The sequence below is a fragment of the Grampus griseus genome (genome assembly GCF_964374135.1).
Source record: "Grampus griseus genome assembly, chromosome: 13".
NCBI classification, from domain to species: domain Eukaryota; kingdom Metazoa; phylum Chordata; class Mammalia; order Artiodactyla; family Delphinidae; genus Grampus; species Grampus griseus.
The window spans coordinates 36,321,001-36,465,179 of record NC_139007.1 but is presented as its reverse complement, the minus strand read 5'-3'; the positions used below and the strand labels follow the sequence as shown (position 1 = coordinate 36,465,179).

The window sequence follows — 144,179 nt, the reverse complement described above, 5'->3', positions numbered from 1 at the left end:
TAAAGGCCATATATGACAAACCCACAGCCAACATCGTCCTCAATGGTGAAAAACTGAAAGCATTTCCACTAAGATCAGGAACAAGACAAGGTTGCCCACTCTCACCACTCTTATTCAACATAGTTTTGGAAGTTTTAGCCACAGCAATCAGAGAAGAAAAGGAAATAAAAGGAATCCAAATCGGAAAAGAAGAAGTAAAGCTGTTACTCTTTGCAGATGACATGATACTATACATAGAGAATCCTAAAGATGCTACCAGAAAACTACTAGAGGTAATCAATGAATTTGGTAAAGTAGCAGGATACAAAATTAATGCACAGAAATCTCTGGCATTCCTATACACTAAGGATGAAAAATCTGAAAGTGAAATCAAGAAAACACTCCCATTTACCATTGCAACAAAAAGAATAAAATATCTAGGAATAAACCTACCTAAGGAGACAAAAGACCTGTATGCACAAAATTATAAGACACTGATGAAAGAAATTAAAGATGATACAAATAGATGGAGAGATATACCGTGTTCTTGGATTGGAAGAATCAACATTGTGAAAATGACTCTACTACCCAAAGCAATCTACAGATTCAATGCAATCCCTATCAAACCACCAGTGGCATTTTTCACAGAACTAGAACAAAAAATCTCACAATTTGTATGGAATCACAAAAGACCACGAATAGGCAAAGCAATCTTGAGAACGAAAAACGGAGCTGGAGGAATCAGGCTCCCTGACTTCAGACTATACTACAAAGCTACAGTAATCAAGACAGTATGGTACTGGCACAAAAACAGAAAGATAGATCAATGGAACAGGATAGAAAGCCCAGAGATAAACCCACGCACATATGGTCACCTTATCTTTGACAAAGGAGGCAGGAATGTACAGTGGAGAAAGGACAGCCTATTCAATAAGTGGTGCTGGGAAAACTGGACAGCTACATGTAAAAGTATGAGATTAGATCACTCCCTAATACCATACACAAAAATAAGCTCAAAATGGATTAAAGACCTAAATGTAAGGCCAGAAACTATCAAAGTCTTAGAGGAAAACATAGGCAGGACACTCTATGACATAAATCACAGCAAGGTCCTTTTTGACCCACCTCCTAGAGAAATGGAAATAAAAACAAAAGTAAACAAATGGGACCTAATGAAACTTAAAAGCTTTTGCGCAGCAAAGGAAACCATAAACAAGACCAAAAGACAACCCTCAGAATGGGAGAAAATATTTGCAAATGAAGCAACTGACAAAGGATTAATCTCCAAAATTTATAAGCAGCTCATACAGCTTAATAACAAAAAAACAAACAACCCAATCCAAAAATGGGCAGAAGACCTAAATAGACATTTCTCCAAAGAAGATATACAGACTGCCAACAAACACATGAAAGAATGCTCAACATCACTAATCATTAGAGAAATGCAAATCAAAACTACAATGAGATATCATCTCACACCAGTCAGAATGGCCATCATCAAAAAATCTAGAAACAATAAATGCTGGAGAGGGTGTGGAGAAAAGGGAACACTCTTACACTGTTGGTGGGAATGTAAATTGATACAGCCACTGTGGAGAACAGTATGGAGGTTCCTTAAAAAACTACAAATAGAACTACCATATGACCCAGCAATCCCACTACTGGGCATATACCCTGAGAAAACCATAATTCAAAAAGAGTCATGTACCAAAATGTTCATTGCAGCTCTATTTACAATAGCCCAGAGATGGAAACAACCTAAGTGTCCATCATCGGATGAATGGATAAAGAAGATGTGGCACATATATACAATGGAATATTACTCAGTCATAAAAAGAAACGAAATTGAGCTATTTGTAATGAGGTGGATAGACTCATACAGAGTGAAGTAAGTCAGAAAGAGAAAGACAAATACCGTATGCTAACACATATATGTGGAATTTAAGGAAAAAAAAATGTCATGAAGAACCTAGGGGTAAGACAGGAATAAAGACACAGACCTACTAGAGAATGGACTTGAAGATATGGGGAGGGGGAAGAGTGAGCTGTGACAAAGCGAGAGAGAGGCACGGACATATACACACTACCAAACGTGCAGCCGCATAGCACAGGGAGATCAGCTCGGTGCTTTGTGACCGCCTGGAGGGGTGGGATAGGGAGGGTGGGAGGGAGGGAGATGCAAGACGGAACAGATATGGGAACATATGTATATGTATAACTGATTCACTTTGTTATAAAGCAGAAACTAACACACCATTGTAAAGCAATTATACCCCAATAAAGATGTTAAAAAAAAAATCAGTAATGCACAGGCAAGAAAACTGAAGGTCCCAATAAACTCTTGTAATGACTGGTGGAGAAACTTCAAAAAAAAAAGACAAAGAGAAAATAGACAAACTAAACTTTGTGAAAATTAAAACCTGTGTATCAAAGGACACTATCAACAGAGTGAAAGGTAGCAAATGGAGTGGAAGAAAATATTTGCAAATCATGTATCTTTCAAGAGATTAATATTCAGAATATATATAAAGAACCCCTAAGACTCAACAACAGCAACAAAAAGCCAATCCTGATTCAAATGTGGGCAAAAGATTTGAATAGCCAATTCTCCAAAGAAGATATATAGGGTCCAGTGGGTAAGACTCCGAGCTCCCAATGTAGGAGGCACGGGTTCGATCCCTGGCCAGGGAACTAAATCCCACATGCCGCAACTAAGAATTCACATGCCACAACTAAGAAGTCCACATGCCTCAACTAAGACCCGGTGCAGCCAAAATAAATAAATAAGTAAATAAATAAATAAATAAGATATATGGATAGTCAATAAACACATGCAAAGATGCTCAGCATCACTAAAAATAGGGAAATGCAAATCAAAACCATGATGAGAGAATACGCTACTATCAAAAACCAAGAAAATAACAAGTGTTGGAGCATTTGTGGATAAAATGGAATCTTTGTGCACTGTTGGTTAGATTGTAAAATGTTGCAGTCGCTGTGGACAACAGTACGGTGATTCCTCAAAAAATTAAAAATAAAATTACCATATAGTCCAGAAATTCCATTTCTGGTTATATACCTAAAAGAATTGAAAGTGGAGTATCAAAAAGATATTTGTATACTCATGCTCACATCAGCATTAGTCACAATAGCTAAAACTTGGAAACAACCCAATTGTACATTGACAGATGAATGGATAAGCCAAATGTTGTATATACATAAAATAGAATATTATTTAGCCTTAAAAAGGAAGAAAATTCTGACATATGCTATATCATGGATGAACCTTGAGGACATTATACTAAGAGTTTCAGTTGTGCAAGATGAAAAGCAATCTGGGGATGAATGGTAGTGATGGCTGGACAACAATATGAATGTGCTTAATATCATTTAACTATACTCTAAAATATGGGCAAGATGGTAAATCTTACGTGCATTTTGCCACAATACAAAAATAGTCACAAAGAAAATTTAAACTAAAAAAATTAACCTCTGGGAATTGTTCTAGCCAAGTACTTGGTGAGGCTTGGCTGAGACTTAAATGAGAAAATTTCTAGAAGTTTCTAGTCAAAAATCAAGCCTGGGTACAACACTGGTAGATTCCCAAAGCATGGATGGAAAAAAGGGCAAGGGTTTTATCAGTTGTATGTCTATTCCATAAGTGATATTTGCATTTTCCTTTTTGTAACCTTTAGCTAAACCTTTGGATGATGATAACATATTATTACTGAAACACCAAAAATAAAGGTTGTTCGTTGTTTCCTCTGATTTTTAAGCAGATTGTTTTTATCAATAGAATCTGTCGGCTGGGGAATGTGTTTGAAAGAAAAACAAAAAGGTCTAGGCTGGACTCTTTCTATCTCATTAAGCAGATAGTACACACATCCTAAACCAAGCTTCCTCTGCCTCTATGAGCTGCATGGGTTCCATCTGGTAAATGGGCATTTGAACTATCTTAATTGTTCTATGTTAGCTTTGGTTCACTCTAGTCAATGAGGAAAGCTCCTAATGAAAAATGAAAAGCGATTTCAAAGAAATTTGAGTCAGTAAGATTTCTCCCTGCCATAGGCATACGAACTATACTACCATTGCTTCCTGATTCTGCACTCGCACAGAATCCTCTTAAAGTGGTGTACTTGCCCTGAGAAATAAGAAGATAAATACCTACTAAGAGTCACCTTCCCTTTTCGGAAAATCATTAAGATTTTTAAAAACAAATCTTCTTACTGAATGTTAGATATCACTATCACAAATTAATTCATGTGGACTTAACATTGCCAGTTATGATTAAGTCATTAGTTCTAAACCAATTCTCCAACTAAAGTCAACTAGAACGCTGGACAAAAATATGATACAAATGTTTTCAGATACAGAACTGTGATCTTTGAGAGACGGGAGACTAACAAGATGAGCCCTACCACCCCCCAACTTTCTGCCTGAGCACCTATAAGATACAGCAAATGAAGGGACCCCAAGAAGACTACTGCCATCTCATTAACCTGAGGTGCCAAATATCAAAGAACAAGGCAGCAGAGGTGGTTGGAATTTGTATGGCAAAGAACCAAACAGAGGGAGCTATGCAGAAGAAGGGCTTAAGAAATCGGCAGGTGAGTCTCCTTGAGTCTCTGACTGAATATGCTTACTATGTTAAGGTGAGATTCCATAAGGCCAAGAAAGCTACCAGGGAGCTATAAGTAGAACAATGACCACCACAAGATGAATAGACCATGGTCTACTATTCAACAACTTAAAGGAATGAACTCTTGATACACACAACATGGGTAAATCTCAAAATCATTATGTTGAGTGAAAGAAGCCAAAAAAAATGAGCACATACTGCATGATTCCATTTATATAAAATTCTAGAAAATGCTATCTAATTTATAGTGATAGGAAGCAGATCAGTGTTTGCCTGTGGAGAGGGGTGGGAGGAAGAATGGATTAATACAATTACAAAGGCACAAGGAAACTTTTTGGAGGGGAGCTGATTGAATGTTTATTATGCTGATTGTGGCGATGATTTCACAGGTGTCTGCTGATGTCAAAACTCATCAGATTGTATACTTTGAATATGTATAGTTTGGTTTACTCCAATTATACTTAAATAAAGTAGAAAAAAATCAAACATAGGATCATACATACGTACTACAGTATTTTTTAACTTAATAATATGATGTGAACACATTTCTATACAAATGCCTATGTTTCTATACTGTCTTAATATCCCATTATATGAACATACTGATTTATTTAACCAAACTCTTGTGATTTGATATTCAAGTTGCTTTCAACTGCTCACTATCACGACCCACAGAAAACAGCATTTTCAATGAGGGGCCATGTCTAATTCTCAGTGGCATTACCTCAGTTGGTTAGAGTACTATACTCATGAAGCAAAGGTCCAACATTAAAGTTCTGTTCCAGAGCCATGAACTTGGTCTTAACCTCCGTCTTGAACTGCTGTGCTAAAAATACACACAGTTGGACCAGGAGGCGCTGGACCAGCTCAAGGTGAGGTAAAAAATCAACACAAATCCAGCCTCACCAGAAGAGAAAAAAGCACATGCTGAAAAGGAGCTATCACATTACCTCTGAATGCAAAGAACACGTTTCATCAGCCTTAAAAGAAGGATGAAAGAAAAAAATATTTATTGCAGGTCTTCAGCATATATGCTGGGGTAGAAGAGGAATGCAGAAGAGCCTTCCAAGGAAAATAACACTATCTCAGCTCTGTGGTGCTGACGGCTGGATCCTGCATTGTGGAAAGAGAATCAAGTAAGTAAATTCACATTTGCAAACCCACACAGGGGATCTCGCGTAACAGGCTAACTACCGCTTTTCCAAGTTGCCCGAGACCCAGCACGAAGGGATGGTGAAATGGTCAAAAAAGCAGCCAAAGGACATTTTACATGGGTAAAAAAAATAAGAATATAAACAACAGTTTCCTCTCCCCCGAAATAGGTTTTTTTTTTTCATTTGGAATTTAGCTGTTTTACCATACAATCAAAACCACTGTTTTATGATAAAGGAATAATACATCATTTAATACCTATCTGACACTCTTAAGAGAGAAAACAACCAACCGCTCCACTCTCATTCTCTCTCTTCCCCTCCTTCCTGGTCCCCCGCCACCTATTTTCCGTGCAGCAGCCGGTACTTTACTATTCTTTCTCTCCCTGCCGCGCTGGAGCAGACCTCTCCTTCATGCCAAAACTGCCCTTTGAAGTCTGCCCTCCCATTAGGGCTTTGGTGTAGGTATTCAGACTGATCACACAAGCCCAGCAGAATTCCCCAACCATCCACGTTCTGTCGTATACAGTTGTTTCATGTGGCCTGTGATTTACAGTCTTAATTAATGCTCAAAAGAAGAAGAGCACATCTTCGGTGGAGTTTTTCCCCCCTTCTTTCTACAAAACAGGGCTCTTGGGGTTTCTGTGGACATTGTGCAGGATGGCTTTGCCAAATGGAATGAGGCACACTTAATACTTTTCCTTTATAACCTTTGCCGTAAATCAGCTGGCACTCCGTTTGCACAAGTGCAGCGATTAATGTTCCGCCCCTCCCCCAGCACTTCCCGAATTTTAAACAAAGTAGGAATAAACTGAGGGTGAGCAGAGCCAGCGGGCCCAGTAAATCAGTTTAATGAGATCTGAATAGATCACATAGGACATATTGTGGAAAAATAAGGTGGGTGGTGGGGATGTGAATTTCAGCAGGGTGGGAGGAGCGGGGCTGAGGAGAGAAAAAATGGAAGTTGCGGTAGGTGATGCTCAAACTCTGACACATGTCTTTGGTAAAAACAGCACATCTTACGTTCTCTTTCCCATTTGCTGAAACTTACTGCTGTGACTCGTTTAGATTTAGCACTGTTTCCTGTCTGTGGTTTTGCTGGTCCGTGTTTTCCCACAGATGGGGAGTTTTCTGTTTGCTTCTCATCCAGAACTATTTTGATGAGCATTCATTCTTAATCTACAGACCCCCTTCTACAAATAGACATCTTTCTATGCACAAATACCTCTCCCTCTAAGGAAAAACAAAGACCTGCAGATCTAAGGGCTGAACTTAGTAAGAAGCAAGAAACTAATTATTAGGTGATACCCATCTGTTGTTGGTCAGCCAGGCGCTGCTCGGCACACTTTCCTCTTACTGTCACTAACGAGCAGGAAATTCACAATCCTCCCTCCCCTCCACAGCATCAGAGAAAAACATATTGTTCAGTTTTCTGCTCTTTAAATAAAATACACAAATGGGATTCCCTCTGTATTGAAAACTATGTTAAATGAAACAGAAAACCACCTTCTTTCAAAGAAGTTGTCTGATTTCCTTAATGTAGCTCACAAGGAAAGGTACAACATCCTAGGTGTCTCAGTTAATAGACCTCTCCTGAGTTACAGAATTTTTGAGAAGATTGTTGAGGAAATAAAGGAAAAAGAAATGAGAGAAAATGAAAGAATGCTTTCGTAATGTTTCACTTAACTTTACGAAATGTATAAGGTCTGTTTCAAAACTTCTGAGTCCCCTGTATATAAGATTACGAAGTTTTAGTCATGTTTATTGTTCTTATTACTTACTCTCCATGACTAAACACCAGAAAGACATTACGATGTTATAAGGCCAAATGACTTTGTGAGAAAACTCCACACGCAACTTATTAACTCCCAAAGAGTCCCTATTTGACAGAAAGAAAATGCATCATAATGCCATGCTGTTACACCTTTATACGGGAGGATACGGATCATTCTTTTTAATTTTCTTAGGAGAGAAATGAAAGTTCCTTTTACATACATCTCTCTTCTCAGTTCAGCCTGAACACACTAAGCAGCCTTCATCTCACACTAAAACATTTCTTCTACGAAGCAGATTCACAATTTGAATACTCTAAACCTGCCTTTCAACTGGAAAGCAATTCAAAAAAAAAAGAAGTGCAATCTTCAACTTGCATCACTATGGAGAATAAATACTAATTAAATGTTTTTAAGCCTAAAAGATTGCCAGCATTCTAAACCTGAGGAGTGTCTGTGAGCTGAAAGTTATGGACCGTCTATGGCAAGTTCAGTCCTCTCGTGCTTCTCGATGATTCTGTACTATGGATTATGTCCAGCATAAGGCATGAAAGTTAATGAATTCAACAACACAAAGGAATACAGCTGTGGAAGAGCCTAAATTACACAATAACAATTTTGCATTTTAACATTTAGGCCTCAAGTGCTTTTCGAACTTAACATAAGGTCTCCATTTGCACTGCTCCGCCCCTTCTTTTCTCCTTTTACATGTGAAAGAAGTTGATTGATAACATATTTCAACTTTACCAGATAGCCCAGAGGTGGTTTTCTTGTTTGGAAAAAAAAATCTCAACTACATACAGCATGACATTTAAAAATCATGCCTTTTACATATTCTTTTCTTTCTTGCAGAGGTCAAAAATGCTCTACCTTTGCAGAGATAATAAATAGAACCTGCAGCAGGCAGGAAACTGGGATTCGCCCCCAAGTGCTAGATCCAGTCATCTTCCTATGGGCAGAACCATTTCCATTTCTCCGCCTTTTTTTTTTTTTTTTCTTTTTTGACAAGCAAGGGATTTCACTACCTGCAAATAACCTCATGGAAGGATAAGCTAAACCTAGTGTCTGGTACACTTTGTATAAAAACCAAGGTGAACTCTTGTCCTACCCCATGGAAAAACCAATTGCCTTCATTTGTACTCTACTGGATAGAAAAAGACAGACTCAGATTCGGTGAAATTTTAAAAGCTGCACACCTTCTGATGCGACTTCTTCCACCGGACAGATGATTAAGAATGCAGAAAATAATAGTTTGAATTTACAGCATAATGCCATTTTCAAATGTCACCTGTTTGTCTCATGAGAAAGTCATTTCCTTTCACAGAAGAGCAATCCAAGACAAATTAAAAATTTTAACTGCAATCTGCTACCATAGCATGTAAATGAAACGAGGAGGTGTCTGAGGTATTTTAATCCTCTGAATGGGACACAGTACTAATTAGGAGGGAGGAAATGTCATCTGTAATGTACAAACGATATTGCGTTAGGACATACCATTTTATGTTTTTTTTTTGCGGTACGCGGACCTCTCACTGCTGTGGCCCCTCCTGTTGCGGAGCACAGGCTCCGGACGCGCAGGCTCAGCGGACACGGCTCACGGGCCCAGCCGCTCCGCGGCATGTGGGATCTTCCCGGACCGGGACACGAACCCGTGTCCGCTGCATCAGCAGGCGGACTCTCAATCACTGCACCACCAGGGAAGCCCAACATATCATTTTTTTTAAAGGCCAAATGTCCTTGAAACTTTGAAGAAAGCTATGGTCATAGCCATAGGCTATGCATTTAATTTGGGGGGTTTGTGGAGACAGCCACAAGGCCATGCTCCACAGGGAGAGATGGCCTGATAGGCACAAAAGGAATCAAACAGGCTTCAAGAGCTTAAATGGACATGGAGGCACTTGGCTTGGTTTTTCTGGATCTTTTATCAGAGAAGTAAGGCTTCAGGTCACAGTTGAGATGTGGTAGAAAAACAACTTGGAGTCAGACACCAGCAGATTCCATCAGCACCAGTCCTGGCCCTGCCACAAGCCATGTGGCCTGTGCTACTGAAAACAGCCCCAGTGTTTCCTTGTTTGTAAAAAACGGGGACAGTTATGCAAAGAGTATCCAACTTGTCCTAAACGACAGGCTTTTTCAGGCAATTAGCGTAGCTCCTACCCTAAGGAAAAGCTAAGAACCCAGCTTACTCAACAGAGATGACAAGACAAGGAATTAAGCAAAGTTCCCGTCAAATGAAAAAAAAGTAACGACCTCCCTTGCCTACTTAAGGAAAGCTTCTTAGGGGAGCGGAGGGCTTGATCAGAACTTATGTTAAATCACTAAAATCTAAACCACTGTTACACACTAAAGTAGTCTTAAAAGTGCCAGAGTCATGCAAACGCTATAGAAAATACACCATAGTAGATAGAGGAAAAGGAAGAAAATACGAATAGAGTAACGTCCATGGTCTATAAGAGACCAAATAACTAATAGAAGCAACAAAGTTTGCATCCACAAATCATGGCCATTCCCCCCTGCTGGTCATTTACTTTGGTATCAAAGACACTGCTAATGAATTAATTACCAGATTTCCAAGCACTAAAGCAGAAAATCAGAAAAAGCAATCAGAGAGGATGAAGGAAACTGCATATATTACACAAGAGGGGCAGCCAACAGTCCTTTCAGTGAGAAAGAAATGAAAAAGCAGAACAAACAAGAACTCAAAAAAATCACAGCAACGGGCTTCCCTGGTGGCGCAGTGGTTGAGAGTCCGCCTGCCGATGCAGGGGACGCGGGTTTGTGCCCCGGTCCGGGAAGATCCCACATGCCGCGGAGCGGCTGGGCTCGTGAGCCATGGCCGCTGAGCCTGCGCGTCCGGAGCCTGTGCTCCGCGATGGGAGAGGCCACAACAGTGAGAGGCCCGCGTACAGAAAAAAGAAAAAAAAAAAAAAAATCACAGCAGCTTGAAGCCACCAATTCTCTTTTGAGAGGGAGGTGTGAATATCTGCTTTTATTAAGCTAATATTTATTGTACCTAAATAAACATTCCTGTTTGTTTTCACAAGTAACAAATAGGTAGATAGATATACCTAAGAAAATTCAGGACCTCTTTTTGTTCAGATAATCAATGAGTATGCTACTGAACAACTAGCCCCATTCTAAATTTGACTCCAGGGACTTTGAAAATTCTATAGCCAATATCCATGGTGACGACCTTGAATCTGTAAGAAATAGTAGAGTGATGTTCGAAATTCTATGTATTGCTTAAGGGTACACATTGCCTTACTAGGTAGATTCACATGGGATTTCATATTTCCAATTCTCTTAGAAAAGCTTGCTCGTTCAGTAGAAATACCATCATGCTTCTGTGGCACCTTAAACATCCTATGCTCCTTCTTGTCTTATTTTATCCCTATACCAGTCTTTAGGGTGGGAAGACAGATTCTGTAACTCCCATTTTAGATATGAGGAAACTGAACCATCAGACTTAAAATGACTTTCTCAGAATCATCAATCTCCTTAGTGACAATCTCATGAGTGTTGGCACATGCTTGAAGAAATAAACATTCAGTTTGGAGGAAAATGGGAATGTCTCTTTGGCTTTGTAATTAATGGCATGACCATCATTATCTTTTCCTGTAATAGCGCTCAGGAAAGCTTCCTTTCTCCCCCAAGTAAAGGAGCAAGAGCCTCAGGTTTGTAAACTCGAAGAAAACCAGCCCTGTCTGGCTTTCTCTACTCAGGGATGAAGTCTAAGTTACTGGGCAAATTTCAGTGGCAGGGAGAGTCTGCTGCACTGCCACTCCCCAAACCCCCCCCCCGAACACACACACACACACACACACACACACACACACACACACACACACACACACACACACACACACACACACACACACACACACACACAGAGTCTTCGTTGGCTTTTTCTCCATTCTCTGCATCTTTTGCTGAAATTGGAAGGGGAGTAGGGGAGGAGGTGGAGAAGGGAAACCAGTAGGAAACTGGAAGTACTTAACAAAAGAAAAAGAAAACATAATCAAAGAATTTGATGTCAGCAAGCCTGAAGTCTCTTCAGTTTACACTTGGCCTCAGATTACACACTCTTGCCAACGTGATTTAGTGCACACACTTGTGTTTCCTTTCAATTATCAAAAACCAAACAACACTATCTTTAACAAGTTATTGTTATGAATGGCCTACATTTCTACTCTACTTATTAATGCTATTAGCCTTTTAGAAAAGCCACAGTCCACTCCAACAAAGTCAAAATCCTCAGAGGATGTGAAGCTAGAAAAGAATGGGCAAGGGCTGGCCCCGAAGAGGATGCAGTGTGATTGCTGGGAAGGCGTTCTGAGATGACCTACTCAAAGTTCTCTTTTTACCCATTTGGAAACTGAGATTTAGGGGTAAAGGGATTTACCCAAATAGCAAAAAGCCAACAAGCAATTTATAAGTTATACAAGTCATAGAAAAATGATCTTGTGTGGAATGCCAAGGACATGGTTTTAGAATGTTCTCTCTATCACGGCAAACCCTCCCTTCTCTTCTATCAAATTCATCATGAAAGGGACTTCCCTGGCGGGCCAGTGGTTAGGACTCCACGCTTTCACTGATGAGGGCCCAGGTTCGATCCCTGGTTGGGGAACTAAGATCTCACAAGCCTTGCGGCCATAAAAACAAACACACCAAAAAACCCAAAAAAATTCACCATTGGGGATGGGAGTGCAGAGTAAAGTACAAAGAGTACTTAAGGGTTTTGCAGACCTGGCCTGGATCTGGACTAGTCCGTGTAAACTTTGAGCAAATGGCTTAATCACTCCAAGTATCACTTTCCTCATCTGTGAAACAGGAAAAATAGACTCCTACCAACCCTGACCACCCGATCAGCTCTCTTATATTTCTGTCAGATAATATAAATGTAAACCACCAGGCATACAAGAAGTACTAAGTAAATGCTGGTTCTCTCTTCTCAACATTAAGTAAACTTTCAAAAATTAAGGAGAGAGAGAGAATAAAGAAATTAATCAGTAATAGATACAAGGAATCATTTATTTCTTAGGAGCTGAATAACCAGTATGTGGAATATTCACATCCATTTCTCCAACCATTCCATTCCATTTCTTAGCCAGCTGACTCCTGCCACAGATGGACAAAAATGCAAGTTTATCAAGTTTTCAGTTCTGATTAAAAAAAAAAATTGTAGGGGGAAGAAATAAGCAAAAGTTCTAGACTAACTCAATATTTGTGATTTACCTATGTTTCAGTTATTCATATTATTTTGAGATGCCACCTGGGTAAATTTACATGAGTAAGTAATATATACAAGATTAAGCTTTTCTTAGAATATGAAAACCCTGTACACCAAATAATTTATGTAGATACGCTGCGCTTGAGGAAATGGAACATAACTCCCTACTCCTCAAATGTTGGCTATGCATACGACTTCCTTCCAAAGAGTACAGTATTAGAAGATGGGGGGACAAAGTACTGTGGAGAAACCCGCCAAACACGACCTCGGCTAGGTGGTCAAGGTTAACATCAATGGTGGTAAGTTATGTCGATAATATGTACCCTTGATGTGATATGATGACATGGTACTTTATCTCTGTGGTCTTCTGCCCCAAGGAAGGAAGTCTTATATAGTTATATTAGACTATAACCCCTAGTCTAATCATGAAAAAAAAAATTAGATAAATCCCAGTTGAGGGACGTGCTACAAAATACCTGACCAAGAACTCCTCAAAACTGTCAAGGTCATGAAAAACAAGGAAAGTCTGAGGAACTGTCACAGACCAGAGAAGCCTAAGGAAGACATGACAATAATATGGTATCCTGGATGGTATCCTGGAATAGAAAAAGGACATTGGGTAAAAACTAAGGAAACCTGAAAAAAGTATGGACTTTAGTTAATAGAACGTATCAATCAATACGGTTCATTAATTCTGACAAATGATCCATACTGATGTAGGATGTTAATAACAGAAGAAACTCCCTGTACTATCTTACCAGTTTTTCTGTATGTCTAAGTCATTTCTTTTTTTTTTTTTTTTCTGTACGCGGGCCTCTCACTGTTGTGGCCTCTCCCTTTGTGGAGCACAGGCTCTGGACGCACAGGCTCAGCGGCCATGGCTCACGGGCCCAGCCGCTCCACAGCATGTGGGATCTTCCCGGACCGGGGCACGAACCCGTGTTCCCTGCATTGGCAGGCGGACTCTCAACCACTGCGCCACCAGGGAAGCCCTCTAAGTCATTTCTTAAAAAACCACTTAAATCATTACATTAACACTATTTTATTTATTTATTTTTTCACCATCCGTATAGAATTTATTGTTTTGTTCTTAACAGCTTAAACATCTGTCCAAAGAGCTGAGTTGGCATAATCTACCTATAATCAAACCAGCTTAAGTAAATATGGGAAGCTGAGCTATTAGACAAACTATCAGTAGAGCTTAAAACTTATTTTTGCACCCAAGAGAAAGAATAACTTCTTAGGGGAAAACTACATGAAACTTGACTATATCATAACAAAGGGTAACAAAAAGGACACAAAATAATAAAATAAAATCTGGATAAAATTATAATTTAGAGCTGTGGTTCTCAACCCAGGGTGATTCTCCCCCCACCTCCCCAGGGGACATTTAACAATGTCTGGAGATATTTTGATTGTCACAGTTGGGGTGTGGCAGGGGGAGCATGCGCTACTGGCATCTAGTGAGTAAAGACCAGAGATGCTGCTAAAAATCCTGCAATACACAGAACAGCCTCCCACAACTGGGGCTGTGCCTAAATTAAGGAACCCTGATCTAGAGAATATGGTTTTTTTTTTTAACATCTTTATTGGAGTATAATTGCTTTACAATGGTGTGTTAGTTTCTGCTGTATAACAAAGTGAATCAGCTATACATATACATATATCCCCTTATCTCCTCCCTCTTGCGTCTCCCTCCCACCCTCCCTATCCCACCCCTCTAGGTGGTCACAAAGCACGGAGCTGATCTCCCTGTGCTATGTGGCTGCTTCCCACTAGCTATCAGTTTTACATTGGGTAGTGTATATATGTCCATGCCACTCTCTCACTTTGTCCCAGCTTACCTTTCCCCCTCCCCATGTCCTCAAGTCAGTTCTCTACGTCTGCGTCTTTATTCCTGTCCTGGCCCTAGGTTCTTCAGAACGTTTTTTTTTTTTTTTTTTAGATTCCATATATATGTGTTAGCATATGGTGTTTGTTTTTCTCTTTCTGACTTACTTCACTCCATATGACAGACTCTAGGTCCATCCACCTCACTATAAATAACTCAATTTCGTTTCTTTTTATGGCTGAGTAATATTCCATTGTATATATGTGCCACATCTTCTTTATCCATTCCTCTGTCGATGGGCACTTAGGTTGCTTCCATGTCCTGGCTATTGTAAAGAGTGCTGCAGTGAATATTGTGGTACATGTCTCTTTTTGAATTATGGTTTTCTCAGAGTATATGCCCAGGAGTGGGATTGCTGGGTCATATGGTAGTTCTATTTTTAGTTTTTTAAGGAACCTCATACTCTTCTCCATAGTGGCTGTATCAATTTACATTCCCACCAACAGTGCAAGAGGGTTCTCTTTTCTCCACACCCACTCCAGCATTTATTGTTTGTAGATTTTTTGATAATGGCCATTCTGACTGGTGTGAGGTGACACCTCATTGTGGGTTTGATTTGCATTTCTCTAACAATTAGTGACGTTGAGCATCCTTTCATGAACAGCACTATTTTAATAACTATACAGTCCATTACTAGCAAACTTATTTTCCTAGAATCAAATGTCTATTCATTCCAGCTTTGTGTAAAAAAAAAAAAAATGGTGTTCTGCTGAGGGAATAGCCGTCATTGGAAAATCAAGTTGTGTCATAAAGCCTGAGCAGTTCAGATGAAAATGTCTTGATATTTTCCCAACTTGTCCTCAGAGTAATATAGCCACATGCAAGACCTCTTAAACAACTTCATCTGTTAATTTCCATACCAATAAATCCAACAAGCTGGACTAGATTATGAGTATGGTTCTTTACAGCTCTCCAGTTCCACCATATTCAATATTATTTCTCCAAAAACCAGAGGCACACATTCAAAATAACAGAGAACTCTCCCACCTCTACCCCACCCCCTTTTCTCAGCCCACGACAGGCTTTATTTCTCGTTCCAAAAGTGGGCCTGGCCTTTCATCTGCCCCTGCTCCACACATCATCGCCCTGACTGACAGAGTCAACCATGAGGGGCTGCCACTAAATCAACCTCCCTTCAGCGTCCTTTTGCAAAAAGTTAAAAATGCTGGCAGCTGGCCTTGGAACCAGGGTTGTTCAGTGGTCAAAGCTGGTGTATCATCCATCATTAAGAGATGAGGGGACATCTGCCCAGGGTCAGAATGGCCAAGCAACTGCGTGAACTTACCCCAAGCCCCATTGCTGCTTCCCTTTTGCCTGTTTCTAAACTTAGTCACTTCATTCTTAACATGGTGCCCTCCGGCAGGGGTAGGGTGGCAGTGCACAGGTCAGCCTCTATGGCCAGTTCAGTGAAGTCACATACCCACACTCAGACACACACAGAGCAGGAGTGTTTTCTATTAGCTTGCGTTCATTAATACTGCCGTCTGGCTGCCATGTTGTGTTTGGAAAATGGCTGCATTTCTGCAGCTATTTCCTATCACCTAAGTGTATTTTAACTCAAAACTAATACCAAATAAACAAGATCATTGCTTCAAAACTGACAGAGCTGAACAAACACCTTTGACTTCTCTATTGTCCTTTATGAAGTAAACTCAAAACTCATTTTCAACCTACCACTTAGTCATTTGACAGACAGACAAGTGCCAAGTAAACACCTGCTTATTACTCTACCAGCTCTGGGGATTCAGAGAGATGAATAAGATACATAAGACATGGCCCTCACTCTCAAAGTTCCCAGTCTAGAAGGGGCGAAAGACAAAATGCAAATAATTACATGCCATAAGTATATAAGGTATAAAGAAAGCAGTGTTACTCATAATAGCTAAAAGGTGGAAATAACACACATGCCCATCAGCAGATGAATGGATTAACAAAATGTGGTATATACATGCAGTGGAATATTATTCAGCCATAAAAAGTAATGAAATTCTATACATGCTACAACATGCATGAAACTAAGTGAAATAAGCTAGACACAGATGGACGAATATCATATGATTCCACTTACATGAGGTACCTAGAATAGCCAAACTCACAGAGACAGAAAGTAGAATAGAGGTTACAAGGAGCTGCAATGGGAGACTTATTGTTTAGTGCATACAGAGCTATGGTTTAAGATGATGAAAACGTTCTGAAAATGGGGGTATTGGTGGTGGTTGCCCAACATTGTGAAAGTACTTAACGCCTTTGAATTGCACTGTTTAAAATGGTAAATTTTATGTTGTGTGTATTTGACCACGGTTTTTTGAAAAATTGCACTTCCCTCCAAAAAAAAGAAAAGAAAAGTAAGTAAGAAAGAAAGAAAGAAAGAAAAAAGTTTAGAAGCGGTAAGTGCCAAAGATCAAAATAAGATGGGAGTTGAGAATTTGGAAAATTTTTATTTTTATTTTACATTTTTGGTTAGAGAATATATTACATGACTCAAAGTCAGAATGATATAAAAAGATATACAGGGTGAGTCTCACCCTTGGTCCTGTCTCCAGCCTTGCCCTCCTACTGGCCCTCACAGTCCCAGCTGTCCATCAGAGACCATCGTTACCCTTTCTTCTTTATTCTTCTTTAGCAAACAGAAGCTAACGCAAATAGATATCTCATTTCTCCACTATTTCTTACACAAAAGGTAGCACATTATATTCATTGTTTAGCACTTTGCTTTTCTTTTAAATCTTGAGAAGTTTGAAATGTTTTAATGTACCTTAAAACTGATGATTTTACACATTGGTACGGGAAAAAGACACAGACATAATTTTTTTACCCAAGTAACACTTTTTAACAAGTGCAGCGAAGTTCACTTTCTACTTCATTAACAAAGTTAAAAAAACAAAAAAAGAGAGAAAAGAAATTTTAACTTCAAGAAGCGTTAAGGATGGCTGACCTGCCCTGGGGGAAAACTTTACAAGGTGTAAAGCTCCTCTTTCAAAGCAGCCTTATTTCCATAGGCAGCTAAGAGATTACCACCTTGTAAAAGAAAGGAAGAAATGAAACCACCCCACCTTTGAGTTATCCATCCCAGAAAAGGGAACACTTGGGGTCGGGGGTGGGGTAGCCTCTGGATGATCACTGCTCAGACTGCAAGGGCAAGACTCTGTTCTTTTCAATTTAAGGACGTTCACTGGGCGACCCAGGGGACTGTGCCTTGAACTCTATGAACCTATTCTGTCCCTGGGCCTCCTTCCTTTCCCCTCAACCCCATCTCACAAAAAGACAGACAAAAAAAGCAAAATCCAGACCGTCATTTTCCCAAACTATTTTGATCACAGTAATTTACAACTTTGGCTATTTTTAAAAGACAGAGAAAGGCACCTGTCACCAGAAAACCAACTGCTGCCTTTTAAGTTTCTATTAAAAAACACAAAAAAACCCACTTTCTATCTTTTCAGGATAAATCCAAACTTTAGAAGTGACAATGGTAGTAGCTATTATATACTAAAGGTAGATAACATATATATTAAAAGAATTTGGTTTCAAACTTTTAAAAATTCTTAAGTACTTCAGCATTTGCATTCATTCATCATTCATTTATTTAATATTTTTTTATTCAAGTATTTTTTTGAGCATCTTTTATGTACCAGAAATGGTTCCAGATACAACAGTGAACAAGGCAGGCAAATTCCTTGCATTCATGGTGTTAGCATTCTGGCTGGAGAGGCAGACAGCAAAGAAGTATACAGAATTTGAAAAAGAGTGAAAAAAAAAAAAAGAACGGATACTTGTATGCATATAACTGAATCACTTTGCTGTACCCCTGTGATAAACACATCATTGATAATCAACTATACTCCAGTAAAAATAAGAAAAATTTAAAAAACAAGTAAACAAATAGATACATACATTTAGGCAGTGACAAGAGCTATGAAATAACAAAATGAAGCAAGATAACAGGACGGCAAAGGAGGAAGGAGGAAGTTCTCTTAGACATGACCATCAGGAAAGGCCCCTGTGAGGAGGTGACCAAACCCAATAAAGGCAGAGGGCAAGTCCCTGGGAAATTAGGGACACAGGAAAGAGCCTGGGAAGGAATGGTAGAGAACATGGAGGCTACACTGGGGTGAGGAGAAGGCAGCAGTGAGAGAAGGTCAAAGAAGCAAGAAGTCAGACAAGTATGGCCTCATAGGTCAGCAGTTGGTACACTATGCCCCAGAGACCGAGTCTGGTCTGTTGCTTGTTTTTGTGTGGCCCATGAGCTAACAATGGAAAAAAAATCAAAATAAGTATAATAATTCATGACAGGTTTTCATATGAAAATTCAAAGAATTAAAATTTCAGCATACTTATTTTTTTCTGGTTGCTTTTGTGCTTCAATGGCAGAGTTGAGAAGTTGTGACAGAGACCATGTAGCCCACTGCTATGGACTGAATTTTGTCCCCAACAAATTCGTATGTTGAGGCTGGAACCCCCAATGTAGTGGTATTTGGAAATGGGGTATTTGGGAGATAATTAGGTTTAGATGAGTTCATGAGGGTGGGGCCCTCCTGATGGGATTGGTGCCCCTATAAAAAGAGACGAGAGAGCTTGCTCTTCCTCTCCCAACCCTCACCCCGCTAGCCCCGCCTCTATGTGAGGACACAGGGAGAGGCAGCCAGCTGTAATCCAGAAAGAGGGTCCTCACCAGAACCTGACCATGATGGCACCCTGATCTCAGGCTTCCAGTTTCCAGAACTGTGAGGAAATAAATTTCTGTTGCTTAAGCCACCCAATCTGTGGTAATTTGTTATGGCAGCCTGAGCAGACAAACACACGTACAAAGCCTAAAATATTTACTATTTGGCCCTTCCCAGAAAACATTTGCCAACCCATCACAGACCATGGATTGTATCCTAAATGAGATGGGAAATGAGTGGAGGGTCAGATCATGGTAAATGAGCAGATCTAATATTGCTGTTTGAACCATTCAGAGTGGTTCTGACATTCCTGAGCAACGGGAAGGTCTCTGACAAGTTATTCTTCTGAGGTGGGAATCTGGGTCATTCATTCCAACAGAACTTTATGTAACACCCACTAAGTTCCAAGCTGTGGTCTGTTAGCTTAATGGAGGGTGTGTTTCAAGAACCATGCATTGAGCAAGCCCTGCAGCCGCTTCAGCCTCTGTAGCCCTATTGGACCAACGTGGGGTTTTCTGAAACTCTTGGCAGCACTAACGAAGATGAAGACAGTTGGTTCGCTGTGAAGATGATCCTTGAATGAAAGGTGGAGCTTCAAGGAAAGGTCAGAAGGCAGTTTACATGCATGGTGAAGATAAGCTCAGTTTGGGTGGGCGGCTATAAAATTATTTCTATTTTTGAAGGATTTGGAAGGATGCTGGACATATACTTGCAAATATCGAGAGTAGGACGGAAAGAGAAAAAAAGGACATGGCAGGTCTTATACATCTAACTCCATATTTATTCAGCCATCTAACCAACTAAAAAACAAAAAAAGTAGAAAACAAACTCTAAAACTTAAAATCAGTATTTCCAAACATACAAAGGGGCAAGTAATCTTTTCCTTAGGACATATCACTCAGGTTCAACTTTTCAGAGCTACTGAATTTTCTGAAGTTGCTCTAGAAAACGATTCACCTGGATATATCTGGAGGCATAGGCTGGCAGTGGGGAGCCTTGCAAGCTGCAAAGCAAGCATAACCGTGGGCTCTTTCTTTGGGGGTGGAGGTGGTGGGAGCTTGGCAGCAGGCTGATTGAGAGTTGGGGGCTGTAGCCACCAAGCACACTGTTTTCACTTACGTTGTATGTTGAGGTGAGCGAGGGCCACTTCCAAGTCCCTGTCCCTTTGGAGATGCCACTGTCCATGCACATTAGAAATTTCAAGTAATGAGGACTTCTGACTTTGAGGCTTGTCCTCCTTCTACCACATACTCTGTTTTCCAGGATAGGGTGTAAAGTAAGGGCAGAATGAGGAGGCTCTTGACTCGTGTCCTTGGGCACAGCTGATCAGGGAGAATGGCACTGAGCGCACACTCCTCACACGTTCAAGCCTTCCTCCACTCGCACCCTGTCCTACTTCTATCTCAGGAAGGCAAGACCCAAACAAGCCCTAATGTTCTCCATATGCTAGTCTAGAAACTGGCTGGAGAATTCAGGTCACACACACACACACACACACACACACACACACACACACACACACACAGTGCATTTTTAGGTTTAAGGTTTAGTTCAACATCAGGATATCCCAGTGTCGTGCCAACTTCCCTTTCCACAGGCCAGACCAAAATCGGGCGCTGGAGGTTCTTCATAGAGTCTTACATCTAGGATTTTCTATAACAAAAAGTGACAAATTTCAGCCTTTTGTGTATTGCGTAATATCTGTAACAATGCGATGCAACTCTTTAAAGTAAAAAAGCTAAACAAAACAAACAAACAAAAGAGAACTACTCCAAGACAAAAAGACAAAATGAGAGAGGACAATAACCATGAAAAGTTGTACTGTCGGGCTTCCCTGCTGGCACAGTGGTTGAGAGTCCGCCGGCCGATGCACGGGACACGGGTTCGTGCCCCGGTCTGGGAGGATCCCACATGCCGCGGAGCGGCTGGGCCCGTGAGCCATGGCCGCTGAGCCTGCACGTCCGGAGCCTGTGCTCCACAACGGGTGAGGTCACTGCAGTGAGAGGCCCGTGTACCGCAAAAAAAAAGAAAAAAAAAAAAAGTTGTACTATCTGGATAATAACGGTGCCAGGTGTACCAGAGCAACAGTTTGCAAACTGGGCTCTGCAGGCTGCTCCTGCTGTTGTTCTGTGGCTACAGCTGAAATCCTCAGATGTGCATTATTGATTAGAAGGGCACTTGTCTGGCATGAGTCTTTAAAAAATCTTAGCCCGGGCTTCCCTGGTGGCGCAGTGGTTGAGAGTCCGCCTGCCGATGCAGGGGACGCGGGTTCGTGCCCCGGTCCGGGAGGATCCCTTGTGCCGCGGAGCGGCTGGGCCCGTGGGCCATGGCCGCTGAGCCTGTGCGTCCGGAGCCTGTGCTCCGCAACGGGAGAGGCCGCAGCAGTGAGAGGCCCGCATACCGCAAAAAAAAAAAAAAAAAAAAACTTAGCCCTGAGCAAGTTTGTGCATGTAAAGCTATCTGAATGGACCTCCAGTCCCTACAAGCTGAGCTCAGTGAGATCCCAGAAATGGTTTGAGATCCCAGGCCAATTCTCTGCTAAAAGTGACCTGTGTGAGGGACTTCCCTGGTGGTCCAGTGGGTAAGACTCCACTAGGTCCCACATGCATACCGCAACTAAGAGTTCTCTTGTCGCAACGAACATCCCGAGTACCGCAACTAAGACCTGCCGCAGCCAAAATAAATAAATATATAATAAATAAATTTTTTTTTTTTTAAAAGTGACCCGTGTGATAACAGGGCACGTGGCGTTGAGAGGTCCACAGCTGCATGCTGTACATAGCTCTGGTGTCAGTACTTGTACATTGTGGGTGTTATTTTGATTCTCAAATTAGAGATCAAAGAAAGGAAAATCTAAAAAGAGAACTTGACGACAGATGTAACACGATTAATCAGTCTTAAGATGAATTGAACCGAATTAGGCAATACTGTCACGAAATGGATTGATCTGATAAAGTGAACACAAAACAACATATAGAAATTAATTGGATGCCCAGGCAGATGGAAGGCTGTAACTATACTACATAACCATAGATTTCATATTTGGGATTCAACGAGTGTTGAACTGATTCATCTCATAATAAATGAATGTTTTAAATATATAAATTTATGGTATTATGCATTTTATTCATATTAATAAGCTATCACTTACGTATTTTTTATTTATTGAGATTCTGAGTAAACGTTTCTCTGAAAAAGGGGTCTGTTCCTGAAGGAGAAAAAATAAAGGGTTGGAAACACCTTTAGGAATGTCCCGCCGGAGTCTTGGGTATTCAAGCCGTGAGGCTGGAGCTAAATTAGCTTGCAGAGGGCCTAAACCAACCTCACCACACTCCAGAGCGGGGGCCTGGGCACATGTGGGCACCCCATAGCTTTCTGAGTGGCCTACGGGACTTCGTCTGACTCTGACCTGCCATAGTGGTGACTCAGATAATCAGGGGCGGTAGGATACCACACCCCCTCCCGGCAGAGGCTCAGCAATTTCTCCTGGCCTCTGCCCCCTTCTCTTAGCCCCTTCTTTAATTTCAATGCTTTCTCTCCTACTTGTACCCCTGATTTACTGATTCATTTTTGTTCGCCACCTAGATATAGCTTTTTCTTTCCTCTGTATGTACCTATATGGATATATCTTCTGTACTCTCTCCCTCCCTTTACTGCAGCTCTGAATATGTGTGATTTTTTTTTTTTTTTTTTTGCGGTACGCGGGCCTCTCACTGTTGTGGCCTCTCCCGTTGCGGAGCACAGGCTCCGGACGCGCAGGCTCAGCGGCCATGGCTCACGGGCCCAGCCGGTCCGTGGCATGTGGGATCTTCCCGGACCGGGGCACGAACCCGTGTCCCCTGCATCGGCAGGCGGACTCTCAACCACTGCGCCACCAGGGAAGCCTTGTGTGAATTTTTGAAGTGAGCAGAGTTCGGAGGAAAATTAAAACAAAATATAACCCTGGGGGAATGATTTACCTAAGGAGTGCTAATTACTCATCCGAGTAAATGTGGAGCCTTTCTCAATTTCTTCTTCATCTTAGTGTGATCCAGCTCTCTGGACGAGAAGAAAGAGAAAGTAATCCTTAAAATCCGCGTTAATATTTGCTACAATATAAATTGGAACTGGAATGAATCTACTTTGGAGCACAGGAGTCACAGTTTAAAACCTGATTGTCTACAGCAGACACTAACACAACATTGTAAAGCAACTATAATCCAATAAAAATTAATTTAAAAAAACGACCTGATTGTCACATATATAACTCTAGTAAAGTTCATGCATTCGGAATTTGTTCACTGTCCTTGCTTCAAATATCTTTTGTCAAAGTGAATTTACTTCATGCTGAGAAGCAAAACCAAGGGCATAACAGGCCCCAGTCAAGGGTTCTAGGGGAGACAATAATGACTAAGATAGTGATAAGACAGGAGAAGGTAGCTGACCCAAGGGGAAGATACGAACACTTGGCAGAATCTGATCCCTGCCATGTGGGAATTATGCTCAGTCTCTGGGGTCTTCAGGAGGGAAAGATGGTGTCTGACCATGGATGGGAACTTGGTGAAAGGCAGAGTTGAAAGGGAGGCGATTCCAGGTGGGAGGGGCTGGTGGGAGCAGAAGACAGGGCACGCAAGAGGGGAAAGAGATTGCCAGTAATCACACATCTATTTGGAGCAAAGCATCTGGTAAAGCCCTGGAGAATCAGGGATGAAGACTGGGGCACCACCAAACAACCCCACTCTCCCTCCTACACTCAGATGTTACCTGAGGGGCTGTCCCTTCCTGTCTGGGGAAGGAAGAAAATCCTAGAAAGCAGGTACTTAAAGAAGGGGGTACCCCAGCTCTGCACCAAGACAGGAAGGAAGGTAAACCTGGGAGAGAATTCCCACTAATGTGAGTTACGTGAGAAACGTTGGGACCATTTCCTAAAAGGCTTTGACAAGAATGCGGGATAAAGGTGCATGAAATTTAGCTTGCATATAATGTAAAGCCATTAGGGGCTCTGGAGATAAAAAGAGATTTCATCAAAGTGGTACATTTTTCACTGGACCAACACCCAGTGAGTGAAAGGGATACAGCGGGGGAGAGGACAGGCCTCGTCCCTCCCCTCACAGGGCGTAGTACTGTCAGTGCATTAGGACGCTGGAGGTGACTCCGTTGTGGAGGAAAGTGGGAGAGCCTGGAGCTGGAGAGTCTTTAGTGGTTGAGTTCAGGAAAACATAAAGAAGGCTAACCAGTGTGATAGAAAAGGAATAGGTAGGCATGCCCTGATTTGCTAACCCCCAAGTGAGGAATGACAGTAAGAGAAGGTCTTAAGTGTTAAAGAAGTAGGGAAAAGTCCAGACAATGTGGGAAATGTCTATATTATCTCCTTTGTTTAATAGTCTTAAGAAATTAAGAAGATTAAATGCACCAAGAAAATTAGTTTGGAATATAACTTTTTAATTGTCAATTCCCCCGCATGTTTACTTCCACATAATTTGGAAGATGTAATAGAGCAGATCATTTTGCCACCACTGCGCCACCAGGGAAGCCCGATAGTTGCTTTTGCCTCAAATAATTTTTGATTCACCAACTCCTAAAGAACACGTGAAATGGTAATGCAGCAGACTAAGAAAAAACGAGACAGGAATCACTCAGAAGGAAAACAGGTCAGATCTAACTGTGACTAAGGCCTCATGAAATACACCGGGGAAACTGCAAATAATAATAATTAATTTGAGTGCAGTGTGTTATCATATGTTAACACACCTTCCATATTATATGCAAGTGGCATAAACAATCACTGAACGTGGGAGTTAGGAGAAAACTCAGACATTTTAAACGTACACTCTGGCCCCGGGAACAAGATGATTTTCCTCTGTTGTCCAAGTAGAGAAGCCATGCGGGGGATACCTTTAATATCCAGTTTAATACTGGATATTATTACTGGATATTTAATACTTTAGTATCCAGTTTAATACTCTTTCCCCTACAACACAGTATCTGAGTAGGAAGCAGGACAGGCAGTTTCTGATGGAAAGTGGAGACCAGGACATGGACGTCACCTTGCAGAGCTGGAAGGAAGATAGCATTTCTCCATTATGAGTACCAGCCAAACCCTGAGGATACTTTGGTGATATCTGCTAATGGTCTCATTTTTGTTCTCTTTCTGTTCTTGTCTTGTTTTGTTTTGGTGGGGGAATGGGAGAATAACTAGTGGGAGGGTGGAGGAAAAGGAAAGGTGTCCTCTAAGGACAAATGGTTGCCAAAATGATACCTGAAGTTAAATGACGTTTTAAAAGAATCTCAAGCTTCCGTTTAATCAGAGTTTAGGTTCACCCCAAAAGGCAAATTTATTAACTGCAAGCTCATTCGGCAGGGGTCCTTAGAGGAAGCAAAGCTGCTCCTTTCCCTGACATACTTCCCTCTTCCTACAAAAGTAAAGATCATGCCAGGGGTCAGTAATCAACGACTCAATTGCTATGTAGGAGGTCATCCCTACCCCATCCACAGAGGGGAGGAAAATAAAAAAGGGGGAAAAAAAAAGAAAAAGCCACTGTCAGTCTTGCTTGAGTCTGAACACACCCAGAAGGAGAGGCTTAAGTGTTTACACACAGCATGTTTGCCTCAATCTAAACAAGAATCTGATCTCCCGGGAATCCAGCACTTTCCATGCTTGGGGCTCGAGTCAGACACCTTCATTAGAAGGAACTGGAACCCGTGAGGAAGTAATAAGCAGTTTGGATGAGGACTGTTGTTGTTTGGAACTTAAGAGGCTATAGAAGTCGCACATCTGGGGTCACAAAACCAACCTCTGATTTCCTTCAGTCTTCAGAAGTCTTCAGAAGCCAGAGAAACAACCTTTCTGGAATCTACAGAATTATAAACCCCAAGGGAATCTCAACCCAGAAGGATATCTAAATCCAAAGTTTTCTGGCTTGTTAATGCTAAAATTTACTGAAGATTGATCATAAAAGAACATGTAGCATAAGCATGAAGATTTAAATCCATGACCAGCATATATTTTAGTGGGGAGAATACTAAGAATTTTCCTATAGTGCAATTTTTCTCCTCTCTCCTTCAACTCCCCTTCAAAAAAAGAAGCCAGGACATCCTTAAATTTTATACTTATACTTCCGGCCAAGCTTGGACTAAACGTTTTAATCAAAATTCTAGTGCAGCGTGTGAAAAATTGAATCTAACGGTCAAGCTTTAAAACCCCAAATCTGGAATTGAAAGTTGCTTTTTCCCATTTAAAATGTTTTCCATATTGATTTTACTCAAAACCTGATACCCAAGGAGTGCCTGTGAACAAATACAAAACCACCTCATTGACTTTGCAAGTTACTGGAAGACTTGTACAAAATAAGTTTTCTTGAAATTAAACACCTGGTTTGACAGCTTCACTAATTACAGTCCGCTCTGCAGAGGAAGGCCAAGGCCTGTGGCCAAGCACACAGATTAGCCACAGTTACTCAATAAAACAACTATTTAGTAGAGACAAACCCTGGGAGAGAAACCTAAGAAGTCATGTGCATATCCAAACAGGCTGCCCCGGTGTAAAGGAATCCCCTTAAGTCACTTTAGGCTTCATTAGCACATGAAAATGGGGTAATTGAACATTCTTCAGCCTTCCATCAAGTGCCAAAATCAATCATTCATGGAAATTAAGTTTTGATAAGAGGTGTTTAAACACTGTCAAAGGCTGCTTGAATGTGTCATTCTTTCAGCCTTGAGAAGATTTCAGCCAGCACTTAACTGTGCAAAGGGACGGGAGAATTAAAGGTGTCAGTCCTAGGGGAAACCTATGACATTATTAGAACCACAAAACCAGAAGAGGAAATCTAGCGAAGAGTTCGTTGTTTCCATAAAATCATCTATTTGGGGACGGTTGTTCTCCTTTTCACAAATATATCATTCCTAATAGTTGTTTTGAGAAGCTCATAAAAATACATTTTTTAACCCAACATCTATTCTGAGAAAAGGTAGCTGTATGCCGACCATATATATTTTTAGTCACCATGCCAAAACGTAGAAAAGATTTTAAAGTGCTTTAATATATTCATAACAGCATAATATGTCATGCTATTACCACTATCTCCAGCCTCCCTCAATAAAAAAAAATTCATCCAGATTCTGTTTCCAAAAAACTTAAAAACAACAAAGCAGTTTAGAATACTCTATTACACTACCACCAAAAAAAAAAAAAATCTTTCCTTTTTTTCCAGATAAGCTATCTACTGAACTGTAGGAAAACCAGAAAGTAAACCACTACAAAATCACTTGGCTCTTTTGTCAAACTATATTCTTTCAACCTGTAAATATTTGCAAAGGGTCAAGAAGTTACTCAGGTTACGCTTACCTCTGGTGCCACAAGTATCAGTCTTTTAAATAGTATTAGTCAATAGTTACGTTCATTATTGCTGAACAAAAGGATTCTAAACCAAGGGGCTCTGATGAAAGATGAGCAATCTGTTTCAATATTTATGTTAGCATGTATGTTACTGTCTACCTCCAATGGCTCAAATTTACCATATCCATACACAGGGCCATACTTTCCATCTCAGAAGCACCTGGGAAGGTCATACCCAGTGGTTTTCTATCTAGTTGCCTATCACAAGCCTGGTTACAATGAGAGCAGGTAGAGGTCAGGTTGCAGAGAGCTACTCTCCTCCTTTCCCTTTTCAAGTAGTTCAGCCCCCTGGGAACCTTTGATCTGACTATCAGCAAACACACTCTCCCATATTTTGTACTTTCAAGTGTAGATTTCAGAAAAGGGAGGGGTATAACCCACAAAACCAGAATGACTCTTTCCCAAACAGTCCATACATTCTCCCCATCCTGTCTGCCACACAAGGCAAGGCAACCCCTTCCTGCTTCTTTCTCCCCTCCACTCAACACGCCCTCTCCCTTTGGAGGGAGAGGCAAACTGCAAAGCCACAGTGCTGGAACACAGGCACACAAAGCTGTTCTGCTTCGAGAATCATCTGCACTCAGGTCCAAAAATTAGCAAGGCCCAGACCGGAGGTGAACGTTTGTGCTCCTTTCAGATTCTTTATAATCCAAAACAAGAACCTACAGATCCTGTGACTTGAATGACTGAAGAGCAATGAAAATCACCTGTCCTTCCAGGAGGCGTCTCAAGCAGTCAAAAGAAATAGCCAATTGATTTTGCCTAGAGAATGGCCTGGAAGTCTAATTAATCTAACTATAAAATAAGAAGACTAGTAACAAAGGCTAGGGCCAGAAGTATGTTACCAGTCCAAAATAAAAGAAATGCAGATGCTAAAGACATTTACATTTTTTAAATGTCGAAGGTACACCTAAAGCTAATACAATGTTGTATGTTAATTATATAGTTTTCCAAAATGTCTAAGGATAATAAAAAAGCAAGGTAGAGACAGACACGATTTCTAGAAAAGCAGGACCAAGGATGTGTGAATTCAATGAAACTAGCAGATTACAGGCAGGGCACACTTAGCACCCAATAAACCTGCAGTCTCTGGGTGTTCGTTTTATATTAATAGGGGCAGTGCCTATACAGAAGCCTCCCCCTTCCTTCTAATCAATTCTTTCCCTTCCTTTCCCATTCTGAGAGAGTTAACTAGGTTTTCAAAAAACTTCCTGATTGTAAGAAGCATGATACACAATGCTCAGAGCCTGATGGCTTGCCGGGGAAGACCCTGGTTTGTGTTTATTGTTCCTAATGCCCCCTTTCACTCTCAAAAGTGTCCTGCTTTGGACAGCACATTATATGGTCACTCTATTCATAATATGTCCGTGTATGTATGATGAGTGAATGAATAAATAAGCAACTATCTTCAATTCCAACTATATGTTCCTATGTGTATCTGTAAAGGAATTCTCTGACTAGGCTTCTCTTAGTCTTTATTAAGTTGGAATAAACCAATGAAAGAACAAAAAATAACCACAAACTAAAATCATTGCATTATAATAAAGTAAAAATTTCCAAACACCACAATCCTGCTGAAGGCTCCAAAGGAGAATGGCTAACTCCGTGGGGTTTTTTGGTTTTTGTTTTTTTCTCTTGGCCACACACACACAGCTGAGGAACGTGGCCAAAAAGTTCAGAGCAGAAAGTGGATGAGAAATGGAGAAAAATCAACACTGTGAACCAGAAACTGCACTCTCTACAGGTATACACAGCAACACCTAGGGCCAATCCATGGTAAATTATAGAATGGAATGAATTGAATGTCTTAGCATCATTTCTTCTTCCAGTGGATAAAGGCAATGAGGTAAGTAAGGAAAAAACCCCAAATATTTATAAAACAATTATGATATAGATTCATAGTCAATGAGGATAATTCAAAGTATTTTCTAAGTTTGTATAAAGCAGAATACATTAAAAACAAATCACAGCCCTAGAAGTCTTCCTACTTTTGAATACTATTCATTTCCAATATTAGATGTTTTAAGGATGAAAGAATTCAAAGTAAATTTTCAGTTAGATATAACTTTGACAATCTTATTTTTAATCAGGCCCCCAAATAAACATGTTATGAAATCCCTTATCATCACCAATAGATAGAATTATCTAACCATTTTCCTGCAGCTCAACAAGGTTGAGTGTTTCTAAGCAATTCTTTCTGAAGTTAAACATTAAATTAAAAAAAATTAAAACACCACTAAGAAACCTGTGATGACCTGAAGGCATTTTAAAAGCAGCAAAGGTTAGAAGGGCAGCTTTCAAATAACACCCATTGTTCTATCTCTACTTAATGACAAAAGGAGAAAAGAAGGCGATTACCTGGCCTTACCTCTACATCTCAATTCAAATGCTACTTAAGAAAACAAAAACCCTCAGTTTTTGCAACAGAACACTTTTCAGCTTAGTCAACCTCTGATTTTTTTTTCTTAAACTAAATTAACTTTTCCAACTCTATCCATGCACCAAAATTCAGGACGGCCAAATTCAGCCGCAGATTTGAAGGTAGTTTAGTATCAACTACATAACACAGTTCAATGAATATCCAAAATTTAAAGGCAGAAAATATTAAATGAATATTTCCAACTTGAAATTCCACAGAAAGTTATTTACAGATACTAGCATCTCCCCCAAAATATTATAATCTGTTTTTCCACTTTGAAAAAGTATATATATATTAACCCTAAAATCTAATGGAAGAGAAAAAGGCCAAGAACAAACCAAGACTATTTTGAAGAACACAGTTGGGGAACTTACCAGATGTCAAGACATAAAGCAGTTGACTCCACTGTTGTGGTACAAGGAGAGACAACTAGACCGATAAAAAGAAAAGAGACACACAGATGTATGTATGAATCTGATATAGGATGGAGGTGATATTTTCAAAGTATAAGAAAAGGATGGGCTATTTAATAAATGGTGCTTGGACAATTAGATATCTATTTGGGAGGAAAAGTAGATTTTTACCTCATACCAAACACAAAAATACATTTTAGGTAGATTTAAAAACAAAGCAAAACTTTATGAAACTTACAAGAAAATATAGGTAAATAAACCTATGACTTCAGGCTAAGGAAGATTTCCTTAAACAAGAGACAAAAGGACAAACTCTAGAGGAAATATATTTCATGACATTAAAAATAAAATGTAAGCTTTTTTTTTTGCGGTACGCGGGCCTCTCACTGTTGTGGCCTCTCCCGCTGCGGAGCACAGGCTCCGGACGCGCAGGCTCAGCGACCATGGCTCACAGGCGCAGCCGCTCCGCAGCATGTGGGATCTTCCCAGACCGGGGCACGAACCAGTGTCCCCTGCATTGGCAGGGGGACTCTCAACCACTGAGCCACCAGGGAAGCCCAACCTTACGCATTTTTAAAGACACCATAAACAACGCCTGGCTAAGCCACAGAACAGGGAAATATTTTTACAGCAAACATAACCAATAAGGAATTAGAATGCAGAATGGAAAAAGAATGATAAATCAGTAAGAAAAATAAGTCACCCCAAATATGAAAAGGATAGGCAAAGTATAAGAGCAAACAATTCAGAGCAGAGGAAAGCCACGCGTCTAACGTACAGTCTCATTAGCAGTTAGGAAAATATAATCTAAAACAATAATGAGTTGCCATTTTATACCCATCTGAAGTGGGAAAATATTTGAGAGTCTAATCTTAGCAGGTGTTGGTGACAATATAAATGCAGCAGAAACTCTCCCATACTGCTAGGAGCAGTGTAAATTGGTGCAAACATTTGGGAAAACAATTTAGTGACAGTTATCAAAGCTGAAAATATGCATAAGCCTATGACCGACAATTCCATTTCTGTGTAAAATTCTAGAGAGACAACCTGTGCACAAGGAGATGTGTAGGAGAATTTCATAGCAGCATTATTTGAAATAGTGAACATTACAAAATAGATAAACCAATGATAGTATGTTCCTACTGTATACCACAGGGAATTGTATTCAATATCCTGTAATAAACCATAATGGAAAAGAATATGAAAAAGAATATATATGTATAATTGAATCACTTCGCTGTACAGCAGAAATTAACACAACATTGTAAATGAACTATAATAAAATTTAAAAAAAATAATAATTACCCAAAAAAAGTGATGGTATGTTCATCGATGGAATACTACAGCATTGATAATGGAATGGACCAAAGCAGCATATATCAGTGTGGGTAAATCTCAAAAAAAAAATGTTTAGTTAAAAAGAACATACGTATACAGTATGGTGCTATTTATGTCACTTTTAAATTTTGTTATTTTATTTAAAAAATATTTTATTTATTTGTTTATTTATGTATTTCTTTATTTGGCTGTACCGGGTCTTAGTTGCAGCAAGCGGGATTTTCATTGCTGCATGCAGGACCTTTGTTGTGACATGCGGGATCTCCAGTTTCATCATGCGGGATCTAGTTCCCTGACCAGGGATGGAACCCGGGCCCCTGTGTTGGCAGCTCGGAGTCTTAGCCACTGGACCACCAGGGAAATCCCTATGTTGCTTTTTAAAATAAGCAAAACAATGCTATGAATAGAGACAAATATAATAAGTCTAAAACCTATGTGTGGGAATAACCTTCCTTAGGGAGAGAGGAAAAAGAGATGAAAAGAGTAAATTTAGGAGGCTTTAACATAAAAATGCCTCCTAAAACAATATAACATAAAAATGTGTATATTTTTAAAAGTTGAAGCAAAGATGGCTTTGATGTGCCTTGGAGATAGGTACATAGAGATAAGCACACTGAAGATGGTGGTGGTTATATTATTCTTTTGGATATAGTTGAAATATATAAAACAAAGTATTCTGAAAATACTCTGAAGCTCTTGGATTCGGCTGCATATTTTTTCAAATACCATTTCATCTCAACTTCCCATATTGAACAGATAGGGAAACTGAAGCACTGCGGGTAACTCCAAAGGTTACATCAGCTTGCGGGTAAACACTGGGTGCAGATCTCTTCTGCTGCACCCAAGGCCCCGAGCCAGTGCCACATTACTTGAGGGCAGAGGACTGATATACTTAAGCCCAGCACACAATGGCTCTAATGTTCAAGAGGACTGAATACAAGGCAAGTAACACAAAAGTGGCAACAAATGCAACAGAAGTCTACAGGATTGCCACCGGCTGAACAAAGGATGCCCTTGGAATCAAGTGTACTTGGACCACCAGGAACTGACAGTATTTCGATGAGCAAAAATGAAGAGAGAAACCAGCAGGAGAAAGGTTCCAAATGGGGAACTATTTGGAAGGGCATTAGGTCTACTGTGTACTTGGCACACCAATTCTCTCTGGTTCCAAGGCACAGTCCTCCACCTAATTACTAGCCACAAACTTTCTGGTAGCTGGTGTCTTGCTCTAGATTAATACAAACAAAAGCATTATGTGTCACTTTTGTATACAAATTTTTTTTTATTCTAATGGATCACAATGTGTTTTCTAAATGTGGATGAAAAAATACATGAGTATTATCTTTTTAAAAATCCTGATGCAAAACCACAGCCAGGTTGATCTGTAATAACCCCGTGAGGGAAGATGAATGTGACTAGCCCAGTAGAGACAGAACCATAAATGATAAAATGCTTCCTTCTGATGTGGGTTGGCTAATGGTCCTTGGGCTGACAAAGGAAAAATGCGAGAAGAAGGAATGATGTACTGAGAAAAACTGGGAAGTAATGTCATTTTATTTTAAACTAGGTGAACTGGCTTCCCTGTGTCTGACTCATGAATAGATTGAGAATGGCAATTCTGGGAGTGGTAAAAATCTAAATAAAGTAAAATTAACTGTCAAAGGTACAGAAGGAAACTACTCAGTGTAGCCATTTGACTCATGGGTTTATTTACAGTTTAAACTTCTCTTAAACTAAAATGTTGCACTTTTTAGATTAATTTATGTCGGGGACAGAAAATATTTATTATTCAATATAAATATTTTAGGAAGCTTTTTTCAAGTATGTCTCTTCTCTTATATTTAAATTACCCCTTTAAGTTAAAAAAAGGGTGAATATTTAGCCGCAAACTAAATAATGCAATTCACAGATATTTCATGTGTGAAATATTGTGAGAGGCAGCAATGTTAAGCTGTAATAGCAAACTAGTTAGAAAACCACAACCAGATGCAAATTAATTTTGTAACAAAAATACTCAAAATTCAAAATATTCAAACTCCTTGCACTTTATAATTACATGTATTAATGTAAAATAGAAATCGACCAAAGCATGCAGTTTTCTAATAGAATATTTCTAAAATCTAACAATCAGTTGACTTTTTAATTCTGCCTGAGCATACACCACCCTTTTACTAAGTGAATTAGTTACAAAACATTGACTCTCGATTGTCAGACGTGAATAAATATTACATGCGGTGATGTTTTCTTTAAAGCAATGATCCTCACCATTACTAAAGTTTAAAACGTTCCAGCCAAACGAAACACAGTATTTTTCTTCTGCAATGGTAATGTTTAACACACACGCTTTTTTTCATATGTTACCCACAGGTTGTATTAGCATTCAGAGCTATATTTGAAATCTCATCAGGAAAAACCTCACACGTATTTTACTCAGGCAACTGTTGAAAGACATCCCGTTTGGTGTACAAAGCCTTCCACTGCTTACACAAGCAACTTTGTTTACAGAACCATTGAAAACTTATGAGCAAATGTGGCTAAAACGTTGAAAGAAAAATCTTTGACTTAAGGTACATTTTTGAAGGGCAAGAAACCAACATATTTAACTACTGAACAGTAAACTACTACTGAAATAGATGGTATGGTTCCTTTTTTCAAAATACATTCTCTGGAAGCTCTCCCCCAAATGTCTATTATAAAGCCCAGAGATCTCTCCTTTTCACTAGTTTCTAGTCATTTCCAGTAGTTTGTAATACCTCCAAATATTTTTAAAATTTCCACTAGGTAAAGAAATACTTCAAAATTCCTCTTACAAGTATAGAGAAGACAAGCTTTCTAAGGACAACCTCTCCAACCTACTTCTAATAAAAAAAAAAAATTGTAGGTGGATTGATAGCAGTACTTAGGGAAACTTGAGTCCTAAATGCAGCACGATCACCACTAACCAGTTCAGGAGACACGACCGGACAGTTTCCTAAATACAGTGAGTCTCTTAATCAAGTGCAACTGAGAAATGTCATTAACTTTAAAGAACAAATAAGTCATTTTGTTTAGAAAGGACTAAACTTGTACCATCAATTAAGCAATTATCCTAGTATTAAAAAAAGAGATAAATAAACTGAGAGAAATGATTAAAAAAAATTATATTCCTGGCCCACACTTTCAGGTTCTCCATAAGACATAACAAAGCTCACCAACAATTTAGACAGCAAGAAGTTACTTAGAGCAAAACTTAACATACTGCTATTAAAAGAATTTGCCGGGAAAGTAACATGATCCATCCCAGTACCTTATGTTTATTGGTGAAGCATTTTTATTTGTAAACTCTGGGTTTCATGTCTTCTACTTTTTACATTTCCCCCCTTATATCATGTGTCCAATACACAGCTGTCATTTAAATTAGATTGCCCATCAAGAAGATTTTTACTGCTCAGTACTCCTCAGCAGCCTATAAGTATGTAGTGTAAGTGTACAGTACGGGGCAGGTAAGTGAAGGGATCACAGTCATAAAAGAAGCAGCGTTTGCAAGGCCAACATTTTTTTTTTCTAATTTACTTAAATATAGCAAACCAAAATCTTGGTGATGTGACTTGAACCCAGGAGAAAGTCTGTTTAGCAGAAACATTTTATTTGTGTCAGAACAATCTCCCCCTCTGTCAAAGGGAGATGATAATACAGGTCTATGTTCCCTTAAAAGACTTTATCCCTGTAAAATGAAATGTACTTATGAATCCAAAGACTCAAATGGATATGAACTTCTAAGAAGATACAGACTTTACTTTGTAATATTCTCTCTTGGTATTTACTTTTTAAAAACTTTTATTTAAAGTAGCCATAAAGATCTACTGAAGGATAATAAGTTGTTCTTGCACAGAGGCTGAAGTTTGTTAAAAACTGATTTCTGGGCTTCCCTGGTGGTGCAGTGGTTAAGAATCCGCCTGCCAGTGCAGGGGATGCGGGTTTGAGCCCTGGTCTGGGAAGGTCCCACGTGTCACGGAGAAACTGGGCCCTTGTGCCACAGCTACTGAGCCTGCGCTCAACAGCCCTCAAGCCACAACCACTGAGCATGCGTGCCACAACTACTGAAGCCCGCACACCACAACTACTGAAGCCCGCACACCACAACTACTGAAGCCCGCACACCTATAGCCCATGCTCCACAACAAAAGAAGCCACTGAAATGAGAAGCCCATTCACCACAACAAAGAGTAGCCCCCGCTCACCGCAACTAGAGAAAGCCCGCACGCAGCAACGAAGACCCAACGCAGCCAAAAATAAATAAATTTATAAAACAAAAACAAAAACTGATTTCAAAATATGGCATACATTAAAATACAGTCTAAACCATAGGGTTTTTGCCAGGGGAGGGTTGAATGTTATAGAAAACATATTCACTTTCTGCTTCTTTCCAATGCCAAGGAAACAATTTACAATGCCACATCTTTAACATACTACATAGAGAGTTTAAAAGGCAGGATACCAGAAGAATTAAGAACTGGATATGTTTGGAAATCTCACTTAATAATGTCTTGACGTTATATATTCAATTTAGAAATGATCAATCAATTAACTTTCACTTCACCAAGAAGAACCAGTGGTTATCACATTTATGTGACAATTATTATAAAGAATTTGACCTTTGTGCTTATATTTTGGTGTACTAGGAGTTTGGCAACATTCATTCAGATTAAATTATACATATTTAAAAACTATATTTAGATGAATTGCTGTTCAAGCATATTCTTTATAACACTGAGGTTATAAGAAAAAATATTTGTGTGATCTGTTCAGGACCATGTGGTATGTAAAGGATTTCATCTGGTCTTGCTGACTTTTTATAATCAGGAAATATTTTTAGAGTAGTATTTCCTAAGATTTTTTTAATCAGAAAGAAATCAAGTTGGAATAAAGAGGTACTGGAATGAGAGAGGAGAGTAGCCATATCCTACTGAAGCCTTTTTCACTGAACACAGAGCAAGGAAATGGTGTCACTACAAGGCTCTGGAACAAATATGTTTCCCTGTGTTTTTGTACCACAATGTTTAAAACACATCATATTTTAATTTCAGGCCTTATAAACTAAAGATGTCCTCTAAAATTAATTATACTGATTCTTTTGGATCAGAGTTTGTGGCTGACTACATCTGTAAGAAACTTCATTGTGCCTTCTAATTAAGGAACCAAGTCTAGTTGGCTGATGGAAAAAAAAGAAGTTTGATTCAAAAAAAGATGTAATACTGTGAAAGCAACCAAATAATTTGTGTCCAACAAGGCTTTCAGTGGGGGCAGAGCTTCTCAAATCATCTGTATCGTGTATCTACTGTGCATTTTATTATTTTCCCCACTTGTGTCTTTCCTGTTACGTTACTGCTAAAGGTTCTACTTAACCAGTTCTCTTCGGAAACGCTCTTCCTCTGTCCTGCACAGGGGTACCGTCGACAATGACCGCTGAGCAGAAACACCTCCGAATCAGATTTTTCCTTTGGTTCCCCGCCTCCCGTTTGGAAATTTTATTTTTCGTTTCTATATACATCAAAATATTTAAAACTTAAAAAAATTTTTTTTCCCTAGAAGTCTCCGCTGAAAAAAGGAAAAAAGAAAAACCCTAAGGGTCCACCCCCCAGAGTGCCGAGACGGCTGAGTTCACGTGCCCAGCCTGGTTATCAAAGGGAGACGCAGTCAGTGGCTCCTTAACCCCCAAGGAGAATGTGACAAAACAGGGTAGGCGCCCCCAGATGGCACCTGCCCAGAGCCTCTTCCGCCCAAGCCTAACCTATAGACTTGCCTCGAACCTAGGACCTAAAGGAAGGTGGGGCGGGGGTGGGGCAAGTTGGTAGAGACTGGGCGAGCAGCTCAGATTGTCATTCCTCTGCGTCTGAGTTTGACTCATCTCTCTGGCTTTCAAAACCGGGAAGAGGGAAGTGCGCGGCTGCTCAGGAGTTAGGCGGTGCGCCAGGCGGGAGAAGAATGCGCACTCTAATCCTCTCGACAAGGGGCCCTCTTCTCTTCCAGCCAAAAATAAATAAATAAATAAAATAATAATCATCAAGCCTTCGGGATGCTCCGAGGTCTGCGGAGGCTCCTGAGACCTGCCCACGGTCACCCGACTGGGGCGAACGGCGCGACCAGAGGCCGGATCGCGGGAGCGCCTTCCCCACTCAGCCTCTCGGACGCGCGCGCAGAAACTGACCTTACAGTTTCTACACCCAGTCATCCGAGCCGCGAAATCTGCTACAAGAAAGTTACTCTTAGGAAGTGATGAGGCTTGTGCCTGCAGGGGCATCCGGGAAAGGATTTCTCTGGAAGCTTGTCCTGCAAGCTTGTCCTGGAGCCCCGCGAACCTCGAGACAAAATGACGAATTCAACCTATGTCGAGAGTCCTCTGGACCTGATGTCAGGACACTTAATGCTTTCCTACTCATCGCGTCCAAAGGAACACAACGTTTTGGTAATTCTCATGCCCCCACCTCCTTTTTTGAGGGGTGAGCGACTTTAAAGAAAGGAGTTCGAGCACGGAGTAGAGGTGCGTAATTGAGAAGCTATCTCCGCTCGGTCACAGGTCCTCGCTTGTCTTCGAGCTGAAGCTTTGCTGCCGGATTTTTTTTTTAATTACTTAATTTAGGCTAATATAGTCCAATCGAGAGCCGCTAGTTGCACACACGCTGAGCTCCGTAGAATTCACCGTGTAAAGTGTTTGTTCAGCAATGACCCTGGGGGGAAAGCCTGTCTCCAGCGGGGTCCCCCTTTAGCTGTGTCTTACCTCGACCCCCCGGCCTCCCACGGCGTCTCCGGTGAACGGTCAGCTCCCAACTGCGTCCACCGCAGGCCGGCTGAGAGCCCCGTCCCCAGAGCCGCTACCGCTCCTCGCCCCCCTCGCCACAGTCCCAAAGCTCTGCAAAACTTTGGGCGCAGCTTTTCCGTGACTGGAGAGTAATAAACGCTCCTGCCCTGGTTCAACCAGCGCAGACATCCTTGCTCCCCTTCACATTTCATAAATTCGGAAAGCAAAGTTCAACACTCCCAAAATAAGGTGTACCCGGTTCTGCATTTCATTTACCCTTACAAGTTGGTGACACGGAATTCTATCCTTCAAAGAAACCGTAATAATCAATCCTAACGGCCCTCTTTCTACACCGTTTTAAAATACCAAATAATAAATGCCGGAGAGATACCTATCAGCATCGCCAGGGTTTCAGATTAAGCAAGAGCAAAGCCCCGAATCACCGTTCTTCTTACTAACCCTGGGCGTGATTCTCTTCACTAAAATCTTAGCCCAAATATTTTTAGTCACCGTAGTCTTGGAAAATATATTTCCTAAAATCTCAAACGTAACGTTTTAAAGACCTTTTAACGCCACCCTCTTCAACGCAGTCACAACCCGCACACCTGCGCAGCTCAGCCCGCTCCTGAAGATGCCGAGCAGGAAACCCAGCTGTTTTCCGAGTGGCATCTTCTCTGCTCGCCTAGATTAACCTAGAAAACAAGCAACTTCAAGGAATTCAAACTAAGCTTTCCCGGGGAGAAACGGCGAGGCAGCTACAATCAGTCTCTGATTACACAAACATACCTCAGGGCAGGTTGGAGTGTGAAGGAGGGCTTGGGGGCTGGGGGTTGCCTACCCAGAGGTGGATTAAACCAGTTTTCCTATTGTCATTGACTTCGGGAAAGCTAGCTTTTGTTTCGTGGTGGATATTAGGGGTAAAAACCGTGAAGCTACAGTTAAGCCTCCCAGAAGTCTTGGAAAGGGCAAAACTTTATCTATTAGGACTCCAGCTCTTTTAAATTGTTTAAGATACTGAATTAAGCATGAAGACTCCAGTGGAGAATAAGATTCAGAGTTATTTGAAATATTGTAAAAGAAGGGCTGACGTCTGCATCTATCTGCCGTTTTTTCCAGGGGCTCGCAGGTCCCCTCTCTGAAATTAGGAAAGGTGGCGACAGGGAGACTCTCCGGGTCGTATGTTGGGGCCCAAAGGCTTCGGACTCCTAACCATCTCTTTGCTCTTCTGCTTTGGAGGAAGGAGGCGTACAGTCCTAGCTCCCTTACCAGCAAATAAAGCAGAGAGAACTGAGGCCACAGTCCTTCCTGGGCCCACCTGAAGACACACCTAAAAGGAACTGCTCTTTCCCACACGAAGCAGGTAGCGGTTGATGAAAGTGATTGTGCACAGTGTCCAGGAGCCCCGAGTTAGGGACGTCTGACTCTCCACGTCTACAGGTAGTGGCGGGGGGGGGGTGGTCTGAAGCGGAAGGAGGTATAAAGCCCTCTTTACACTGTGTTTAGGAGGTAACAGCCCAAATGACAACTTTCATTGACAGAGATGAGCTTCCCAGGCCCAGTCGGCGCACGCGGCGCGGCGGGTATGGGATTGGGGCGCCGCGCGTCACGTGACGGGAGGACGTCCTCGCGCCCCGCCCCCACCCTCGGCGCGCGCGCTCCGAGGCAGCGGCAGGGCCCTGCGCCCACTTTCACTTTCTGCACTGGGGTTCACAGCCGTGCGATGGAGCGAAGGGGGCGGTTAAAGAGGATTTTTAGGTCACCGTTACAAAAAGGAGGCATTCTAGAGAAATAAGGGATACATGTGCTTGTGGTGGGGGGCTGACCCCGGGTCCACGCTCCGGGAAGGAGAGGGGCTGGGAAGCCGGTGTTTCCCGCCTTCCAAGGGTCTACGAAACGTTCTGCGAATTACAGGGGCGGCGGGGATCGCAGTCAAAAGTAGAAAGCAGTCGGAGCTTCACCTTTTGAGCGCTGATTTGGTAATTTGGCTTTGAAGAGGGAGTTCCTTCACGCAGTTTATTTGGTTTAAGTAAAGGTCCACAGATGCTAGCCTGTTATGCAGCCTAGGAAACAGCGCTGGTTTAAAAAACTGACGATGGGGCTTCCCTGGTGGCGCAGTGGTTGAGAGTCCGCCTGCCGATGCAGGGGACACGGGTTCGTGCCCCGGTCTGGGAAGATCCCACATGTCGCGGAGCGGCTGCCCCGTGAGCCATGGCCATTGAGCCTGCGCGTCCGGAGCCTGCGCTCCGCAACGGGAGAGGCCACAACAGTGAGAGGCCCGCATACCGCAAAAAAAAAAAAAAAAAAAAAAAAAAAAAAAAAAAAAAAAAAAAAAAAAAAAAAAAAAAAAAAACTGACGATGGCTTCCATGTCACTTGTAATCCATGGGTGACCTGGCTGGAATCAGTTCAGCAAAAGTGTAGGGCGAGGGCTCTGCGCTGGCTCCCGGATGAGCTTGTGAGTCTGTATAACCCAGGGCCCAGCTCGCAATCCAGTGTGTGTGCTTGGGCACTTACTTGCTATTATCACTTGTTTTCTATGATCGCGGCTAGTTACTGTCTACTGAGTTTAAAACATTCTCTCCAGAGTCCTAAATAATAAGTTCACCTTTAGAAAGAAAATATTTCACAATATTGAAAACAGTTATATTATTATGAACACTGTGGAGAGAGTTCTCAGATCAACTAACATGGGCTTATCTGGTCATTTGTTTATATAACAAAGTTATTACACATAGTACATATCTTTAAGTGCCTGACCTGCTAGGTTCTGGGTATAGCAGCAACTGTGAACCAGTCAGACTGCCTCACGTTGCAGTGCTTTCACAGCGCCCATCCGTAACAGGTCAAGGCAAGTTGCAACTAATAATTGGATCTTGGAAAGAAAAAAATTTTGTTTCCCCTCTCCTAAAAGATGACTTCACTACTTGATAGCAAAGTGACCTTTAGCAAGTTGCTCAGCTAAGTCCTGTTTTGTTGTTTTATCATCTGTTCCCTTCAAAGGGCAAGAAGAAATCAGGGAAAGCTTGGACAATTGCCTAGCACAGTGCACTGGCACAAAGTAAATACTCAATAAATTATTATTATTATCGTTAGTGAAGTAAAACAATTTAAACTTCCTCCTAATTGTAATTTTAAGGGACAGTATAGTGTTGTCCCTTCTTCCATGCTTTATATTTATATAGAGGTTTGATGGAAAAGAGAAAGCTCATAAGGCAATTTGTTTCAATCATATGTTGTGATAGTAACTTCCACTAATTACATGTCATTTTGAAAGTATTTCCTCAAATTTGTTTTGAATATATAATATCGCCTTTGAATTTCTTTAACTTCCCCCTAACACTTTTACAAAATGAAAGGGTATGTTCTCTGTATTATACCACTAGTTATTTCACAACCAAACATGGTAACTTTTGGAGGGGAAGAGATTATTATTTTCTCTGGGCAGTTAGCTGAAAATCTAACAATAGTGAAGTCTGGAGCAAGAGTCAATTAAATAACAACAAATCTCATTTTCTTTGCTATCGGGGGGAAAAAATCATAGATATTTACGTAGACATATAAGATCTTAAGAAACATAGCTGCGTTTTAATTCCTGTTTCTGTGATTTTGGATGTTTGAAATGAAAGTTGTTCTCCTTTTAAAATTAGTGTAATTTTCACTAGGTAGAAAGAATATCTCTGATCTAAACCTCTCTCCTGAGCTCAAATTTCCTCTTCCACAAGTGACACTGGGACCACTATGGATATACATGGAATGAACTCATCACCCACCCCCTCCCTCTCCATATTCTAGACCTCACTGAATTCAACCTCCCAGTCACCTATACTACACACCAAAGAGTCATTTTTGAGTCTCCTTTCTCTCCCTCTGCTTTAAGTCAGTTATCAAGTCCTGATTTAACCTCCTAATTATGTCTCAGATATGTCCCCTCCCTTCTTTTCTTATTTCTACCGCTCTTATGTAGGGCTTTCCTATCTTACTCTCTAGCTCACTTGCTGCTGCAGCCTCTTAACTCTAAGGCTCTGCCATTATCATTCCCTTCAAATCCTTTCCCTGAGTGACTTATCTAAAAAGCAGATCTGAACATGCCACTCACCTTTAATGGCTTCCCCTTACTTACCAGATAAAAATCTCAGCTCTTAGCCACAGCATTCAAAGCCTCTGTACATCTCTCCAGCTTCACCTCTCTCTCTTTCCTGCCCTGACTTCACATTCCAGCCACACTTGATTCATTCATTTGACACTACTGTGTGCCAGCCACTGTCCTAGGCACTTGGCATACCTTGGGGAAAATAACTAAGATCTTTGCCTTCATGGTGTTTTTATGGAAGGGGGTGGGTGGTAACAGTAAAAAATAGACTTAATAAGCAAGCACATTTTATAGGGTCTGGGGGGAGTGTGATTTTAGATAGGCTGATCAAGTTTGGCTTTATTGAAAAGATGACATTAGAGCAAAGATGCGAAAGGAGGTGAGGCATGGATAAACAGAGGAAGAACATCTAGGCAGAAGGAACAGCCAGCGCAGAGCCCTGAGGTGGAGTGTGCTTAGCACATCCAGGATAGGAGAGAGCAGAGGGAGTAGTATGAGATGAGGTCAGAGAGATGACAGCATGTGTGAGTGTGATTTTTGGATGGGTTTTCATCAGCCATTGTAATAAGTCGGGGGTTGCTTTGCATTAAATGGGAAGCCAGCCTCATGTGGTCACCTACACAAGCCATAGTGTTTAGACCTTGTGTCTCTAATCATATGCTCCCTTCTGTTTGGATTGTACCCCTCTCTCCAGCTGAGTTGCTCCCATAATTCCTTTTGATTGTCTCTGGTACCGCATTTGCCATATTACTTACGAGATTGATGTCTTGAGGAAGGGTTTTGGTTTATTCATCTTTGTATCCCCGGCGCTCATAGCAGACATACATTCAATGAATGAATGATGATTTTTTAAAAAAATTAAACCTTTTTTATTGAAGTATAGTTAATTTACAGTATTGTGTTAGTTTCAAGTGTAAAGTGATTCAGTTATACATATATATATTCTTTTTCAGATTCTTTCCCATTATAGGTTATTACAAGATATTGAATACAGTTCCCTGTTCTATACAGTAGGTTCTTATTGTTTCTATTATTATAGAAACAATAAGGACCTACTGTATAGAACAGGGAACTGTTTGGTTATAGATTGCCTACATATGTCAGGTGTTTTCTATGTTTATAAGTTCTTGAAACAACCCTACAAGGTGGGCTTTATTATACCTCTTCTACAGAAGAGGAGATAAGATTCAGAGAGGCTAGGTAACTTCTCCAAAGTCACACAGCTGGTATGTATCTGAGGTGGGTTTTAAACTCAGCTGCTGGTCAGTTGCTGCGCAGCCCTTGTTTTACTCATGAGGCTTCCTCACTAGATTGAATGAAGGAGATGGAGAGACTTTGGTTTTGTTTCTTGCACTTGACTTCCCTAGGCTTAAAAAAAGACATCAATTCAACTCTATTAATTCATTAAATACTTAATAAGTATTGGAACGCAATACTGAACAAAATAGATGTAATCCCTTCCCTGGTACAGTTTACACTATAGCAGGGAAGACTCCCAATTGTCTGAGCAAGGGCAGTAATGTTCAGCCAGTGCTCTGCTGGAAGGAGAAAATGCCGCTGAGGGAACTGTAGCAGCAGCTCCCGACCCAGCCACCCAACCTGGTGAAAGCTGTATGATGAGAACATATTTCCTGGAGGAAGATAATTCCAGTGGAATGTACCCTTGACCTTAGGGACACTGAAACTCAGGAACTGGAGGTATATGTCTAACTGTGAATGTAAGAATGCCCTAGAGACTTGTCTAAGGTATTATACAAGTCTAGGCATTATATAAAAATCTAAAGAACCTTGCTTTATTCATGTTTTTCAACTTTGGCTAATGTTAATGCCCCTTCCCCAAATTTGATTACAATCTTTATGTATCAAATCTAAAGCATAAGCTTTTTAACCTTTGTTTTACATTTTCTTATTTGCTAAATTAGTTATTTACCCCGTTCATTAGTCAAGAGGACACGTGCGTTTTAGTAGTTACTACATTCCAAGCCTGTGAAATCTGAAGTCTTTCTCAGATCATTTTGTTCCACTGGAATTTGGTGGCGTATTGCGTCATCGGCTGGAGTTTGGTAACTTGTTACAGAATGCAGATTTTAAAATGGGGATGTTGGTGGGTATGAAATGGAATATTCACTCCCTTTTAATTACTGTTCAGTGGAAGAAATAATCCAGGAAACCATGAAAGGTGGTGTGACTGAGACAGGAAGAAGCCAGGCTGGAAAACCAGAGACCCCTATTCAGAAAGTAGCATTTTAGTGCTTTCTAACTGGTGGAAAATTAATAGGTTGTGCTCTGCAGATTTCCCGTGTTTCAAGTAGGGATACTGTATTTGCCGTAATAACTCTAATATGTGACTTGGTTTTCAAAATTAAAAATTTAAGGATGAAAATAGTTGCTCAGACAACCTGAAACTGGTGGTGGTGGCAACAGGGCAGTTGTTTTTAATAAGAAAATGATGGGGAAGATCAAAGAAGCGCAGGGTTCAGGATGTGGGAGTGAGTTCTCTTTATTGTAAACTGCTTTGGAGGGAGGTGAGAGATGGAGATTAGAGATGATGAAGACCTTTCCTTTTGGCTTCTCTGATCTAGCCATGGGTGATGAGAGTCTCTCTGGATGAGCGTCAAAGAAAAGACATGGTTAAATGAGTAATAAAAGAAAAAGCAATGGCCCATAAATACTAAGTGTTTTAAGTTTAAAATTTTCCCTCAAAAAAAAAAAAAAAAAAAAAAGCTTAGCTATTGCAGTTATTGTCTACAGCTTGTAAAACACAAGTTTCCCTAATGGAGCAGGTCCAGCAAGTCTTGGTTATAGAAAAAGTTAGGAATATTGTGAAAATCCAAAGAGTCCTGGCAAATATATGCTTTGAGGCTTTAAAAAGCACCCCAGAGGAGGAGAAAATATGCTGATAAAAATAGCCATAAAGTACTTTTTATGTTAAGAACAAAAAGACAGGAAATGTAGGGTTTTTTTTTTTTTCAAATATTGTTCCATTTTCTCCATCTGGTGAAATAAAATAAGACAGATATGTTATCCTCCACGGTTACACAAAAACAGCACCAGCAGGCCGGTTAGATGGTGGAGAGCTGCTATCCTTGGAGCAGTATGTAAGGCATTCCTGACCACCTCATCCCCCCCAAAAAACAGCACATGTACTGCTTCTCTGAGGCCATCAAACGTTCTTGACTTACAACATAGAAATTTCTTGGTTAACAGGACAACAAAATTACAGAACTGTCATCATTACGTTTAACCTTCCCTGTTTGCTAACTTCCTTCCAAAACATTTTTGTCCTAATTACATTTTTGCTGGTGGTTTGGAGAGGGCAGGACAACCCAAGGGAATGATTCTATTTTAATTGCATCTTTCCTTTCCCAGGAGGTCTGTGTCCTTTCATATCCACCAAACTCACTTGATCGCTTGATTAGCTGTTGTCCACTTGTTACTGAGAAAAAAACCAACCACCCAAACAAGCCCTGTGGATGCTTTGTTTTTGTTGTTTTTCCTCTACAGAGATCACAAAGCCTGTGCATACTCTTTCTGTCAGGCACCGGGTTTTTTCTAAGGCTCCAGGTGTGATAGAGGAGAGGGGTGTGTGCCTGTGTGTGTGTCTGTGTGTGTGTTCCTGAAACGTCAAACATGCATCCCAAACTGGTGTGTGTTTTTGAGCTAAGGTCCATAGCTTGCGTCCGATTTTGAAGAGATCGGTGACACCCGCCCCTCCCTCCCAAAGTTGAAGTAGCACTGCGTGTAACATCCAGATTAATTCCTCCACTGTTGCCAGACTGGGATCTTGGCCCGGTTTGCTGGAAGGTAAATTCGGTTTAATGAATTTCTACTCTAACGCGTGAGATCCTCAACACCAGCCTGAGGGTTTCACCCGCGGCCATGGGAAACTGTCCGAAGGCTTGGATTCTTCTCCGCGCGTTCTCGTCCCGGGCAGACCCCTCGCCTCCGCGTCGCGGGCGCCAGGGCTGCTTCTGCCAGAACAACCGTCTGGTCTGCAGATCGGAGAGGATCCTAACACGATGTTCCTCGGATGACCTGTCTACAGGAAACTTGTGTTCCCCTTTCCTTCAGAAATCAGAGGGACGGCAGTCAGTGGGGAGAGAGGAGTCCCTGTTTTTAAAAAATATAACCGCAGCCAGGGCGCCTTTCCCGGTGCATCCAGGCGGGCGGGGTGGGCGCAGCCCGCAAGCTCCCAGCGCGCAGGCCGCCCAGTCCTCGCCCCGGCCCTCCGCGTCCAGGCGGCGGCACAGCCACAGCGCGACGGCTGCCAGCCTCTCGGAGCTGGTCCGGGAGAACCGCAGCCGGCTCTGCTCTGCTCGCCTCTGGGCGGAAGCGCCGGGGCCCCTCCCGCCGCGTCTGCGGGGAGAAGAAGGCGCTCGCGTACGGCTGTGGGTTCGGGGGAGGGGGCGTCGGGGACCGCGCCCCCTTTCCAGGCTCTAGGCAGAGGCACGCCATCGCGGCTCCGCACCAGGTCTGATGCTCGGGATCCCTACCCTTTAAGGCGGGATGAGCTGCGGGCTCGCTCCGGTACCGGGCGTCCGCTCCGGAGTCCACTGTCCATCCCAGGCTTCGTTCATGCTTTCCCAGAACACCCGTTTTGTACCAGCACTGGGGGAGAGTGTACGAAGATAGGACAATGCGTGGAGGGGACAGGACGTGAAATGCTGGGGAGAGCCCTGAGTAACAGGAAGGAGCACAAGGGCTGGTTTGCTGGGCTCCATTCACTGAATCCAGATTACTACTAAGTAAACGGGTGTTAGTATCCCCATTTTACAGAGGGGAATACTGACACCAGAGAGATTTAGCGGCTTGCCTGGGATCATGACAGCGGAGCTTCGGGCTGTTTAATGCCCAGCGGAGCACGCCAAACTCTTGCTTCCTTCCAGCTGCCTCGCTGAGAGGGATTAACTCTGCCCAGGACAGTGGGCAGAGCTTCAGCGTGGAAGCACCTAGTAAGCCGAGTGCTCGTCTCCCTCTCTCTTTGGTCGTAATGAAGTAGAGAAAGTAGGGGCACACCTGGGCCGGCTTCCCGCCCTCTTCTCCCCAACTGCCTTCACCCGTTAAGTGATCTCTTGCAGTTACCAGCACCTAGAGCCTGACAACCCCCCATTAAAAATATACATATTTCCAGCCTGAACTTCTTCCCTAAGGTCCAGCCTCCAGTTTTGTTTATTCAACTGCCTGCCGGATATGTATCTCCACCCAGACGTCTACAAGATGCTCAAATGTAACTTGTTTGAAGTTTTGCCCCCAAACCTGCTCCGTCCTTAAGAGCAGGTCATTTTTTTTTCTTTTTTTCCCACGAGGTGCTCAGGCCAAAACTTTGGCATCATCTTTAACTCCTGTTCCCTTCACACTCAGGATGGAGCCTGCTGGAAAACACTGAGCTTCTATCTACTGTGGATCCTCAGAATCTAACCAATGCGACTGCTACTTGGGCCCACACCCTCATCCTCTCGCACCTACGTTGTTATGACAGCCTCTCAACTGCTCTTCATGTTTCTACCTTGTCCCCCCTTGCAGTCAGAGTGATCCAGTTCTTTGAGGGAGTTCAGAAGCCCCCAGTGACTCCTCACCTCACTCAGGGTCACAGCCTATGTCCTTCAGTCTACACCCCTGAGTGACCACCCCTCCTTGACCACTTCTACCTCTCTTTCCTGGCCCAAGCTCACTCTCCGCAACCACCCTGCCCTTCCTGTTAGTCATGCCTCAGGGTCTTTGCACTTGCTGTGCCCTCTGCGGGGGGGGGGGGGGGAGTGCTTTTCCTCACAAAGGCATAGTTTGCTTCTGCTCTGTGCTCAAATGTCACCTTCTGGGTGAAGTGCTCCCTGACCACCTGTTTAACATTGCGACTTCATCCCTTCCTTTTCCTCTTTCCCTGCTTTATTTTTCTGCTCAGTATTTAACTTCTCATATACTGTATTTTCTTCCCCCCCTTCTTTTATCTTTATTCTATTTTTTAAAAAATTTATTTATGTATTTATTGGGTTGGGCCGGGTCTTAGTTGCAGCAGGCAGGCTCCTTTAGTTGCAGCTTGTGGGCGCCTTTGTTGCGGCATGCTAACTCTTAGTTGCGGCATGCATGGGGGATCTAGTTCCCTGGCCAGGGATAGAACCTGGGCCCCCTGCATTGGGAACACGGACTCTTAACCACTGTGCCACAAGGGAAGTCCCTTTCCCCCCTCTTATTGCTTCTGTCCCTCCATAAGAATGTCAGTCATATACATGGGGGCAGGGATTTTTTTTTAAAAAATTGCTGTATCTCCAGTGCCTAGAACAGTGTCTGTCACGTGGAAGGCACTCAATAAATATTTATTTTATTATGAATAAACCCACAATAAAATGGGAGAAAGGGAGTACTCCACAAAATCCTAGCTCTGTGACCTTGGGCAAGTTATTTAACTGCTCGAAAACTGTTTTCTCACCTGTAAAATGATGGTAGATACTACCTCATAGGGTTATCAGTGATATTAAATAAGTAAATCCACAGAAAACACTAAGCACATGAGAAGAGCACAGTAAGTGGTAGTGATTTTTACTGATATATAAGATTGATAGTGTGTATTCAGGCCAGACTGGTAAGTGTGCACATATGCCTTGTACCTTACGTAGCTTTTAGAAGCCATTTCTCTGTTTGTAGTGGTGCAGAAAGAAGAATGTAGTAGCATCAGCTGAAATTGTTCCTCTGTTGATGTTTCTGTGTACAGTGTCTTGGAGGTGTGCGCTTACTATTCCTGCTGAGAGCTCTGGGGGTGGGACGGGGCGAAGCCATTTTTGCTGGCCATCACCCGCCAGCCTCATCATCTTCCACGGAAAGGGGGAAGGGGAAGTTGGATTCCTTTCGAGAATGTGAGTTTACCCCCTTTATGATTCTAGCAGGGAAATTCTTTTGAAGATGTACCGGGATGGGCTGCAGAGTGTGGGGTGGGATGGAGGGAGGAGAACTTCATTTAAACGTGAGGGCTGGGACTGGGACTACCTTTGGGCTTCCCTTCAGCTACCCAGCCTGTTTCCTTAGGCAGAGCTCCCTAGGGCGGGCTCTCCCGGTGATGTGCTCGCCTGAGGTGGGAGGGGTCCAGGGAGTGACAGGATTTAGAAGCAGATTGGACAGCAGATCCTTAGTGACCTTCCCTCTAGCTGGACCAGCTTCTCCCATGGCTCCCCCTCCTACCCTCACTTTACTCGACTTTCCACCCTGTTTAGAGTTGCGTCTGTGCCCCGGTGCCTGCTCTCACTATGGGCTACACTATACGTTTGCTGGGTAACCGCTCCCCGGCCCCCTCCGCGTCAGCCATGCAAGCTCCAAGGGGACAGCAATTTTTGTCTGCTACCTTCGCTGCTTTCTTTTTAGCTCCCAGGGCACGGCCTGGCACGCAGGGTCAAGAAATACCTGTTGTCGGATGAGTCCTTATACCGAGCTTGTTGAATTCTGCCAAGCAGCCCCTGACACGAACTGAACAATCTTTGTGCCCCAACTGTTTAAATGCCTTTTCTCGACAGCCCTCTGAAGTTGGTGTTCTTACACTTCCCAACTCGCAGAGAAGCTGAGGACCAGTGAGGGTCAGTAACTTGGTCAGCGGCAGTAAGCAGTTGATAAACGGTGAAGCCAAGGCCAGAATCCTCGCAATCTGGGTCTAGGCTCGGAGGCCCAACCTTCTCGTGGGAAGATGGCAAAGAGGGCCGATCGCGAGCCGCAGGCACAACAGGCCTGGACTCTGAAAGGTCAGAAGGTTGAGAGGAAGCCAGAGGTTCCGGCCATCCAAACATCCCCTCAGCGCTTCCGCGGCCGCCGGGTGTGTCCCGGGGCCTGGCCGAGCTGCCCCGAAGCCAGCGCGGGCCTGGCATGCGCCCATCAAACTGCCTAGGAGATTAAAAAGTGAAGCCTCTTCTCAAACTCCCTCCCTCCCAAGTCCCTGCCGGGGCCCACACAGCTCGAAGTTTCCGGGTAGGAATAAGCCAGCCACACGAGGCTGGATAGACCGAGCCCGGCGCAGGCGCGGGTTTCCCCACCCGCGGCCGCGGCCACCGTCTGATCCCCGCGGAAGACCCAAGAGAGAAATCGTGTCGATAAGGAAACTAGAAACTGGGAACTACTGCTATGGGAACCGAGAGCCCGCCTGCTACGGGCAGCTGGCGTGCGGGGCGAGCTCGGGCGCGGGTTTCCGCTGGGCGGGCTGTGCGCCGAGCCCCGGCGGGGACGCGCGGACACGGGCGCGGCGTGGGCGTGGGCGCGCGCGGCGGGAGCGGGCGCGCGGCCGGGCAAGCCGCTGCCAGCGAGTTCCTCGTTCACATCGTCTTTATGCTTAAAAAATAAAAATCAGAAAAACCGCTTGGGAGTGGAGTGGTTTACTCTGTGAGTCCGTTTTTCTCCATTACTGCAGCGATGGAGTGAACGTAAACTCCACCCTCCCGGCCCTGCGCCCCCGAATCCGGGGTCCTTGCCTGGGCGCTCCTCGCGGGCGTCCGGGAACCCGTCTACCCAGCACGCTTTCGCAGCGCGATGGTGGTTTTTTGGTACGGAGATATGGGGAGTAGTAAACACAAGTTCACTGAGAATGTCACCGAATTCATAGGAGCTTTTGGTCATTTTGTCTTTATTTATTTTATCTTAAGTCAAGGGATACTAAAACCATAACTACTCATCCTGCGGGCTTCTGGGAGAAGGTGGAGATTAAAATACCAGAAAATTCTGGTAATCCCTGTTCTAATGAGTCAATTAAAAAGAGTTTCTTTACCCACCACCCCCAGGTAGAATCATAGGGAAATCAATGAAGGAATCTGCTCAACCTCTATAGTTCTGTTTGGAAACTCGAAACCAGATCCTCGTTGTTTTCAGTTGCAAATTAGCGTTCGCATTAATTGCCCTAAAAGGCAGCGATCTGCCTTATGCAGAATTTTGTTTTTGAACCAATGTTTGTTTCCATTTTCTTCCCTAGACGCTGCTAACTGATGTGGAACCATTAAAACAAAACAAACAAAAAACCCAGCTGATTTATGTTTTTTCTATTTTAGTTATTGAATCTTGTACTCTTGGCTAATTTCTTTTTTTTTAAGGGGAGGGTTTATTTCAAAATGGATTTTATAGTTAAAAAGTAACTGAGATGTTAGGCAACTTTGTGGTAAAACCTAAAGTGCACCAGGGATGAAGACTAGAATTTAGTTCCGTTTCTTGCTCCATTACTCACTTGATGTGGCCTCTGACAAGTCCCTTCACTGTCCTGGGCCTCAGGCTCTCTCTCCATCAGTAACAAGGGGATCATCTCCAACATCTACCTGTGGGTGTTACAAGGGTTAGTGAAATATGTGGTGAGTGCTTTGATTCTAGGGTGAATGACCTGTACACATAAAATATGATTATATCTCAGATTCATCTTTGATTCATCTGAATAAATGGGCCTTCCCTTTATTAACTCTCCCTGTTAAAATTTCAATATTGAGTTATTTGATTTTAAAGCTCTGTGTTGGGGCATTCTGTAGCTTAAAACACTCTTTGTAAAAAGCCTTGAGAAGTTATTTGACCCTGTTAAAGGAGAACCTCTATTTGTTCATGGATATCGAACCACTTATCTTTCCAATTACGTCATTCAATGTATTAATTCAACAAATGTTTATTGAAAATGTCCTCTTTCTAGGGACTGCAAGGGAGTGCTTACAAAGGACTATCTTGTTTGACTACTGCTCCCAGACACTGTGTTAAACACTTTTTTTTTTTTTAGCATACAGATTCTTTTTTATTTCATACACGTGTGCACGTGTGTGTGTGTGTGTTTTGGACATGAAGGAGGAGGTTATCATAATGATAACAGCAATTGCCGTTTATTGTCCACTTTATGTCAGGTACAGTCCTTGTTCATTTTAAAGATATTATCTCAATTACTTCTAGAAGAAAGTGTAGTGTCTCTTGATGTGAAGCCAGTTCAGACCTGAGTTTGAATCCCACTTCCGCTGCTTATCAGGTATTAGGCCTTGGTCATGTAACTTAACGTCCATGAGCCTTTTTTCTCAATGGAATAATAATTTCTACTTTGTGGAATTTCTGTAAGATTAATGCAATTATATATATATATATATATATATATATATATATATAAATTGATTAGCTTATAGTAAATCCCCTAATAAATGGTAAACGTTACTATTCATCTTCAGAATCACCCTATATGACGGGCATTTTTTTTTAACAACTTTATTGGGGTATAATTGCTCCACAACGGTGTGCCAGTTTCTGCTTTATAACAAAGTGAATCAGTTATACATACACATATGTTCCCACATCTCTTCCCTCTTGCGTCTCCCTCCCTCCCACCCTCCCTATCCCACCTCTCCAGGCGGTCACAAAGCACCAAGCCGATATCCCTGCGCCATGTGGCTGCCTCCCACAAGCTATCTACCTTACGTTTGTTAGTGTATATATGTCCATGCCTCTCTCTCGCCCTGTCACAGCTCACGCTTCCCCCTCCCCATATCCTCAAGTCCATTCTCCAGTAGGTCTGTGTCTTCACTCCTGTCTTATCCCTAGGTTCTTCATGACATTTTTTTTTCTTAAATTCCATACATATGTGTTAGCATACGGTATTTGTCTTTCTCTTTCTGACTTACTTCACTCTGTATGACAGACTCTAGGTCTATCCACCTCACTACAAATAGCTCAATTTCGTTTCTTTTTATGGCTGAGTAATATTCCATTGCATATATGTGCCACATCTTCTTTATCCATTCACCTGATGATGGACACTTAGGTTGTTTCCATCTCCGGGCTATTGTAAATAGAGCTGCAATGAACATTGTGGTGTTAAACACTTTATGTGTATTGTTTCACTGGATCCTCGTAATAGATCCTTGAAACGTAGGAACTATCGTTACCCTGTGTATAGAATGCAAGCTGAGGAGTTTGTTTGTAATTCAGTAGGCAAGGTACTACCCCACCAGCATAGTCTTGTGAGGTCACTTGCAACAGTAAAGGGCTACCCTTTTGCAACCTCTGATGGAAATTTATGGTCGCATTTTTTTATGAAGAAAAGGTTTTGAAACACTGCTTCAGCAGGTATGAAATTCATCTAGGTATAGTGTTTAACAACCTTAAACCAGGTCATCCTACAGTTGAGAGGATGGATTAGAGAAAATTTACCTAAAGCAATTTTACCTATAGGCAAAATATGATGACCCAGTTGGAATTGGCTAAACATTCAAAAGCACAGCCGTCTGTTTCATCCCTTTCCTCAACACCGCCTCCCCGCCAACAAAAAAAAGAAAGAGAAAAGAAAAGACATCTTCTTAAGTTCTCATGTGGTCACTACCTGGTTTTGAGAAGTTATCTAAAAGATAAAATTGGAGGAGTTTGCATTCCTCACACAGGAAAGGGGTCATACACCCTGATTTAGTGAGGGAAAAGAGAAATATTGTGGATTAAGCCAATGTTGCATGGCCTATTTTCCCTGCTCCTTATTCACATTTCTCATCCCTGGAAATATGATCCACCAAATGACATCTCACAATGTGGGACAGGAGGAAAAGAAGCAAATTAAGACAGAATGTACAGGTTTTTGTCTTCTCTCTGTGGCCAGTTGGGCCAGCTGCAACAGATTGCTTAGAAAGTTCACTATTTACACCGTAGTATTATAATCCTACACATTGGCTGCGTGCTGACAATGTGCTAAGTCATCAGCGTGATTAAAGCAAACACCATATGCTGGGTTGACAGTGTCCTAGTTTACAGTCTCCGACTTACAACACTGACACATATACACATATAACAGAAGCAGATGTGTATATGGACTGCAGCAAGTGCTGAATGACTGAGATAAAGAGGAATTAGTTGTGGTGCTTTCTCTGAATGAGAGAAAAGAAAGTGAGATAGGCAAGTCATATATTCAGAGAGTAGTCTTGGGAGAATTAGAGGAAACTCCTATCTTGCTTACAGTTACTTAGTTGGGAAAGGATTCTTGAGAAGGAACCAGAGATGGGGATTTCAGAGTAACAGAGTCATAATATGTTAGAATTGAAAGAGACTTTAGAAGTCCAAATCCAACTCTTTACTTTATGAACAAAAAAGCTGAGGCCCAGAGCCCTAGAGTGGCTAGTTAGTAGCAGATCTGGACTCTGACACAGATGCCCACCCTCTGATCCTCCAATGTTCTTCCACATCAAAGGGTTTTTCTTGCTACTGTTTATTTTATTAAGATTTGTTTTACTTTTTATTTTGGAAAATTTCAAATATGTATGAAAAAAGAGCAAATAGTATAATGAACCTCTCTCTACCTCTCTCTCTCTCTCTCTCTCTCTATATATATATATATAGCCTACGTTTATACCATTCTTATTTCATCTATTCCCTTGTTTTTATGTATTTATTTATTTTTGAAGTATTTTAAAGCAAATCCCAGGTTCCATATTGTTTCACCAGTCAGTACTTTGGTATGCAACTCTAAGTGATAAAGACTTTTAAAACACATAACCATGCTATTAGCATACCAAACAAAATGAACAATAAACCTTAATATCATCTAATACCTACTCCTTATTCACATTGCTCTAACAGTATCAACGGTATCTTTTTTACAGTTGGTTTGTTTGAATTGGCCTCTAAATAAGGTCCACACATTGTAAATTGTTGTTATGGTTCATAAGCTTCTTTTACTCTATAACTGTTCCTCCTCCTTTTCGTTTAATGGCTTTTTAGTGAAACCAACACATTTATCCTCTAGAATGTGGCACCGTCTGTGGATCTGGCAGATTGCTTCCTTTGTGGTGGTGTTTATCTTGTTCCTCCACCTGTATTTCCTGTGGATTGGTGATTAGACCTAGAAGCTTGATTAGATATAGGTTCGGTGTATTTCAGCAGGTTCAGTGTACTTCAGCAGGAATACTTTATAGTACACTTGCTCTGGCATCATTTCTTGAAGCAGATAATGTCTGGTTATCCTGATTTCAGTGATCAGTGGGTTCAGGGGGTGCCAGCTTAATCTCCCCAACAGCCTTTCACCTAATTGTTTTGGGATCCACTGATGACTGTTGCCTAGAAGATCCAGCATTTCACTGGAGGTTTATAAATGGTGATTTTCTCTGTCATTCCTCTGCATTTATTAACTGGAATATTTCTTTAAAAACGTTCTCCCATCGCTCTTTTGCTCTCTTGAAGCACTATGGTATAGGAAAAGGCAGGATAAATGCTTCATGCTTTCTCTTTACTTTTTAATTTTCAGAGTAGTGAGTGGGGTATAATAGAGATTACAGAGGTGGAGTAATTAATTCTGGACAAGGTGATCAGAGAGTATTTCTCAGAAGTAGAATTTGAGCTAGGACTGGAAAAATATCTATGATTTTGACAGGCAAAGAAGGGAGGAGAGTCAGAGCTCCATGGTCTCAGGGAACTCTGTGATCAAACGGGGGATGTGGTTGATACACTGTTGTGATTAGAGCATAGAGATCATGGACTGATTGGGGAAGGGCCTGTCTCCCTCAGTAGATTGTGACACTCTTGAAGGAAAGGATCTAGGCCTTCATCTTTGAACTCTAGTGATAAGAAAGTTGCTTGCCACAAACTGAACATTTTCTCAATAAATATTTGACTAAATGAATGAATTAACTTGAACTTTCTTTGAGGGTCGGTTATATTTTTTGCTGTTATAGTAGCTTGTTTTACCTTAATCAAAGAGCAAGAGAACAGACTACTTATCATTTAATTTTAACAAAATGAAGAAAGAAAAGCATATGATCATCTCAATTGATGCAGAAAAAGCATTTGACAAAATCCAACACCTTTCATGATAAAATACTCAATAAACTAGTAATAGAAGGAAACTACCTCAGCTTACTAAATGTCATATATGAAAAGCCCACAGCTAACATACTCAATGGAGAAAGACTGAAAACTTTTCCTCTAAAATCTGGAACAAGACAAGGCTGCCCACTCTTGCCACTTTTATTCAAAACAGTACTGGAAGTCCCAGTCAGAGCAATTAGAAAATAAAAAGAAATAAAAAAGCATTCAGATTGGAAAGGAAAATTGAAATTATCTCTGTTTGCAGACTACATAATCTTAAATGTAGAAAACTCTAGAGATTCCACAAAAAAGCATTAGAACTAATAAACAAATTCAGCAAAGTTGTAGGATACAAAATCACCAGACAAAATCAGTTGCAGGGACTTCCCTGGTGGTGCAGTGGTTAAGAATCCACCTGCGAATGCAGGGGACACGGATTCAAGCCCTGGTCTGGGAAGATCCTACATGCCGTGGAGCAACTAAGCCCGTGTGCCACAACTACTGAAGCCCACATGCCTAGAGCCCATGTTCCGCAACAAGAGAAGCCACTGCAATGAGAAGCCCGTGCACCACCATGAGGAGTAGCCCCCGCTCGCCACAACTAGAGAAAGCCCACGTGCAACGACAAAGACCCAACGCAGCCAAAAGAAAAAAAAAAGTCAGTTGCATTTCTCTACACTAACAATGAACAATCTGAAAAGGAAATTAAGAAAATAACCCCATTTACAATAGCATAAAAAAGAATAAAATACCTAGGAATAAACATAAGCAAGAGGGTGAAAGATTTGTATACTGAAAAGTACATGACGTGGCTGGAAGAAATTAAAGAAGACACAAATAAGTGAAAAGACATGCTGTATTTATGGATTGGAAGGCTTACTATTGTAAAGGTGTCAACACTACCTAAAGCAATCTATAGATCAATGCACTCTGTCAAAATCGCAATGGTGTTTTTTTGCATACCTAAAATAAGTATGGATTTTTGAGGGGCCCTGAATATGAAAAAGAAGAATAAAGGTGAATGTCTCAAAACTTCCTGATTTCAAAACTTATAAAGCTACAGTAATCAAAACACTGTGGTACTGGCATAAAGAGACATATTGACCAGCGGAATACAATAGAGAACCCAGTAATAAAACCTCACATATATGGTCAGATGATTTTTGGCAAGGGTGCCAAGGCCATTCAATGGGGAAAGGACAGGCTTTGCAACAAATGATGCTGGGGAGACTGGATATCCACATGCAAAAGAATGAAGTTGGGCCTTGACACCAAAACCGTACACAAAATTTAACTCAAAATAGATCAAAGACCTAAATGTAAGAGCTAAAACCATAAAACTCTTAGAAGAAAACATGAGGGAAAAGCTTCATGACATTGGATTTAGCAATGATTTCTTGGATGTGACACTAAAATCCCAGGCAACAATAGAAAAAAATAGATAAATTTGACTACATCAAAATTTAAAACTTCTGTGCATAAAATGATAACAATCAACAGAGTGAAAAGGCAAACCACGGAATGCGAGAAAATATTTGTAAATTATATATCTGATAACAAGCTGATATCCAGAATATATAAAGAACTCCTACAACTTAACAACAACAAAAGAAATGAACCAATTCAAAAACGGGGCAGAAGACTTGAACAAACATTTCTCCAGAGAAGATATACAAATGGCTCACGAACACGTGAAAAGATGCTCGACATCACTAATCATTAGAGAAATGCAAATCAAAACCACAGTGAGATACCATTTCACATCTATTTGAATGACTACTACTAGGGGGGAAAAAAGGAAAAGGAAGAGAAAAGAAAAGAACAAGTATTGGTGAGGATATACAGAAATTGGAATCCTTGTGCACTGTTGATGGGAATGTAAAATGGTGCAGCCTCTATGGAAAACAGTATGGCATTTCCTCAGAAAACTAAAAATAGAATTACTACATGATCCAGCAATTCTGCTGGTGGGTATGTACCCCCAACATTGAAAACCGGGTACATCCAGTTTCATTAACAGGATTAATCACAATAGCCAAAAGGTGAAAGCAACACAAGTGTCCATGGAAAGCTGAATGAATAAACAAAAGGTAGTATATACATACAATGGAATATTGTTCAGCCTTGAAAAGCAAGGAGATTCTGACACAAGCTACAGCATGGTTAAACCTTGAAGACAATATGTTAAGTGAAATAAGCCAGTCGAAACCCCCCCTCCCCTCAAAATACCCGGAATGAGTCCATTTGATTCTACTTATATGAGGTACCTAGAAGAGTCAAATTCATAAAGATGGAGATAGAACGGTTGTTGCCAGGGGCTGGAGAGAGGGAGGAATGGGGAGTTGTTGTTTAACAGGTGTAGAGCTTCAGTTTTTTTTTTTTTTTTTTGCGGTACGCGGGCCTCTCACTGTTGTGGCCTTTCCCGTTGCGGAGCATAGGCTCCGGACGCGCAGGCTCAGCGGCCATGGCTCACGGGCCTAGCCGTTCCGCGACATGTGGGATCTTCCCAGACCGGGGCACGAACCCGTGTCCCCTGCATCGGCAAGCGGACTCTCAACCACTGCGCCACCAGGGAAGCCCTGAGCTTCAGTTTTTAAGATGAGAAGAGTCCTGGAGATGCATGGTGATGATGGTTTTACAACAGTGTGAATATATTTAACGCTGCTGACTATGTACTTTAAAATGGTTAAGATGATAAATTTTGCATGTATTTTACTACAATTTAAAAAATTAGGATAAATAAAATTCCTTGCTACTATATACTAAATAATAGGAGAGAGATTAAGAGAACTTAAATATACAATTCAGTGCAATGCTCAACAAAGAATCAATCCTATTAAATACATTTACTTTCAATTACAAATTTTTTAAAATGTTAAACTCATGAAAACAATGAAGGTCTGAGGAAATGTTCCCAATTAGAGGAGACTAAAAATGCATGACAATTAATTGGAGTTGTGTGATCCTGGATTGGATCTCAGAACAGGAAAAAAGCAAAGCTATAAATGACATAATTGGAACCATTGGAAACAACATGAGTGGTGGGTTGGATATCAGTATTAAATGTTACATTTGTTGATTTTGGTAAATGTGCTGTGGTTATGTTATGTTAGAGAAAGCCCTTATTCCTGGGAAATATACACTGAGGTATTTATAAATCAAGGGGAATTATGTCTGCAATTACTCTGAAATGATTCAGGGGAAAAATAGAGTGAGCAGATGATAAAGCAAATGGAGCAAAATGCTAACAATGGATGAATCTGGATAAAAGACCTACAGCACTTCTTTGTACCATTCGTGAAACTTTTCTGTGTGAAATAAAAAATAAGAAACAAAAATCAAATGGTGGTCTCTGGTCTCAATAATCAGCAGAGGTGTAGGTAAGAAAGGAATAGCATTGCTATACAGTGCCGTAGTGTGGCCTTGGCTGGGTGAGTTTAGGGCTTTATAACTTGCATTTTCTCTATCAAGAAATAATTGAGGATTGACTTAAGTACTAAATCTGTACTTTTGTGCCATCCCTTGATACATGAATGATTTACTGATCCAGAAAATCCTCCGATATGGGAGAAAACCACTAGACTAAATTCTATTGATGTGACTTTTGTGACGTAAACATATGCTATAAAATCAAAGGAAAAAAATCCATCTGGGGACTTCCCTGGTGGCGCAGTGGTTAAGAATCTGCCTGCCAATGCAGGGGACACAGGTTCGATCCCTAGTCTGGGGAGATATGCCGCGGAGCAGCTAAACCCGTGTGCCACAATTAAGCCTGAAATCTAGAGCCTGCGAGCCACAACTACTGAAGCCTGCACACCTAGAGCCGGTGCTCCACAACAAGAGAAGCCACCGCAATGAGAAGCCCACGCACCTCAACGAAGAGTAGACCCCCGCTCGCCGCAACTAGAGAAAGCCTGCGTGCAGCAACGAAAAAAAAAATCCCCCAAACAAAAAAACCCCATCAGCTCTGTGGCTTGTATTAGTCAGAGCTTGGGTTTGAAGTGACAGCAATGCAGCTCAAACTTGCTTTATTCATCAGAAATTTATTGAGTGCCCACAATGTCCCAGTCTTTTTTTTTATTGGTATTAGAGATGTAACAGAAAACAGGCTAAAAGCCCTGCCTTTTGAATCCTCCATTTTGGTGATCGAAAACAAACTAACAGACATTAGGTGAAGAAAAGCAGGGAGTGATCTCTGGGCTCATACAGCCATTTCTGTGTAATAAGCCACCGCACAGATCTCAGTGACATGTGAAGGCAGGCACTGATTTAGTTCACACTCTGGGTGGCTGGACCAGCTCTGCTGATCTCAACTGAGCGTGCTCAGGCATCAGCAGACTGGCCGAGGGAGGCTGCAGTGCAGAGCCGGATCCACGCCTGCTTCTCTGACAGGTGAGCTGAGGCAGGTTCTCCTGGTGATGGCAAGGGCAATGAGAGCCCTTGTGGGTCATGTGTACTCCAGTGCCGTTGGCCAAAGTCAGTCCCCTGACCAAGATCAAAGTCAGGAGTGGGAAAATACGCTCTCCCCATGGAAGTGAGGGAAACTGCAGAGTCTCAGAGCCAAAGTGGTGGATACAGGGAGGGGTGAAAATTGGGGCCAATTATGCAATCTGTCACGCTGGGAAGTTCACAGGGTCAGGCCAGCTGGAGTCACCTCTTTATTTCCTTTTCTTTCTCTGTCTCTCCCTCTCACGGCCACTAGTCTCTGCTGCTTTTTGTGTGTTCTTGGCCACATTTTCCCCTGTGGTCCCCAGGATCCAAACATGGCAGTATCCAATAAAAGAAAGGTGACACTTGTTCTTTCGTTTTTTTCATCTCAGAAATCTCAAAGAAGGACTTATTTTTTTGGGTCCTTGCCTGGGTTAGGGTTAAATGTCTGGTTGATAGTCTAATATTGTAGTCAAGGGACAGGAGTGCCCTGATTGCCAAGGCCTGGGCCTCGTGTCACCTCTGCAGTGGGCGCTGTAGTTGGCAGGTGTACCCAAACCACATAGGAATACTGGGTGGCAGGGGATTATGTTTTTCAACAGAAAGAAGACTACTGGGTAGACAAATAAAGGTGGCTGTCTGATAAACACCCAGGATTTTGGAACTTGTTCATGTAACATCGAGTGTTTTTCTCAACAAGGAAGTTAGGTGGTCTTTGGCTATTTTGTTGATGTTTGGGGGGAATGTTACCTGTCAAATCGCTCATTTAGAATAAGCTCTGACTACTGGCATAAAGATGTTTCAGATGGGCTTAGTTCCTACTAACATTTTATTCATTAGACTTCTCAATAGGCAAAATATTAAGCTAGAAAAAATTATGGAAACTGCCCATTTTGAACCTGATAGCAAATATTTCCTTCCTAAGTAGAAGTCGACCAGACATCGGCTTTCAGCACGAACACGTGCTCTCAGTGGCTCACCCAGAGCCTTGCCTTGGCTCCTGTGTCCACCCGTAAGAGCTGGCTCAACCCCAACTGGCCTTAGCGGATCATGGAGGTTTCATTTTTCTTACTTGTGAATGGCTTCGGGATGGGCCCATGAGCGAGTTCTCCACAAGGAGATGGGAAGGAGTTTCTGAAAGAGGTATCTTAGCTCTTAAAAAGAGACACACACCTCTGGACATTGGTGTCTGAGGATGTGATGCTGTAACTGTCTTGTGATTATGAGAAGACGTAGCTGGCACCCTGAAGGTGAGGTGGGAGGATGGAAAGACCCTGGGTGCAGGACCTTGCTGCTAAACCACTGAATTAATAAGCTCTGGAACTGGTCTCCCTCTGGACTTTGGTTATGTAAGAAAATAAGTGCCCTGAGAGTTTAGGGCATCTCTGTTTGGGTGTTTGGTGACTCACGGATAAAGGCATCCAATGGAAGCAAAGAGTTACTTATTTTATCTGGAGGCTCTTTCTCACTTGGATTTGAATATTTAACAGGAGATGAACTCAGATACTACCAAACTTGCACTCACCCTTCACTCTAAAGTAGACGCATATAAAGCTACGTTCCTTTTACCACGACAGGTGTAGAGCTATGTTAAGAATGCGTGTAACATAGGAGTCTTAGGTACAATAATAATTCTGACTACTTATTTGTTCTACTACTTATTTTGCCAAAACTATCTTGTCCTACCTTTTGCTCTCTTTTTTTTTTTTTTATGATTTCACATGTCTGTTTCATAACCCTAATTTGAGCACAGTTACATGAGGGGAAAATATTTAACTTATTCAGAGACTCTCTCTCTTTTTTTCTCTCTCTCTCCTAAGAGAAAAAGCACTGAAGGAGGAATTGTTCCCCCCTTCCTCCCCCATCCCTCATCAATCTAAAGTTGAGGGAGGAAAGGGTTAGTGCTGGTAGGATGAAGTAATCTAACTCAAAAAAGTGAGAGAGTCAGTGGATTTCAGTCTTTTTTACTGCGGTGCTTTAGTTCTCTTCGAGGACCCAGCTTTCAGCTCCTTGGCCTCTTGACGAGGCAGGAAATTCTTTCAGGAGACTGAGCTTCCAGAATCACATTCTCCCTTCCCTGCTGTCTGCGCTGCTGTTAATGGGCCCTGGCTGCTGGCATCCTCTCAAGAGGGACGTTCAGCTTAGCCCTGCCCTACGACCCCTCTTAGAATGTCACAGGGTTGGCTCTGTCGCATTTCGCCCTGGGATAAGCAAAGCTGTTGGATTTTTAGTCTTGCCTTATTACTTGTCTCAGCTACACCTTTTGGCTTTAAAAACGAATTAAAAAAGTTTTTCTCCTTCTCCTCATCTGTTTCAATATTGATGAAAACCCAATAAAGAGGGAGCCCTGGTGAAGTGCTGTGTTGACTTACTCGTTGTTTTCAAAGGACACATGGTTTGTATTTAAAATCAAGAAAGTGAATTTCCTTTAACTCAAAAATAAGGCAGTTACCTTCTTTGTATGCCTGTGGCAATAAAGAATTTTAAAAAAATTTTTTTATTAAGACAATTTTTAGAGCAGTTTTAGGTACACGGCAAAATTGAGGGGAAGATACAGAGATTTCCCATATACTCCCCCCCAAATATGCATAGCCCCTCCCGTTATCAAAATCGCCCACCAGAGTGGTGCATTTGTTGCAATTGATGAAGCTGCATACACACATCATTATTATCCCAAATCCATAGTGTACATTAGGGTTCATTCTTGGTGTTGTACATTCTGTGGGTTTGAACAAATGTATGATATGTGTTCATAATGATAATATCATACAGAGTAGTTTCACTGCCCTAAAAATCCTCTTGACTTTCATCCCTCCCCCACCCCAACCCCTGGCAACCACTGGTCTTTTTACTGTCTCCATAGTTTTGCTTTTTTCAGAATGTCACATAGATGGAATCATATAGTAGGTAGCCTTTTCAGATTGGTTTCTTTCACTTAGTGATATGAATGTAAGGTTCCTCCATGTCTTTTCCAGGTTTGATAGCTGATCTCTCTCTTTTTTTTTAAATTGAAGTATAGTTGATTTACCATGTTGTGTTAGTTTCAGGTGTACAGCAAAGTGATTCATACACACACACACACACACACATATATATATATACACATTTTCAGATTGTTTTCCATTTTAGGTTATTTTTTATTCTATTTTTGTTTGTATTTTTTTTTATATTTTATTCTATTTTATTACAAAAAATATTTTTGACTGCGCTGCGTGGCATGTAGGGTCTTCGCTCCCCGACCAGGGATCGAGCCTGTGCCCCCTGCAGTGGAAGCATGCAGCCTTAACCACTGGGCTGCCAGGGAAGTTCCTCCATTATAGTTTATTATAAGATATTGAACATAGCTCCCTGTGCTGTAGAGTAGGTCCTCGTTGTTTATTTTATATATATAGTAGTTTGTATCTGTTTATCCCGAACTCCTAATTTATCCCTTTCTCCCTTCCCCTTTGGTAATCACAGGTTTGTTTTCTATGTCTGAATAGCTCATTTCTTTTTAGTGGTTAATGATATTCCATTGTCTGGATGCACCACAGTTTATCCATTCACCTATTGAAGGATATCTTGGCTCCTTCCAAATTTTGGCAATTATGAATCAATAAATTAATAAAGCTGCTATAAACATCTATGTGTAGGTTTTCATGGACAGAAGTAAATACCAAGGAGCATGAGTGCTAGGTTGTATGGTAAGAGTATGTTTAGTTTTTGTAAGAAAGCAAGAAGGAATTTTATGTTCCACTGATCAGTTAATTTCTAAGCAAGGAGTAGGCATTGCCCTCAAAAGGATGAAAAGAAGGTTAACAAAGGAGGTGGGAGGGAATCTTCTTCTGATATGAACAACTTTTCTTCCCTAGGCATAAGGCAGCTACTGTCCATCCACACCTCCAAGGGAAGCAGGAGGGAGTGAGGTGTTTGGAGGAGATGGCGGCTTTGGGTTTCTCTGACTCTGAAGTCATCCCCTCAGCGTACCAGGCAGGGTTGGATCCAGAGAAGCTGATGCACTAGGTCTGATGCAGAATAATGGCTTTATTATAGGGAATTGACTTTGTCTACGTGAGGTTGTTGCCTCTGTGTCTGGTACTGGAGCCTGAAGTCAGCAGCCCGGGCAGTTGAAAAGGAATGATGGATCTGGAGCAAGGACAAGTTGGAACCAACAAAGATGGCCTGGAGACTGTAGGTTTCTCACCACCTCCAACCTTTCAGCTTTGACGATGGGGGAAACCCACAGGAGAAGCTGCTGCCCTTTGTCTCAGAGCTCAACATGCACCTGGCCTGGGAGGAAAGGGGCTGAAGGAGGAGACCTGCTGGAGGAGCTGCAGGACTGGCTGCTGTTCACATCTGCATCCCAAACCTTGGGCAAAATAACTCTCATGGCTCCAGCTACCCGGGAAATATACAGGGAGGGAATTCTGGGAAATGTACTTCCATCGTAGCTAAGTTTAAAATGGTGCAAATGCCCCACACTATTGCACAGCTGCACAGACAGACACAGGAGGAAAACCTTTGCAGCATCGTAATAGTGAACAATAGGGAACATCCTCACTGCCCATCAGTGGGAAATGGGCCCATGAAGCAGACCATAATTATAATTATCTTTGCATATGAGATCTGGTAATGAACCAGATCTCATATGCAAAACAAACATGGACAGATCTTAGAAACACAACATTAAGAAGAAAAATAGCAAGTTGCAGAATGACGTGGATAATGTGATACCATTTGTATAAATTCAAAAAGCAGAGAAAACACCATATATTGTTTATTGAAAAAAAATAGAAGAAAGGCTGCATACATCCCAAACTCAAAGGAACATCTGTGTCTGGGGAAGTGAGTGGGTTTAGAAATAGTGCGAGATTTAGAAATATTTTTAACATTCTCTTTTTTCCTTCTTTCCAAAAGGAAGACCATATAGATACATTATTTTTTCAATGTACTGAAATATAGATTTTCAAAATTTAGTCACATTATGTTTATAATTGAAAAGCGCTCTAGATGATTCCTATGTGTCTAACACTCATTATGAGAACACAGTTATATCCTCCTCTTTGCTGACAGGTGAAGAAAGGTGACGAATACAAGGGGACAGAGGCAGGCTCACATCTGGAGGTGGGGGCAGGGATGGAATATGTCCCTTCCCTCCATCTCCCCTTGCCAGGAGGGCTTCTAGCGAACACAGGGGAGCCAGGGGTTAAAGCCAAATATTGCATCGTCCTCACTAATATTCAAGGATTAAATCATTATAGCCAATAGTCTTGGGTTGTTTGTTTGCATGTTAGGTCATTTGTTTGTTTCAGGTGTGTTGCTGAAAACACTTCCCTTGTATGAATGAGTGAAAAGCACAGAGAAGGAAAAGGTAAATCGTCTCACAACATGCCACTGAATTTACCACCCACTTTGCTAAAACTATTGTCACTAATTTGAAGACACGTCTAGGAATTCTATTGGTGGTTATTTTTTGTGTGTTGTTGTATTTATTCAAGAAGCACCTGGATCCTGAAGGAGACAGGTCAGGATTTCTTCTCTCAGTCAACCAGCGAGCACACGGAGGGGAAAGCAAAGCATTTGGCATTAGGTGACATCTCTTTCTGAAAGCCAAAGGAGGGGGCGTTTTTAGGTTAGGAACCTACTCATTTCCTCCTGTATGGAGCTTCCCCGGATCACCTCGGCCAGAAGTGTTTTCTCCGTTTTTTGAACTCCTAGGGGCATGTTAATATCTCTCCTGTGGCACTGACTACTTGAATTGTAGTTCTTTGTGGAGCTGTCAGCTCTGCTACAGGATTAGAACTCCCTACCTCTGGAATTTGCCATTTATCATCACATCCCCCAGGGCGCAGGAGTATCGAGTGCTTCTGTTTAATAAACGGTTAGGAAAAATACTTGTACAAAGAATGAAAGAATCAAGACATTGATTTTTGGTTCTTTAAAAAGAATGTTTTCAGAGGCTTTGCTGGCTACTTAGCAAATGAAGAAAACAACTAAAAGGCAACAGGTTTGGAATGATGAACACTTGGTGCGAGTGTGTCCTAGCGGCACGGATTCATTAAGATGTTATTTCATGTCACCAGTAAGTTCATTAATACGGAAACTAAGTAAATTCATACATTTTTAGAGGTGAAGTTATTTTCCAATTATCTTCTTTACAATATTAATACTGCTCTGTAAAACTGCATCATGATCTCCTTATATCAGTGTTTCTTCTAATTCAATCCTTATTTCCTCACTCTCTAGACTGTTATAATCTAGTAGCCGTTTAAAAAAAAAAATCACCTGGGGGTTTGTTTTCTTTCAAAAAGGATGTAGGCATCCCTTGTCTGTTCTGCACGTCACTGATGCACGCTTTCGTTCCAGGCAATAAGGATCTTCGCTTTTCCCCCCCCCATGCTTACTTTGTGGGTTTTTTTTTTTGACAAAGGCAGTAAATGTTAACTTGTGATCAGTTATGATTTCTCCTCCTGATAGCAACAGGCATTAAGAGGCTGCTTCTGGGAAAATATCACTGTATCCTGCAGAGGGAAGTCTGTGGTCTCTTTCTTTCTTTCTCTCTTCTACTCCTCCCCACCCCCGAGACAACACTTAGGATTCTGAGCCTCTCACTCAATGTCCGTCACCTTTCCGCCAAGCCTTCTATCATTCCCAAACTGATTAGGTTCCAGTTGGTTTAAGATATATTATAGGGCTTCAACTATGTGTGAAGGGTTGTGTTAGGTCAAGTACAAAAATGAATAAGAGCAAATTCATGTCTACAAGGAGAAAATAGTTATCCCTGTAAATATTCCTTGCATGGAATTTTTTTTTTTTTTTGGCGGTAAGCGGGCCTCTCACTGCTGTGGCCTCTCCCGTTGCGGAGCACAGGCTCCGGACGCGCAGGCTCAGCGTCCATGGCTCACTGGCCCAGCCGCTCCGCGGCATGTGGGATCTTCCTGGACCGAGGCACGAACCCGTGTCCCCTGCATCGGCAGGCGGACTCTCAACCACTGTGCCAGCAGGGAAGCCCTGCATGGAAAATTTTATGGAGAAATCTATTCCGGGGCAAGGGTCTTCAAATATCTCTGCTCTTGTACCATCTGAAAAGAATAAAACAAAATAAAAAACGATGCAACTCTGCACATTTTAAAGTCGGTGTTAAAACTTTTCATCATGAGGTTAAATCATTGCAAAGATGGAGTTTTATGTTTGTGTCCATGGCTGCGGGCTTCAGTTTTCCTTGAGGGGACTGACTGCCCCAGTCCTGTTGGAAGACTGTGCTGCTTCTTGATCAGTGCTGGAATTTTTATTTTTTCCCCTCTGGGTTCCTCATACTTGCTTGCTCAAAATACTGCTTTGTTCTCAGAGTCAGATGTGGCTGAGAAGAGTGAAGACTGGACTGGGATTCGTTATCTCCAGATTGGGGATAATATCAATAGCACCTGCTTGAGCACCGCGAAGATTTAGTGAAAAGGCAGACTTTGACAGAGTGCTTAGCACAATGACTGGCACCTGGTAAGTACTGACTCTAAATTGCTTCCAAGTCCTCTGTCCCTCACGCTGTCTCTCATATTCCCAATCTTCAAGGCCTCTGTTCATCATAATAGGTTCTTATCTGGTCGTCCACCACCAGTGCCTCAGGGTGAAAACAGTCCACGTGCTCTATAAAGTCTAAAGTCTTTAATAATGGGGTTTTAGTTTTTCGTGGTCTGGCTCCAGCTCCATTTCTTATTTCATCTCCCATCTCATCTCCCCAACCCCGCCCTGGTTCCAGCTGCCTGGAACTGCCTTCACTGAAGCATACAGGCAGTCATGTTCCTTCAACAAGCTGGTGCTGAATACCAATGATGCACAGGTGTGGCAGCACGTGCGGGGAATGCAAAGGTGAAAAAGCACGTCCCAGGCTCTAGTAGTTAGCATTCTCGCTGGGGAGAGACAGCAGTAAGGAGGTAGCTCTGAGCCGTAGGAGACGCTATGGCGGCACCGGAGTGGCGTCTGAGGCCCGAGGGGAGTCACCGAAGAGCAGACGTGTGAGTTATGCCCTGCGTTCACCGCGTTCTTTCTGGCCTTCATTTCTTTGCTCACGCTGTTCCTTTAACTTCGAATAGTCTTTCCTCTTCCTGCGCCTTAAAGAAAGCTCACTCAGTTTTAAGAGCTAGCTCAGCTCCTCATGCTGCTGTGAATCAAGCCCCGCGGCTCAAGGCGCTGCTGTGGTTCCCTCTTTTCACCACCGGTACAGGACTAATACGGTTGTAAACGCCTTGAAGGCAGGAGCTACGTCTTTGTAGGCACTTTACTCACAACAGTTCCTCCACGAATTTTTTTTCCTGAATGAGTAGTAGGCATTCCTTACTGCCTACCTCCTCCATATCTAATACCATTTTTCTGAGGTAGGCAGTGAGGGAAAAGTCAACCTCAGTTATTTGTTAGATACCAGATATGCTGGAGAGAGAGATTGGTGTAGCCTTTGCTGACTCAGCCAGGGCGAAGGGGGTCGTGAGGAAACAGGACTCTGCTCTCCCAGGTACCTGCCTCAGGCCAAAAAGAGCTGCCTCTGGGGGTTCCAGTTGTCCTTCCATTTGTTGAAGGCCATTTCCCTTTCATATAGAATGTCATTGAAGGCTGCAAGTAAATTTATTCATAGGCAACATCTGTGTCTTTTATTTTTTATTTTTTTTTGCGGTACGCGGGCCTCTCACTGCTGTGGCCTCTCTCGTTGCGCAGCACAGGCTCCGGACGCGCAGGCTCAGCGGCCATGGCTCACGGGCCCAGCCGCTCCGCGGCATGTGGGATCTTCCTGGACCGGGGCACGAACCCGTGTCCCCTGCATCGGCAGGCGGACTCTCAACCACTGCCACCAGGGAAGCCCAACATCTGTGTCTTTAAGGATACCATCAGAAGGTAACTTAAAAATATCTATGTATTTATATATCTCCTATTTCCTATACAACATACATGAATAAGCAAATGTAAATATTAATAGAAGTTAACTGTTGCATTTACACAGTGTGATACAGACCAACTAGCCAAAGTAAAACGGGAAAATCACTTTCAATGATTTCTCTTTAATTTTGAGCTTATTTATGCTCCTAGGTAAACAAAGATATTCAACTTACTCTTCCATTTCCCTTGTATTACATTGTGTTTTATCCACCTGTCCTAAAATAAATCCCTGTATTTATATCTACATCTGAAGTTTTCTGTTACTTGAGGATTGAAAGGGGTTAGGAAGAGGGGATGATCGTTTATTCACAGTTGATGAGTGACATATTTTCCGAGATGAACTCAGTTCAGGTGGGTTCAGTTGCAGAGGTGACACTGGGACGGACCATTTGCCATCAGGACACATGGCACTCTCCTCACGGCTCCTGGCCAGGGCAGTGTCTCTTGCTTATGCTGTGCTATACTTCTCCTCTCCGTGGATGTCCTGTCTCTGTTCTTGGCTGGGTCATCTCCCCCTGGAGTCAGCTTAGGTTACCTTTCCTGTCCCTCCATTTACTTTGCCAGCAATCAGGTTTTTTAAAAATTATTATTTTTTAAGTACAATTGATTTACAATGTTGTGTTAATTTCTGCTGTACAGTAAAGTGATTCAGTTTTACATATATATATACATTCTTTTTCATATTCTTTTCCATTATGGTTTATGGATATTGAATATGGTTCCCTGTGCTAGACGGTAGGGCCTTGTTGTTTATCCATTCTATATATAATAGCTTGCATCTGCTAATCCCAAACTCCCAATCCATCCTTCCCTCACCAACAACACCTCCCCCCTACCCCCCGACCCCGGCCCCCTTGTCAACCACAAGTCTGTTCCCCATGTCTGTGAGTCTGTTTCTGTTTCGGATCAATTTCTTTTAATCATCGTTGTCTTCCCTCTTTTTCTTTCTGTGCCTGTTGCCACAGCCTTTGTTTGGGTCCTAACCATTTTTGGGTGGACTTCTGCAATAGCTTCAGAGTGTCGTCCCTCTCTCTCTTCAATTTTCCCTTTCTGCATTTATCATCCTTTTCTAATGCTGGAGTGGTTTGCTTAAAAAATATATATATATAGTAATGTCTCTCTGTCACTTGCAGTCCTCTGATAGCTCTTGATTCTCACCAGGATAAAGACCTGTATCGTCTGGTTCACGTCCGTTTCTCCAGGGCCAGCCGTACTAGGTGACTTTTAGTTCCCAGCTGTGTTCTCTCGTACCTCTGTGCCCTTGTGCACATTTGTGGTTCCCTTCTTGGACGGTCCCTTCTCTTATTGCCTGTGTCTGGCTAAGACTGATTCTTTAAGAGTAACTCTAAGGGTCACTTAGATTTGCTCTGAAATGAATGACTTCATGAATGAAATGTTTGGATAAATTAAAGGAAAATATCTTAGAACTTGGGGAAGAAAATCCTTCTGGAGCCCTCCCTGAATAGTCTGTTTCCTTTAACACAGACAAATGAGACGGCTGGCCCCTCACTCCCAGGTTAAATTAGGTGCCCCTCAAGTTTCACATCTGTCTCGTTCATCGGCCTATGAGAGTGAGGTTTGTAGTATCTTAATATTTGTATCCTAGTACCCAGCAAAATGCTAGGGAATTTAATGTTCTACAAAAGAAGATGGAATGAGTGAGTGAGCACTGAGGTTAAAGAGACAGTTAATACATGACTGGAGTACTCATGCTCAGGTCCTGTGTTCACTTTTCTCCCTTTCTCCTACGTATATAGTGAAATATCAAGCGAGTCTCTCTTCATGTTGCATTTCCCCTTCCTCCATCTCAGCATGAGATAAAAGGGGGTGTATTAGTTTTCAGGTGCAAATAACTAAAACTCCTAATTCAAATTTAGTAATTTAAAAGATTAGTAATTTACTATTAGGTGACAGAAAAACTTCAGAAGTAGCGCAGTTTCAGAGTTGGTTAATCCGGTGGCACGACAGGGGCACCAGAGATCCAGGTGCCATGTTTCTGTTCCGCCATTTTCATCAAGGTGGCACAGCTTCTCTTGCAGTAGCAAGACGGCCACTGTAGTTTCACAGTCCCTTTTATTTTTTAACAACTTTATTGGGGTACAATTGCTTTACAATGGTGTGTTAGTTTCTGCTTTATAACGAAGTGGATCAGTTGTACATACACATATGTTCCCATACCTCTTCCCTCTTGCGTCTCCCTCCCTCCCACCCACAGTCCCTTTGAGGGACAAGAAGTAGAGGCAGAAATGGGATCTTATTGAGCAGACCTAGGTCACATGCCCCTTCCTAATCTCATCATTCATTACTATGAAGGCCATAGACTAACCACAGCTCACCCCATGGACCTGGACCACTCTTTCTCATGTCCTTAGGAGTGTGGACAGCTGAGCAAAATCACCGTCTCATCAGCAAGGAGGAAAGGGAGGTCTTTCCAATATTGTTTTATTGTTTCCCATACATAACAAAAAAAATTCTCTGTGCATTGAGAGACTGGGTAAAAAGTTGCCTTCATTACATATATGTCATTTTCAGTTTATACCTCTTAGCAGTGAAAAAATACCAAGAGGAAACTGAAGCCAATGGTGAATGTCCAGGAACAAAGAACAAATGCTTCTCCGTGGAAGGAACGTTTTTGATCTTACAAACTGAGTTGCTTGTCTTCTTTAGCTTCCAAAGTCCATAAAAATGCTTCTAAGCAAAATTAACTTCTAAGTCCATAAAAATGGGATTTATTGTTTACAACATGACATTTATAGTATCCTTTTTTGGTTCTGGCAAGGGGAAATTGAGAGAAAGGTGTGAAGACCTCCTAGTCTTTGAAGATGACTAATGATGTAGTATATTGTTACTTATAGTCCTGAAATCAGAGTATGCAGTCATGTTCACTCAAGTCTAACCAGCAAAAGAGCTTAATACAATTTAACTTATAACTTAAACATTTATATATGCTGTCTTCTGTAATTAAATGACACATTATCACATAGGAACTAAAGCTTGAACTTTGCTGTAAAATTGATTCTCAATAGTGCCTAGGCTGTCTCATAGTACGTGTCAGTGTATATGTGTGTGTAAGTGCTTATAAGTATGTGGATGTGAGTTTTGCATTTCTGTATACCATCTTAAATACTTTTTTGGAATGAGGTGATTATAATAAATATAAATATAAATATATATAGACACTACACTATTTCCAAATCCATTTGCATACACGTCCAAATACTGTGAAAAAATTTTTGTAAAATCTCATGCAGTTACAGAATCTATGTACACAGTGGAGAGAATTAATTTAAAACAAAGCTAATGTTTCTAATGTTTATTAGAAAGCCTGTTGCTTTGTCTCCAATATATACAGATTAAGATGCCTCTTCTTCACTTTGTATCCTGCAAAAAAGGAAGAGGTCAGATTTTAAAAGCAAATGAATAAATAACCTGCAGCATGATTTATTATGTTTTGGGATGATATAATACATACAATAAGTTGAAACCCTGTGCTGATATGGAGAAATTGGTTATCCTGGCTGTATTTTTTTTTTCTTTTAAACATCTTTGTTGGAGTATAATTGCTTTACAATGATGTGTTAGTTTCTGCTGTATAACAAAGTGAATCAGCTATACATATACATATATCCCCATGTCTCTTCCCTCTTGCGTCTCCCTCCCTCCCACCCTCCCTATCCCACCCCTCTAGGTGGTCACAAAGCACCGAGCTGATCTCCCTGTGCTCTGCGGCTGCTTCCCACTAGCTATCGGTTTTACCTTTGGTAGTGTATATATGTCCATCCTGGCTTTATGTTTTACAAAGCTCTGTGCTATCTTGGCTACTATTTTTTTTTTTAAGATTCAATTTTTAAATTTATTTTTGGCTGCGTTGGGTCTTCGTTGCTGGGCACAGGCTTTCTCTAGTTGTGAAGAGCGGGGGCTACTCTTCATTGCCTGTGCAGTCTTCTCCTTGCGGTGGCTTCTCTTGTTGTGGAACACAGGCTCTAGGCACGCAGGCTTCAGTAGTTGTGGCACGTGGGCTCTAGTTGTGGCTTACAGGCTCTAGAGCACAGGCTCAGTAGTTGTGACACACGAGCTTAGTTGCTCCATGGCATGTGAGATCCCGGACAGGGGCTCTAACCCGTGTCCCCTGCATTGACAGGGGGATTCTTATCCACTGTGCCACCAGGGAAGTCCCTATCTTGGCTGCTTTTAAACAAAATACTTTGGTGGAGGGCTGAGTAACTCTAGTGACTATGTGTGGATTCGTGTTAGAAGCATGCAGTCTGCTGAGTTTGCAAGCTTTATTGTGGGAGGAAAACGGAGGCTGGAGAGAATGATTGGCTTTTGCTTTAATTAGCTAGGTGATTGCCTGAACTCTCAATTTTACATTACCTGTATGGATACAGACTTATCTACTGTGAAAGAGTAAAAGCCAATCAGTGGATCAATCAGTGAAGAAGTGTTTAAGATGCTGTATGAGGCGCACAGAGTTGTGTAAGGGGAGAAAGTGCGATAGTTGAGCAGATTATCAACAAATACAAATAAGCTTTGAAGGCTTGTAGGAGTGTTCAGAAAAGCACCTTGAAAAAGCCATTTTGTACTCAGCCTTTCGCAGGGAACACTCTGGAACATAGGGTTTCAGGCAGAAGGAAGACTTTAAAAAAATCCCTCTATTGTACCCACAATACAGAGCAACAGAGGGAAAGTAAAAGAAAATGTTGATGCCCTTTTTTAAGATGGAAAGTTGCTAAGATATGACTCGAAAAAGGCAATATCATAGCATGTGGATACATTCCTTAGGAAAAGTGATCTCTTTTACTCTGAAAAGGCAATTCAGTAGGAAGAGAAACTAAAATGAAGACGGGAACTTATGAAAAATTAAACAAATCGACCTTGATTATTCATATTTTAGGGCTGTAGAAAGAGTAACATTTCGTAGCGCACTGATTAAGATTGCAGGGCGGCTGATTATCTACAGGAAATTGTGGATGATAGAAAATATATCTAAAATTTAGAAAAAGTATGACCCTTAAAAGTGTGCTATTAGGGAAAAGAGTAATCATGAATTTAATCTGCTGGCAATTTGAAGAAGCCCTAGGTAGTGACAGCCTGGTGTTAAATGTGATCAGACTATCTTATCTCTTACTGTGGCAGGATAATGGGATTGGTAGGGCAAAAGGAAATGGCAGATTTTTATCTATATTGATTTAACAAGAATTTTGGTTTTGTTTTTTCACAATGAAATTGACAAGTGCAATTGACTCTCCAACTTTTTGCATATCCATGGGCTAATTGTTTAGGACAAAAGATGCAAGGAAATGCCTTCTTTTTATAGTCATCAACAACTGCTTACAAAAATCTGAATATATGCCCACTTTCAAGCTGCAAAGAGGGATAAAACCCAGTCCCTGCCCTTCAGGGGGTTTATAATCTAGGGGGTGAGGGATCAACCTTAGCAAGTCACAGTGCAAGGTAGCGTATATTGAACGTCATTTGTATGATAAATAGTAGATGGCATCTTGAAGAAATAACTTTTCTTCAAAGATTACAATAAAGACCATCATCTCTGGATGGCTCTAAAATGATGTTGTAGTTTTACTGATTTTGTACAGATAAATTACTAATTTATGCTAGAAGCAGTTATGAGAAAAAATCAGTAGCAGAAGAGATCAAAACACCAGGCCCTTTGAGGGTACTGGGGATGATGGTGTTACTCTCATTTTCTACTTCTCTAGAACAATGCTTCTCAGACTTTAAGTGCAATGAATTACCTGGGATCTTGTTAAAAGGCAAATTCTGATCGAGTGGTTGAGGTGGGGTCAAAGAATCTGCATTTCTAACAAGCTTCCAAGGGGCTAGACCATACTGAATTTGGAAACACCAAACAAATCATCAATCCTGTTATAGAAGCCCATGCTGGGTTAGCCTGTTGAATCCTCAGGTCAAAGGAAGTAGGAAACTGAGCCAGAGACACAGTGAGAAGAAACTAAACTTGCAAGAAAGTATGAAAGAAATTATCCTCAGTATTACAAAGATGGAAGCTGCAGGGCAATGTAAAAATGCATACCAGATATATAGACTGTTAGAGAGTTTGATAGCTTTATTAAGTCTGCACATAATGGACATACATTTTGGCAGGATTGAGTTAGATACAGAATAGAATCATTGCTCAAAAAGGAGACAGGCGGGCTTCCCTGGTGGCGCAGTGGTTGAGAATCTGCCTGGCAATGCAGGGGACACGGGTTCGAGCCCTGCTCTGGGAAGACCCCACATGCCGCGGGGCAGCTAAGCCCATGGGCCACAACTACTGAGCCTGTGCTCTAGAGCCCGTGCTCCGCAACAAGAGAGGCCGCGACAGTGAGAGGCCCGCGCACCGCAACTAGAGAAAGCCCTCGCACAGAAACTAAGACCCAACACAGCCAAAAATAAATAAATAAAAATTAAAAAAAAAAAAAAAAGGAGACAGGCTTCTAAATGGGGCATTTGAATGTCCCTTTCTTCTCCAGAAGACTTTAAAATAAGGTGGTCACCCACTGGGTTTGTCTTAAATAAGACCTTCCCTAAATGTTGAGAGATATTCTCAGCATTCCTTCTAAGGCTCTAAAAGTGGCATTGAACCTGGTTCCCACTCATGGTTTCTGAGGAGCAACTGTTCACAGCGGAAGCACAGTATGCGTAACTACACAGATTGTGTTCACCATGAATCAATACACTAAATAATCATGATGTTTCTCTTACTCCGGAATCCATCATATCCTACCTGTCTGCAGACCATTAATTCTACAGATGCTTTTTTTTTTTGAAGAGAAACGATTTTCATGTCTCTTTAATACAATGTTCCAGTGGTTTCAGATAGGCAGATCTGTAACTACACAGGACCTAGGTGGTTCAGGGAAAGAGATTTTTTCCCCCCTTTTCTCCTATTTGTCCTAGTGATAAAATCCTTCACTCAGGGGCTTCCCTGGTGGTGCAGTGGTTGAGAGTCTGCCTGCCGATGCAGGGGACACGGGTTCGTGCCCCGGTCCGGGAAGATCCCACATGCCGCGGAGCGGCTGGGCCCGTGAGCCATGGCCGCTGAGCCTGCGCGTCTGGAGCCTGTGCTCCACAACGGGAGAGGCCACAACAGTAGAGGCCCGCGTACTGCAAAAAAAAAAAAAAAAAAAAAATCCTTCACTCAGATTAGGAAATCATGTATAACGAAAGCTTCATTTTCTTGCTGTTTGATTAGTATTCCATATTTACAGAGTTATAGCTGATATTAAATAGGATTCAGCAAAGTATCATCAGCCAACCATATGCCCATTTATTTATTTATTTTACGGTACGTGGGCCTCTCACTGTTGTGGCCTCTCCCGTTGCGGAGCACAGGCTCTGGATGCGCAGGCTCAGCAGCCATGGCTCACGGGCCCAGCTGCTCCGTGGCACGAACCCGTGTCCCCTGCATCGGCAGGCGGACTCTCAACCACTGCGCCACCAGGGAAGCCCTGATCATTTATTTTTTTTTAAATAAATTTATTTATTTATTTTTGGCTGCGTTGGGTCTTCGTTGCTGCACGCGGGCTTTCTCTAGTTGCGGCGAGCGGGAGCTACTCTTTGTTGCGGTGCGTGGGCTTCTCATTGCGGTGGCTTCTCTTGTCACGGCTCTTGTCATGGAGCACGGGCTCTAGGCGCGTGAGTTTTAGTAGTTGTAGTGCGCGGGCTCAGTAGTTGTGACTTGCAGGCTCTAGAGCACAGGTTCAGTAGTTGTGGAGCACAGACTTAGTTGCTCCGGGGCATGTGGGATCTTCCCGGAAGGGCTTGAACCCGTGTCCCCTGCATTGGCAGGCGGATTCTTAACCACTGTGCCACAATGGAAGCCCCTGCCCATTTTTGTTTTAAGTAAACTTCAGAATGGTTCACAATCTTCTAGGCTCTATGTAGCAATGTTTTTGTCCATTTCCCTCTAATTAGAATATCAGTTAAATCATATAGGAGTCATAATTTTAAGTATGGAGGATCTGCATGTGTGTGCAGTGGTTACGATCTTAAATTGGATGCTTGGGGAAGACCTCTCTAAGAAGATGACATTTGAGCCACGAGAGAGAGTGCCATGTAGACATCTATGGAAGCGTTCTAGGCAGAGGAAGGAGCAAGTTTGCTTTGGACACCTGTGTGCCACTACATATCCTGTCTTCCTGCCACTTTCTCCAGCCATTTCTGCAACATCCAGTCCCCCAGTGTTCAGCCAGCTGCATGGAGGTGTGCTCTGATGGCTCCTCCATTGGGACCTGCACCACATGTATTCACACACTTTTGACTTCTGGCTTGGGACCTCTCTGATGCTGCGGCATGGGGTTCTGACTAATAGGAAGTTCTAATAGGTAAGTTCTAATCTCTTCTGTTTCTGTGGCAGACAGTGGAGATGAATTTCCTGAGAATGGTGCCATGGGATTGAGTACCTGTCTCCTACAGAGGTGATCAAATGAATCATGCATCTGTATATCTGCCTGCCTTCCTTCTCTGTGACACTCCTGTTCATCTTGTTTTCTGTCCCTTTGTTTTTTCCCATATAAACTACTCCAGGCTAGCCTCGTCTCAGACTCTGCTTTCAGAGAAAGAAAGCTAAGGGAAGTTGCAAAGGTTCTGAGGAGGATGCACACTGGGCTCTTTCAGGAACAGCAAGGAAGCTTTTTTTTTTTTTTTTTTGCGGTACGCGGGCCTCTCACCGTTGTGGCCTCTCCCATTGCGGAGCACAGGCTCCGGATGCGCAGGCTCAGCGGCCATGGCTCACGGGCCCAGCCGCTCCGCGGCATGTGGGATCTTCCCGGACCGGGGCACGAACCCGCATCCCCTGCATCGGCAGGCGGACTCTCAACCACTGCGCCACCAGGGAAGCCCTCTTTCCTTTTTTTTTACTAACCACTTTTTATTGAAATATAGCTAATTTACAATGTTGTGTTACTTTACAATGTTGTGTATAGCAAAGTGATTCAGTTATACATATATATATGTATGTATGTATGTATGTATGTATGTATGTATGTATATATTCTTCTTCAGAGTCTTTTCCATCACAGGTTACTACAAGACATTGAATATGGTGCCCTGTGCTATACAGCAGGTCCTTGTTCTTTTTTTTTTTTTTTTTTTCAGTATGTGGGCCTCTCACTGTTGTGGCCTCTCCCGTTGCGGAGCACAGGTTCCGGACGCGCAGGCTCAGCGGCCATGGCTCACGGGCCTAGCCGCTCTGCGGCATGTGTGATCTTCCCAGACCGGGACACGAACCCGTGTCCCCTGCATTGGCAGGCGGACTCTCAACCACTGCGCCACCAGGGAAGCCCAGGTCCTTGTTCTTTATCTGGCTTGTCTTTTAGAATGATGACTCTGGGTAGTTACCTTTCTACCAGGGAGGTACCAAAACTTTTCTGTCCAAAGAACAAGCCTCCCTAGCTCCCAGCCCTGTTGGTCCGAATCCTCATCTGCTACCCGGGCATACTTTACTCTCTCTAATTCCTCAAACACGATCCAGCCCCCACCGTCATTCTTGCTGCAAAACCCACTCCATGTGTGCAGTCTCATCTGAAAGTTTCCACCCTTCCCCCGTAGTCTCACCTGGACGCTTTCTTTCTCTCACATGCCTAGACCTCCAAGTCTGGAGGTAGGGTCGGGGATTGTCCTTGTTTTCCATTGCTGCTTCCAGGTCACCCTGTGCCACCATCACCTAGAGGTCTTTGCTCCACCGAGGTTCCTGGTGTTCAGCCGCACGCGTCACTGCTCCTCCACTGTCGTCTGTCTCCTCCCAGGTGTGCCTTCTTCATCAAAGATGTAGCTTAGCAGGCTCCTGGTCTTTCCTAGCACCCACCTTCTGCTGGCAGGCTCTGGAGTGCTTGTGGATGGTGCATTCCGTACTCTGGTTTGGACTGTGTCCTCCTCAACCTCCAATGGTCCTTTTCTTCTCCCATGTCAATGACCCTTTGCCACACACCCTGGATCCTGTCTTCACCAAATACTGCCCTTGCTCCAAAGTTACTAATTCAGAGTTCTCTCCGATCACAGCTCCTATCTTTCCAGCTTGCTTACGAAACTACTTCCACTGCCATAAAACTCAAGGCATGAAGGAACAGAGAATGTGTGCTTCCTATAGGCTGGCTTATCTCCTTCCCTCAATCTCTCCAATCCCGAGGACAAAACCCAGGTGTGTCACTCTCTAGAGAGTCTATGAAAATATTGGCACACTTACCCCTCTGCCCAATATCCTGGTTTAAGCATTTGGGCTTTACCATGAAGGCTTTGATCATTCAGGGGCTGGCCCCCAGGAAGAGGGCATTGACAGTCCCCCAAGGCATTCCTTCTCCCACCTCCACAAAGCGGCTCCCCAAACCTACTGGGGACTGCTGATAAATAGTGTAAATTTCCCCCCAGAAATCGCTTAAATGGGTTACAATGGACAATTATTATTATTATTATTTTTTTTTAATTTTACATTATATATTGAAGGTAGTTATCATTTTTTTTTAACATCTTTATTGGGGTATAATTGCTTTACAATGGTGTGTTAGTTTCTGCTTTATAGCAAAGTGAATCAGTTATACATATACATATGTTCCCATATCTCTTCCCTCTTGCGTCTCCCTCCCTCCCACCCTCCCTATCCCACCCCTCCAGGCGGTCACAGAGCACCGAGCCGATATCCCTGTGCCATGCGGCTGCTTCCCACTAGCTATCTATTTTACGTTTGTTAGTGTATATATGTCCATGCCTCTCTCTCGCCCTGTCACAGCTCACCCTTCCCACTCCCCATATCCTCAAGTCCGTTCTCCAGTAGGTCTGTGTCTTCATTCCTGTCTTATCCCTAGGTTCTTCATGACATTTTTTTTTCTTAAATTCCATATATATGTGTTAGCATACGGTATTTGTCTTTCTCTTTCTGACTTACTTCACTCTGTATGACAGACTCTAGGTCTATCCACCTCATTACAAATAGCTCAATTTCATTTCTTTTTATGACTGAGTAATATTCCATTGCATATATGTGCCACATCTTCTTTATCCATTCATCTGATGATGGACACTTAGGTTGTTTCCATCTCTGGGCTATTGTAAATAGAGCTGCAATGAACATTTTGGTACATGACTCTTTTTGAATTTTGGTTTTCTCAGGGTATATGCCCAGTAGTGGGATTGCTGGGTCATATGGTAGTTCTATTTGTAGGATTTAAGGAACCTCCGTACTGTTCTCCATAGTGGCTGAACCAATTCACATTCCTACCAGCAGTGCAAGAGGGTTCCCTTTTCTCCACACCCTCTCCAGCATTTATTGTTTCTAGATTTTTTGATGATGGCCATTCTGACTGGTGTGAGATGATATCTCATTGTAGTTTTCATTTGCATTTCTCTAATGATTAATGATGTTGAGCATTCTTTCATGTGTTTGTTGGCAGTCTGTATATCTTCTTTGGAGAAATGTCTATTTAGGTCTTCTGCCCATTTTTGGATTGGGTTGTTTGTTTTTTTGTTATTGAGCTGCATGAGCTGCTTGTAAATTTTGGAAATTAATCCTTTGTGAGTTGCTTCATTTGCAAATATTTTCTCCCATTCTGAGGGTTGTCTTTTGGTCTTGTTTATGGTTTTCTTTGCTGTGCAAAAGGTTTTAAGTTTCATTAGGTCCCATTTGTTTATTTTTGTTTTTATTTCCATTTCTCTAGGAGGTGGGTCAAAAAGGATCTTGCTGTGATGTATGTCATAGAGTGTTTTGCCTATGTTTTCCTCTAAGAGTTTGATAGTTTCTGGTCTTACATTTAGGTCTTTAATCCATTTTGAGCTTATTTTTGTGTATGGTGTTAGGGAGTGCTCTAATTTCATACTTTTACATGTACCTGTAATGGACAATTATTAAAGTAACCTAAGGTAGAAATCTTACTCCTTATTCTATTTCACATCTATCCAATAGAGATGTTCTACAATAAGATTAAACACCCACAGAAGGATGCTCCAATAATAAAGTGCCCCCAACATAGAGGTGCCTCAAATGTGAATAAAAATTCCCTCCATTATCAGTCTTTTTAGGAAGAAATTCAAGTCCCAAGATGAAATTCCCCAAAAAGTTAAGTTCAAAGGGGTTAAAGTATAAAGAAATTGAATCCCAAATCCATCCTCTCCAATTTCTTATTCTGCTTAGTTTTTGTTTTTTTTAATAAATTTATTTATATTTATTTATTTAATTTTGGCTGTGTTGGGTCTTCGTTTCTGTGCGTGGGCTTTCTCTAGTTGCAGCAAGCAGGGGCCACTCTTCATCGCGGTGTGTGGGCCTCTCACTCTTGCAGCCTCTCTTGTTGTGGAGCACAGGCTCCAGACGCGCAGGCTCAGTAGTTGTGGCTCGTGCATGTGGGATCTTCCCAGACCAGGTCTCGAACCCGTGTCCCCTTCATTGGCAGGCAGATTCTCAACCACTGTACCACCAGGGAAGCCCTCTGCTTAGTTTTAGCTCAAGGGTCTTTCTTTTTCAGGAGCCAAAGTCTTCACAGCCTCAGAGGTTATGTTAATTCACCACAAAGGCTCTCATGTGCCTGCGCTTTTTTAAGAGTCTAAAGAATTAAATAGGATATACAAGATTGTCACAGCAATAGCCAACACCCATGAAATTTAGAAAATAAGCAAATCTTCAGCCCTAGGGCAATTATTTCAAACAAAATGATGTTACCAGAACCCAGGACTCAGGTTTGCCAAAGGCCATGGCAGATACTCAGTGGAAAAAATTCTAGTTTTCATTCTTGCCATGATCCTTGTCCTTTGATGCCAGCCGTTATTTCATGACCCATAAAATAAACTTGATTGAGGGAGATCTTCTGTTAAGAGGTATACTGATTGATTTTCATATGTTCACCAAACTAGCTTCACATTCCTTGGATAAATCCCATTTGCTCATGGTGCATAATCATTTTTATATGTTGCTGGACTCAGTTGCTAGTATTTTGTTGAGTTTTTTTGCATCTATATTCATAAGGAGTTTAGTCTGTAGTTTTTTTGATTATCTTTGCTAGTTTTGATATCAGGTAATAGTAGCCTTATGGAATGATTTGTGAAGTGTTCCTTTTCTGTTTTTGGGAAGAATTTGTGACAAAATGATGATAATTCTTTTTTAAACATTGAGGAGAATTCACTATTGAAGCCATCTGGTGCTGGGCTTTTATTTGTGGAAAGTTTTTTGATTACCAGTTCAAGCAATGTAATACACCATATTAACAGAGAAAAAGACAAAAACCACATGATCATCTCAACAGATACAGAAAAAGTGTTTGACAACACGCAACACCCTTTCATAATAAAAATACTCAACAAATTAGGAATAGAAGGGGACTTCCTCGACCTTCAAAAACCCACAGCCAACATCATGCATAATGATGAAAGACTGAAAGCTTTCCTCCTGAGATCAGAAACAAGAAAAAGAAATCTGCTTTGCCGGTGCTATTCCACATTGTACTGGAGGTTTTAGCCAGGGCCATTTGGCAAGAAAAGAAACAAAAGGAATCCAGATTTGAAAGGAAGGAGTAAATCTACCTCTATATGCAGATGATATTATCCTAAGTACCCAAAGAAGTCTACATAAAACCTATTACATATTGGAACTAATAAGTTAGTTCAGTAAGGTTTCAGGATACAAGCTCAACATACAAAAATCAATTGTATTTCCATACCCTAGCAACGAACAATCGGAAAACGAAATTAAAAAACTAATTCCATTTACAGTAACATCAAGAAGAATAAAATTCACAGGAATAAATTAACCAAGTGATGTATAACTTCGTAATAAATTAACGAACTGATTCAGACAATTCTCATGGCTTTTGTGGAGCACAGAAATTCTGGAAGTCCTTAGTCCATCATTTTCACTACCATCTCTCCAATCTGCTTTTAAATTTGGTCCCTCTCCTTATCGAACACAAGTGGGGCTAGCTCTGTATGCTGTCATACTTTTTCAGTACTTTATGGATCAGATCATTGTTTTTCTTACACATTCCTTTACCATCTAGATTATGTCTTGTGGTATCATAACAAGAGATACAAAATCAGTGAATTTGGGGTTTGTCAAAAGCATTCTTGTTCAAACACATTTTGTCTACCTGGATTAGCTGATCCCACCCACCAGACCAATATCTTACCCAGGTCTGGACGCAATATGTTCTTCTTGGGTTCCATTAATATATTTTGTCCGTGCTATGGCTGCCCTTACGGTCCTAATTCCACAATTTTCTTCAGCACCTTTTCCTAGGGTGCAGACAAGACCTATGTACTCATGTATAATAGTTGTATTACCCTGAAAGTTAGCTCAATAATTTTTTTGAGTATTCTGATATTTCTGAACTTTTCCTCTCAGGTATGCCCAGTCTGTACCCAATCACTTGGAACAGATGTCATAATATTTAAAAGGTCATCATTCATGTGTTCTTATAATGGACTCTGTATCTGAGGTTTTATGAGAATATTTCCCAGTAGTTTCCTGTGAAGGCAGTTTTCTAGTCTGTCCTCCAAAATCATACCTTCCTTCCCCTGTTAGATTATTGGGCCCTGGTAGTCTTTCAGATCTCATCTTGTTTTGAATTTCCTTTCAAAGAACCATTAGAACCGAGTGCATCTTCTTTTTTCTTTTCTATATGTCCATTCTACGCAGCTGGCCTTCTAAGACTTCAGTCTTTTCCTGAAATAATTTTTCTCTTCTTCCAGGTATTTTAGCCAGTCCTCCTTTAATCCTTTTCATTCATCCACTGTTTCCATTCTGAATAAAACTGAAGCATAGTTTTGTTTTTCAGATTATCAAGGTTCATTTTATTAACTCACACCTGATCTGAACTAACATGAGGGTATGTACAGTCTTTGCTATTTTTATTTACCCACTTATTGTGAAATATTTATGGGAAGTGCTACCTCAGTGAAGAGGAAAAATTCTAAATTCCAAAACAATCTGGCTTCAAGGGTTCTGGAAGAGGGATGGGTACGTGTCTCTTTGTTTTGTAATATTGGAAATGCTGATCCTGTTTCTCCATTGTGTGCAGATTTTAGAAATTAGATTTAACATTAGTGTCTTCAACAGAAATTTCCATAAGTGATCAGATTAGCCATTTTCTCACCTCCCTCATTACCAGGTATTATTTATTATTGCCGGGCACTGGGGTAACGAAGAGGGAAAGGTATGATCCCTGATGCTCACAAACTAGTTGAGGCGTCATGGGACATGAATTTTTAAAAAATCCATCAAACCTATAAATTCTTCAGAATTTCCAAGGAAGGAATGTCATTCAAGCCTTTAATCTCCTGGGAGTGAAGCATAGTTTTGAATCACACCAGTTCTTTCTTAATTTCCTGGGCAAACCTCATTACCAGCACCTCATACACTCATAGGTCACCAGTGCCTTTGTAGTATTGGATCCCTACCTACAGCCTCAGCTGAGACTGCTTGCTAAGGGAACCTGGCCTTGTCAAGCTGTGTTTCTATGGGCTGGGTAGCACCCAAGGAGAGAACAGTCTGCTCACTGCAGGCTCAGCAACTTCTCTCAAACTCACTGATCAAGTAAGGCACTTCTCCTCCTTGGAAAGGAGTTAGTTGAGGGGATGGAAAGAAGCCAGGAGTGTTAGCTCCTTCATATGGAAACATCTATCAAGGGAAAATCAGGTTTCCCACCACCAACAGAAGCTACAAAGAATTCATGGTCACTATCCTCACCTAGACCTTCAAAACTACCTACCCTGTTTCTATCGTCAGCTTGTTGTCCAATTTTTGCAGTTATAATAGCGTTATATTGTCTTGATATCTGATAGAGTAAGTTCTCCCACTTTATTCTTCTTCAAGACTGTCTTGGCTATTCCTGATCCTTTACATTTCTATATAAGGAAATGTGTAGAAATAATTTCCATTGGGAGAAAAACAAACAAAAAACCCCTGCTGGAGTTTGATTAGAACTGCGACTCTTCAGATCTATTTAGGTGGAATTAACATCTTTACAATACTGTCTTCCAACATATTAACGTCGTATGTCGCTTTATTCACTTAGACCTTTTAGAACTCCTCTCAGTAATTTGTGGTCTTTGACCTAGAGGTCTTACATATATTTTGATAGATATATTTCTAGTACTTTATTTCTTGGGTTGCTATTACAATTGCTTACTGCTTATTTAGAAATATAGTTAGGGCTTCCCTGGTGGCGCAGTGGTTGAGAGTCCGCCTACCGATGCAGGGGACACGGGTTCGTGCCCTGGCCCTGGAGGATCCCACGTGCCACGGAGCGGCTGGGCCTGTGAGCCATGGCTGCTGGGCCTGCGCGTCTGGAGCCTGTGCTCCGCAACGGGAGAGGCCACAACAGTGAGAGGCTCACGTACCGCAAAAAAAAAAAAAAAAAAAAGAAATATAGTTAATTTTGTTCATATTTTATCCAATGACTTTGCAAAATTAATTTCCTAATTCTAATAGTTTATCTGTTGATTCTTTTGGGCTTTTCTACATGAGTACATCAATCCTTATGTCTTTTATTTCATTTTGTTTTCCTTCCTTACTGAGCCATTCAGGACCGCAAATACAAATGTTAAATAAAAGTGGTGATAGTTGGCGTCCTTTTTTCATTACTTTGTTTTATTATAGTCTCAGGGGAAAGCTTTCAACAAATTTCATAATTAAGTATTATGTTTGCTATAAATTTTTTGTAGATAACTTTTTTCAGATAAAGGACATTCTCCTTTATTCCTAATGTGCTTCGTTTATATTTATCTTAAAATATTGAGTAGGTGTTTAATTTTTTGAAATGCCTCTTCTCCATCTGTTTACATTCCATTTCACTGTTGCTTTTTACATTGCTGGATTCAATTTGGTAATATTTTGTTTAAGATGTCTTGCTTTTATGTTTATGAGAGATTTTACTGTGATTTTCTTTTCTTGAAATGTTATCGTCCCTATTTTTTTTTTTTTTTTTTTTTGGCCACACTGCACAGCTTGCGGGATCTTAGTTCCCCAACCAGGGATTGAACCCGGGCCACGGCAGTGAAAGCACTGAGTCCTAACCACTGGACGACCAGGGAATTCCCTCATCCCATTTTTATATTAAGATTATGCTAGCGTTATACAACTGGTAAGGAAGTGTTCCCTCCCTTTCTATTCTCTGGAAGATCTTATGAAAAAGTGGTTATTTCCTCCTTAGATGCTTGGAAGAATATATGAGAGCACAAGCTTTTAAATTACAGTTTCAATTTGTTTAATGCAGAAGTACTATTTGGTTTTCTCTTTCTTCTTTATTTACTTTAATAAATCCATTCTTTCTGAAAAATTATTTCCTTAAAAATTTCACATGAATTGACATATAAGTCTTTGTAGTATCCTCTCTCTATGTTTTTTTTTTTGTTTTTTTTTTTTTTGGTGTTACTCGGGCCTCTCACTGTTGTGGCCTCTCCCGTTGCGGAGCACAGGCTCCGTACGTGCAGGCTCAGCGGCCATGGCTCACAGGCCCAGCTGCTTCACGGCATGTGGGATCCTCCCGGACCGGGGCACGAACCCGTGTCCCCTGCATCGGCAGGCGGACTCTCAACCACTGCGCCACCAGGGAAGCCCTCTATGTTTGTTTTTTGACTGTACCAATGCATCATTGTCTTTGGAGTTTCATCATTTCTGTTGAGAAGTCAGTCATCAGCCTCATGACTGTTCCTTTGAAGATATTGTGTCTTATTGGCTGCCTGCTTTCATTTGTCTTTATGTTTACAAATATTTATTTATTTGGCTGTGCCAGGTCTTAGTTGCGGCACTAGGGATCTTCATTGCCACGTGCAGGATTTTCAGTTGTGGCATGCAAACTCTTAGTTGTGACATGTGGGTTTTATTCCCTGACCAGGGATTGAACCCACGTCCCATGCTTTGGGAGCGTGGAGTCTTAGCCACTGGACCACCAGGGAAGTCCCAGCTGCCTGCTTTTATGGTTTTCAGGTATTTTACTATGATGTACCTAGGTGTGGTTTTCTTTATATTTGTTCTGCTTAGGGCTCCTTGAAACTATAGGTTAATATGTTTTTATCAGTTGGATCATTCTTGGCTATTCTATTTTTGAATTTTACTTCTCCCCCACTCTCTCTCTCTTTACCTTCTGGGAATCCATTTACATACATGTTAGATCTTTTATCCATGTCTCATATAACTTTCACACTCCTTCCTGTATTTTCCATCCTTTTTTTCTCTCTTAAACCTATCTATTGACTTCCCATTTTGAGTTATTTTATTATTTTAGTTCAAGAATTTCAGTTTAATATTTTCTTACGGATTTTGTTTTCTGGAAGTATCCATTTTGCCATTTATTTCCTTGAATACTACATTTGTGTTAAAGTACATGGATCTCCTGTGGCTCTGATTCTATTGTGTGTTTTCTTCCTTTTGATTTGGGCTCATTTAAATTTTATCTCCTGGATGTTCTGATAATCTTTCTTGAATGCTGTTCAGAGTGTGTGAAAAACTGGTGCTAATTTAAGGCTCTGGATAATGTTATCGTCTTCCAGAGAGGATATATTTTTACCTCTGGCAGGTAGTTAAGCTAGTTAGCTTAATCTAATCAGGGATTCAAGGCTGGGTTTCAATATTTATGAGAGCTGGCCTATTTCTGGTTAGCCCTTATTTCACAGTGAAATCCTTCAGGAATTTTAACTGAAAGCATGGGATATTTATGAGGACTCTTCTTTGGAGCACCCTAATTTCCAATTCTTTTGTCCCTATGTCCATGAGGCTGACGTATGCTCTGCTAAGCTTTTCTACTTCACAGCTGCTGCTTATAACTTGGCAAATGGCTTGAGGAGAAAAGCTGCTCTTAATGTCAGACCCACTTCTTTATACATCTCTTCTCTCCAGTATCCTGCCTTCTCAAGTTCTGGTTGTCTTAGATGCTTTCTGTTTACTTCAAACATATTTTAAAAATATTATATCCATGATCGATCATTGAGAACATCAGGATGGATGGTCTGATACAACCTAATTCAACATATTTAGTAGCAGAAGTTCTTTCTACCACTTTTGAAGATGATGTTTCCACAAGTGCAACATGAGGTGATCTAATGGTTCTTACAACTCACAGAAGATAGAAGTATGTGAATTTTTCCATTATATCTCATTCTGAATGAAACAAAATACACTACCAAGATGAAGAAAACTCTAGGGTCTCATTTATGTGTTATACAGAACTGTATCTAAGGCATAAGATTGCTGTATACTTTTTTTTTTAAGTAAGCTTTTAAGTTTAGAATAGTTTTAGATTTCTAGACAAGTTACAAAGATAGTACAGAGTTCCCATATACCCTAAACACAGTTTTTCCATGTTGTTATATTCCATATTAGTGTGGTACGTTTGTCACAATTAAGAAATAAACATTGGTAGATTACTAACTAAATTACACACGAAATTATTCAGATTTTACTTGTTTTCTCCTAATGTCTTTTTTTTTTTCTGTCCCAGGATCTCATCTATGATACCACATTACATTTAATTGTCATGTCTCCTTAGCCTCCTCTGGTCTGTGACCGTTTCTCAAATATTTCTTGTTTTTTGACAGTTTTGAAGAGTATTGTTTTAGTATTTTGTAGAATATCCCTCAGTTTGGGTTTATCTTGTGTTTTTCTCATGGTTAGACAGGGGTTATGGGTTTTGGGAGGAAGACCACAGAGATGAAGGGCCATTCTCATTACATCATATCAAGAGTACATGCTATCAGATCCCTATCAAACTACTACTGGCATTTTTCACAGAACTAGAACAAAAAATTTCACAATTTGTATGGAAACACAAAAGACCCCGAATAGCCAAAGCAATCTTGAGAAAGACAAACAGAACTGGAGGAATCAGGCTCTCTGAGTTCAGACTCTACTACAAAGCTACAGTAATCAAGACAGTATGGTACTGGCACAAAAACAGAAATATAGATCAATGGAACAGGATAGAAAGCCCAGAGATAAACCCATGCACATATGGTCACCTTATCTTTGATAAAGGAGGCAAGAATATACAGTGGAGAAAAGACAGCCTCTCCAATAAGTGGTGCTGGGAAAACTGGACAGGTACATGTAAAAGTATGAAATTAGAACACTCCCTAACACCATACACAAAGATAAACTCAAAATGGATTAAAGACCTAAATGTAAGGCCAGACACCATCAAACTCTTAGAGGAAAACATAGGCAGAACACTCTATGACATACATCACAGCAAGATCCTTTTTGACCCACCTCCTAGAGAAATGGAAATAAAAACAAAAATAAACAAATGGGACCTAATGAAACTTAAAAGCTATTGCACAGCAAAGGAAACCATAAACAAGACAAAGACAACCCTCAGAATGGGAGAAAATATTTGCAAATGAAACAAGTGACAAAGGATTAATCTCCAAAATTTACAAGCAGCTCATGCAGCTCAATAACATAAAAACCAACAACCCAATCCATAACTGGGCAGAAGACCTAAATAGACATTTCTCCAAAGAAGATATACAGATTGCCAACAGACACATGAAAGAATGCTCAACATCATTAATCATTAGAGAAATGCAAATGAAAACTACAATGATATATCATCTCACACCAGTCAGAATGGCCATCATCAAAAAATCTAGAAACAATAAATGCTGGAGAGGGTGTGGAGCAAAGGGAGCCCTCTTGCACTGTTGGTGGGAATGTAAATTGATACAGCCACTACGGAGAACAGAATGGAGGTTCCTTAAAAAACTACAAATAGGGGGCTTCCCTGGTGGCACAGTGCTTGAGAGTCCGCCTGCTGATGCAGGGGATGTGGGTTCGTGCCCCAGTTCAGGAGGATCCCACATGCCGCAGAGCGACTGGGTCCATGAGCCATGGCCGCTGAGCCTGCGCGCCCGGAGCCTGTGCTCCGCAACGGGAGAGGCCACAACAGTGAGAGGCCTGCGTACTGCAAAAAAAAAAAAAACTACAAATAGAACTACCATACGACCCAGCAATCCCACTACTGGGCATATACCCTGAGAAAACCATAATTCAAAAAGAGTCATGTACCACAACGTTCATTGCAGCTCTATTTACAATAGCCAGGACATGGAAGCAACCTAAGTGTCCATCAACAGATGAATGGATAAACAAGATGTGGCACATATATACAATGGAATATTACTCAGCCATAAAAAGAAATGAAATTGAGTTATTTGTAGTGAGGTGGATGGACCTAGAGTCTGTCATACGGAGTGAAGTAAGTCAGAAAGAGAAAGAGAAATACCATATGCTAACACATATATATGGAATCTAAGAAAAAAAATGGTCATGAAGAACCTAGGGGCAAGACAGGAATAAAGACACAGACCTACTAGAGCATGGACTTGAGGATATGGGGAGGGGGAAGGGTAAGCTGTGACAAAGCGAGAGAGTGGCATGGACATATATAGACTACCAAATGTAAAATAGATAGCTAGTGGGAAGCAGCCACATAGCACAGGGAGATCAGCTCAGTGCTTTGTGACTACCTAGAGGGGGCAGAGGGAGGGTGGGAGGGCGACGCAAGAGGGAGGAGATATGGGGATATATGTATATGTATAACTGGTTCACTTTGTTATAAAGCAGAAACTAACACACCATTGTAAGGCAATTATCCTCCAATAAAGATGTTAAAAAAGAAAAAAGGTACATGCTATCACCATGATGTTAACCTTGATAACAGGGCTGAGGTGGTGTTTTCCAGTTTTCACCACTATAAAATTGCTTCCCCCCTCTACTCTTTGGAAGCAAGTCTGTAGGCCCAACCCACACTCAAATGGTGGAGCGTTAAGCTCCATGCCCTCAGGGGCTCTGTAATTTTTAATGTTTTACTGCCTGCCTGGTTAATCCAGTGTTCAGTAACCCTTCCTTTCAGATTCTTCCTTGAGTCTAAAGCCACTTCAGCATACTGCAGCTAAATTTATTTCTCCATATTTATTTGCTCTGTGACAAAGCTGAAGACGGATCTGGATAGCTGTGCAGAAGTGATAGTGTTGAAGACATAGTAAGATTTAAAAATGTAGAAAATAGTGTTGAGCATTTCTTTCAATAGAAAAATCTAGCTTAAATTCCACTTTATAAATATAATATTTCTTGACCACCCTTATAATCATACAATAAAGACAGATGTGGAAGATCTAAGTTCTAGTTTCAATTTGCCTCTAATTAGGTGTGCAATATTGAGAAAAATCTCCTCCATTGTTTGGTCCTCGTAGAGAGAGGACAGTCTAGCTGGACTATAATGTCTCTAAGTTTGAAAAAGGCTCATCTGATAAAAAAAATATTCAAAGGACCTATAAAGCAGGCCTTTTACCACACGATTGATACAATTTTCAGTGATATCTCTGTGTACCTAAACCCTGTTACAAAAACAGTTGAAGAGGTGGAAACTTTATTCTCATTAGGCACATTGCTCTTGTTTGGTACCAATCTGGATAACTAGCCAGCAGCTCCCAGCTGAGGGGAAATGATATAAAGGAATAAGCCCCAAATATTCCGTTAACACTTTTCGGAAGTAACTAAAGGGAGGGAGAAATATAAGAATACAGTCAGTGCTTGGTATCTGCGGGTTCCACATCCGCGGATGCAGCCAGCCATGGATGGAATCCTGTGTTGATTTCGGCAGATGTGGGACCTTCAGTATTGAGGGCCCACTGTACTGTACACCACTTTATACAAGGGGCTTGGGCATCCGCGGATTTTGGTATCTGTGGTTGTCCTGGAACCAAGCCCCGGCAGATCCCGCGAGAGGGTTGTGCATAATCAGTGATTATAATGTGGCTTTCATCCTTGCTCTCTTGTTCCTCACTAAGACTGCGCGTAATTTGATCATTTGTGTTGGAAATGAGAACATACCTCTCTCAGTCGAGCTTATAGCACAAGTTCCTGTGGTATAAAGATGACATCAGCCATTTTTGTGGTTTGGTGAAAAACAAATGAAATTTCTCACCTGAAATTTCAGAAAGCAAAAGGAATTATTCCCGAGAAGACCAATTGGTTCAGCTTTTGAATGTGATTCAAATTTTGTACGTATGCCTGAGTGGGGAGGCAGGGAGAAGAAAAAACAAACTGAGAACAGCACTTGGAATAAAAGATGGACTGGGTCCATACACTACACATGGCTATTGCTGGGGTGGGAGGTGGAGAAGGGATTTAAACACCCTATTGATTTGAGGCCATATATGTCAGCACTATTCAGGTGCGAAGAAATTGAGTGCTTTATTTTAGTGATTAGAGTAGTTTGGGATGAAAACGTGAAGAAAATCTGCTAGGAAGAAGCCTACTTGGAGTGCCTAGGAAGGGTGGTGACGTTCTCTTGCCCATCCCTGCAGTTAAGCAGCCTCACATTCAAGCTCTAGGACAGCTCAGGGCGCAGGGCAGCAAGCGAAGGCGCCTTTAGTGTGAATGATGGCTTCCTTTTACGCACCAGTTTTCAGGCAAGGTCTTTCTTGCTGTCGGGAGATTCATAAAAAAGATCTTTCTGAAAATGTCCCAGAAGTGACTTCATGGAAGCAGTAGATCCCAGATTAGTCAAAGCAGCTGTTTGTTTATATTGTTCAGGTATTTTGAAAACTGTTACCTTATTTCCTAGATGACAAATAAGTGGATCCTAAGGTCGCTTAGAATTAAGCGTTTGTCTTCCTACTGGCAACACGAGGGCCATTTGGGAGAGAAAAAGAATTCCTCCCTTCCTGATGCCCAACCCCTGATTTTGTTACTCTACAAATCGTACTTGAAAAAGAAGCCTGTCACTTTTCAGCCAGTGGTTTCCTTCTTAACGCCTGGTTCAGATGGGCCAGGAGAAATCCTTCATGCTCCCTCTTTCTGACCAGGATTGTTCCTTCTTTTGGAGAGAAATGTAATACTTTTATCACCAGCACATAAGCAAATCGAGCTTAATCTGGTTTAAACTGGTTTAAATCTTTCGAACTCTATTTTTTCACTTAAGTTAAAATGCTTAATTTTTTTTAATCTCATTTATTTATTTTGTCATCCTTTAACTTCAACAGTTTCCTAGGCATAGTGGAGGGTAGTGCTGGAAAGACCTAAAAAAATTTTTTTAACAGTTAATACTTAGTTATTTGGTGTCTAGACTGTTTATTGAATCAGGGCCTTGGAAATTGAGATTCTGAACAAGGGTGGCTCAGGACGGGCTTCCACGAGCAGTGCTAGAACCACCCTCTCCTCCGACACCCATAGACCTAGTAGTGAGCCTGAGGCCCTGGTCTAGACACGCGCTCTCAGGGTGAGTTCCCCTATGGCATCCAGTTGAGACTCTGACAGCTCATTCAAGAAGTACTAATAACTTTGAATCTTGAAAGAGAAAAGACTGGGGTCTGGATCCCCACCACTGCCCCCAACCCGCCAAGAGATTCCTTGCTTTTTATGAATGTGTAGGTTCCCATCATCATCAAGTTACAACAAGATTACACATGGTGGGCTGAAGACGCCCTGCCTGGCTCTGCTTCTTCCCCCTTTTATCTTGCAGAGGTGTTACCCTCAAATAAACCACTTGCTCTCCTAACTGTCTCAGCATCTGCTTAAGGGAGACCTGCTTGCCACATGGACCGGTTAACTTACTAGTTCATTTTAACCTCCTGGTAACGTTGAGATGCTTATCGAGTAGGTCTCAGGAAGCCGAAGTACAAAGGAGGGGTCATTTGGATTCCCAGCCTAATGACTCCAGTCCACATCTCTCCCACCACGTTAGTCAGGGGGCTTCCCAGGAATGACTCTGACTTCCTTACACAGAAAAGTATTTAATAGGCAGTTCACAAAATCAAGGAATATTGGCGAACAGGGCTTGGTAAAGAAGGACACTAGGATATTCCTGGGGTTCTTGGAAGTAGGAATTAACCCATGGGTTTTTGAAGGTGTCACTACTGGAATAAATGAACGCTTCAATTCCCTGCCACTGCCCCCCCGCCGCCCCCCAACTCTTTGAGTCACTTTGGTAAGATTCAAGCCTCTGGAGAAAGTCTGATTGGCTCTGTTTGGGTCACATGACCATTCCTTAGCGAAGAGGACAGAAGGGGACTTTGAATGAGATTGCCACCAAATTTACATATAATGGGGGAGAGAGAATCCCCTCAAAAATAATAGATGTACTATTACAAAAAGAAGCAGCTGGCCAACGAACAAAAGATCCCATGTCCCTAAAACCACTCTTCTCTGAGTCCTTAACAATGTCCAGGGTCCTGCCTGAAGGGAAGGAGTGGAATCCGTGTATATGTCCTTTCAAGGTGCTTTCTGGTCTTCAGCGTTCTGTTTGGTTGCCTTTTTATTACATCCTTTAAGGGTAGAAACAAATCCAGTTCTTCCTTGATGGTGGCTGACCCATTGCAGGCATTCAACAGATATTTGTTGAACGGATTTTCTTAAAGGAACCTGAGAATGCAGCTGTGGGGATGTCCTGCGCTCTCCTGTGAGTCTTGTCCTGTGGTAAGTGAAGGAGTGCGTGCCTCCTGCCTCCTCTCCCTGCAGTGCTGGACACTAACTCCTCAAAGTGCCTGTCCTAGTCTGCTGGAGGCTTCTTATTTATAAAGACAAAAGAACAAAGGGGCAGACACACTCTGTTTTTTTTTTTTTTTCACACTCTGTTTTGTTCCCACTTTTGCTGAGTGAGCTGAGAAATCTCTGCAGCCTCTCCACTCACTCACTTATTCCTTAAATGTTTACTGAGGGCTCACCGTAGACCAGGCACTGGGGGGATATGAGGATGAATAAGGCAGTTCAAGTCCCTGCCCTCATATAACTCATATCCTTTATATCTTGCTGGCACGAGAGGCCAACAATTGATAAAGAAATGAGACTTTTCAGACTGTTGTAAGCACCAAAAAGAAACTACAACAGGGTAATGGGATGGGGAGCGGCTGGGTGATCAGGAAAGGCCTCTCTGAGGTGGATACATTTGTGCTGAGGCCTGAGTGACATGTGAAGATCTGGGGTAGGGGATTCCAGGCCAAGGGACCCCTGAGGGCTCAGGCACTGGGATGGGAATATGCTGAGAGTGTTGGAGGACTAGAAGGAGAGCCAGGTGGGCTGGAATAGAGTGAATGAGTGAATGAGAGCAGAGCAGGATAGGGGTGTGTGTGTGCAGAGATCACTGGAGAGGTGACCGGGGCCCAACGGTGGACACCTGCATCAGTGAGCAGGACCAACTTGTCCATTCGACACAGCAGGCCGGTGTCTAGAGCCCACAATACTTTTAGGATTTTAATTTCTTTTGAAAGAAACAAATGCTATAATAATGATGAATATATAATAATACTGCCCAGATTATATGTCTTTCTACCAATGTAGTCATAAAACGTGATTTTATTTATTTATTTTGGCCGTGCCACACGGCTTGTGGGATCTTAGTTTCCTGACCAGGGATTGAACCCAGGCCCATGGCAGTGAAAATACCAAGTCCTAACCACTGGAGCACCAGGGAATTCCCAAAATGTGATTTTAATGTTGGCTTTTTTTGTTTGTTTTATGGAGGAAGGGGCCCACAAAGTCACAGTGTGGCTCTAGTGGTGAGGAAGTGCTTCCTAACACAACCAAGTCCAGTCTGAACCACGAGCGTTTTCATCCAAGTGGAGAGTGCTCTAAGATTTTCAGGTGCTGATTCTTCGTAAGTTTCCTCAGCAGTTGGCTATCTTGAAGGACATTTTCTGATAATACAACCCCAGTAGCCGTAACAGCATCTATGCTTCTAACAAAGACTTTTCAAGGACCAAGACAGTGCAAAGAAGTGGGGCAGCAGGAAGCCAAAAAGTTCTATAAGCTTCTGCTCCTGATAAGCCAGAGAACACTGTTTACTTGCTTCTGCAAGAAAAGGAAAGTGGAACGCTGCCTGGGATTTCACCTGCCTTTTTAAAAAAAAAAAATGTTGTTAGTATTGTTATCTTCAAATACAAGTAGTTTAGTCTATATAGAAAACAATTCTTAGGGTACTCTTGTGAGGGTAGTCAGTGTTGGTATTATTATGATCATATGCATTTTACAAATGAGGAAATTGAAGTGAGAAATTCACAGAACTATTCGTTGGTTGGACTGGGACTCCTGTTGAGACCTCCTGACTCCAAAATACATTCCCTTAACATTATAGGAATTGCTACTATTATCATTTTTAATTTTTTAATTGAAGTATAGTTGATTTACAATATTGTGTTAGTTTCAGGTGTACAGCAAAGTGGTTTAGTTCTATATATATGTATATGTACATATACATATATACATATACATATGTATATATACATATACATATATATATATATTTTTAAATTTTATTTATTTTTTTTTGCGGTACGCGGGCCTCTCACTGTTGTGGCCTCTCCCATTGAGGAGCACAGGCTCCGGACGCGCAGGCTCAGCAGCCATGGCTCACGGGCCCAGCCGCTCCGCGGCATGTGGGATCCTCCCAGACCGGGGCACAACCCCGTGTCCCCTGCATCAGCAGGCAGACTCTCAACCACTGCGCCACCCGGGAAGCCCACATATATAGTTTTAAACATTATTTTCCATTATAGGTTATTATAAGATAGCGAATATAGTTCCGTGTGCTACACAGTAAATCCTTGTTGTTTTTCTGTTTTATATATAGTAGTGTGTATATTTTGATCCCATACTCCTAATGTATTCCTCTCCCACTCCCTTCCCCTTTGGTAACCATAAGTTTATTTTCTATATCCGTGAGTCTGTTTCTGTCTTGTAGATAAATTCACTTGTATTATTTTTTAGATTCTACATATACGTGATATCATATAATATTTATCTTTCTCTGTTTGACTTAGTTCACTTAGTGTGATATTCTCTAGGTCCATCCATGCTGCTGCAAATGGCAATATTTCATTCTTTTTTATGGCTGAGTAATACTCCATTGTATATATGTACAGCATCTTCTTTATCCATTCATCTGTTGATGGACATTTGGGTGGCTTCCATGTCTTGGCTATTGTAAATATTGCTGCTATGAACATTGTGGTGCCTGTATCATTTTGAATTAGGGTTTTCACCTTTTCCAGATATATACCCAGGAGTGGGATTGCTGGGTCATTTGGTAACTCTATTTGTAGTATTTTAAGAAACCTTCATACTATTTTCCATAGTGGCTTCACCAATTTCATTCCCACCAACAGTGTAGGGGGGTTAGGAATTATTATTATTAATGGATCTAAAGGTAGTACCTTTAGTAGTAGTGAGAGGAAAAGTATTCACTAAAACACTTACCCGACCTGCCTTAGACTTTCTGTATTGGGCAGCTGCATCTGTCTAGTTTTCATATGTAAAAGACTAGGTCAGGGGAAATTTATGTGGAAGACAGGTCTCTGGGATATTTGTAAATCCTTAAGATTAAACTCAATTTTTTTCCCTTCCTGGACCTTTATTCCCTTACTAAACCTTTTTCTATTAGAACTTGGTGGAAACAGGCATAGAAATAGTGCGTTAGAGAATCAGGTGGTTGAGTACATCTGCAAACTCTTTGGTTATCTCACTGACCTGAAATTACCAAAATTTAAGTCAATTCAGGAAGAATTTATGTATCGTATACTATTATCTCCTGGTCTTGAGAGGAGAAAGAAACAGAAGCAAATGTAGAATGTGAACTTCTTGAGGTCTGGGGAAAGTGAGATTTTTAAGGTCTAGTTTGCCTATATGTCCACAGGTCCCAGCATGTGGCTTGGGACGTGGAGGTATGCTCTATGCATATTTGTTGAATCTATCTTCAGTTAAAATAAGCTCTTGAAACCTGGTGATGAATCTAAGTTCTAGGCAAAAATTTGTAGGATACTCTTCTCCATTTATTACTCCTTAAATTACCATCATCTCCCTTCTATGTGCTTGTTCATCTAAGTCTTGAACCCAGCCGTTTGTGATTTTTCTCTTATCCTGGAGCCAGGGGTTTCTTTCATCATTGATAGTGAATAGGCAGGCATCTGTGAAGGAACAGACTTGTTACTATAGATACTAGAGAAAGGGCAGGTTTAGGGTGGACCACAACTGTGTGCAAAGAAAGAATAGAGCTGAACCAATACTAAATTTGGCAAATTAATCTTAATTTTCACTATTTTAGATGGACCAGAAATAATGACATCCTAGACAAGGCCTTCTGAGATGAGGCCATCTTGGCCCAGTTTCTCAGCTTGGAAGTTGAGAAATCGTTTAGTTTCTGGAGGTTTTCTGGGGCCAACTTAGGTTAATGAAACGTGCAAGAGACTGATGTATAAGCTTGAATGTTAACTTATTAATTCCTGTTGGTGGATATTCCTTTCTGGTGCCAAGGGTACTCTGCTCACTAATCAGGGTCCCAGGGAGGCAGAATTTCCATTCAGATAATTTCCAGGAAAGAATGGCATCAAAGCAAAGGAAGGTGGATGGCCTCCTGGACATGTCATGTTGGCTGTGACGAATCCCATGGACTATTCCTAGCCAACAGCAGATTGTACCTCTTGAATGAGCAGAAAATATGTGTTCAATCATCCAGTGTTTTTGTCCCCTGTACAGTGCTGGAATATAAGAAGATCTCCTCACTTCTCCTGATGTATGCCTCGTCTTCCTCATCTGTAACTGGGAAGAATACTCAGAGTCCTGACCTCTTAGGGTACTGTAAGGATTAGTGAGTTAACATATGCTGAACACTTAGAATGATGCCTGAGTACAACCCTCAGGAAATGGTTACCTCTTGTTCTTCTTATTGTCATTACTTTTGCAGACTCTTTGCAGATAATTTTCCTCCAGCTGTAATAATCTTTCTGGACACTTCCTCAATACAAGTATTTCGTCTTCAACTTTCTTAACTGTAATCTCATCCTGGACATGCTTCCCTGATGTCACACATCCTAACCATCTTGCTTTTGGACGCCTCACAATTCCTCAGTCTCACATTTCCTGCTCACTACCTACTTCTACGCGTGGCTAATATCATTGGTTTCGCATTCATTTTTCTTAGTTGCTCTCTTGGGGAGTAACTAGATAGGTGAAAATTCTCAGGTACGGGGTTTTGTCTTTATAAACTGGGAAGTCCTAAGTCTGATTTCCTTTAGCTCCATATCTGGCAGACACAGCAAGAACAAAATATCCTGAGAAAAGTTACATCATATTCTTGCCTTAGTAGTGAGACTGGTTGAGTAATGTGTTGTAGATCGGGATGAACCAAACAACTCACTGTCCAAAGGCGGCTCCACAGTTCAGATCTCTGGATGCTAAGCTTTCTATCCATTCTCTTGACCCTCAGCCAGATCTTGGCTCCTTGTATCCCCCCAAATCTGTGTGCCAGATGCCCCTGGCTGTGCTCCTGCCATCTGGACCTCCACAGTCCCTTCCCTTGTCATGCCTCCTACCCTTGGTACACCCACCCAGCCTGCCTGCTCCTGCCTCCGGCTAGCCTTTCCCTCTCAAGTGGCACCTGAACACGCATTGCATGTGTTGTATAGTGTCCCCCCCTTTCAGAGCAAATGGACACACATTTGTGTAAATAGAATATCTTTCCCCTCTGGATGGACTCATGGTTGGCCTGTAACTAGGAAAAGGGTAGGGGAAAAGAGTCTGGGAAGGGTGAGTGGAGCACTGAGCACGTATTAGCATGCCGATACTTCGGTTTTGTGGTGTTGTCAAAGTCCCAAATGCTTGGATGTGGCAATGATCAGGAGTCAGAACAGTTAGGAGGTGGGAAAAAAACCCCATCAGGGATGATTAATAAATTGCATACATTAATTGTATACAGATGAATACTCAGTCTGGTATTGTGTTACGGAATTTCCTGTTTCAGAAAGAGTCTGATGATTATTTCAACAGAACCTACAAAACCTGCTTGTTAGTCTGATTTCACAGCATGGATTTATTATCAAGTTATATCTATCATAAATGATTAAGTGTGTTTATCACTTCTAAAGGTAGCACTGTTAGCAGCGAATTTAGCATGGCTGTTTTGTGTGGAAAGAGTTTCCCTATGTTAGTCTCTTAAGTTATAAGTCAATCTGGGGGAAGGGGGAGTGGGGTGTTATTGTTTAATGGGTAGAGTTTCAGCTTTTCTCTATTCACCTGGAGATGGATGGTGGCGATGATTGTACAACAGAGTGAGTGTACTTCCTGTCACTGAACTGCACACTTAAAAATGTTTAAAATGGTAAATTCTATGTTTTACGTATATGTTACCGCAATAAAAAATGAAAAAAGTCATTCTTATTGTGATAAAAAATTAAACAGCATAGAAGGATAAAACAGTAAGGTTTGTCTTTCAGCCTTTTACCATCAATTCATCCCTCCTCTGAGGCAGCCACAGCTGATATCTTTTTAGAAATCTTGTTATATACAAGTATATATATATTTATATAGGCCTATGTCACTGTTCTTTAAAACGTGTACTGTTTGGCCCCTTGCCTTTATCCCTTAACAATATACCTTAAATCTGTATATATATGTGTGTATACACACATATATATTTCAGATCAGCACTTACAGAGTCTCTTTGTTTTTAAAAAAGCTGCATGGTATTTGTCCTACTGGTGGACATTTAACTGTATTTACAATGTAACAACTGTATTTCAGTTAAAGTGGATATCCATGGCTTTTTCTGACCTCTGGCTTCATTATCCAGCTCTTGTTTCTTATATTTATTCATTCATTCTGAAACGATTTAATGAGGTTCCAGTGTGGCTTCTGTTACACCCTGGGCAATGCTAAGCAGATGCTTGTCCTCCAGTGCCGTAAAAAGGTATCATTCATCTTGAGGACTACATTTCACCATTGCCTTCATGTCAGCTTTCGAATACTCTAAGTGTACAAGTGTTCTGTTAAATTAGGAAAAAAAATGTATATACACACATATATGCATATATATATATGGCTGGCTTACTAGTTTACAGACTTGGCTGTGAGCCTGATTTAGAATACTGCGTACACTGGCAGCTCCATATATCAGCACCTACTGCCCCCAATCTTCATCAGCTCCTCTGGACAAGTGGTTCTAAGACCTCTTCCCCACAGCCCCTCCCTCCTGATTCCTTTATTCCAGTTTTCTCCTTTTTATCCCCTTGAGGCTGCCAAGTCCCTATTCTCTTCTACTTCTAAGACGCCCCTTCCTGTAGGCCTAGAGACCCCCTTCATCTGCCCTTCTTAGAGTTTCTTGTTGAGTTGAATGTGTAGGAGGTGCAGAGGCAATTCAACTACAGATAACGTATATCCCAGAGGTGCCCTTTGTCCCAGTGACACAGAGGAGCTCCTGATAACTCCTCGCCAGAACATGGGTTTACTTTCCCATGATTATCAAAAGTGCACTGATTGTATTCTAGGACGACATTAGCTCTGCACTTCACCTGCTTATGGGATGCTCAGCTCCCTTGGGGGTGCCTGCAAACCCAACCCCCTTTGTCATATTGTTTTTCCTGGGAAAATGTGTTCCAAGTTCCCAGTAATTTAGTTGTCAATGTCTATTTTGGAATAGAGCCCATCTGTAAGCTGAAAATAGCTTATTCTTTTAAAAAAAATTTTATTGGAGTATAGTTGATCTACCATGTTGTGTTAGTTTCAGGTGTACAGCAAAGTGATTCAGTTATACATAGACATATATTCATTCTTTTTCAGATTCTTTTCTCATATAGATTATCACAGAATATTGAGTAGAGTTCCCTGTGCTGTACAGTAGGTCCTTGTTAGTTATCTGGCTTATATATAGTAGCGTGTGAATGTTAATCCCAAGCTCCTGATTTAACCCCCAACCCCTGCCACAGCGTTTCCCCTTTGGTAACCATAAGTTTGGTTTCGATATCTGTGAGTCTGTTTCTGTTTTGTAAATAAGTTCATTTGTATCATTTTTTAAAAATTAGATTCCATGTTTGAGTGATCTCGTATGATATTTGTCTTCCTCTGTCTGACTTACTTCACTTAGTACGATAATCTCCAGGCCCATCCATGTTGGCACAAATGGCATTATTTTGTTCTTTTTTATGGCTGAGTACCAATCCATTGTATATATGTACCACATCTTCTTTATCCATTCCTCTGTCAGTGGACATTTCTTTTTCTATAACATATAGTATCTTTCTTTCTTCACCTGAAATCTATAAAATAAGTATCTTGGGTGATATAACTCAAATTTTATTGATAAGAAATATGAGGTGTAGATACGGAATGACTTCTTGAGGGTTATATAAACTACTTAGTGTTTGAATCACTACGTTCTGCTATTGAATCATTAGACAACCAGTTCTGTAAAATAAAATACATAGATAAAGACACTCATTCAGCTCATGCACATATATTGAGCTCCCACTTGGCCACCCTTTTTAAAAATTTATTTATTTTTATTTTATTTTATTTTTTTTGCGGTACGCGGGCCTCTCACTGTTGTGGCCTCTCCCATTGCGGAGCACAGGCTCCGGACGCGCAGGCTCAGCGGCCATGGCTCACGGGCCCAGCCGCTCCGCGGCATGTGGGATCTTCCCGGACCGGGGCACGAACCCGTGTCCCCTGCATCGGCAGGCGGACTCTCAACCATTGCGCCACCAGGGAAGCCCTGGCCACCTTTTTGAATGTGTATTTTGTAGTGGTTGGAATTGGAGGGGATGACAAAGTGGATAGGCCAGTAAGAAATGTTTCTTGCATTAACAGCAACTTTCTCTCTTTCTCTTTTAAAGTAAGAAATGGTACTCAAGGAAAAATGTTACGAAAGGAAGCTCATTTGCTATTGATGGAGTGTGGTGATTGTACTGCCCTTATCTTGTTCTCTCCAACTAAACCTGCCCACATCGACATCATCCAAAGCCATGGGAAAGATAAATATAGGAAGAAAAACCCAATTGGGAAAATTCTCCCTGGGGAATACATAAAAAGAAAACCACAACAATGAACGTTCTAAAGAGTGAAAAACAGTAATTAAAAAAAAAAAAGCAGAGGCAGACTGGCAGGCCAGCACCCAGAATCATAAGTGATAGACTGAGGGTATTCAGGTGGGAATTTCTAAGGATTAGGACCTGAGACTCTGTTAGGTGGACTTGTTTTAAAATCTAAGCTTTCTCAATAAGCTGTCTTCACCCCCCTTTCTTCTTTTCTTTTTGAAAACAAAACAAGTTTTAAAAGTCTTCAGTCAGGGTGGGGTGGGGTAGCTGCTGCTTTTGAAATGTAAGGGGTTTTATTTGTCAAAAGCAGATGTGTTATTAGGATTTTTTTTTTTTTAACGTTAAGTACCAGTAGGTTGATATGAAAAGGACAGTACATTGATTGTAGGTCACATACTGATTGTTATAGGCTGAATTATGTCTCCCCCAAAATTCAAAAACATGTTGAAGTCCGAACACCAATTAGTACAGAATATCATTGTAATTGGAGACAGGGTCTTTACAGAGGTCATTCAGTTAAAATGAAGTCATTAGAGTAGACTGTAGCCAATACAACTAGTGTTCTTATAAGAAAAGGAAATTTTGAGACAGACATGTCCAGAGGGAAAACAGTTTGAAGATACAGGGAGAAAGGCAGCCATCCATACGCCAAAGAGACAGGCCTGGAACTGGTCCTTCTCTCACCTCAAGGCCTCAAGAGGAACCAACCCTGCAACACCTTGATCTTGGAATTTTAGTATCCAGAACTGTGAGAAAATAAATTTTCTGTTGTTTAAGCCACCCAGTCTGTGACAGCCCTAGCAAACAAATACACTGATAATACCCCAATCCTTAGAGTTGGGGAGAAAACGAGGCAGGACATTCAGCTTTTTGGAGAGTTACAAAGGAGCAGATGACAATCGATGTGGCAATGTTCCTAGAAACCCAAAAGGCCGGTTGCTAGTTCCAGTGAATTTCTAATCTTAAACCCAAACTGGCCACCAGAGGAAGTGGCTGACGGGCATTGTCTGAAGTTCTAGTTTGATATGCTGGTGTTCCAAGGACAAGAAAAGGACTAGGTAAGATAATTGAACTCATTTTCAGCTCAATTTGACATTTGAGTTTTACAAAATACTCTTCTGTGAAATAGACGGTTTCCTTCCACATCCGTGGGAAGAAGTTTATAGTTAGAACACCCTGGGGAACTCCTTCTATCAATTGTTGCATACCTGGAATATCACAAAAGAGAGTGTAGGTAAAACATTCATTGACATCATTGTTTTTGCCTTTGTCAGTTAGAAGGAACTACAGGAATAAATGCTTGATGGCCTTGGGCACTACAGAGCCTTTAAGGAGCCTGGACAATAGGGGCTTCTGGAAGTGTGTGAACTTTGAGAACCCTGCAGGGTGTGGGGAGAGCAGAGCTTGAAGCCAAGAAGGCATTCTGTCCAGAGCACAAAAATAATATATAGAACACTCCTCTCGCCCCCATCCCCGCCCCAACTCCCAGATCTGAGTGGGTAGCCTTGAAGATTTCAGAGGGAAAAAAAGAGAATATTTTGCAGGAAAATTGCAGGTTTTTCCATCTTCTTTAAAACTGTCCCCTCAAACATAAGATTTTCCAATCACCAGCAGTTTCTTGGCCCCAGCCTGAATTCTGGTGCAGTGAGTGGGTAGGAGCCTGGATTCTAGAAGCAGGCTGCCTGCCTTCAAATCGCATCTCGTTACCAGCTGTGTGAGCCTGGACCAGGACCGTAACCTGTAAGCTTCAGTTTCATCATCTATAAAATGGGAGTACTAATGCCGTGCGCTTGTTTCGAAGAGCTATTTAGAGTGTGGAATGAGACAGTCCAGGTAGAGCGCTCAGCACAAGGTCTGTCCTATAGGAAGTAATAAAAAAAATGTTAGCTCTTATCAGGCTTCAAGGATGGTTCTGTGTGAGAATACTGAGGTGGATACAGTTTAGACTTAAGTGTTTGACATTTTGGAGGTCAATGTGCTCTCTGCTACCAGTCCTGTTCTGGCCTTATGCTGATGCTATAAAGGAGGCGGAGCTTTGTGTATTTTCTTTTTGGTAACTATCCCATACCTAAACATAGGACTTTGATATGGGGAATAAAATAATATCAAAGTTAATGTAGTCATGTACACCTGTACAGCTCTATGGGAGAAATTAGATCAGGCCCCAGATTAGATCAGCCTTCCAAGTTCAACTTGGAAGAGTGAAAAGTTGACCACTTTTTTAAAAAAAAATTATTTTATTGAAGTATAGTTGATTTACAACGTGTTAATTTCTGCTGTACAGCAAAGTGATTCAGTTATACATATATGTACATTATTTTTCATATTCTTTTCCATTATGGTGTATCATGGGGTATGGAATATAGTTCCCTGTGCTATACAGTAGGAACTTGTTGGTTATCCAGTCTATATAAAATAGTTTGCATCTGTTAATCCCAAACTCCCAATCCATCCCTCCCCTACACCTCATCCCCCTTGGCAAAAAAGTTGACCACTTTGATCCCCTTGTAGGTAACCTGGGACACAGTGTCCGGGATGGTGCTGGGTGTGGGACAGGGGTTCCCTGAGCTCTTGTGAATTGTTTGCATGATATTTTAGATGAGTCTGAAAGCACGAGAGTTTTGTGCAGCACAGAGTCATGTGGAGGGCATCAGAGGCATTAGGGAAGGCAATAATCTGGTGATGTTTAGTGGTTTTTCTAGATTTTCCAACGCTGTTGTATCAGTCAGGGTCCCAGCAGGAAATAGACGGTTTGCTCAAATTGAGTAATAGGAAGAGAATGTAATAAATGGACAACTAGAAGCTCTTGGTGAGGTGTCAGGCAGCCCACAAGCGATGGTGCAGTATGCTGGAACTGTCTCGGTGGGGCATTGCTTTCACCCAAGGCTTAAAGGGGCAATGGAAGGATGGGGTTTTGGAACTGGAATTGGGGACCTTCAAGGAGGGGCTGCCCGACAAGAGCTGTGATCCTTGGTGGAGGGATGCAGCCACTTTTGGTGGAGGAAAAGAACTGGGGCGAAAGGCTCTGATCTCCCTCTCCTCCCCACTTGCCTTTCCTGGAGCCAGATGACAAGGGAGCCTTAACTGATGCAGTCTACGGTCAATTGCTGAGGCACAGAGCAGGGTGAAGAGAGGTGGAGAGCAGATCGGGAGGGGAAATGAATTTACCAAGTACAGTCATCTTTACTGTTAGTGCCAGCTTAGAGAAACGGAATGGAAAGGAGTCAGGCCATCTGTTTCAAACTATAGTCTGGAATGGGGTCTTTAGGAATGTACATCCCAGCGGATGCAAACGGTGCCCCTGGGTTGTTAGTTGTCATCTCTTCCTCTATTTTCATCCCATGCTACTTACTTCTTTTTCATTCTCTTTCATATATAACTGCTATTGTCTGGGCAATTCATTTCAATAAACATTGATGGAAAGTAAAGTAATTCTAGGTACTGTGTGGGACAGTCACATCTTATACTTTTCTGTCTCTCTGCTGCTAAGGACTGAAAATTTGAATCCAGTGACATTTTATTGACTTTGACAATGGGATCAGCACAGTCAATAACTCAGACATTTAGATTAATTCATAGTTATAGCCTAATGTGTTTTCACAAGGGAGTTGACATCTACTGGAGACTTGGGAATTGAAGAAGGTAATCTTCCCAGGATCACTGCACTGGGGAGCTGTGGCACAAGCACTGCTCACTGGCTTTTCTGTAGGGACGTATTGACTTGTGATCAATCAGTGGAATGCCTATAAATGTTCAACAGCTGGCTCTCTGGATAAAAAGCCCTGATTTGTAGGGTTTACCAACTTTTGTGGTATAAATATTCCCACATGGCCCATGTCAAGCTACCAGTACAGCATCCCTGAATGTGGAGTTGGGAAGAGGTACACACACACGGTTGGCTCTTGAGAGACTGTAGATCTGACTCCAGCACACCACTGAATGTAATCCCCACTTCCGCCATCAGATACCCAGACACTAACACCGTGGGCGTGGGGAATTTCTCCCTGGCTGTCTCGAAGTAGGGCCAGGACCTGAAGTCTCTGGATCCTTGCTCATGTTGTAGGCCTTGGGAATGGATTTAGAGTTGCTTATTATACCCTGGTGTTTTTGTTAGGATGTCTGATATTTACTAGAGAAATCCAATGAAATCAGTGCCCACTTATGGAAACAGTCACAGTTGTCAGCCCATTCTATTCTCACTGTTGTGGCCTCTCCCGTTGCGGAGCACAGGCTCCGGACGCGCAGGCTCAGCGGCCATGGCTCACAGGCCCAGCCGCTCCGCGGCATGTGGGATCTTCCCAGACCGGGGCACGAACCCGTGTCCCCTGCATCGGCAGGCGGACTCTCAACCACTGCGCCACCAGGGAAGCCCTGTCAGCCCATTCTTGCTCATAGTGAGCAGGTAGTATTCTTTCCTTCTATTTCACCGTTTGCCACTTTGAGGAATTACTTAGAAGCGTCTAGGAGATGAATTTTTATTCAAATTTCTTCAAGCTTTAACTCTTCCCCCCTTCCATTATAAAGAATACAACATATCATTTCCTAGTGTTTAGAAATGATTGAAGTTGATTTGTATACAAGTAGAAAATTAAATCGTTTTCTATAAAAGTTCAGAGCAGAGCATGCATTTCTTTCTTAAGACCATTTGACATGTTGATATTTACACCACCCTACATAATTCCCATTTATATACATTTCATATTTCATTATGTGATACATTATACATTTCCATGTGTATAATAAGTTTCAAACACGAGTATAATATTAAGTTAGAATAACGGTACAATAAAGTTAATACTAAAACAAGCAACAAACATCCCACTTGCTTTTAATCTTATTTAACTTAATGTTGTTCTACATTATACACTAAAATGTGCAGAAAAGTTATAGCCATATTAAAAATGTATCTGAACAACTCTTTTAGCTATCCACCGAACAGTTATTTCTATGTTTTTTACCCAGATGAAGACATTCATATGCTCTTTATTTCCAGTACAATATCCAATTTATTTACAACAGATCCTCAACAAAATTAAATATATGCTTATGATGATATAAGTTTATTATATTTTTATGAAAAGGGAGAAATAATATTTCTTATGTGTCAAAATACACACCTGAGCTATCTGTAATTGGGAAGAATTTAGCTAGTATTCTAACTGGTTTTCTTGTTTATGTATTTATTTTTGATAAACATGTGTTTTAAATCAGGTTTTAATTAAAGTAAGATAGATAACCTTAAAAATAATTAGATTAAGGAAGTTTTAATTGAGCCTGTATTCCTTCTTTTTGAAAATATGTTAAGTTCAAGCATATCTATTGTACACATTTATCATTAAATAGTAGTGACAGGCAGAAGAAAATTAAAGATAAATAAATCATTCAATTAAAAAATACACGAAGGGGCTTCCCTGGTGGTGCAGTGGTTAAGAATCCGCCTGTCAATGCAGGGAACACAGGTCCGAGCCCCGGTCTGGGAAGATCCCACATGCTGTGGAGCAACTAAGCCCGTGCACCACAACTACTGAGTCTGCGCTCAGAGCCCATGAGCCACAACTACTGAAGCCTGTGCGCCTAGAGCCCGTGCTCTGCAACAAGAGAAGCCACCACAATGAGAAGCCTGCGCACCGCAACGAAGAGTAGTCCCTGCTCGCCACAACTGGAGAAAGCCTGCATGCAGTAACGAAGACCCAATGCAGCCAAAAGGCAAAAACAAAACAAAACAAAAAAACAAGAAAAAAACGAAACAAATAACTTTGTTAATTATTCAACATAATATCACCCTTAATACATTTGCTAATTGTTTCCTATATTAGAATGCATTTGCCTACCACATGGTGTGCTATACGATCCTTTGTAAACTACCAATATTTCCAAGTTTAAGAAGAAATGAGTTCAATACCTTCTTGTCCCATTAAAATCTAAGCATTCGAAGTGCATAAAGGGAAATAACATACACTGGCTTCTCTATTTGAACTAGTTTCATCCATCCATCTATCCATCCATCCACACGTCTTTTCATCAAATAGATATTTATGTGTTCTCTATGCTTTTCTTCCTCCAGATGTTACATTAACATTGGGGATACTAAAATAAACAACAACAATAATAGTAACAACATGATTCTTGCTCTAAATTGCTTTCAGGGGATAATTAATTCAGTGAAACTGAGAGCACTGAGGCAAACAGCCCAGGAACTTTCCTACCCACTTGGGTAAGGGCCCAAATTGGAGTTTGTTGACCACTGCAGTGAGCATAGCCATGGCCAGATCTTGTGCATGCATCAGTGTTTCCTCCCTAACTCTAGAGAGGACCAGTGTGTCGGTGTATCTGGTGTGGTTTTAGTTTCTTACCCTTGATGACCTTTAATGGGTTCCTTTTGGGCTTTTACTCTGCCTGATAACCATAGCGCTCTTCCTGGTATAAAGTCATGTCGTTATTTTTACTCTTTGTAAAAGGCCAATTTGTTGTTGTTGTAGCGTTAGTGTAACCTTCTTGGGAACCTTTTAATCTACACTAAATAACCCCTAGAATACCCCTTCCACGGATATTTCACAGCTACTGTTTTTTAAATTGCCAATCCTCCTCCTAATCCACATGGACTTTGAAGACTGTGGTGGCTTTAAAACTTGTCCACAAGTGATTTATACTCCTCCCTTCAAGAGGTGGAGCCTAATTCCCCTTCCTTTGAGAGTGAGCTGGACTTAGTAACTCTTTTCTTTTTTTAAAAAAAAATTATTTATTTATTTGTTTTTTGGCTGCATTGGGTCTTAGCTGTTACACACAGGATCTTTTGTTGTGGTGAGTGGGCTTCTCTCTAGTTGTGGCTTGTGGGCTCAGTAGTTATGGTGCACAGGCTCCAGAGCATGTGGGCTTCTGTAGCTGTGGCGCATGGGCTCCAGAGCCCATGGGCTCTGTAGTTGCAGCGCACAGGCTCTCTCGTTGTGGCGTGCGGGCTTAGTTGCCCTGCGGCATATGGGATCCTAGTTCCCCGACCAGGGATCAAACCTGTGTCCCCTGCATTACAAGGTGGATTCTTAACCACTGGACCACCAGAGAAGTCCCAGTAACTCTTTTCTAATGAATAGAATATGTTAGAAGTGACTGTGTCACTTCGGAGACAAGGTCATAAAAGACATTGCAACATCCATGTTGGTTACTCTGTTGTATCACGTGCTCTGGGGGGAAGTCAGGTGACATGGCATGAGAAAAGTACACGTGACAAGGAACTGAGGCCTCCAGCCAACAACCATGTGAGTTAGCCATCTCAGAAGTGGATTTTCCAGCCCAGTCAAATCTTCAGATGATTGCAGCCCAGGCAAACATCACGACTACATGTCTCATGAGACAGCCTGAGCCATAACAACCAAGCCGAGATGTTTCTGGATTCCTGCCTCTTATCAACTATAATTTTTGTTGTTTTAAACCACAGGTTTTGGGCTAATTTGTAATACTGCAAAAGGTAACTAGTACAAAGATTTGCCTCCTTTTTCGACTATGTTGTAAAGAGACTCAGCTCTAGGTATAAATAGTCTCTGTTCCAAAAATTTTGCCCTCATAGTACTTATATGGCATCATTCTCCTTCGCACCCCAGGAACAAAAACCTCCTTTCATTTTTCTCTATTTATACTTTGGATCCCATTCTTCCTCATCTTTTCTATGACCTTGTCTCAAATTTTCGCCTTTAATCTCTCTTCTCCTTGGCTTCAACAAACTGTAGCCTCTCCTATCATCAAAACAAATCTCCCTTTGACCTTGCTGCTTTTTTTAGCGGTACGCGGGCCTTTCACTGTTGTGGCCTCTCCCGTTGCGGAGCACAGGCTCCGGACGCGCAGACCCAGCGGCCATGGCTCACGGGCCCAGCCGCTCGGCGGCATGTGAGATCTTCCTGGACTGGGGCACGAACCCGTGTCCCCTGCATCGGCAGACGGACTCTCAACCACTGCGCCACCAGGGAAGCCCAACCTTGCTGCTTTTTTGGGCATGTGTATTTGTTTGCAGAGTCTTGAAGTCCTATCTGTTCTTTTCTTCTCAGTCCTTGCCTGTTGGTTTCTGCCCTTAATAGAGACACTTTTGCTTTGATTTGATTACCACTCTCTTTTCCTCATTTCATCCGTCCTGATCTCTGACACCTTTAGTCCTCAGAAGTCCAGGGAACCTGAAAACTGGCATAACCCCCAGAGACCATTTGCAGATTATGACATGGAGGCCGCGCAGGTTTGGACATTTGCCCCAGGTCACAAAGTAGGCTTCTGGCAGAGCCAGGGCTCGGGTTCAGCGTCCCACACCCTCAGGTCTGAGTCCTCATTACGCCACAAACCATTCCTTGAAACTTTCTCCACCAAAATCGTGAAATGACATCTTCTTAGTTCTTTTTTTTTTTTTCTGGCTTTTTCTTCTCAGTCCCCTTTGTTAGTTCCCTTTCCGAATGTACCTAAACCTCTGCTCCTTTTCCTCGGCTTCTCTCTTACGATCTCGCTTACTTGCTAGCCATTAGATCGCACCTCTAAACTTCCATCTCCAGTCCTGATTCTGCCATGGCCTGAATTTCTATATTGCTGACTGCGTGTTGGGCAGCTCCACTTGGAGTTCCCACTGTTAACACCAATCCCATGGCCAAGTGCTATGCTTCTCTAACTTGTCACAGGTACTTCTCCTTTTCTTATCCTTTGAAGCAAATACTTAGAGCCATCCTATAGCTACTGAGCCTGTCACTTTTCTTCTTCTTCTCATTCTTCATTCCACTCATTCACCATAAATGTGTTGTGCATGGTGGTGCCAGAAACATGCAGCAACCAGGACACACAGTCTGGTGAGCCTTTAATCTGGTCCCTTCTTGACTTTTCTATGACCACAGCTCTAGCCAAGGTCTCCATCACCTAAGTTTGGATTACTCTGACACTGTATTTAATTTGTCTCTTTGCTTCCTTTTTTTCTCTTATGCATCTATATACCGCTTTCTTCATGTTTTATCTGGGTAGTAGTATTCTCTGTTATCACCACATCAAGACTCAAATTCTTTTTAACCCATTTTAGCTCTGCTAGTCCATTTGTTTTTCTCAGGGACCCTGGGTTCCATGCCAGCTTCCTCTACTCTGTGTCCCTTTCAGATGTGCTTTCTCACTTCCATTGAGCCTTGCTCTTCTTTTGCTCCTTTGGGTCATATCTTGACTTTTCTCTAGTTGTGACAGAGTGGCTCCAGGGCGATTACTCTCAATGGCTACTGAGGATTGATGTTAAGACAGGGAACAAATGTGTGCTGAGGGACTCAAAAAGCTTGAATAAAAATGACTACTGAAATACATTGTCATTTTGACGTGTTCTAATTTTTTTTTACACTGAACTATTACGACTCTATTAAATAAGACCCCCTTAGGTTGAGGTAGGAAGAGAAACAGGTGACATCAGTGAGGAAAACTGAGCAGAATATTTGCTTTCCCTATTACACTTGATCACACTAAATATCAGTGACTATTGGTGAGGGCTTTAGGGCCTTATGATTTGAGCTAAATGAGATTTCCCCACATTTCACAATCATTTCTTGATTCAGGGTGCTTGGAAGGCAGTGGTCGATGGGGTCATTTAACAGAAACCAACAAGGTGATCTTTCCAAGAGGAAGGTTCCCTCAGGGTTGTGACATATCTTGAGGATTACTAAATCTCTTTATGAAACCAAACAGGTTTAGAAGTAAGGAAGTGAGTCATTCCCTCCATGTGCTGCCTTTCTATATCTCTTATCTATGACTGTATCTTATATTAGAGTTATAGATTACTGTGGTGTGGTCACTGTGAGATACAGATTCATAATAGATTTTCTAGGCTGTCAGATTTCTGGATGTACATAAATTGGATATAGAGACGTCAACATTTTCTGGATGAATGGCTCTCCCTTTTGTGTCAAATAACAGAGACAATAAAGTTACTGCTTTTATTTATTTATTTAATTGAATTATAGTTGATTTACAATGTTGTGTTAATTTCTGCTGTACAGCACAGTGATTCAGTTATACATATATATATATATATACATTCTTTTTTATATTTTTTTCCATTATGGAAATTGGATATAGAATATTGAATATAGTTCCCTGGGCTATACAGTAGGACCTTGTTGTTTATCAGAGTCACTGCTTCTTTGTCATTTTCTGGCTTATTCATAAACTAATTTGTCTATTTAACCAATTTTTAAAATTGAGTGCCTACTGTATTCCTCGTAGAGTGCCAAGTGCTGTGTCTACAATGGTGAACAGGATAGACAAGGTTTTGACTATTTTCTCATAACTCACAGAGCCACCAGGCCATAAACAAAGTGAAAATGAGGTATTCTCAATTCTTCTCATCTACGGTCATTGGTTCTCTGGTTCCTATCCACTCTCTTTATCTGTTTTCCTTCCCACAAAATGCCCTTCTCAAGTGGCCTTAATATCAGTAGTGGTTGCATGTCTTTCATGGTGAAGGTCATGGAAAGTAGTCACTCAAGCTGGACATCTGGTCTGGTTGATGAACATGAGGCTTCATCCAGTTCTTTCATGTCAACACTTTTAATATTCTGACGGTTCGTTTGTTGCCTTTTGGTTTAGTGCCTCATGGTCTTAGTCTGTGTCAAGAATTAAAATATTTTTTCCTCTTAATTAATAAAAGCAAATTAAATTGGATTTATTTTATAGTGAAGGTAGAATAGAAATGACAGGGTCTGGCACACAGTGGTGTTTAATAAATATTTGGACAAAATGGAAGGGAGGAAGAGGTAGTTTACAATGAATCAATTTCACAATTGATTAAGATATAAGTACTGCTCCTCTTTTTAAAAAAATTTTACCAGAAGAAATGAAACAAGGAGGAAATGAAGAATGAAAAAGTAAGCAAGAAGCAAAGAAATCATCCAGATTTGATGTGAAATACTTCGTATCTGTAACCTCTAAATGCTTCTTTTACAATATTCCCAACCTATATGTTAGACAGATTTTTCTCTTCCCTTCGTCCCTCCTTCCTTTTTCCCTCCTCCTCCCTCCCTCTTTCACTGAGTGTTCTGTGGGACACTTGACTTTCAAGGGTCACAGCAATACCAGATGACGGTTAAGAAACCAGACTCTGGCATCAGACAGACTTGGGTCCCATTGTTGGCTCCACCACTTACTGAGAGGTGACCTTGGGTAAACATTTCTAAGCCTCTGTTTCTTCATCTATAAAATGGGAAGAATAACCATCCCTGTCTTACAAGATTTTGTGAGGATCAGGGGTGATAAGCCATGTAAAGTGCTTAATATTCTGCCTTATATTGACAATGTCTATAATGTCTTAACTTCTCCAGCCTTTGTTTCTCTCCCAGAAGACCATGCTATAAAACGCCGTGTAGCGTGGGTGATTTTCTACCAAAATTAAGTATATCTGTAAATTGTATTCTTTTTCATCCCTGAATAATTTAAACACAGCTAAGGATGTTTTCTCCAGGCTTTGTAAGAGCATTCTTTCTGAGATGAGATCAAATTTGGAAAATGTTGATTTGAAAGCAGAAATTTTCAGTAAGTCATAAGCAAGTGACTCTGTGGGATTACAATGTGAATCTATGTTCTTCAGTTTGCTCAGTGTCTACTCTCATATCCCTCAATAAATATAATAAATGAATACCGTTGGATGAGTTCTGAGCTAAATTCTCTGGAATTAAATTTGTACCGTTTTCTGAAGGCATTTTAGTCCCAATGAATAGATTCTTTTAGTAGACATGATAGTCCAAATCAGTGTTTTGGCATTGTTTTCAGCAACCCCGATTCACATTCTTACTATTTTTACTGCATCTTGGAGAATAGGAAAAGACTTTTTCTTCTATATTGACAGTTTGCAGGCAATGCTTCTGCAAACTTTAGAATTCTTGCCAGGAATTGTTCAGCAGTCATTTCCAATCTTGCTTTGCTTAGGATACAGACCAATGGGAAAAGATCCAACACCACAGTTGTTACTCTCTCAACAGAAATGCTTCAAGTTGATCAGAAGACCAAGCTGAAATTCTATCTCCTTAGTCATGTCCCTGTGATGATGGGGAAAGAGAAGGGACAGTTAACAGGCGAAGAAAAGGATGTTGCCCAGTGCTGAGCTCAGCTGAGTTGAAATTCTAACATTCTTAGCCTCGTTTTATGAGTGAAAGTTACTTTTAAATTAAAGAGCAAGAGGCCTCTCTCTTGTACCCAGTGGGATCTGCAGAGAGTCAAACAGTACATCTATATCAGGAAATTCTGTTCTAGCTTTTACTGTGCTGATGGAGAAAACATGTTTCCAGATGGATCTCTGTTTATACAGCCTTTAAAATTTTTACTTGCACCCAGTTTGTCCCATTGGCAGTACTTCCAGTTCTATTTTTTAAGACTTTAAGGCCACAATAGTGTTTATAGAACAGGAAGAGAAGGGGCCTTGTTCGTGAGAGAAAAGAAGCTACAAAACTCCTCCTTACGAGGGATATCTTTTAAAAGCATAATAAATGGTACTGATGGCTTGTCAGTAGGATTTTCAGCATTTTATTATGAATTGCTGAAGGAATTATATAGTGAATGCGCGTATACCCACCATCTATATTCCACATTAGTATTTTGCCACATTTACTTTATCGTGTATCTGTCTACCTCTCTCCATTCCTCTATCCATTTATCATTACATCTTATTATTTTGTGGGGGACATCAGAAACGCTGAACTTATTTTGAATCATGTGTGCTACCAGCTGGCTGCTTGGCCAATGGTATATTGTATCGGGTAGAACTAGGTTTAGCTAAAGTTAATAAAAACCCAGCAGAGTGCCTTAATGTGTTTGAAAAGAATTTGTTTTCTCTGGTAAAAGAAGGTTGAATGTAGGAGTTCACTGTTGGTATGGTGGTTCTAATATCATCAGTTGCTTAAGCTCTTTCTGTCTTTCTGGTCCACCATCCTAGCATGTGGCATTCATCTGCAAGACCGCTCATGGCCTGAGATGCTGCTTCAGCTTCAGCCGTCTCACTTTTAACAGTAGGAAGGAGGAAAGGGATAAAAGCTTCTTTTAATGACCTGTCCCAGAAGAACCAATAATTTTATAATCAATTTGTCTAGCTCTAGGGGAAAAAAAATGAAGGAATTTTATGGGGATCGTATTGTATTTATAGATAAACTTAGGAAAAAATGGAAACATTTATAATGTTTATATTTTGTTAGCCAGAACATAGCCACGTTTGAGAGCTGAGAAATATAGTATTATGTGTTCTTTTGATTATGTAGGTGGTTTATTTATTTTGGCCATTTCATTTTGCTGGGAAAAATCCAATGAGCTGAGGTTTCCTTCCCTAGCACATCTGTGTGGGTCCTGGGTTACTACTAGAGACATTTGTGAGGGCAGAGAAGGTGAGTTTGAAAGAAGTGTTCATGTAACTTGAGTTCAACAAAATCATTTATTCAGTAAATTATTTGATCCTTTTATTGAAATAATATCAAAGTGGTACTTTTTTATAGGGTGATTGCATCACTGTGATCAAAATGCGATGTCATCAAAACAAGGTTGTTCAAGGCCAAAGGACCAGATGGCCAGCCTACGCTATCCTTAGGGATGCAATCCCTGAGAGCTTCAAGGGTTGAGAATTTGTCCTAATGATGACAAAAGTCCCGAGGGGTATGTTTAATAGCACTTAAAGTTTTATCTTTGAAGAAGAATTATTCCAGAAGAATATTTTCTGGAATTAAAACTGATTCGCACCTGGTGAGGTCTTGGGCAGAGGCAGCAGAGGATTGAAGGTTGATGGTATGGGGTGCCCGGCAGCATTAGGGGTCTTTGAGGCGATCTGTGAGGTGCTCCATGTGCCAGCTATGACAAAGAAGGAAGGTTATTTTTCCACTGATGCCCAAGACATTAAAATTGATAACCACAGGTGGAAAAATCAATCCACACCTGCATCCTTTTCCATTTTGGATTAAAGAGTATCTAAAATGGGAATTTCTCCCTATCCTCAACCTTCATGTTCCAAGAATTTGTTTTTTAAATAAGTATTGAAGTGTTTTAACCTACGGATTATTTTGAAAATCTTAGCTGCATTTGCTTTATTTTCTGTCCCTTAATAAAAGTATTCTCCTTGAATTTTGCCTGCAATCTAAATGATCTTTGAGAGTTTTAAAGCCTGAAACAGAAAACAGAATAAAGCGGCAACCGCCAGTTCAGAGAAGCAAAAGTCCCTTAGTGGGAGGATGGGGGTGGTGTGAGGGAGGGGCAGGCTAGACTAGGAAATTAAATATGAGTGAAGACATTTTTACCCTTGGTTTTTAGAAAATGATGATTTTACCCTTGGTTTTTAGAAATGATTTCTGCAGCATTGTAGCTGCAGAAGGGGAGTCTTCAGTTGCTCATTCTCTTTGCTGAAACTAAGACTGTCATTTTTGTGTCTTCTTTCTGCTTATATTTCTCCTCATCATCTATCTTGAGTCTGTTTCACAACTTGTTTGATACTGCTGTTTCAGGTCACTAGAGTATTGTTTAATGAATTCTTAGAGTTCTGGCCTGTGGTTATATTTAGCTTTTTTAAAAAAAGGAGGCAGGGGTGGTGGGGAGAACATCACCCTGCAGTGCAGATCTGGCTGGAAGAAAGGAGGAGACGGCATGGGAAGGCTCACTGTACGTTGTACGTTGGAAATGCAAGATTAGGAATCTAAGGAAATAGATGAGGATTATTCAATATATATTTGCTAGAGGAATGTAATGAAATTATTACACTATTGTAAATCATAGAAAATAGTACCATTTGTTTGTCTTGAAAGATCGACAAGCCCTATACTGACCACAAATGTATTATTACTTTAAAGTCACGTGAAAATGAAACATTCCTGTCTTAGCCTGGACTCCTCAGAAAGGAGAGGCTGAACCATAGGTTCAAGTGCGAATATTCATGTGGGGAGTGTGATCCAGGAATCACCAGGAATGGACAGGGTTGCAAAGCAAAGAAAGTGGGAGACCCGAAACAAGCCTGCTGTACAGAGTCAACCACAACGGTGGGCGACTGGTTACTTGATTCCCCAGGTCTTCCTGATGAGCTGAATGAAATGGGTTTCAGAGCCTTCCATTTGGTGGTGGTGGTGGGAAGCGGATGGAAATATTCACTGATGAGTTCCTATCCCCACTGGTCAAAGCTTCACCCCGTGCATATTAATTGCCCCTCTCCCCAGTCTCAACAGAGAAGCCCCGGGGTGGGAGGCAAGAGGCTTGCTGGAGTAGAGGCCCTTTGGGTTACACCTGGGTGAGGCTTGTTGGAGTCTGTGCAAAACCAGTCACTGTAGTGACTGTTGGAATAAATGAAAGGTGAGGCAGAGTGTATCTGATACAGGACCCAAAGGGTGTCAGATATCCCCCAGCCTCACCATCTTATGGGTACCATGAAACTACATTAACATGGTTACCAGAATCTTGCTGCATCCAGGCTCCAGCTGGCTCACTTGGGAACTCCAGGACCTCGCATAGACTTCTACAGGTGTTGAGGAAGTCCCCAAAAGGTGCCTAATAAAAGCTCTTGTGGTGCTCCTGACTGCAAAACTCCTGGCCTCTGCTGTGCTGCCAGTGCCTCATTATAGAACTTGGAACATTATAGAACTTAGTGAGCCTGCTTTTTTTTTTTTTAAATTTATTTATTTATTTATTTTTGCTGTGTTGGGTCTTCGTTTCTGTGCGACGGCTTTCTCTAGTGTGGCAAGCGGGGGCCACTCTTCATCGCGGTGCGCGGGCTTCTCACTATCGCGGGCTCTCCTGTTGTGGAGCACAGGCTCCAGACGCGCAGGCTCAGTAGTTGTGGCTTACGGGCCCAGTTGCTCCGCGGCATGTGGGATCTTCCCAGACCAGGGCTCGAACCCGTGTCCCCTGCATTGGCAGGCGGATTCTCAACCACTGCGCCACCAGGGAAGCCCAGTGAGCCTGCTTTTTAAAACTTTTTACTTATTTTTTTGGCTGCCCAGATCTTAGTTCCCCGACCAGGGATCGAATCTCTCGGACCCATGGAACATTATAGAACTTGGAACATTATAGAACTTATTGAGCTTTTATAAAGTTTTTAATTTTAGTTATTATTATTGGCTGCATGGCGTGTGTGGATAGAAGCTGTGCCCCCTGCAGTGGAAGCACAGAGTCTTAACCACTGGACCGCCAGGGAAGTCCCCTAGTGAGCCTGCCTTTTCCATGTACAAGCCTAGTGAACCCAGGCACTGTGTATCCCTAAGTGCACGTGTGCCTCTAGGAGAGCTGCGGGGAAATTGCTCATACGCCATGCCGCACCCAGAACCTGACTCTGCTCAGCTGTTTAGGCTCCAAGGGGCATTCTAAAGGGCCATATCCAGTTGGTCAGATGACTTTCCATTAGTAATGGTCAGTTTTACTTTGGTGTGTGTGTGCAAGTGGGGAAGGGGGAGACTTGAAATCTGGCTTCTGTTCCCCTCTCATTCTTCATTTCCATTCCCCGTGTACCCCACCAAGTCTCCCAGATAGGTCTCTGAATATCCGATGCCCAGTCATAGATAGGCTTGAGACTTCCCCCAGGATTCTCCTTGGTCCCCATGTAAGTTAGGGCTGCAAAGAGGTACTTAGGAAGGGTTTGGGTATTACCTAATTCCACACACCTGTGGTACACAAATCTTGGCTTCGGCCAATGGGTTCTGATCCCCATTACAAGTTATATATCTTACCTCTACAATTCTAGGGACTCTATTGATCAATATACAAATCAAGCTGAAGAAAATCTTTACGAATATATACTTGATTTAGAACTGAATCATCTTTTCTTCTAAATGGCAGATGATCCAAATTCAAAGAAGAAGAAAAGAACATGTATTCTGACTTAAACACTAATAGGCTTCAGTGAACCACTTTAAGTGTGTATCAGCCAGGTCCTGGCAATCTCTGTGACCTTAGCGATAGGGGAAAATAACAAGATTTCAACATCCTTACTTTGCTGCTGGAGAATTTGAGGCACAGGCAGCTTCAGACATAGCTCCATGCTTCTCAAGCTTGACCTTGCATCGGAATAACTTGGAGGGCTTGTTAAAACATTGGATCCCACTCATATATTCTGATTCAGTAGGTCTGGGACAGGGCTCAGGAATTTTTTACTTCTAACAGTTTCCCTGGCACAGCTGGTACTGTTGGTACAAGGACCACACTTTGGGGCTTCCCTGGTGGCGCAGTGGTTGAGAGTCCGCCTGCCGATGCAGGGGACACGGGTTTGTGCCCCGGTCCGGGAAGATCCCACATGCCGCAGAGCAGCTGGGCCCATGAGCCATGGCCACTGAGCCTGCGCATCCGGATCCTGTGCTCCGCAACGGGAGAGGCCACAACAGTGAGAGGCCCGTGTACCGCAAAAACAAACAAGCAAAAAAACAAAACAAAACAAAACAAAAAGGACCACACTTTGAGAACCAATGGTCCGGTAGATAAAAGTAACTTCAGGTTGAAGTCTGATGACGATTTTGCCTCCTTTCCTCCAGACCAGAGCTTGTTTCATAGTCATTTCCCTTATTAGCATTGGTGTTTAATATAGCTGATCATTTTCAACTAGATTTTAATTGTGTGCCTTTTGTAGTAAGTAGATAAAAGATTAGAAAGCAGGTGGAGTATCCACATCCAAACCAGAAGAGGGTATTTTGGGGAAACAGTCCTAGTGCTCTATATCAGGGGTTGGCAAATGATGGTCCATGGGCCAAATCTGGCCCACTGTCTGTTTTTGTAAATAAAGTTTTATTGGAATGCAGCCACACGGTGATTTCTGTATTGTCAATGGCTGCTTTTGGGCTGTAACAGCAGAGTAGTAGGTGCAGCAGAGACCTCATGACCCATAGAAGCAAAAATATTTACTATCTGGCCCTTTACAGAAAACATTTGCCTACCTCAAGTCTATGTGTTCCTCTGAACAACTGTTGCCTCATTTAGGGAAGCTTTTCTCTTGAAACCCAGCAGTAAGCAACATCAGTTTACTTTAGCAGATATGAAACTTGAATCCTAATGCTTTCTTCCGCCCTTTCTCAACCCTTCTCCCCTAACATGGAAAGTGGCCCAATAAGTGAAATGAAACTTGGCCCAATCAGCGATATTTAGAAAGTGGAAGGTGAAAGTGTTGACATCTGCTTGTATTTTGTGGTCCAATCTTCTCTGGCAGCACGTGATAGGGCGAGAGAGTTCTGGTCAGCAGGGCATCTCACATTTTGTGAAAGATTGTCTCGTGTTAGCTGACCTTAGATAGATTTATGCCTACTCAGAAATGCGGTTTGATGAAAGATCTGCCTTTTTTTTCCTAACAGTGGCTTCCTAGGTGAACTCTTCCTTCCTTCAGTTTTGGTAATTTCAGTAAGTTTGAGTGTCTATTGTAGTTCAGTATCTGTATGTATACATTAATGAACACGTAGGTATATTTTCAGGCATATGTGTATTTTAATGCCCAGGCATGTCCATCTTACCTCTTTGCCTCTTACCTCCTTTCTGATCTTATCTCCGCCTCTGCAGTTGGTTCATATCCCCAGAGAAGTGGCCACCAAGACAGGATTAGCAGTGTAGGAGATATTTTAGGGGAAATGCTTGGGAAGGATTAACGTGAGGAGGCAGGGATGGTGGGGAGAATGTCACCCTGCAGTGCAGATCTGGCTGGAAGAAAGGAGGAGACGGCATGGGAAGGCTCACACTGCAGTGAGTTGTTTTCAAAGAATTGCGCCCAAGTAGTGGGAGTCCTTGAGCCAAAGTCGAAGGAGTCCCATGTCTCACAGGAAAGGGTCAGTGCTACTTCCTCCAGTGATTGGCTGGGGGCAGCCGGGAAATAGTGTCCTCAGCATGAACACGGTGGTGGGTCCACAGGGGCAGCAGCTGGGGGCCGCTGAATGTGCTGGAATATGCAGGAGGTCCGAGAGGCACATGTTCATAGCCTCTGCACCCTTATATCGCTTACATCTTGCCACCAAAATTGTCATTTAAAAGCAGAAAAACAGAAAACAGCCATAGACCTGTGATGGTTCTCCTTTCCTTGCAGAAAAGTCTGCTCTGCCGTCTGACCACACCCGCCTTTCCCGCCTTTGCTCCACGACACACATAACACACCCTACGTGTGCCTTCCTTTTCTGTCACGGGCACTTTGCCCATATGCTTCCTTTTTTCTCACCTGCCCTCCCTCTCTCAGCCACCCATTGAAATCCCACTTCTATTAGAAATATTTTGCCCTGGAACCTTGAAGGTCTAGTTTACTTAGGAAACATTGGAATTTATATGCTAAATTCTGGGAAGAGTCCAAAGATGAATCAGATATAGATTCTGCTCTGAAGGATGAACTTTAATAGGAAAAGTGATACTCCATAAACAGTATATTAAAAGAAACAAGTAAGAAAAGACATAAGCTGAGTGCAGAGAAAATATGGTGGGAATTTAAAAGAGGGAAAGATTACCTTCACAACAGAGAAATCCACTCTGACAGGTGGGCCTTGAAGAATCAGTGCGACTTGGGTGTGAGGAGATGGGAGGGAAGGGAATTCCAGATTAAAAGAGGAACAAGGCCATAAGTGTGGGTTTCTTTAGAACAACCTTAGTGACTAGGGTTTTCAAACTGCACATAAGACCCATTAGCAGAGGATGAAATAAATTTGGGGGTCCTCTTACCAGAACAAAAGGAGGAAAATAAATAAAACAAATAGGATAGAGAATGTTTGGAGTCCATGGCATGTAGTAAAGGTATTATTTTGTGAAATGTGTATATATATATATATATACACACACACACACACATATATACATATATATGTGTGTGTGTGTATATATTTCCATATATATATATGTTAAAATATTTATTTATTTATTTTGGGCTGTGTTGGGTCTTCGTTGCTGCGCACAGGCTTTCTCTAGCTGCAACGAGCAGGAGCTACTCTTCGTTGTGGTGTGCAGGGTTCTCATTGCGGTGGCTTCTCTTGTTGTGGAGCACGGGCTCTAGGCATGCGGGCTTCAGTAGTTGTGGCATGTGGGCTCAGCAGTTGTGGCTTGCAGGCTCTAGAGCGCAGGCTCAGTAGTTGTTGCTCACGGGCTTAGTTGCTCCGTGGCATGCGGGATCTACCCAGACCAGGGCTCGAACCCGTGTTCCCTGCATTGGCAGGCAGAGTCTTTTTTTTTTTTTTTTTTTTGCGTTACGCGGGCCTCTCACTGTTGTGGCCTCTCCTGTTGCAGAGCACAGGCTCCGGACGCGCAGGCCCAGCAGCCATGGCTCACGGACCCAGCCGCTCTGCGGCATGTGGGATCTTCCCGGACCGGGGCACAAACCCATGTCCCCTGCATTGGCAGGCGGACTCTCAACCACTGTGCCACCAGGGAAGCCCTGGCAGGCAGATTCTTAACTACTGTGCCACCAGGGAAGTCCCTATTTCCATATATTTAATAAATGTATTTCTTATTGTGGGCAAGCTTTTGTCTTATTTGAGTTTATTCAACAATATGTATTTATGGAGCATCTCTTATGTTCCAGACACTGGGCAAAGGCCTGGGTATATAGTGATGAAGAAAACTGTCATAGACTCTTTCTTCATGGGGATTATGACCCAGTACAGTGGTTCTCAAACTTTAGCAGCATCAGAAATACCTGGGAGACTTAATAAAATACAGATTGCTTCAGAGTTTCTCATTCACTGCGTCTGGGGTGGGGCCTGGGAATTTGCATTTCTATCCAGTTCTCAATTAATGCTAAAGGTTCTGGTAGGGGACCACATTAGGCACTGGTCTAGCGGGCTACTTAAATAACTACAAATAAATATCTGATGGCAGTTTGTGATTAAATGTTAGGAAAGAGAACTATGAGAGAGAGAGAGAAACTGGGAAACCTATTATATATTGGATAGTCAGAGATGATGTCTGAGAAAATAGCTTTCAGGCAGCAGGAATATCACATCAATAAACCAGAGGAACTAAAAACATGAGCAAGAGAAGGATTTGAATAGAGACTGGAAAGTAGGTAGGGACTAGATCATGTGGGGTCTTTAGTCGAGTGACATTCAAATTGGGATGCGCACATTCCTGGATAGCATCAAGACTTTCTAAGGGGTATGCGGGCACATGTACTGTTAAGAGAATCATCTTGCTTTGTGCTCTCCTAAAATGGATCAACCCAATGGCCAGTATTTTGGTAGTACTTATTTACCTTTTCTACCTCTTTATGAATAAAGGCAAACTTATCTCCTAGTGAATCTTGCTAGGGTACCTTGTCCTAGGGTGTAAAAATCACTTGGGGGATAAAACAAGGAATAACTCAAAATATAACTGAAAAAGATAAAATAACTCAATTAGAAAACTCAAAAAAATAAAAGACCTCAAAAAACCTTGGTGTTGAAAAAGTAAAAGACTCTTATGTGGAATAAAAACAAAATCTGTTCTCGAGGCAATTGGTCTCTGGTTCTCGGCTTTCAGCAAAATTGAAGGAGGCCCTAAGTAAGCTGTCAGCGGCAGGGCATTAAAAATTATTTTTGATGATGGATCACTTTGTTATTTTGACGTATAACTGGAAAGGAGACTAGCATTTAGTGTCATTGCTATAACAAAACTTTCCTTTCCTCTATTTATTTAGGTGGATAAAACAAGCAGTTTCTCTTACCTCTCTAAAAATGAAAAATTAGAAAAAGAATCGACTCTGAAAACTGTCATAATTTAGCATTAAGTACTATCAAATCATAGATACATGAATTAATTGGGATACAAAACAGGGTCATTGAATTCATTAAGAGATTCATTTCTGATACATTGTATATATTTAATAATTATCTACACAATTTATAATTATGTTGACTAGCTTTATACTTGTGATAAACGTAATACCTACACCAACCAGAATTATATTTTGGGGGGAAATGTATCAGTTATTTAATTAGGTTCTTTGTAAGAAATTTAGAACACCAATTTGTGAGAGAAAACAGAATAGAGGTAGCCCTAGAGCTGAGGAACAACTTTGATTTCTTCGCAGAGTTTTTGAGTCCAGGACTCTCAGGTCAATCTTGCTGTGCTCTGTAAGCTTGGATTTCCCTTTCTCTGCGTCGAAGGTCTTACCTTCCTGGTGTCTGGGCTTTACGAAGCTTCTTCTTCCTGAAATAAGCCTCAGGGAGATGTTTTGGGATTTCCACACCACTTACCAGTTTTGGTGGAGATGACAAATTTCTGGTGTGTTCTAGCAGAGGAACTCGATTGAGGACGAGAGGTCCAGTCACAAGCAGCGTGCTACTGCTCAGCTGCTTCAGGAAAACCACCGCCATGCCTCTGTGGCACCCAGTGAGGTTGCTCCCAACGGTGCTGGGAGTGATGCTAGCTCGCAGCTTCCTTACATCTGACGGAAAGGTTTTCTTTGGTGGCTCGAGAGCTTTCAAGGCACATCTTCAGTAGAACAGTATCCAGGCATTCTGTGACGCTTAGCCACTCAGGTCCCACCATTTCTGTCACCCCCAAGCAAGAAATGTCTCTTTCTTTTCAACCTTAAATGTAGCTGCAGGTGACTTCCTCTTCGCCATGGCCTTGCTGGAACACATAGCAGATGGGGAAAAGCTTCCAATTCCGCTGACTAGGATGGGGTTTTGGTTGTGGTGGGGTTTCCCCTTCTGAGGTGTTTTTTTTGGCCTTGAGGTTACGCTTCTTAACCTTGCCCTGGCATCAGCCTTCTTGGCTTCAGGTTTCTTCTCCTTATATCCAGCTTCTCTGTTTTTTCATCCACCATCTTGCAAGATGGGAAAGAGCCAGAATAGTATGTTTTGACACTTAGAACATTTATGGCCACCGAAAAACTTTAAAAAATTTATCTCAATCTCTCTTTATATCTCTATTTATATATCTTTATCTAACTTTCTATATGTAACAGGAATCTATCTATCTATCTATATAAAACAGAACATAAAAGGGTCAACAGAAAGACTTTGAAGCAGAAAAAATATAAGGATAACTCTCTGCTGTAAGTATAATGGAAACATGAGTTTAATATGAATGAATTAATGAGTTTAATTTGAATTAATTAAATATTAACTCATATTTAATGAGTTAAATAGGAGTGAATTGGCCTCAGATACAGAAGGAAGATTCCATGACTGTCTGGGCATGTGGGGAGGAGGTTTCTGGAAAAAAGGGGATTAGCCTCTAGAAGAGCAGAGATAGGAAAAGCCAGGGCTGTGGGCCTGCAGTCTGGGGCATGAGAGCTCCCATTCTGGTCTCGACTCTCACTCCGCTTCTTGAATTTTGGGTGGGTAACTGCTCCCTTCTGCTGATAGCCCTACGTCTCTCTCGCTTCTTCTCCCCTCCCTTCCTCCAATATCCCCTGCATTCCCCTCCTGCCCCCTTTACCACACAACAGGTCAGGTGAGTATGGGATGGCGATCAGCATCAGGGAGCGTGAGACAGAGAAAACACATGGTTATGTGGCCCTGAATGTAGTTAAGTTTGTGAGGTTCTTATTTAGGTGGGGGAGTGAGAGGGGTGATTGCACAGGTGAAGCCATATCATCTCTGTTGTTGTTGTTGTTGGTTTTTTTTCTGCTTTAAGCCCCAGAGTGGGTTCCTGGCTGGAGGGGTTTGGGAGGACAGCTGCTCTACCCCTTGGACTGGGCAAGTGGTGTAGCCGTGCTGACCCCTGCCTCCTAGAAGAGTTGGAAGACTTTCTCTTTAGCGAAGGGAGCTGAAGTAGCAGAAAGCCATCTGGACTGACTGAGAGTCAGGGAGTTGGATTAGGGCCATGCTCTGCCACTTTTTTCTGGGATCTTGGGGAAAGCATCTCGACTCTTAATGCCCAGTTTGTAAAGGAAAAAATGGAATAAAGTGATCTGTGCGTCTTCTCCCTACTCCAAAATTAATGGAGAATTGGGAAGAGCTTACAAAAGCCCAGGCACTGTTATTTTTCATCAGCATCCTTGATGAGAAAAATTACAGTGAACTTTCCAGTTCATTGTTTAAAAAAAAAAAAAAAAAGAAAAAGGGCGTCTTTTCTCTTCTCTTTGAGAAACATCAAGACTTACTCTGCCCTCTAATAGTTGCCTGGGTAGAATTTTCCATCTTAGCACAAAGCAGCTCGACCTGGTTTTGTATAATCTCTTCTCTGTATACCCCTAATTTAACAAGAGGAACTGGAAGAGTCAGACAGTGTGTGGGAAGACTGGAGAAAATAAGGAAGGTATAGAAACCACTAGAGATGGAGATAAGTTAAACATTCTGGCAAATTATCACGGTGTATTGCTCATGCCGAATGCTTAGGCAGTGGGGAAGGTAGTTAAGAGAATGGCTCTAAATGCTTCATCTAATTGCAAGCAGCTGTCGATTAGTGGAGCTTGACCAACTGTTTTTAATTCCACTCAGTGGTGATGAAGAGAATGAGACTTTTAAGTGAAACTGGCAGGGGCTGTGTGTGTGCATGAAGTTGCTTGCGCTTTTTTTTAGAGGTCATAGAGTGCAGTAAATACTAAGAGATGCTCTTTGAAACCATGGCAGCCTTTCATGATAATGATTTTCCTAAATTTTGCCAGCATTTGTCGAGCTTTTGGCTGGAGGCAAACTTCTCTGTTATCCAAATTCTGGAATGATTTTTCACGGGGAGGGATTCATCCCCCAATGGTGAGTGACTAAATGGCTTGTGCCAATACAGAAGCAATTGTTGTTCGATGTTGGCAGTAAATCTCAAATGAGAGGTAATAATGCCAGTTAAGAGTCTTCTCCTTAGGAATGTTTCATTTCACTCTTGTGATTAGAAAATAGGAAAAATAAGAAAGTGGAAAATTTTAGCTAGTTCTCTGCTGTTGTAAAACCTGCTACAAATCATCTACGTTTGAGAGTTTTCTGGAAGACAAAGTTTTGAGTAGCCCAGTCTAATCAGTCTGATAACCTCTTTTGATGGAATTACTTTTCTCTATTTTCTTTTTCCTAATAACGTTAGTAGTCTTTTCTGATGTTTATTTGCCTTCATTTCTTGCCATACGTTTAAGAAACAGTTATTTCGATGCTTCTGCACTGCAAACTGGAGAGACCATTAACCTGACTGAGAACAAGGCTTCTAGGAGACCAGGAAGGCCTACACGTTCTAAAAGTAGCTAACTTGTCTGAAAATATGCAAAAGAAACAATCGGCAGAAACTCACAGGGAGGAAGGGGCTACACTCCTTCAGTGCCGATTACCATCCCTTTTACATCCTGAATTGCAGTGCCCTGAAAGAGAAAGTAAGTTTTCTAAGTATGAATGTGTGCAAAGATTTATCAACAAGGATATTCTCCACAGCACTGTTTACAATAGCGTGGAATTAGAAGCACCCTAAATGTCTACAATTGGCATTAGCTCAGTAATTTATGGTGTTCATACGCAGGCATAAATACGTGTGAAAGAATATATCAGTGACTTGGGGAAATGGTCATAATGGACTAGATGAAAAATCAGGATCAAAAGGAGTCATTTTAATAATGATTATATATATTTAAATACATATTTAAAATTACGTGGTGTATGCATGTGTATGAAAAACCAAAGTCAAAAAAGAACGAAACGGAGAGTAGCAATGTGATTACAGATGATTTTTATTTTCTGATTTGTGGTTTTTCTGTGTTTCCTAAATGTTCTCCGAAGAACATGTACTACTTTTGTAATTAGAAAAAAGTTACTTTAAAATAAATTTCCAAAAATGTCAATTCTGATATCATAAAGGATTTTATTCCTTGTCAGGACGAAGCTAAAGTGGAGACTCACGTCAGGCAAGGGAGGGAAAAAAATCAAGAAGGACAGCACTCAATAAACACCTAATTTTGTTTCTGATCTCCTGCCTGTTTGAAGCACTCACACTTGTTTTGACTCAGCTAGATAAGTCTGCTCCTCTAACACAGTCACAATTTCCACCAGCTGTTTTGGATGTTTGAGGTTATGTTTTTATTTGAGTGAATTTCACTGCCTATCCCTGAGCTAGCTTATGAACAATTGTAAAGGAAGTCTTTGAGGCCGACTCAGAGGAAAGCTGCTAATCTCATGACATTCACAAGGATTTGAAAAGGCAGCTCCATCTGTGCCGTTTCTGTTTTTCTTCCACGGCAGGTCTCTTGATGTCAGAAAGATGGGTCACTTCTCGGGTCCAGTTGTTGGATGGAGCGTCCGTGACCACAGCTGTGCCCAGGGATTCCGATAGACTCCCTTAGGAGGCAAAAGGCACATTTCATATGAGATGCGAGTGACAAACCCTGTGCCGGGTACGCTTCCAACACTTTCCTGGGTTCTGTAGTAATTCTTTCCCACGAGTTCAGGGTTGGTGAGCGCTGGCAGGAAGCTGTTTATCGTTGAAAGCCACCAAAGGAGGGCTGCTGTTGTCTGTGCCCGAGACGTCTGAGACTTTCCTTTGAGTTGGAAGCCGGGGGGTTCTCGGTGAATGATGTGGCAGAGTTTCTGGAAACTGATTTGGGGAAGAGGAAGCTGACTTGTGTGGGAGTCACCGTTTCAATTGTCATTCTCTGGCACCCCCTCCTCCATAATAGTTTTTTCAAAGAAAAGAAAAATGCTGAAACTGTTAGTGGGAGTTGGGATTCAGTTAGAAATATTCTGGAGTCGAGTGAAGGTTTACCTGACTTTAGGAGCTCACCTTTGTGAGTTATTACCGGTTTTAGTCTAGTATTTCTTCAAGCGTGCTTTGTCCTCCTCTCCTTTTTTTCTTTCATTCGTCAAACGAATCTGACCCAAATTTGTTATTTTTTCATTTAAATGCTGTTTGCAGATTGAGTACCTGTAAGCCAGCTGCTTTGCCTGGGAACCAAGAAAACTGTTACAAAGAGTATATATATTCAGGGAGCTCACAGAGGAGAGAATGAAGGCAAGTAAGCAGTGATGAGGCTAAGTGCTATGCTAAAGCAGTGATTTGTTAGAAAAAATTTTATCAGTAGAATCCCAGAGGGGCTGGGAAAGCTGTAGGCCTGGAAGTTCTGTCTATCTCCAGAGAAACTGCTAGAACAGATGGTTACTTAAACATCCTAGGCCAGAGCAACGTGTTGATTTGCTAGTAGAATTCCATCGGTCAAGACTCTTTCAGTTGCAAGTGACAGAAATTCAGCTCAAGTTCAAGGATATTGAACTTCAGGCCCTGCTGGATTCAGACAATGTTACCAGGAGTCTGTCCCTGTCCTTTCTTGCCTGAGTTTTCTTCAGTGTTGGTGTCATTCTCTGCCACACTCTTCCCTCTGGGGCAATGGCCACCAGAAGCCCCAGACTTATTGCCTATCAGTTTGGCAACCCCAGAGGAAAAAAAGAGGGTCTCTGATCCAACAGTTGTTTGGTGCTGACTCTCATTAGGCAGCTCTGAGCCAATCTTTGTGGGTTGGGTGTGTGTGCACACTAACTGGACAGACCTATGTTTGGAGCTCTTCCCTGTGCCCAGTGAATGACTGCTGGGTAGGCACTTCCACCACAAGGCCCCTTGATGTCCTTTTCTTGAACAATTATTATAATTTGAACTGTCTTAAGTTAGCAGAGTGGCTCTAGTAGCCTTCAACCTCAATGCAGAAGGGATTGGAATTTTCATTTTTCTGATTTCTTGTTTCCCACAGGCTCTTGAACCCTCAGGCAAGTTTCCCCACTCCCTTCCCAGCAGTGAGCTCTTGCTCTGGAGGGGTTTAGGAAGAGTGCCTCTCCTCCCCCAGCCCAGGGGGAGGCTACTTCTCTTATGTTTGTGTGTTTAAGAGGTGACTCAAATGTTTAGTGCAGTGGTTCTCAAGGTTGTGGTCCCCAGACCAGCAGCATCAGTATCACCTGGAAACTTGTTAGAAATGCAAATTCTCTGGTTCGATCCCAGACCTACTGAATCAGAAACTCTGGGGGTCAGGCTCAGACATCTGTGCTTTGACAAGCTGTCCAGGTGATTATGATTTAAGTTTTGAAACCACTGATTTAGGGGACAGTCCAATACAATCTTCTCTAGGAAGACTCTGAGTCCATCTAGAATTTTCTGCCTTATGTTCTGCCTTCCCAGTCTCCTGACACTAAAGGAAAGATTCTTTTTTTTCTTGATGTCCCTTGTTGGAATTGAAGAGACTATTCTGTGCTAGGAGTAGGAGATTTGCAGTGAGCTGCAGCTGAGAATCCTTCAGTAGACTTCTGTTGGCCACACATCAGGGAGTGAATGTTCCTGGATGAATGTTCCAGCTGCTAGGCTCATCTTAGACAAAGGAACTTTGAAAATCTTTCTAATTCTCTGAGGGGACGTTGTTTGACATAGACCTAGCAGTGTTTCATGGCTGGTCAGAGGGCCTACAGATCCCATATTTCATGGAATCATTTACATATTCAATATATAACAATGCTGGGCTGGGTGCTGGACATACAATTGCTCACAAAACAGACATGCTACCTGCCCTCATTGAGCTCAAGGTCTAGTGGAAGATAAAGGCATATAAGTGGGCATTAAGAGTAGAGTGTGATTTGTTGGGGAAAAGTAGTGTTTGGGAGTTCACTGCGGGCCACCTAACACAGACTGGACTGGACAGGGAAGGCTTGTCAGGGGAAGTTTTGTCTAAACTGGGACCTGAAGGAGGAATAGTCATTGTTTGGCAAAGAAAGGGAGAAGAGGATGCCAGGTAGCATATACAAAAGTCTGTAGTTGAAGGAGAACTTGGTGGGTTCAAGGAACTAGAAAAAACTCAGCATGGCTGGACTTGGAGGCAGTGATGAGGGGTAAGAAGATGGGATGGGCCAAATTATGCAGATCATATTAACAGCTTTGGACCTTATCCTAAAAACAGTAGTAACCCAATGAAGAGTTTCAGGCTGAAGAAGTGAGGTGCTGGGATTTGTTTCAGAGTGAGTGCTTGAGAATGGAATGGAGATGAAATAGGGCAGAGTCAAGATCACAGACAGTAAGACAACTCAGAAGGCTGTTGTGATAATGAAATGAAAGATAGTGGTTCCTGAGTCTAGGCTAAGGGAAAGGGGGTTGGAGAGTGGTGGGTCAATGTGGGCCACTGGTGTGTGGGTGAAGTGTGGGCCAAGGGAAAGAACATTCAAATAAGGATTCCCAGGTGGCCAACTTGGGTAACCTGACAGTGGAGGGGCTATTTACCGATAGAAAGCAGTAGAGAAGGCATAAGTCTCCAGGAGTCATGGGTTCAATTTTAGACAAGTTGAGTTTGTAAAATACCCAAGAGGAGTTATGCAGTATGCAGTTGCTGTCCAGGTCTGAGCTCAGACAAAAGGTCTGGGTGAGAGTAAATATTTGACAGTCATCAACACATGAATGGCTCTAAGGCCAACAGAGCAGATGTGATGCCCTAAGGGGAGTGTTTGAGTGGGGAGAGAGGAGGGCTTAGAGCCCAGAGGAGCTCTGGGGTTAAGAAACAACAGAGGAAGAAAAACCTGTAAAAGTGAGTGGTCAGAGGACCATCCACACATGAAATATGGTAGATGTCATGGAGGCCGAGGAAAGCAGGTTTCAGTGCTCTCTAGAAGGGCTTGCTTGTAATGTCTCAGTTCTGTACCTGACTGAGCTCAGGCCAGGTCATCTGCAGAAGTCATGCAGTGCTACCCTCCATCTGCCAGAAACCTCTGCCGCTATTCCAAACGGGCTTTTTCCGGAAGAGACACTTTTCAGGAAACATTGCTTTCCTGTAATTATTTTCTTAGACAGATAAAATGGCACTTGCTGAGTCATAATTTATTTAAGAAGACCCCGTCCACACTTGCTTTCAACTGGCTGTCTTTCTCTGGGTGAAATCAGTTGGATGCCTTACATATTTTCCTCTCCTTATCTTATCTCACTCCACTTTCAGGTCTATATTTCACTGTGCCTCTGACCCCCAGCGTGCTTGCAGACAGATGGTCACAGACAGATGTTCACTCTGTAATTCTAAGTTACCCAAATGTGGCAGCAGCGTGTCTTCTGGTACCCAACTGTTAAGAGAGTTCTGTGGCCAACTCGAATCTTCAGCCACTGTTAACTTCCCCGACTGAATTACTGTCTTTCTTCTCTTTTTCTTTCTCTCTCTACAGCTGGACACCCTGGGGAGTTATTTTGGCTAGAACTCGACATGCACAGCTGACACCTCCAGCTGCACATTCTTTGGTCCTTTTTGGCCCCACACAAGCTCTTGGTGTTCTTACAGTTTACTCAAGTGGAGAGCCGAAGGGATAGTAGCCCACCCAGATATTCTTTAAAGGCATTAAAAATGGTTCTTAATTTCTGAGGCCAATCCTGTCAGTTGAAGTGAGTAGGAGGAGTAGTTCAAAATATTGGGTTGGCCAAAAGGTTCATTTGGGTTTTTCCATAACATTGTAGGGGAAAACCCGAACGGACTTTTTGGCCAACCCAATATATTGGGAGCCAAACAAATTCGTGTTTTGGTACTCTTGGCAATTTATATCTTTGTTTCTTACTTATTAAAAGGTCAATATAATGGCTGTGCTGTGGTTGCCCTAATTATGCAGCCCACTCACTACATGACAAAGATGCAGTATATTTTCAAAATATTGCATTCTGAGCTATAATATGCCATAAAGACCAAAGATTTAACAGAGTCTAACATGGTGCATTATGGGAATTCATTCATGGCTTTAGGGATCACCTGCTCCACTTCTCTAGGCCTGTCTCTTTCCCTAAACCTTAATCCAAGGTCTCCTATTATCCATTGGCTCTTTTTACCTGAATGTCTTGCTAGCACCATCTCAAAGGCCATGGGTTCCTACTGAGCTCGTTTTTCTCTTCTCAAAGCATACTTTCTCCTCCATTTTTTCTGTTTCCATCAGCTCTACTGACCTCCCACTCTAGGCCTCTGAATCTTCTTTGACTCTTCCTTCACCTGTACTCTTGATACCCCATCGGCTGCCCAGGTCTTCCTGGTGGTGCCACTGAATCACCGCTGCCCCTCTTTTCCTCATGCCATGGTCATGCTAGCTCAGACCTATATATTTTTATTGTTGTGGGACTGCAGATGTCTCCTAAGTGCTAAGTGGCCTTTCTTCCTTCTATTTGTTCTCCTTTTACTTCGTCACATAAAGAGATGTTGAATTCATCCTCTAAAACACTGTGTTTTAGTACAGTGCTTCCCTATTCTGAAGTATTCCGTAGCTTCCTGTCATCTTCAGGGTGAGTCCAACACTTCCCCCAAAGACTCTGGAGTCCTTGCACAGTCTCTTCAGCTGCCCTCTAGGATAGGGTTACTTCAGCCACTTATATTTATCTTGCTTCATTACTCCAGCTTGTCAAAATAATTTTGATTCTTTCTGTCATTCAAGGTGTTTGTTATCCAGCTCAGTTTTGCATCAGAAAGTGTGTCATATACAAGTATACATCCTCAGCATGTGATTTGCTTGTTGATAAATCATTAAATATTACAGGAAGAGGACACAAGGATAAGCCCTAGAAATTTCTGGAGGACCGAATGTTTTGAACTGGGGACTAAGATTGCCATTGATCCTGGAAAATGATCCTTTGCCCTCTGCGGTATCCTCACCTAAACATTTCATGGTTCTTTGAGCCATTCCTTTCTTCATTCATCAAACATCGAGCACTTCCCTTCTCAAAGACAATTCTTTTCTCTCTCTGAGTAAGTATCTCTGTTTGAAATCTACTCCTTTCATGAAAGGCCGAAACCAGCTTTTATTTGTTTATTTGTTTGTTTGGCTTGTTTACATTTCAGAGATTTGTCAGAGGTAAAAGCTGTTGATGGGTTTTGACTCCTGTGGAGGAAAGTTAGACACCTGTTTTGACATCTAAGAAATAACTCCCGTTTTTCTATATTGTTCGGGTTACCGTTGCTACGTAACAAACACCCCTTCAACCACAGTACTGTAATGCAATACCAGTGTTTGTATGCTTTGGGGGCAGGAATTCAGAAAGGGAACAGTGGGGATGACTTGTTTGTGCCCTCCCCTCCCCCATGTCTGAGGTCTCAGCTGAGAAGATTCAAAGTCTGGGGTTGACTCAACAGCTGGGGACTAGAGTCATCTGAGAACATGCTCACTCACATATTTGGCACCTGGGAGAGGAGGACTTGAAGACCATTACTGCCAACTGGAGCACCTTCACGCATCCTCCCTCTGTGGCTTGACTTCCTCGTAGCATGGCAGCCTTAGGAAAGTCACACTTCTTACCTGTGGGCTCAGGGCTCCACCGATGACTGTCCCTGTGAATAAGGTAGAACTGTATTGTTATCCATAAGCAAGCCCTGGAGTCACTCGGCAGCACTTCAACACGTATTACTGGATACAAGTGAATCACAAACTTCCCAGAGTCAAAAGCAGGGGGTGGGGCTTCCCTGGTGGCACAGTGGTTGAGAGTCCGCCTGCCGATGCAGGGGACTCGGGTTCCTGCCCCGGTCCGGGAAGATCCCACATGCCGCGGAGCGGCTGGGCCCGTGAGTCACGGCCACTGAGCCTGTGCGTCCGGAGCCTGTGCTCCACAACGGGAGAGGCCACAACAGTGAGAGGCCCACGTACCACAAAAAAAAAAAAAAAAAAGCAGAGGATATAGACCCCATGTGTCACTAGGAAAAATGTCAATAAATTTGAAGATATGCTTTAAAATTGTCACGTATATGAGTTGAGGCATCAGCTGTAGTTACTGCCTTTAGAAACGTGACCCCGTGGCCTGATGTTTTAGGAAATTTGCCAGCTTGTCCAGTACAGGTAGCTCAGGGTAAAAATAACCTAAAGAAGAAATGTAACGATCACTTGCGCATATCATTTGCTTTCCTTTGCCTTTCCCCTCACCCTTGCTGCCTTCGGAATGTACCTCCTAATAAAATCTTAGCACTTAAACTTGGGGAAAATTTTTTTTTAGGTTTGAACCTTTTTTATTAAAAGAAGTCTGGTAAGAACATATCTTCATTTTCTTTTCTTCTTCTTTAATAGGCTAGAGTGTATTTCTTTTAAGACTTAAAAAAGGTGCTTCTGAGAGTTTCGACATTTGGCAGTCGGTAATAAGTGGGAAATGTGATTGTATAAAGCCCAGTTTGGGTGAAGAGGCAGGTGGCATTTTTGGAGAAATCAGTGTCAACTTGAGGCTGCAGCCGCACTGACTACCTCCAGCCCATCTGCAGAGACATTTCTGTCTCCAGCAAGTAAAGCCCCCTCCTTCTGCCTGCTTTGACTGCCTTTCCAAGTTCCCCTTTTCTTTTTTTTTTAACCTTGAGTTTCAGCTTGATGCGTTGTCAAGAGGACTGTGTCGCTGGATTCTACCTGTGAGAACTTCAGAGGCTGTGGCTATGGAGAGGGGCAGGTTTCTGCTCTTCTAACACCTGTGTTGACATTCGTTAAACAAATGCTCATTGAGAACCTTTCATGCCCCAAGCACTGTGCTAGGGAATATAATTACAAAAAAAGAGCAAAACCAGACATCATTCCTGCTTTCGTGGAGCTTACGTGTAAAGAGGCCTGAAGTGATAATTTGTCCAGCTACTCAGGAGAGCTGTGAGGTGCTCTGAAGGCTTACTAAGTGGGTCTGGTGATGGGAAGCTTCCCTGAGGAAGCAGCAGTTGAGCTGAGGTCTGAGGCTTGAGTAGGTGTCAATCAGGAAAAGAAGGGAGAGTGACCCAGACAGAGAGAGCAGCCTGTGGAAGGAGGGGACAGGAAGAGTTGAAAGGACTCAGGATGAGAAAAGGCCAGTGTGAGTAGAAGAGACAGTGTGAAAGGGGTGGGGGGGAAGGTGTGGGGGGGAAGGTGTGGGGGGGAAGGCGTGGGGGGGAAGGCATGGCTGATGAGGGTAAGAGCCAGACTACATGAAGCCCGGAGACCATGACCATGGTGTGTCAGTTAGGGTTCTCCAGAGAAACAGAACCAAGAGAAGATATATATGTCTTCAACATATATATATATATATATATATATATATATATATAAAATACAGAATAAGAGATGTATAATGCATATCCTATTTTATATATAATATATATACTACATATATATAATTCTCTATATAATATCCTATGTATAATATAACCCCATATATGAAATATATTTACATAAAGAGAGCTGGCAAGTCTGAAGTCTGTAGGTCAGGCAGGCAGGTGGCTACCAACTCAGGCAGGAGATGATGCTGCAATCTTGAGGCAGCATTTCTTCTTCTTCTTTTTTATGGCCGTGCCCGCCTCACGGTGGCATGCATGCGGGATCTTAGTTCCCTGACCGGGGGTTGAACCTGCGCCCCCTGCAGTGGAAGTGTGGCATCTTAACTACTGGATCGCCAGGGAAGTCCCAAGAGTTTCTTCTTTTCTGAGAAACTGGTTTTTTTCTCTTAAGGCCTTCGACTGAATGGATGAGGCCCACTACTTTATCAAGGAATTTCCTTTACTTAAATTTGACTGTGGACGTTAAGCACATCTAAAAATTTGACTATGGACATTAAGCACATCTAAAAATGTCTTCACAAAAACACCTCAATTAGGACTTCCCTGGTGGTCCAGTGGTTAAGACCCTCCGATCCCTGGTCAGGGAGCTAAGATCCCACATGCCACACAGCATGGCCAAAAACTAAAAATTAAAAAGAAATTTTAAAATATTAAAAAACCCACCTCAGCTAGTGGGTAATTACTGGGTATTATAACCTAGCCAAGTTAGCATATCAAATTACCCATCCCACACAGTGAGGAACTTGGAGTAATGGAAAGCCTTTGAAGGGTTTTAGGAAGAGGTGGCATAATTAAATTTGTATTTCCCAAATGCACTTTATGCTGCCAGGAGGTTGGCATATATCACCATCACCAGGGGTCCTTGTGATGGTCATAAGACACTTAGATTATTCATGGACTCTTCCAGGAGACCGTCTCTGTCCTCCATGGTGCCTTGGCACTGAAAGGGTCAGATGCTCCTCCTGGGTGTGCCCCTACCATCTTAAAATTACCTCTTCTTAGTCAGGACTTAACATGCTGTGTTTTATTTTGTGTTGACTTATATCTCGCTCTTCAACGAAGCTAGATGTTCTTTGGACAAAGGAAGCATGTCTTGTCCACCAGTGCATCTCTAGTGCCTAGGACAGTGCCTGGCGCTTATGTACCCAGTAAGCGTTTGTGAATGGAATGAGCTTGGATGGGTTTAGGGTTCCCCCCAGAATACAATACCTTATGAAGAATTAAGGAATAACAGTCCTATCAGTAGTGCTAGGTAGCAGAAAGCTAACATTAACATGAAAATTGTTATGCTCTTATTTCTAGCTTCCTTTCACTGGCATGATACATGATTGCTCTTTTATTTATTTTGCATAGATTGCCTATTTTCGAAGAAAATAATTTCTTAAACTCTTTATTTTGGAAAAATTTTATGTTTACAGAGAAGTTGTAGAGATAGCACAGAGAGTTGCTGTATGCCCATCACCAGTTCTCCTAATGTTAGTATCTTGCATTACCATGGTATATTTGTCAAAACGAAGAAACATAACTCTAGACTTTATTTGCCTTTCACCAGTTTTTTCCATGAATGCCCTCTTTCTGTTCCAGAATTCAATCCAGGGAACCACATGGCATTTAGACATGTCTCCCTGGTCTCCTCTGGTCTGTGACAATTTCTCAGTCTTTCCTTGTTTTTCAGGACTTTGACAGTCTTACTGTATTGAGGAGCACTGGCTAGATACCCTATAGTGTCCCCCAGTCTGGGTTTGTTTGATGTTTTCTCATGATTAAAAACGAGTGTTATGGTTTTTTAGAAAGAATACCACAGAAGTGGAGTGTCCTTCTTGTCACATCATATGACAGGGTACGTGATACCCACGTACCCGTACCCGTAATATCACAGAGGATCTTAACCTTCATCACTTGGTTAAGGTAGCATTTGCGGGCAGATCTCTCCACTGTAAAGGTATTATTTTTCCACTTCTCCACTGTATTCTTTGGAAGTGAGTCACTAAGGTTAGTCCATCCCCAAACAGGGAGGGGATAAGCTGTACCTCCTGGAATGAAGAGTATCTGCATACATTATTTAGAATTCTTCTTTAAGGAAGATTTGTCTCTTTTCACCCATCTACTTATTTAATCATTTGCTTATATCAGTGTGGACTCGTGTATTTATTTTCTACTTTGGGTTATAATCCTATAGGATGCTATTTATTTTGTTGCTTAAATTATTCCACCTTTGGCCATGGGAGCTCTTTCAGGTTGGTTCCTGTGTCCCTTTGATATGCCTCCATCCTTTTATTTTTTTGAACACATCTCTCTTTTCTGATACCACAAGAACCTGCAGGTATATCTTGTGTTTTCCCTGCCCCACTCCCAGAAATAGCCATTTCTTCGAAGAGCCCTGGTTCCTTTAATTGGAAAATGGTATTTAGAAACCAAGATCTTGGTGCTGGGTGTGCTCATTTCTTCTTGGGCCCCATTGTTTCTGGGCTCTGTCAGCAAACAGAGCTGGGAATAGTGTGTGTGTGTTAGTTGTGTAAACACATATCTATAATTATTTCTGTATCTAAACATCTGTATATATACATTAAGCTAAACATGAATTTATACTGGTGTCTCTGACTATAATACAGCACTGTAGGGTTCATTCTAGTCATTCTTGCTTATCTGTAACCCCTTCTCCAATAGCAGGAAACCTGGCTCCCACTGTCCACTGTCCGTTTAATATTTGTTCAACCACAGCATAACTGTGAAGCAGTTTCAGAATTGTTAACCTGTATCCCCATGAGAAACAAATTTAGCAACTACGGTACAGTGTTTATGTACGGTTCCTTTGTTTTTAACATAACCATTTTTATAGAGAAGAGGTATAACAAAGTAGTTGAGAATACAGTCTATAAAGCCAGATTGACTTGGTTCAAATCCTGGCTCCATCACTTATTAGCTGAATAAGCTTGGATGTGTTACTATCCTCTCAGTTTCCTCATCTGTAAAATGGGGATGATAACGGTATTTACTTCATGGGGTTGTTTTGAGGATTAAATGAGTGAATGTATGTAAAGTACTTAGGATATTGTGTGGCATGGAGTAGACACTATTTCAGTGCTCTATTATTGTTAGGGCTGAGATAAAATTTGTTTTAACTGCTACCAGTATAATGCCAGGTATGTTGGGGCACTATATACATTTGAATGATGGCATCATCTCTATTTACTCAACTATCTTCTCATAGTACTCAGCAGAGGGATTTATATAGAACTCCTTCCTATATCTTCTATTCAGCCATTCATGTTGTCTTTCTGTCTGGAGTTAATTTGTCATTCACTTCTCTACCAGGTTTTTTTGTCACTCAGAAAACGTAAGATTGAAGTCCAAGAGTTTTAGCGCTCTGACTTGGACCTTCTTGAGATCATGGATCATAACCTTATTCTAATTTTGTATCCCCGGCTTCTAATGCATTGCCAGAACAATGAATGAAGGATCGGATCCTAGTGATTGAGCAGTCCCTTTGTCTAAGCCGTATGTTCAGTTGCTGGTTTCTTATTCTGTAATTAAGTCTGGTTTGTCTGTGGTTACCACTGCCTGGAAAATCATAGATTTTCTAAACCTTGAAATAGAGGTTGGGGGCTTCACTCAAAACGTTTATGATAATGTTCTGGCTGCTGGTGTTATTAATATTGTTCAGCTGAATGGCCCTGGTTTCTGCCTAGCGGTAGTCAGCACTTCTGGGCAGGATCATGTGTTACCGGCATTTTAATTAGGCTTCAATGAGCCCAGCTGCAATTGCGTCAGCAGTCTTTTAAACTATTTTTCACATTTGGGGTTTGATAAAATACAATATGTATTTTCCCCACCATTTTCCCTTTATACTAAAAAAAAAAAACCCCAAAACAAAAACAGAAGACCCACATAAACCAAAACCACTGTACACAAAGGTGCTTTTGAAGGTAAAAATCACTTCATACAGGGCTACTAGTTTTTTTCATGACTAGTAATTTTTGAATCATTAAAATATAAAATCAAACCAAAACTGATGCCTAGTCCTTTAAGTCACCTTAGATGTTTTAGAAAATGCCCTGCCCCTTAAACATAGAGCGAGCAACACTTTCTTTGGCGAAAATAACGGAAAGCAGGAATTCCTAAGCCTCCGATGTCTTCTTTTTCTTTATTTTGATTATCTTAAGGCACTGTAGATTTCAGGATTAGTGTTTGGGATCGCAGCCAAATCCAAGGTGAGATGATCAAATCCAGGTAGCCCAAAGTGAATGGAAGTCATTCAGCTACCTGGGAAGCCTTCAAAGGGCAGACAGCTGCTAAGACTAGGTCGGCCAAATAGCCTGACGATTGGGGCCACAGTGGCTGTGAAGTGACCCTCTCCTTCTCAGTGACCAGTGAGTTACTTTAATCCCTTTGCTGAAGTCTCCCTCCTTGCCCACTCTCAGAGACTCAGGCGTCAGTGTCTTCAGCAAGAACTGTTTTTTAGGAAGTAATTTCTATCCCACTCAGGCCTGGTTTACTCTTGTTTTGCAAAGGTGGATGATTTTTTTCTATAAGATACACCACCTCCTTAGATCTCCATTTCTTTTCCAGAAGAAAGTGGTTCTGAATACTTTCCTGGGCTTTTTTTTTTTTTTTCCTCCCACATCGGATCCCTACCTATTCTTACAATTGAGGAGGCTGTGAAGGGTGGATGTATGACTTTTGGTTGTTTTAATTTGAGTAGAACAAAGCAAGACCAAGAATCGGCAGCACACAACACCCAAGTCTCGGACTGCCTGGGAAACAGATCTAGCCGAGCGCCCGCTGGGAACCAGTTAGGTGTGAGAGGCCGCACGGCTTGTGCACAGCTGTGCTGCCACAGTGGTTAACCTACCACCGGGGAATTGGTGTGCGGTGGACAGCGTTAGTTACCAGGGGAAATGATTTGGCCATTTCTAGGGGAATTTGTTATAAAATAGAACTGTGTATATAATACTTTTGATTGAGTTGCTCAACACACTTCATAGAACAAGACACCTTCCTGTCAAGGAGCAGGTGTGTCCACGTTTCACCGACAGGAAAATGAATTGGGTTTGCTTCAGGCCTCACCGTCACTCCGAGGGAGGGTGGGAGAACTAGAAGAAAGTGGCTCTCACAACAGCTCCCAGACTGTGAACTTCCAGACCCGGCTTGCTGACTGGATCATTTCCCTGATGGCCGGTTACAAACAGGCCAACCTGCCCTGTCACCTCAAGAGGCTGCCAGCACCGGTAGCCCATCCAGCCGGTTGTCTGAAACCTCTTTTAGCGTCTGGCTCAGATTCCCGACTTTCCCCTGGCTTCAGTGTCTGCCCTCAGCCTCCTTAGAGGCACCTTTTCCCCTTTCTGTACTTCGCCATGGTTACCAGGTAGTGGCTTCTGCTGTCATGGGGAAGGAGAGGTAATCTTGGCCCATTTCCCCCTTAATGAAATAGTGTTCTCCCTTCCAAGGCCCTAAACTAAATGTTATATGAGTATTATTTGGAGAGGATGGTCATATTCCAGTATAAATCAGAAGTCATCCATTCGTAGAGTAGGGTGCTGGGATTCCAGTCTGTCAGCTCAGAGGAAGGAAGAACAGGCGAGTCTAGTCTGTCTTGTTGGCCAGATGGTGATTAACCAGCTGCATCCTGGCCAGACCCAGACTACTGGGCAATATGGGTCATGACAGCATAGGAGAACCCAAGCCACAGCTGGAGGTGTAAACCTCTAGTCCCAACTGTTCCAGGGATCTGCTGGGGGTGCTTCTGCACTCCAGAATGTAAGAGCTGAAGAAGCAGGAGGTCAGGTGTGATGGAGCAAGACAGGTTTCAGAACCAGCAGATCTGAGTTCAAAATCAGTGCAAAACCTTCCAATTTGCAGGATTGTTGTAAAGATTAGAAATAACCTATGCATTGCCTGGCACACGATAGCTGTTAATAGTAGCCTCTCAATACTAATTATTGGAAAAGTACTGCTAGACCAATGACAACACAGTATTGTAGACAAAGCGTTTAATTAGTCCAGTTCTGTTTCCCTAAAGCCCATTAAAAAAACCAACTTTCTGGGGCTTCCCTGGGGGCGCAGTGGTTGAGAGTCTGCCTGCCGATGCAGGGGACTCGGGTTCGTGCCCGGTCCGGGAGGATCCCACACGCCGCGGAGCGGCTGGGCCCATGAGCCACGGCCGCTGGGTCTGCGCGTCCGGAGCCTGTGCTCCACAACGGGAGAGGCCACAGCAGAGAGAGGCCCGCGTACCAAAAAAAAAAAAAAAAACAAACCAAAAAACCAACTTTCTTTAAAATATTTTCCAAAGATGAACGCCTGTTGATTGTCAAGTTTGTAAAATTCAGAAAGTTAACTCCATGGTTTTCATGTTAGTGCATTTCCTTTTTCTATATATGTATTTATATCCAGTCCATTTTATGATTCAGATGTGGTTTTGTATCATATTTTCCCCCTTAATATTATAATGAGAAAAAGCTCTTAAGTTTCTTATTTTCATGGAACAACAAATTCCTGAAAGTGTCCTCTTCCATGGAACTGTGCCTACTGTGTGCGCTTACCCAACACAGAAGCAAATTCCTAGGGAAGTATGAGAATTCTTCGGTGAAGCGAATATTCAGTTTTATAACCAAAAGGAAGCCCCAGACCAAAGAGCAAGCGTCTAGTGATGGGTAAAGCCAGAGGAAATGGTGTGTTAACTTGACTGTTCATACAGCAGAGAGTTTGTTTTGTGTTATGGAAAATTTCACACATGTACAAAAATAGGATAG

The 144,179-nt window shown here is 41.8% G+C and overlaps 1 pseudogene across 1 annotated transcript; it reads right to left on the bottom strand.

Annotated features, from left to right (window-relative positions):
- Nucleotides 1-50,594: 50,594 nt before the first annotated feature.
- On the bottom strand, nucleotides 50,595-126,312 carry LOC309831478 (large ribosomal subunit protein eL6-like; annotated as a pseudogene). Its single transcript has 2 exons — nucleotides 125,590-126,312; nucleotides 50,595-51,035 (listed from the first exon to the last, which is right to left on the bottom strand). The product of its transcript is annotated as a large ribosomal subunit protein eL6-like (transcript).
- Nucleotides 126,313-144,179: the final 17,867 nt, after the last annotated feature.